General features: G+C 41.0%; 11 protein-coding genes across 15 annotated transcripts in view; 3 read left to right on the top strand and 8 right to left on the bottom strand.

Annotated features, from left to right (window-relative positions):
- LOC111651563 (uncharacterized) overlaps nt 1-13149 on the bottom strand; it is a 31595-nt gene extending 18446 nt beyond the window's left edge. Inside the window, exons 1-2 of the mRNA XM_023401537.2 lie at nt 13022-13149; nt 12707-12888 (exon numbers count right to left, since the gene is read on the bottom strand). Of these exons, the coding sequence (XP_023257305.1) occupies nt 12707-12798 (92 nt within the window). The 5' untranslated portion in view covers nt 12799-12888; nt 13022-13149. The remainder of the gene's footprint in view (nt 1-12706; nt 12889-13021) is intronic.
- A 6031-nt stretch (nt 13150-19180) lies between these two features.
- On the bottom strand, nt 19181-62118 carry rhobtb4 (Rho related BTB domain containing 4). 3 transcript variants are annotated; one of them, XM_023401560.2, is made up of 12 exons: nt 61941-62118; nt 61118-61254; nt 37436-37637; nt 37043-37146; nt 32789-32974; nt 31638-32457; nt 31225-31444; nt 30093-30211; nt 26220-26370; nt 25860-25948; nt 25481-25586; nt 19181-24864 (listed from the first exon to the last, which is right to left on the bottom strand). In XM_023401560.2, exons 3-12 carry the CDS (start codon nt 37625-37627, stop codon nt 24686-24688), a joined length of 2166 nt encoding a protein of 721 aa, XP_023257328.1. In that variant the 5' UTR covers nt 37628-37637; nt 61118-61254; nt 61941-62118; the 3' UTR covers nt 19181-24685. The 3 variants fall into 3 exon arrangements, with proteins under 3 accessions (XP_023257328.1, XP_023257329.1, XP_023257327.1); XM_023401561.2 differs by lacking the exon at nt 61941-62118 and adding an exon at nt 61506-61873; XM_023401559.2 differs by lacking the exons at nt 61118-61254; nt 61941-62118 and adding an exon at nt 44321-44639.
- A 10607-nt stretch (nt 62119-72725) lies between these two features.
- On the bottom strand, nt 72726-77036 carry wdr54 (WD repeat domain 54). Of its 2 annotated transcripts, none has more exons than XM_023401529.2 (10): nt 76996-77036; nt 76390-76673; nt 75772-75834; nt 75540-75606; nt 75135-75191; nt 74902-75038; nt 74603-74703; nt 74128-74290; nt 73832-73906; nt 72726-73664 (listed from the first exon to the last, which is right to left on the bottom strand). In XM_023401529.2, exons 2-10 carry the CDS (start codon nt 76612-76614, stop codon nt 73533-73535), a joined length of 1020 nt encoding a protein of 339 aa, XP_023257297.1. In that variant the 5' UTR covers nt 76615-76673; nt 76996-77036; the 3' UTR covers nt 72726-73532. The 2 variants fall into 2 exon arrangements, with proteins under 2 accessions (XP_023257297.1, XP_023257299.1); XM_023401531.2 differs by having other exon boundaries at nt 74911-75038.
- Nucleotides 76379-79901, top strand: c20h2orf81 (chromosome 20 C2orf81 homolog). Its single transcript, XM_023401526.2, has 4 exons — nt 76379-76515; nt 77525-77786; nt 77955-78161; nt 78270-79901. Exons 2-4 carry the CDS (start codon nt 77547-77549, stop codon nt 79125-79127), a joined length of 1305 nt encoding a protein of 434 aa, XP_023257294.1. The 5' UTR covers nt 76379-76515; nt 77525-77546; the 3' UTR covers nt 79128-79901.
- A 208-nt stretch (nt 79902-80109) lies between these two features.
- On the top strand, nt 80110-93917 carry nol6 (nucleolar protein 6 (RNA-associated)). The gene is made up of 26 exons (XM_023401538.2): nt 80110-80249; nt 80573-80785; nt 80937-81053; nt 81181-81360; nt 81508-81676; nt 81845-81973; nt 82112-82275; nt 82390-82510; nt 82666-82724; nt 82847-82948; nt 83077-83192; nt 83380-83557; nt 83734-83856; nt 84196-84344; nt 87526-87601; nt 87941-88081; nt 88278-88395; nt 88712-88866; nt 89042-89205; nt 89527-89679; nt 89800-89897; nt 90059-90183; nt 92019-92108; nt 92206-92406; nt 93188-93289; nt 93471-93917. Exons 1-26 carry the CDS (start codon nt 80211-80213, stop codon nt 93618-93620), a joined length of 3432 nt encoding a protein of 1143 aa, XP_023257306.1. The 5' UTR covers nt 80110-80210; the 3' UTR covers nt 93621-93917.
- Nucleotides 84338-87549, bottom strand: LOC111651566 (E3 SUMO-protein ligase ZBED1-like). The gene is made up of 2 exons (XM_023401539.2): nt 85797-87549; nt 84338-85644 (listed from the first exon to the last, which is right to left on the bottom strand). Exons 1-2 carry the CDS (start codon nt 87294-87296, stop codon nt 85096-85098), a joined length of 2049 nt encoding a protein of 682 aa, XP_023257307.1. The 5' UTR covers nt 87297-87549; the 3' UTR covers nt 84338-85095.
- Nucleotides 90285-91042, bottom strand: LOC147819404 (cocaine- and amphetamine-regulated transcript protein-like). Its single transcript, XM_087172738.1, has 3 exons — nt 90869-91042; nt 90611-90694; nt 90285-90456 (listed from the first exon to the last, which is right to left on the bottom strand). Exons 1-3 carry the CDS (start codon nt 91016-91018, stop codon nt 90349-90351), a joined length of 342 nt encoding a protein of 113 aa, XP_087028864.1. The 5' UTR covers nt 91019-91042; the 3' UTR covers nt 90285-90348.
- A 5560-nt stretch (nt 93918-99477) lies between the features above and the next one.
- On the top strand, nt 99478-105702 carry aqp3a (aquaporin 3a). The gene is made up of 6 exons (XM_023401544.2): nt 99478-99661; nt 103105-103231; nt 103533-103670; nt 103812-103927; nt 104027-104244; nt 104403-105702. Exons 1-6 carry the CDS (start codon nt 99554-99556, stop codon nt 104596-104598), a joined length of 903 nt encoding a protein of 300 aa, XP_023257312.1. The 5' UTR covers nt 99478-99553; the 3' UTR covers nt 104599-105702.
- A 6658-nt stretch (nt 105703-112360) lies between these two features.
- On the bottom strand, nt 112361-117820 carry LOC111651553 (uncharacterized). The gene is made up of 6 exons (XM_023401525.2): nt 117723-117820; nt 116670-117073; nt 116384-116528; nt 115202-115321; nt 114705-114795; nt 112361-114052 (listed from the first exon to the last, which is right to left on the bottom strand). The coding sequence occupies exons 1-6, from the start codon at nt 117811-117813 to the stop codon at nt 113854-113856; spliced, it is 1050 nt and encodes a 349-aa protein (XP_023257293.2). The 5' UTR covers nt 117814-117820; the 3' UTR covers nt 112361-113853.
- Nucleotides 117821-118956: 1136 nt separating this feature from the next.
- LOC111651559 (arrestin domain-containing protein 3-like) lies at nt 118957-122688 on the bottom strand. The gene is made up of 6 exons (XM_023401535.2): nt 122078-122688; nt 121809-121866; nt 121567-121714; nt 121066-121162; nt 120577-120833; nt 118957-120250 (listed from the first exon to the last, which is right to left on the bottom strand). The coding sequence occupies exons 1-6, from the start codon at nt 122331-122333 to the stop codon at nt 119810-119812; spliced, it is 1257 nt and encodes a 418-aa protein (XP_023257303.1). The 5' UTR covers nt 122334-122688; the 3' UTR covers nt 118957-119809.
- A 90-nt stretch (nt 122689-122778) lies between these two features.
- Nucleotides 122779-127284, bottom strand: LOC111651574 (arrestin domain-containing protein 3-like). Of its 2 annotated transcripts, none has more exons than XM_023401558.2 (6): nt 126884-127284; nt 126375-126432; nt 126070-126217; nt 125081-125177; nt 124164-124420; nt 122779-123973 (listed from the first exon to the last, which is right to left on the bottom strand). In XM_023401558.2, the coding sequence occupies exons 1-6, from the start codon at nt 127137-127139 to the stop codon at nt 123347-123349; spliced, it is 1443 nt and encodes a 480-aa protein (XP_023257326.1). In that variant the 5' UTR covers nt 127140-127284; the 3' UTR covers nt 122779-123346. The 2 variants fall into 2 exon arrangements, with proteins under 2 accessions (XP_023257326.1, XP_087028863.1); XM_087172737.1 differs by lacking the exon at nt 126884-127284 and adding an exon at nt 126790-126875.
- Nucleotides 127285-136764: the final 9480 nt, after the last annotated feature.

The following is a 136764-nucleotide window of genomic DNA, read 5'->3' as shown; positions in this document are numbered from 1 at the left end:
CCACCCCCACCCCCTGCCCGGCATGTTACTCATATAGTGTCCACGCGGCGACCCCAGTGGTACGCGCATTCCTCCGTCCGTCTTGGCTGCAGAGACATGGAGAAATTAAGGGTTTATGGGCAGAGTTTGAGAAATGTGAGTAAGAGAGAGGAAGTGTCGGAATGAGAGACTGATAAAGCCAAAGAAGAGAAGAATAGGAGTAAGAGAGATTGGCATTACAGCTGTCTGGCTTGCAGAGGCCTACAGAGTGGTACAGGGTGCTCTAAGGTGATGCATCAATGTAAACATCACCACTGAGAAATGTGGCAGGGTAAACCACAGGCATGCTCAAACTGTGATGTGGTGAAAAATGCTGCTAGGAAGCACACATGCTTTAAATACATAAACGTTTTATTAGGTTTTATATTGTTCTGGTTAAAAAAAAAACAAAAAAAAAACTATTTTGGTTGTAAAAGTGAAGGCATGAATGTCCAGCATCATCTACGATTCGCAGTAATTTTCTCTTTGGCTCTTCATTAAGTGATGAAACGTAGATGTCAAAATATTGTACTCTGCTGCTGAGGGATGGTGTTTCTGTGAACACTTCTCTGTGCTTATTAATATCGCACAACAGAGCTGACCTGGACCCGCTTGGAGAAAGAGTGCCAGAAAGAACAACGGAGACAAAGTTAGAAAGAGAGCGAGAGAGATAAAGGACGTGGCAGTGTCTGTTGAAAAGCAGGTAAAGAAAGAGGAGAGTCGCAACAAAAAACAGAGAAGGGAAAAAGCAGGCAGAGAGGGATATCCTTGGTCCTCATACTCATGGCTTGATCCAGCGGATTCAGTCAGGTGCCCTGCAGAGAGTGGGCTGTAACCACTGTAATCCCCACAGACCAAGAAACAGGGCCCCTTAGTTAGAGCTGCTGAGCAGGAAGGGATTGGAACACAGCACCAAAGACTCCCGCAGGACAACTTAAAATTACATTGGAGAGGTACTATTCTTCTATTCTTATTTATATTGGTTATTAATTGAACAGAAAACAAAGAAAAGTAATTTAAAATCGGACGTATAGCTCAATGGAAAACAACGTTGATGTGCTCATAAGGTCACAAGGCAAAGAGCAGACACAAACTAAAGACAACAGCGAACAGGATGTTTGTGGACCCCCACAATGATGTGGGGTGAAGGCGCATATAGACAAGCCAAACATCTCCAAGCAGAACTGTGGTTTATGAAGTAAGGTGTAATGTAATATCCTTCTGCTGCCATTCCCACTGAAGACAGGACACTCCACATGCCCCTCTCCTGCTGAGATGGGATTCAGCTTATGTCCCATGAGAAGAGCGGTGCATAACAAAATCCTAAATTGTGCAAGAATAATAATCAGAGGCATATTATTATTTTACAGTAAAACATATACGGTCAAACTCCAGTCCACCATAGAGTGTCTGGTCTGTTCCACATGTACTACTGTGTCAGAAGTGAAGCTGGCTCGGGGGGAAAGGCCTTATGTAAACCTCTGGCAGAGACTCTGCATTTGGGTTATTATGTGATGGTAGAGCTTAGCACAGAAACCTTGATCCTATAACCAAGCCATGCCAAGTCCCAATCAACAGCATTTACAGTGGCCAAACAGACTGTCAGGATATCCTACTGGACACACACAGACACACACAGACACACACAGACACACACACACACACACACACACACACACACACAAAGAGCTTGATTCAGTCAATGCTTCACATTTCGTAAAGCTTAAAATTAGGTTTCATAAATTATAGCAGTATTGCGGCAGATGTCAGGTTTAAACTCTAAGAATAAACACTCTTTCGCCATTTTAATAATGTAAATGATACAACATAATGAACAATGTTTCTGCTTCAGTGACATTTCACCACACAAAAAGTAATCCAACTGTCTCCAGTAATCTTACAATAATTGCAAGAAACTGCAGAAACTGTGATGAAAAGCTTCACCTTTTGCTCTGATAGTTCAGATCAACACAAAGCTGTCGGATATGACATGAATCCATATTACAGTAACACTTTTGAACTCTGTACTGGTATGAACTGCTGATGTGCCAAGTGTTTGCTCATGGTGTGAATTGTTGGGTCTCTGTAAATAATATTATAAAGAGTAGAGTCTAGACCTCCTCTATTTGAAAAGTGGTTTCAGATAACTTCTGTTGTGATTTGGCGCTACATAAATAAAAATTGACTTGACTTCAAATCAAGTAAACTTGCAGGGCTCCAGTGACTCCACTGCAAACAAAGTAATGCTAAAACCACTGCTTGCCTTGCATGTTTCAAATACTTTTGAAAACGTTGACAGTCTGACTACAGGATGTTGAGACATAGGCTGGGAACGTGATCTCATGTTAGTGCAAAGTCACAATCTTTTTTTTAATATATTTTTTCTTCATTTCTACATCCATGCATTGAATCGGACATGCATTGAAGTAACTCGTACTTTGCCACCATTAAATATATTTTTTTGTTTTTTATGTAATAACAGTCATACTGATGACAAATTGTGGTTATGTCCCCCAACAGTTGTGCAAGTCAATTTGACGTATAATTGCACTGGCTGTTTGACCAATAAGAGTACCTGCCCAGATCCACCCTGACTGAGTAATACTGACTGATCTGTGTAATATGTGACTGGGTGGAGGACACATCAGACTCCCTTGGAGACTATTACAGACCACTGAAGCTATTTGGCCTGGAGAGAGTGGTAAATAGTGGGAGAAGTGATGGAGAACAACATAATAAGAAAGAACAGAAAGTGTAGCTAAATTAAATGTAGGGGGAAAAAAAAAGTAAGTAAACAACAGAGTGCATACAATATCAGTCAGTGGGGGGTGAGGTGGTGAGGGGCAGAGGGAGAGACTGGATGGAATGCTGAAAGGAGGAGGGGAGGGAGGAAAATGCCTTTTCTCAGCAAAACACGGAGCCAGAGAAGTTTAGAATATGACAAACTAAACAAATAAGTAATTAAATCACTGCCAAGGACTATGTGACAGAAAACAGCCCTCTCTGTGCTGAGGCAGATGGAAAAGAGCGGGGGATGGACAAAGAAAGAGAGAGAGAGAGAGAGAGAGACAGAGAGAGAGAGAGAGACAGACAGACAGAAACTATGCTGCTGTATAGTGGATTTCAATTCAAAATGTCCTGAAACAAATAAAGTCGCAACAAACACAGACAAAAGACATTGTGAACACTTAGACTCAGGGGCAGCTGAACTGTAGCGAGCACCGTGTTGTCAGGTGATGAACTGTGAGGCAGGGGTAGGGGTAGTAGTGGTGGGGTGCGTGGACAGCAGTTGGTCTCGTGTTACAGCCATGAGTTAATCCACAGATAACATTAGCCTGTAACTGTGTAAGTAGAGCTGCACACGTACTAATTACTTAGCTACCACATTTCTGTCTGTGTAATATGATCCTTACCATCAAGCGAGGCGAGTGGGTGTCATTGTAGGCGTGTTGGTGTCAAAGACAGAATGTGACAACAATATTTATTTCCGAACGACACGTCACTATTTTTTAAAACCGTGGACGGTCTGAAACTTGGAGCAGCTCAGTCTTACTTGTTTTAAAGAGATTCACAGAAACAGTATCCTTCCTTTGTAAGCTTTTTAACATATGAATTGAGCAGAAGGAAGCGGTCTAGACCCCCTCGGTTGTGTGTGACATACAAGCTGATTACAGAGAGGATGTAGGTATGTTTACACCTCAAGGTAAAACTCAATTCATTCTGAGATCACACATAGTTCATTTACTGTTAAAATGACATCCATATGCATTTACCGGAGAAACAGTGCATAGTTAAAAAATATTGTCAACATAAAAGCAGATTTCTTTTTTTAAATTGTATGTATTTATTTGATTTATTCAAAGAGACAGTATGCAGCTAAAGTAAGCTGAACCCTGGTTTGGTCAGTCTGGTCCAATTCCCATACTCATAAAGAAAAGCCCTTTAGGCTTGGGGCCAAAACAGAGTAGAAGCAGAGTTTAATAGAAGATGGGAACATGAAGTTCAGTGTTGTGAGAGTGTTTGCTTAAACAGTGATGGGGCACATGGAGAGGGTGCGCCAGAGGGAGGGATATATTCAGGTTGGAGAAAAGCCACTCAAAGATGGGGTCACACTGGGCAAAACGATGAAAAGCACCAGGGGCTGTGGATAGGTATAAATGGGTAGGCTAAGAGGGGCACATTTAACAATGGCACACAATGGGAAACAGCCAGAGTGTATAAGAGGTTTCTAAGGGGGCAGAAGAGTATGTGGTTATTGGGGGCAAGTGTCTTGATGGAAGTATTACAGGGCGATTGTCGTGGGTCTCTATGGGGTAAATTGTTATGACTCTTACAGGGAGGCATACGGTTTGTTCAGAGAGCTATAGGGGAGTGGATGGGAACAGAATTTATTTTACCACACCTTGCATGGGAAAGTTAGGAGAGGAAAGGAGAGGAGAGGAGAGGAGAGGAGAGGAGAGGAGAGGAGAGGAATGAATGATGATAAACCCTCTTAAAATCGTTGTCCACCGGGATTGCTCTGGCATTTCCTGTTCATGCTCTGTCCCACATTGCTCCGCACACACACACACACACACACACACACACACACACACACACAAACACATAGAGGAATAGCCCCCCCTTATTATGGGACCATTAAAACATGATGGCATCTTATCTTCAACCATTTCCTTCAGTTAAACAAAGCAAACTCTCTCAAGTATCACATATCCACTTAGACCTCACTTAGACCTCTTCTCAGCAGCCTCTCTTACTGCTTTGATGTTTCTCTCATTCCTCTTCACCCCTACACCTGTCCTCCAATCTCTCCCTTTTCTCCACCCTATCACTCCCCCAACTTCAGTCATTTGCTGATTCTGCTTTTCAACAGCCTCTTGCCAAGACCACCCTGCTGAACTTGCCTTCACTCACAGCATTGCTTGCTCTTGCCTCTCACGTGTTGTTCTTTCTCATCTTGTTATTCCTCTATATTTCTTACCAAGTGTCCTTGCCCATTCATTTGCAACCCCTTCCCAGCCTCATCAGTCCTTCTCCACTCATCTCCCCCATTCCATTCAGTCTCTCTTAACAAACAACGTAGCTTTCCCACCAGGGTCGTCAGGACAACAGAGCCCCTCTGACTCTCCTCACACACCCACAACCCAATCCCACCACCTGCGAGTGAACAAACAAGGCAGGGAAAAAGGGAAAGTGGAAGTCTCAGTGAAGGCCCTGCATCCAGTGTGACTTGTGCTGCAATACGGTAATAGTTAACCCTCAGAATATCACGATTATAATTGCGTTGCTCCTTGGTAGCCATGGTGAATTGGGAGCAATTGCTTAAGCAACTTGGCAAACACAGCTGATGGCACTTCACAGTGTCATGGCAGCTATGGGGAATGAGAAAGGACTGTGTCACGGTGCACACTTGTATGCATGAGGGTGTCAGTGCATATGTCTGACGATCTCATAACCGTGTAATTAAGAGCAAAATAACAAGACATATGTTATCATCTGTCAAAAGATTTGTGTGCTGTCAGACACTGCTAGTGTTGCGCGTGGCACGTTCACCTCATAAGAGAGCCACAGCCACACAGAACATGACGAGACGTGTCAGCATATGCTTGGTTACTTTCATAACATTCATTCAGGGTCTTTATTGGCATGTTTCGGCTGCCTTGAAATAAAGATGCGAGAGGGGAGAGACTTTAAAACGCATCCTAATTTTTCTCAGAAACAGGTTGGTTTATTTCTTGGAATTCAGGCAAAAGCAACACAACTGTTATCTCTCTATCTCTCACGATCTTTAAAAGAGTCATTTACTTTGACCTCGTTGACCTCATTCATCATTGCATATGACTTAATTCTTCAGCAATGAGGCAGCTGTGTGGGAGATACTCGGGAGCTGGTGGGCCAGATCACTGTCTCACTATATCCTGCTTCAGTATATTGCAATCCGAGCATGAAGGCAGTTTTCAGATAGTTAGGCCACTCTCATAATGGAATAGAGTCTTAACGTACTTGAGTGCCAAGGGCTTGGTTCCACAGATTATATCTTTGGAAAACCCTGCAAATCAGATACACGTAAACATCAGCAGAAGAATCTATTTGTGTGATATCATTGTTGCTCAGATATCCAGTGCTGTACCAACCGAGTCCAGCAGTTGGATCTTGACCCAGACTCAAGCTTGAGGACTCAGACTCAGGTAACGGGGACTCAAACACTGAGGACTCAAGACTCAACTCGGACTCGAGGTTTAGTGACTTGACTGTGACACTGCAAGATATTCCTTGAAAGTGCCTCAGCTGGACAGACACACACATCATGCACCATATTCGCTCTCTTGCCAATGTTTGAAGAAACACTATAATACAGATGTTTTTAGACAGCTATCTGACACACCCTTGGAAATAACACTCTGTCTGCTACACTCAAGGTCCATTAGTTAGATTAAACAAGCAATTCACCTCAGTCCAGCTTCCATTTTTCATAGCATTAAAGATTCATCTGGTTTCATAAAGATACAGCCAAACTTTTCCAACAGAGTCTCTCAGGCTTTATCTTGAGCTGCAAAGGGCAACAGTAACATATTTGTTGTGTCCACTGCCGTAGGCATAAAAAGGAAAGATTTCCAGTGGAAAACAATGCGTTAGAGGGCATCTGGATTAAGGTCAACAGCTCTGAGGCACTTCTTTTGTTGAATGAACAAAAGGAGGATTTGATAGAAAGGTCTGGTGCAAGGACAACTGACAGAATACTTGTTATGTTTTTGTTATTGTTCACGACAACCTCTATATAAAACTTTTACTATAGTAGAACAGATATGCCACACCCTCTGGATACAATGCCGCTTTATGGTTAATAATGTTGGAGTTATTTTGTTTCCAATAGAAAACTGACACCGAGGAGCAACAACAGCACTGCAGTGCCACCAACTCATGAAACATTAATTACTAACCTTTTGCGTCTTCTATGGTGCAATTACAAGTCACACTTCAACACGGTGTCAATTTGTGGTCTTGCACCCATCCGTTTGCACGCTAAGAAACTCACAAATACAGAGACACACACACGCACACACACACACAAACAAAATACACTCATACAGTGTAACCTTCTGCAATCGTCTCTCATCATGCCTGAGACCCAACATTACCTTGCAGGTTCGTCTTAGACCCCAGATGAAATCTAAACAATGTTTAAGGGAGGAGTAAGCAGTTGTTTAGTGATTACTGCTCGAATCGTTTCTCTAAGTTCACTAAACAGAGATACTTATAACAGCCATTATAGCCCTCATAGTCATCATCTACCAACATGCCACCCACAGACTTGCTCACACAAGCAGCTAGGCAAGATGAGGGTACTGTTTTGCAGAAGGCACACCCACACAGTGCTGCGGTCAGGTGCATGTTGGAGGTGTGCAATAGCTTTTAAAGAATCTTGAATACTTAATCTTTGCCCTAATGTCACAGTAAAAGACTTTGGATGGCCTAAGCACTGCAAGGTTTTCACAGCAACAGTAAGTGATCAGATGCAAACCTCTTTGGAAATCAGTGGACATCTATGTCACACACTATGACAGCTATTGTAAAGTATTGTACAGGAAGGAGAGAGAGAGAGAGAGTGGACTGGGCATTGACCCAGTGTAACTGCCAGTATGCCGCTATTTATATCAAGGATCAATCAAACGTCCTGTTATCATTCAGCCTGACAACAACGCTGTGTGTGGCCTTTGAAGCCTTTTCCTGAACAGCCAGAGGAAACCAACCAGACTGCTTGTTTCCTTCTATGGGATTCCAGAGTCAGGTGATCAGTAGGTTTTGTTTCATCATAGAAAGCTATGATAGATAGCCAAGATAGATGAGGATTACGGAACAGCTCATGTGTCAGCACCCAGCATTAATATTGCTGTTGGATCTCTTTTTGACAGGTGGGTCTTTGTGAATAATTAAGGAACTGAACAGAAAAGCAGAACCCGTGCAAGGAAGTTCAGGCAGTGGGTAACTTCTTGATAACAGCGTGATGATAATGTTTGTTTATCTTTACAACCAAGATAACTGACCTGCTGCATTTGCACAGATAATCTCCCTTTGGAGTCAACAAATACTGTACACCTACAGTATACACAAGCACCAGCACTCAAGGATGTGCATCCACACACACTGGTAGCCCTGCATTTTACCTTCTTCCCTCCAATCCTCTCCCAACACCCACGGGTGTATTCCATCTAGCACGTAACTTTAGACCCAGGAACTTTTCAGACCTTGGTTAATCATGCATGAGCCTGTGGAAATGTTGGCAAGTAGCAGCAACACAGACACCCCGGGCCAATGATGAAGTAAAGGCTCTTCCATTTATCATCAGCAGGAGAGTCCCTTCACAAGAGATCAGAGAGGATAGTGTGTTGCTCCTTAAATGAAAATCAGTAAGATTGATTACTCAAGTTTTCAACAGACTGTCAAAATGAAAGAAAAGACAAACAAGGGCAAAAATAAAAAGATACTAGAATTACCACCTTGGAGTTGTTTGTCTCCACCAACCAGCCAAGTTGCAGGAAATATGGTCACAATCCCCCCTTCTTGAGTTACAGCATTAAATAATGGCCAGGAGTGTTATTGAGAACATTATGATGTCACACTGAAGCTTCATTATTTTATCCAATTAGACATTTGTGTTAATTTGTGTCATAATTAGCGTATTCATTTGTGGAAAACGTGTTTTGTGAAGTCACAGTGACCTTGACCTTCGATTTTTTACCACCAAACTCTAATCAGTTCATCCTTGATCCAAGTGAATGTTTGTGCCCGATGTAATGAAATTCCCTCTACTCAGATATCATGTTTACGAGAAAGGAAAGATGGAAAAATGCACGTGCATGCGTACTGACGGCAGTTGGACATACGACCCAAAAACATAATGCCTCCGGCCCTGGTTGTTGCCATCTATATCTATATCCAGATAATAAATGAATACAGTTGGTTAAAATGTGTTGTATTACAATACTCGAGGAATATTTTCTAACAAAAGGAACTTCATCTTGAGCCCCATTTAAAATGTATTACTCAAATAAATTGGAGGCCTTAAAAAATGAGTGTTCCCAAAGGTTTCTATTTCAAGACGCTACTAAAACTGAAACTTAATATTTGTAATTCCATGACCTGCAATACCATTTGGTGTCAGATCACTTTGCAGCTACACTTCTGCCAAAAGACTGGTCACGAGTAAAGGCTTTAACTTATCCTTCAACAGTAAGTTCCTCTTCACTCCTTGGGAAATTCTTTTACTCTCAAATAAATTAGTCTTTACCTGGTAAAGTAATATCTGGACTGGTTAAAAAAATAAAAAATACACAAACAGGTTTCATGAATTTTGTATGTCTGTGTCAGCAATTACTAATATTACAGCACATCTGTCACAATATATCTGTAAAGTCACTTTCTAAGAAGCTTGTTTTATCTACGGAAATATGGCTACACTACACGTTTCACACGTACAGCCTAGAATGAATGAAGACAAGACTGACTGGTCTCTGAGTAATTCATCAAAACTGAATTACTCTGTTACTACAAAGAAATCAGATATTTACTTAATGCGTCACTGCTTCGCTGTAATAAGAGAGCATGGTGAAACACTTAACACAAGCACAGCACACAGTATCCAAGTGTGGACTTCAAGAAAGATGTCTATGAAGAAGGTGTGTTCAGAGTCACCAGGGTCCACAGATGTCTGGATACAGCACACACCCAATTCTGATGAAAAGAGGTCACACTGCTTCACAGCTCAGTAGGAATTCCCATCTGATATGCTTTGCAAGGCTGAAACAATGCTGTAAACATTTTCTAAACTGATTTTTACCCCCTCTTTTGCATGCTTGGCTAGGCTGGTGCTGGAGTCTATTTGATATTTGGCAGGAAAATACCTCTGGTAATACATGCTGGTTTGGAAAATTGTTCTTATTTACACTGTCTCGCTGGCTGAGCTGCAAATGTGTAAAATGTGCAGAACAAACCATTGACGGAGGGAGTTTATTGAATTGTTAAAAACAAAGGTTTTTTGTTTTTTTTTATGTTTGTGCTACAACTTCAGCTTGTAAAAATGAAAATCAAAGGCTCATATGAAAGATTTCAGCGTAGTTGCTTGTAAATATTTCCATTTGTACATGGCCCCATTAGGAGCAATGACCCTACCTAAAGTGCCTATTTGACTCATTTATTCTGCTGTAAACTGGACATAAATCTTGATTTCTCCTGCTAGGAATTAGAAGTATTTCCTGCTCTGAGGATTGGACAGTGTCCTTGGGAACATGCTTTTTCACTGTTTCTCTTTCTTTTTGTCTCTCAAAGCACACACAAACAGAAAACACATGCAGACGGAGCAGGTTTCCAGCCTACGAGCGAGACACTTTGTAGTCCTCAGTGGTCTGGGAGACTGAGGAGAGACCTCCAAGGCTGTATGTTGAGCAGAGAGGTCTGAATGAGGGATGCATTGAAATTGCTCCTCTTTTCTTCAGAGTCTCACCCACAAAGGGTCTGTTTCCCATTCAGGACACAAGGTCATTAGATAATACACACAGGGACCTCAAGGCCACACAGTGGGGGCGGGATCGTTCAACAAAACAAGCTTCCTACCCCTCTCCACGCAAACTTCTCAACGCCCTCGACTCAATTTAATAGTCTCAGCATATTCACATCCAGAAACAAATATATTCACATGCAAACTCGCATATAAAATCCCTTCAACCTACAACCAGACACACACAAACACACACACGATGGGTGTCTTTCTCACTGGTTTGACATTGGGAATCATGACATCATCGTGTCCCTCTCCCACCTCTCTATTCAGTTCCAGCAGAGTTATTTAGCCTTCAAAAGTGGGCTCAATGAATGCTGGGGGATTTCTCTCTCTCTTTCTTTCTCTCTCTCTCTCCTTTCTGTTTCTCTTTTCATTCTCTTGTTCACACAACTTAACATGTGCATGGATAGATGCATCTGTACGTGTGCGTGTGTGTGAGAGAGAGAGAGTTTCTGTGATTGTCTGACAGGCAGTGGGTTGGCAGAGACACAATCCAGGTCTATTGTTAACTGAAACTTAGGGAAATTCTCTTGAATGAGGAACTGCTGGATCAGTGAAGTGTCAATATGGAGGTGTTGCCATGGGACAAAACCTCCACAATGATACTGAACATGGAAACTTTTAGATATTTTTCCAAATGCAAGAAAGAATGGAAACTGAGCATGTTCTGCCCGGAATGGGGAAACTTCTTTCACACCCCATTCATGAAGATGTCAGATTTCAGCTTGTCAAAAGTAACACATAGTGTTCCTTAAACTCATTTCCTCAAGTCTGCATGGCGTCATGAAAAGCCAGGAAGAAAGTGGGAAGAAAGTGAGCAGGGAAACCATGTGGTAGAGAGAGATGTGGGGCAGAGGAAGATGAAACAGAGACAGACAGAATCAGTCCTTCACTTCCACATGACCATACATGTGGGCTTGAGCCTTGGCCTACTTCCCCAAAACTATAACTTGTGAGTGGATACGTGGAAAGAGAGGGGTCATAGTATGTCTAATTCTCCCAGTGAGAACATGTCTGTAGCTTAAGATGACAATACCACACACACACACACAGTATAAGAGAAGGAGAAAGAGGATGAGACAGGCAGACAGAGTTGGCAAGTGGTACTGTTTGGAAAAGAAGGATTGGGCACCATAGTGACAGACCAGCCAAACCCTGTGACAAAAGGACAGAATGAGACAAGCGTCAGGTGCTCAGGAATAAATGGAGTAAATCAGTCCAACTTTCCATGAGTTAAAGAATCATCTAGAGTCGAAATCTAAGTCGGAAATACAAAACATTGAGCAAGTTCTGCCATAAAACACTTGATTGTCTGGTTCTGGATTCATGTTTCAGGTCCACTCTGCACAGTTGGTTTTTAATATCTTGTTCCTAAATTAAAATACATTTATTCATTGGAGACATTTATTGCTCAACAGTAGTTGATTGGTTACTATTGGTTACTATTGGTAATACTGGTCATTATTGGTTACTGGATTGTACTCCTGCATGCATATTATGCTGTCTGTCAAATTAAAGCTCCACTCCATGAAAGACAACCCCTGTCAGAGATCAGCACGAGCAGAAACATGATCCTCAGCACAAAGAATGAAGCCTCGCAGCTCATAGGGAAGAATAGCAAAGTCATGGAGCGTAAGGCCTGGGTGAGGAAAGCGGGCCGACGGCCAGGTGCTGCGCTCTGAGCCACACCAGCCGCCTAGCGTGTGTAATGGACGGCAATCCACACCTAACATCAGCTCTCCCGGAGGAGGGGGAGACTCAATACATCCCTGTGCCACTAAACCAGTCTGCATGCATTTGTCATGGCTGGACTTGTAAATATAATCCAGGTTGCGTGCTAGCCCTTTGCTGGTCATCTCTGTATCTCTTATTGGATTAACTAAAATCAAGCCTCTGTTTACGCAACAGCCACTTTGGTTGTGCGTAAACGCGGCCAAGGCTCATTCAGAAAAAAAAACAAGATGGAGAATATGAACGTAAAAGTTACTGATTCAACTTCGTAATTTCCTCATTATAATGACGTAGAATTATTATAAAGTTGACAATTAAAATTCCATGTTAATGTTCAGACAAATCAGGTTGTGCTATGGCAGGCAGATGCAATTTTTCTTCAAGAGCACTATGCGTTACCAGTTGGTGGAGGAGCGGGGGTTGAGGATGTCTTCTTTGGCCGTGAGCAGCGACAGGCTGTACGTATCAAGGTTGACCGTTCGCGTGCTCATGATGGCAAAAAGTTTCCAGACCACTCCCGCAGCTTCTCTCTACACAGGTCCAGCTTTCGGGGCTTCCAGTTTTCGGGATCACGGTATCTGCTGGAAAACAGCCACAGCGGAAAAGTGAGGGTCTTTCACGGCCGAGAAAACTGCAGTAAAGGTATGCAGGGGTTCATGCAATGTGGGCTTTAGTTCCAAATCGGAGCGATCTGTGCAGGCGCTGCGTACTCACAGCGTGGAGGAGACTGCGACTGCACACTGGTCTTTGTGCAGCGGGGTAGAATAAGTTTTCACTAAAAAGCCCCACCTCCCGTTGAGAGAGTGGAAAGCATAATGACTTCACTAGCTGGGTCACTTGGAAGAAAAGTGCAGTGCAACCAGTGAGCAGCACATATAGGTCTCATGCATCCTCTTTATCCTGATACTGACTTTGTAAAATTCGTCTTCTATGAGACAACTTGTCAGCCCGTCAATTGCCGTGCACTTTGATCAACACTTGTTGAAGAGCACTGGAGTTATTTCACCGTTATTTACACAATACTGCTCACAAATGAATAATGGCTTAGGGCGAAAAGCCTGGATCCGTCCAATAAATGTATGTATTCCATATGTTATTGTTACTTTTCTTTGAGCAGAAATGCAGATTAGGAATTATTGCTGTGGTTGAGCGGGGCTACAGGAGCAGTCAGGATACTTTGGATCTGCCAGTCTCTCTTTGTCTCTTTTTGTCTTTGAATTGGCCCCCACTGGCCCTTGGCAGACTCCAGAGAAGCCATTTACAGTGCGGGCAATCTCTGAGCAAGCCAGAGAAGGGCCAATTTCATGGGAACTGAGTCTGAAGCAGGCTGCACATTAAAAAAAGGGGAGCAGGGGAGGCTGTTTCACTGTTTAAGAACAGCTGGGGGTCTGTTCAGTGGTTGCCCAACAGTGACACTAACACACACAAAGTAAACTGACCGCACGATCACGCACACACACACACACACACACACACACACACACACACACACACACTGCCATGAATTGATGCACATACAGGCTCACACATGCACAGACTGTGAACTCTGGACAAACTCCCTCCAGACATGCAAGCACACACACACACACACACACACACACACACACACACACACACATACACACACACACGCATACACACACACACCCACGCACACACACACACAGACACTCACACACTCATGCGTTGGTATTTGACTGTGGGTCAGTGGCATGGGGGTTTAAGATCTTGGATTATGGGAATGTTCCTGAGCTCTGTAATTTACTTAGCAGCCATTCTTAGATAATCCAGGACAGATGTAGAGGATAAAAGTCACAGGTTTTTATTTTCAGATGTGTCAGACTCAGGCTGGAGTTGACCTCATGAAGCTTGATTTCAGATCGCCTTTCCCGACACAATCACCCATGAAAATAACCCTTCCCGTTTAAGGCAAGAGTTCCCAAATTCGTGTTTGTATTACTTTTGTTTGGGCACAGTTTTCACTGTCATCTGATTCTCCGTTATGCCAGAATCAGTGAAATAATTAACTGGTCTATGTTGCAATTTAACAATTTAATTTAACACTTTTCGATTAGAAGAGAGCAGGCCACTGGGGAAAAAAGAAGATATCTCTGGTGTTAAATGGCATAATTTAAAGAAGTAGTAAATCCACTGACACAAGTCTGCCATGACACTTTGCCAGTATCACTGTATCACATTTTGTATGGAAAGGTATTAATTTCTCCCCATAAGGTGATAACCCTCACTGTAGGTTGTGTGAAAAATGTTTAATTAGTTGTATAAGCATTCGGTACACACAGACTCTGCTGTTCGGGCCAAAGCTTGCATGCCAGAGGGACAGGGGGCATGACATCCCCATGCCGCTATTATTCTTACAACTTCCTGCTATTAGAGGCTCTCCTGCCCTTCCAGCCTCTCAACCCTTCACTGTGGATGTGAAATGTGGTGCTGTTATGCTCCACTTCAGAGGACTTTGGCATTTCCTCTGCTGGGGTGCGGTGGCAGCTGTTGTTGGAGATGGGGTCTAAATGTGGGGATGATTGTATGTCCAGTGGGGATTTGGACGTGTATGTGTGTGTGTGTGTGTGTGTGTGTGTGTGTGTGTGTGTGTCTGTGTGTTTGTCCTAATGGGGATTTTCTCTTCATTTACAGAAACTCCTTCTCTAATTGTCACAAGCTTTTTGTTCAGCTTCCTGCCTTCCTGCCCTTGCCTACTCTGCCAGAGTGTGGGTGACAGAGTGTTGAGTGGTCCGGTCACATGCGACATCCTCTCAGAGTCTCTCAGCGCACTCTTCAATTCAGAATCCATTCATGAACTCTTCTTTTTGATAATCCATGGAGTCATTGTACATGTGACTGCTCCACCATTTACTGATATGTAGCCTTGCATAACATGAGAAAGCATAATCTCCCTCTGAAATTGACAAAATAAGATTCTGTCACTAAACAAACCACTTCCTCGTAGGCATGGATTTGTAAAATCCTGTTTTCTTTATGTGTTTTCAGACCTGATGGGTGGTGTTAAAAGGTCAGGGATGTGTTTGGGTTCAGGGGTCACAGCTTGATCCTCTCTGCATGCTTTATGAGGCCAGGACCTGCCTACAGTACCTATATGTTTGAGCATGTGCTGTCATATTTGCGTGACTATGAACAGTTGCAATGGTTGTAATTTTCTGTTCAAGTTATCATAAGTATAGCCTTTCCTATGACAACTGTCTTGTGAATCTACTGTTTTACAGTATGAGCTGTTCAGCTGAACCTTTTAAGTGCCATTTGCTTGGATTTGAAGTTGAACCCAAGTTTTGTTGCTCATCGTATGATGATTTTAAGGTTACACTTAAGTTGCCCTTCATTCCTGTTTTTAAGGGGGAATGACTTAAAGAAAAATGATTAGTGTTTTAAGGAGGGAATCTTTTTAATGGCTCGGGACAAAACACACAATTCCATGTGTGCAATGTAATGTTTGATGTAAGAAGATATGTTCTTCTCTGACAAATGTTTCACAACTGCAACTGTAAGTCCATGTGGGCTGGGCACTGGGCACTGGGCATGACACAAATAACATAACTAAGTTACTGTAGCAAATCCCTTAAGTCAATTTTCAGTTTACTATATTACTTGTTGTTTCAAAGAGAGAATGTTTTTTACTTCAGCAGACTGAAAACCCGACTATCTCACCTCCTCCTGTCATGATAATTGTTAACTGTAGCTTTGTGGAAGAGGCATGTTATTCCTTTCCTGGAGGTGGATAATGAGGTGGATGTGGGAGAGGCTCACTAGAGGCAATGATACAACTCCATGGAAGTTAATCACAAGTGATACACCAGTGGCGTACACACATTAACCTGACAGCTGAACACACAAACGTACCAGTACAAGCTGGGGGCCAACAACAGCATGGCGTAGCCTTGAAAGACAATTGAGGTCAATTCAGGTGCCAGACAGGCGTGATAAGAGAAGGAACATGAACATCAAACATGCCATTTGCCTGTGTGTGTGTGTGTGTGAGAGAGAGAGAGAGAGAGAGAGAGAGAGAGAGAGAGAAAGAATCTGGGTGTCCTCTCATCAAGCTTCCAGGTGAGGTCACTGCTCAGCTATGTGCCTTCACAACAACTCTTGAGATATCTTTCCCTTGAGCCTCAGCATGTACATGAGTGTGTGTGTGTGTGTGTATGTGCGTGTGTGTGTGTGTGTGTGTGTGTGTGTGTGTGTGTGCATGCGTGTGTGTGTGTGTGTGTGTGTGTGTGTGTGAGTCTCTGTGTGCCTGCATGTGCTAAATTTTCGTAAATACAAACACACAAAGCACTGAAAAACAGGACTTTCCAAACTGACAATCCTTTTTCTCTGCACTTTGTCTCATTAGTGGTGAATGAACCTGAGCTTTTAGCTTCCTCATAGTTTCAAGGTCGCCTTGCTTCAGTGAATTATGACAAACATAAACAAATGGCAGGGTGATGCAGAAATAAAAAGAGACCACAAATCTCAGTTTAAAAAAAAAGGAGCTCCAACATCTTTCCCATACAAAAAGTAGACCATGGTGTCAGGATGATAAAGTATTCATAAACTTTGCTTTGAGAGGCCCTGATTTAGAGGCGTATGCATGTGTGTGTGTTTGTGTGTGTGTGTGTGTGTGCGCGCGTGTGTGTGCGTGTTTGTGTGAAGGATCGCAGTTTTGTTTATGGAGCCGACCTTGGGGAGGTTTGGACCAACAACATGTAGATGAGACACGCTTGGAGGAGAGTGAAATATACAGAGGAATGTGCTGTCACTCCTCAACCAATGGACCTCCTTTGCACAGTCAGTCTTGCTAGTCGGCCCAGTTATTTATAAATTCTCCATGGCATGTGCGTGCTTATGTGTGTGAGTGTGTTATGTGTAAAAGCTTTGAAGTTCTGAAAATACTTTCTTCCCTTCAATCAGCTTACACGGCGAGCAATAAAAAGTCCCAGGTTTGATCAAGTCATACACCCTCGCCAAGATGTAATGCTTCTTCCTCTGTTCTACTCTTCAAGGCCTCAAGCGTCAGCAAGATTCACAAACAGTATCTGCACGGTCCATGAAGAGCCCCAACACATTCACATTGTGCTATCCTCAACTGTAAGACAGTGTTTAGTCTTTTGCTCTCAAATTCAGATCCTCTTATCTGCTCCAGAGGGGAACCCTGGAAAACGAGAGCCAGATGTGGTGATGTCAGCGCATGTCAGGGACTCAAGTCTACGAGGCTGCGGTGTGAGAGCAGGGGCAAGGTCGGTGGGAAATTTGAACACAGCCCACGGATCAAACAGCTGACGCAGCAAGAAGGTCTGTAATCAGCGTTCAACCCAATGCTCATGACCATGGATGACGCTGAGGTCACTGCTACAAACGCATGCTAGTAAATCCTTGCCTTTACTAGAAAATGAAAGGAAAACTGCTGTACGTCATTGGCTGTTAAGAGTTTGTTAGTAGGCAGCTTGACTGCTGATTGTAACACACACACACACACGTAATGAAGGCATATGGACACAAATATCCCACTACCCGCAACCACCACCTTCCCTCATCTAGTTACCCATCATCAGCCACATCACTAAACATCGCCATGGCAACACTCGTCCTTCTCCCCCCATGATTCTGTGGCTTTCTGTGATCCCTTAGCAGACTAACTCTATTAAAAGTCTCAGCTCGGAGCATGGTGATCTTGACGATGTTCAGGGAGCCACTTGGTGAGAGTTGCTGACTCAGAATATCTTAAAGCCAAAGTTTTAAAAGCAGCATAAAAAGACATATATAATAGACATGCAGTATGTAAGAGGGCAAACACAGATTGTTTGTCTGTGTGTAAGACACTGAAAGAGGTGCCACAATAGTTTTCATTTAAACTGAAAAAGCAGCAGGGCATATGAGGCATAAGACTTAAACTATATTTGACTATGACTATATTTCACACAGTAAGGTCATGCAGTTGTTGTTTTCTTCCACTAGGTGGCACAGCTGTATCAAATTAACAGTTTGTGACAGTCCTAAATGCAATGAAAGGGTTGAGAAAGACAAAAGGTGGAAATATATTAACAATATTATAATGAACTTTTTTTATAGCCTTTTTTATATTACAGTAGGTCACCTAGTGGACAATCATAAGGTCATTAGATTTATACCGAAAAACAATTACATGAAATGTGGATATTTTTCAAATGTTATTTTATTTTCATGCTGAACAGTCAGTGGATATTTTCTCTTTGATGATATAAACTTAGATGACCACCTAATTGCATGTTATAGTCAGTGAAGTGAGTGCAGTGTGAGTTATAACTCATTTGTTCCACTATAACTGTCAATCCACCACAAAACCTCACGCTTAATACAATCAGATCATATTTTGCTGTTGAGCATTATGACATAATCCTCCTTGAAACTGGAGGATGGATTCAAGCATCTTATCACCTAAAATGATGCTTGAATAAAATAAATCAACAAGAAAACAATTAAATAAAATTACAATTTGCACCTGGATGGTAAGGGAAGTTTCAATAGGCAGCTAAATTATCACTTAATTATCACTTAAAGTCTCTTTTTGTATTGCCCAGGTTTGTACTCAGCACTTTTTCCAATTAACCACTTCCCATTTCTTCAGTATTTCTACAGTAAGTCTTGTGGTTTTGTCTGCACTCACACTTTTCTATTGGTAACTGGTAGTTTTGTTTAAATGTTGACACACATTTACTGAAACTATGGCTGTTCTTGTTTTTATAAACTCTAAATACAAGACCGAAGCAGCATCCCTCTTCCTATTTTACATGTTGAGTAACATTAAGTGCAACAAAGAACATACTCAGATATCACGAATCTATGACTTACACAGAAAAACACACAATAACAAATATGTGAGACAAGTTCAAAAGATTAACAGTTTTAATAAAATCCATGTCAAACATCAAAATACTGAAATGGCAAAAAAGAAAAAAAAACTTTTTCTACTTTTCTTTTTAAAATTTTATACAAATCACAGTGGTTGAAAAATATTACAAATTTTTAGTTTCAAAACATTTTTTTGCAACAGCAGAGCAGCAAAACATTCTGATTGTTGTATATTTTCTTGAAAGCCCTTAATAGTTTGTGAGTGTGGTGTGCTCTTTCTTTTTATTTTAATCAACACAATAACATGAGCAGTAAATGTTAATGAAACTCATAAGAGCCAATGGAAACAAAAGTCCATAGCAATACTATACAGAATGTACGATCCAGGAGTTAATCACACCATGTCTGTCTATATAAACACTTTTCCTGTCCTGGGCACCTCTGTGCATACAATCCTATGTATACACCAGCTTAGTATATCGATACAGTGTGGTGAGCAGTTATAAGGTGAGAGGTTACTTCCAGCTCGGACTCATCAAATTTACAACATTGTACTGTACTTTGGATAACAACTATCTTCATTAAAGCATAATATATGTAGTTGTCACAGCTAATATCTGCCTTTAATCCAACCAGTGGTTCACAGTTGCTGTTCCCCGACTAGAAATACACTAACTTTATGCATGATTGCAACATAGTAAATTGTTAAATAGTGGAAGCAATAGGGTACACTACTGAATTTGGCTTAGAGAGAAAGAGATCACGAGAAAGTGGAAAAGTAATAACATTTTAATTTTGATCAGGAAAACTGGTAAATATAAAGACTTAAGCTACTAAAAAAGTAGTATTAGGCTACATAATAGAAAGTGCAGGCACCAGAAAGAGTGCGAAAACATTATTTTAAAATTGCTGGTTTGCTGGGTTTCTTGGTCATTTCTTAATTGAAGTCATCTGTTGTGTAGCTTTACAACAGTTGAAATTACATACTGAACATGTAAAGCTCCTATCGTATGTTATCACTGGAAGTTACCGCTATGACCCCAATAGCCAGTAACTGCTTTACACCTCCAGAAATGTGAAAGAAACATAATCCAACCTACACAAGCTCTAAGATACTGTACATTTAAGAGAGCTGCCTGCTATTATTTCTGTGCTCACGTGTATATCTTGGCTTTATTTGAGCCCAGACGACTGCAGCTGCAGTGCCGTCGGCCTGTACAGAGCCAAAAGATTTCAATGAAGGCACAGCAAAAAAGACACCAAAGACTAAAAACAAGGTTTTCTCTCGGTCACTAGGATTCGCATTAAAAAAAAAAAAAGGAAGGTCAGGCCTGCTAAGAAGGAGGAAAAGCTCCACCTAAAATAACTGAAGAGAATTTGAGAGTAAAATGGATGTGGTAAGATAGAACAAGACAATCCAAATTAATACTGCAATACCCCACATCCTACGTCAGAGTGTGACTAGATGTACCTCTGGCCCATAGGGGTCAGTGTGGAGCAAATATAGAGGGCTGAGTAAAGCTAACTGGGTTTTAAATTTTGCATTTCCATCTCTCCCTCTCTGTAAGTCAGGGTTTCTCAACCTTTTTGGGCCTGTGACTCCATTTCAATGTCACAATCGTCAGTTCTCATCCAATAAGTATTTTATTTTGTGCAATTTTTTTTAATTTTAGAAATTTCCCATGACCCCATAAGCATATCAAGGTAAGGTCAGAATCCCAAGGTTAAGAAACTCTGCTGTATATACAGGAGCCTATGCCAGAAACACCAGAAACATGCATCATGCTTTACCCATTTCCTCAGTCCTTACATGCTAAATCCAAACATTATACTTGGCTTTATGTCATTTAGGACATTCTTAAAATATGTGTATGACAATGCTATACTTGTTTTCATTTGAAATGTTACTATTTATGCTTATCTAGGTATGCCCTGTACCCAGCATCCTGAAAATAGCAAAAAAAAAAAGCTTGATCAATGGTATTAACTACAGTAACAACATAACAGGGACAGCTTTAAAACTGCACAGCAGCGACAGATCCTCTGCATTTGTTTTCCAAGCAAATGTCTGTAGATGTCCCAGCATATTATTTAAAGTTGTATATTTAGTGATGCTACCTTCAGCTGAGCTGAGCTAATTTATTAAAACTGACTTGTGCATAAAGCCACATAGCAAGAAGAAAGCTACTGTGGGGTTCAGTGCCAACTAAACGCTGAACAAGTCATGTTATTCAGAAATTTCGAAAGACTTAAGTGGAAATATTGTGCTACAATCATCAGGTTTAGAAACAATCTTACACAAGGAACAATTCATGCTAAGCACAGAAAAGTATGTATAAAAAAAAACCAAAGAAGAAGAAAGTGCATTCCAACAACAAGTGTCATTATAATGACAAAGTTAGGCCACCATGCAAATTAACCATATTCCTAAAGTGGCCGCACCCTCCCAGCACACAGGCCAGCCAGTGCTCTTTAAAAAGCTTTGCTTTCTCAAAGTCAGTGGTTTTTGTACTGCAGGAATCAACCTGATTCATTTTTATCACTACCTCTCATCACCTGGTCAGAGAAGAATCCCAACCATGATGTGAGTCCTTCTACATCCAAATAATTACCATTAATCTAGAAAAAGTATACTAACCTAAGGCCATATGATTAGACCAACCTACTGTACTATACTCTCTTAAGAAATTTATTCAAGGCCATTTTTTTTCTACATAAATCAAGCAGTAGGCCCAAAGATTCTCCAGAGGCATGGCTCAAGTTGGCTCAAAATTGTCCTCAAGAACGATAATAGCTAAGAGTGCATTAAGCAACATCTTAATCCATTTTACAGCTATAATTTTATCATGGCCTTTGTGTACTGTGTCCATCATGTCAGCAACTGCAGAACCTGTCTGCAGGTTTGAACTATAGACGTTCTTAAAATCACAAACATTTTTTTTAGTTTTGTCCAACTATAAGGCACATGGACCAAGAGAGGAGGCTTAATGGGTCAAACCAACCATTAATAAGACAATTCTAATAGCAATCCTTTCAACGAGGAACTAAAAAGAGGCCATGGAACCCCCCCCCCAACTTTCTCTTCTTTAGGTCTCACTTCTAAATTCCCATAGCCCTGCACTGGGATGAGTTTAAATATCCATTGAATAATTCCAACATATGTAGGTTGCATGTAATGCTGACAGAGACTTGTTCACTTTTACTTGACATTCACTCTTTTCAGAGCGGAATCAGCTCAATTCTCACTTGGGTCTCATGAGATCTTATCTGACTTCTATTTCCGTAGCTGACAATGACTTTAACACACCTCTCATGTAGAACAGCAGAACACACCACATGTCTCACACAATCTATCTATCATCTACAGTAGCCTGGGTAAAGCTGAGGGGCACAAACCCACAAATAGAACAACATGCTAATAGAAAGTCATCAACACAACGTCTTGTTTTCACATTCAGTACTAAAGCCCAAAGAAATTAGCACCCTTAGCAAGAAAATCAGATTTGCTCTCATATGCTTTTGTATATCGAACAAATTTGTCATTTGAGACAACACTCGCGATTGCGAAATTCAATCTAACGTAATGTTATTTTCCTGGTTAACGTTATGTAAGCAAAACAGATCACATTTTTTAACAGAAAAGCAGCAAAAGACAGTACAAGGTTGTAACCACTGTAAGTAAAAGCAGAAATCTACACATTCTAAAACCAGTGACCTATTACGTCCTCTGTTAAGGAAGAAAAATTAAGGTTTTAAAACTCCATCATTATATTTCTGCATGTTCATCGCAGGTTAACGCTAAACAACTAGACATACGCTTAAACTGTGAACATAAAATCGTATGTGTGTCTGTGTGTTCGTGTGGACACTGTCTTATTGTGTCTTAAGCACCATTTTCAATTCCAGCAAGAGGAATGGAAGGCAATGTCCAGCAGTGACACTTGTCTCTTGACACCACAGACTGAAAACCACCACGACGAGGAGGGACTCAAATATTCCATTATACTGCCTCCTTCACCCACAAGCCACTTTTTCTTCTCTCCTCCATCCCGCTCTTGACAATACAGGAAGCAGGGAAGCAGAAATGAAGAAGGTAAGGAAGAAAGACATCAAAGGAATCACAGCTTTGGTATTCTGAATCAGGTGGAAATCAGTAGTCAGGTATAGTTTTTAAATGCACTAATAACACTGTCCATGTGCTTTAGCTTTCTTCTAACACTTTGCAAGTATTGAAGTTATACTTATGATGTTAATAACTGAAACTAGACCAAAGAACTCACAGGCATTAAAACTCCTGTTAGTGTGAGGGTTAGTGCCGGGGCCCTGAGCAGTGCTGCCCCTAGTGTTGTAGGGGTGTAAAGGCAGGCTGGCAGAGGTGCTCATACGCAACCTAGTGGTCATGGACGTTACAAGTGCATTTGTTTAATACTGTATCCATCGTTCCTCCGTGGCAGAGGTATCAAGTAAGGCTAGCCCTCTGTACCTCCCATCATTGCTATAGAGTGGTCACTTTGAATGTCTCTGAAGTGCAGTTTGGTGAATCCAACTCATCGAGGAGAGCTTGTGTTTTGCTTATTTGCAGGTGTGGTGTGCAGGAGGAGGGGGTGGGAGGTGCAGGGGTGGATGATGAAGACCAAGGACCACATCAGGGCTAGACTGGAGGTTAATAGCTATGATCAAGCCTCCTGACTGGAGCATCCTACCTTGCTAACAGTTTTCAATTTATCCTCACACCCCATGTCTGGAGTCTAGATTACCAGTCTCACCTTTGTGGTTGCAGTGGCAATCATCAAATTTGTCAACACTTCCTGGGAGTAGTGTGCACCAAATCCCCTGACAATAGCGTCCAAGAAGGCCTAAAGATTATATAAAAAGGACAAATAATATGAAAATAATAATAATTACATTGTCAGCGACAGTTCCTGGGAATCCAGTTGCTGGTTTTAGAGGGGTGGACTTTGGGCACGGGTCTGTGTGTGCAGGCTAACAGTCTGTGTAAAAGTGAAGGCAGAGGTAAGCTCCCCGAGAGGAGCTGCAGTGGTCAATGTGTAATAGTCATTAAGGTCAATGTGAAGGATGGAGACTGAGAGATATAGAGAGCCCTTGCTCCCAGTCCAATCACTCAAAGGCTGTGACACTGTGAGTGCTGGTGGAGGGGCAGAGCTCTTGTGGAGGGGACAAGGGGTGGCACTGCAACGCCACAGGCCCTTAATAGATCAGGGCGTCTGGGAAGCACTCACCTCAGAAAGCATCACTCGAACCGCACACATACACCCCCACATCCATGCATATACCCTTTAGTTAAGTCCACACTTGTCACACAAGCATACTGAAAAAATCCACTCATTAAGTCACCCACAATTATAAAGAGGCACATACATTCCCCCAAACATGCTGACACTCAGGCATAGTAGCACTGAGAGTCATTCCTCCACTGATAGAGGGTTCAGAGCCGATCTCCTCTATACGCGTTACATAGGGGTTGGTTTTCCTGGGTGTGTTGACCCAGGGTAGGATGAAGACGTCAGCGGAGGACACTCTTTAGGAGACATGCGGAGAGGAGGACGGGTGTCTCCAGAAGCACCAGCCCCGTTTGGTGTGCTGCTTGCGCAAGATCTCCTCCTCGCGCTCGCGCTCCTTCTGAGAGCGCAGATAGCGGTCCTCCTCCTTTAGGAACCACACAGGAGGCCAGCGCTGCTTCTCAAAGTGCCTCTGGTTTTCTACAGAGAGCGAGACAAAGATATGTTCACAAAAGGGAATCATTTCCAATATTGCAGTTGTCATTTCAGACATGCACTGATGCAATAAAAGAGCGGATGAGAGAAGCACAATTTTGAAAGAGAACGAATTAACAAAGAGAATAGTTTTTGTACAGTGAGGGACTTTTAATACCATTAAAAAAGAGTGACACAAAGAAAAAACCAACATCGCAGAAAAAGTGTGAGGGTAATTGAATGAGGAAATTCTTTTATCCATAAAACCCATGAGGCCGGTTGTGGTTTCCAGTGGTCCCATTACAACCTATTATTAATAAAATTCTCTGTATTCACACCTTCATGAAATGTGAGGATGATGTTACCTTTAATGTTTTTTTGGGGTTTTTTTTGTTACAAACACAGCCCATGAGGGGCTTTTGTAAGCTTGCTATGAACAAATCATACCATGCTACAATTCCTTAGTGGATTAACCCAGAAAAGGTAAAAAGGAAAAGGTTTTTGTTCAAACCAGCACTGCAAAGCCAAATTCATGATAGTTCTTCTGAGGGGAAAGCTGAATGTATGAATGGGGTTAGAGAGCGGCAGATGATCAGGGCAAAGAGAGGCGAGGTGTCTGTACCTGGAGACATGGCCTTCATGTCTTTGGGAAACTTGCGGCAGATGCTATTATAATTAGTGCAGATGTGATGGAGACACCAAGCTGATAGCTGCTTGGCATTGTGGAACTGCAAAAGAAGAAACAGAGACGAAATGAGGAGTCACTACAGCTGTCTCAAAAGAAGATAAGATAAAAAGTTAAAGGTGAGATAAAAAAAAAAAACATTAACATTATTAAGAATTAATAGAATTAATTCAAATTAATTTATGGAAAATTACTATGCATCAATGTAAATGAACATCTAATCTTTTCGCTAAAGTGAAAAAATACAGCTTAGAAAGAAACATTTTTCAATTACAATTTGTTATCAATTTGACAGAGATTATTTGCTGGAACAGACCTGTGCAAGCTCGAGGTAAGCCAACACCTGTCCATCAATGTCAACTCCTTTCACTGCCAACTGGAGAAGATCATCCACAGCGTGCTGTTCTGAAGATGCAGAAAATATACATAATAATGTCAATATTTACTGCCCACATCACACCACTGACATGGGCCTGCTTTTATATCCTCCAGTCATAAATTCTTAGGGTGTCTGGCAGTCTGAATTAAGCACAACTCACTGCACCTCCAGTCTTTTACTGGTAGCTAGTGCACAGATAAAACATTAACAAAACCATATTCTGCCACACGCAGTCAGTACAAGATACTCGACTGCATAGGTAGTTAATATTTCTAATACACAAGAGAGCGTCTTTACCTGTGAGAGCAACAAGGCGTGGCAGACAGAGCCGGTTGGCCAGAACAATCAGTTCCATTGGCTCCAAACCAGGACAGGGCGTCAGCAGACCACAGTACAGGAACTCCAGCACCCCACGCATACAGGCTGTGCTGGTGTTAGGAATGGATACCTGAGAAATGACAAGATCAAGAGGAAAGAGGAAAAACTGAATTGAAATGAAGGACTGAAAATGAATAGTACTAAGTCAATATGCACTGCATGTGTGCATCTTCTCCTGCACTTGCACTTTTGTTAAGATAAAAAAAAATAACATGTTTGTGTATTCACACATGCTAAATTAAGCGTAATGGCTAAAGCCTGGCAGGGTTCCGGGAAGACAGTAATGTCACAGAAAGCATTTGGAGGTAAAGGGCAGAGGACACATTCCCTTTGATCCAGGCTCAGATGAAAGCACTGTCTGGGGGCTGGTGATGTGAGCAATAAGGCTAACGCTAAAGATCCCAAAGCACAGAAAAGGCAACCGTGCTACGCAGAGCAGAGGGAGATGCAAGGTCAGCCTTAATGTGCATCAAAGCAACATGCAGATTCAGACCCCTTCCACAGATTCGACACCTGAAAAGGCTGTATCAGTGTTCTCCATCGTCATCAGTGATGACTGAACCATTCCAATTGAAACATGTACATGCTCCACTAGAGTGAAAGTTTAACTTAATTGCGAAACCAAAGTCAACTATAAAAAAAAAAAAAAATCACCTGTAAATGCATACAAATGAGCAAGACCTTCTAGTGGGCCTAATTACTGTAAGTCAGACCAACAGCAATTCATCGGCAGGTAAGGCACAGGAAGGACGGAAGAATGGTAAATGATGATGAGAGTGATGACCTGACCCCTCCAGGAGCTCTCTGAGTGTACCCACTGTGGCGCTCTTAAACCTCCACTCCCATAACCAATTAGGAGAATGTCAGCTTGGCGTGACCTCTCTTTATGACTAAAAAAAAAAATCACAACACAGAGACAAGGGTGGTTCCCAGAGCTTAAAGCCCCAGCTGGGGCCAGGAAGCATTAATGAGTGGACACGTTCACAGTGACAGGACATTTACGGACAAGACCCATCAGCTGTAGTGACATTCTTTTTCGCTCCCCTCAGTCTGCCGTCCCAGTGGTCAGTTATGAGTTTAATTTAGTTTATTTGGGCTATTTTAGGCTGAGGGTGAAAAAACGAACGCAAATAACAATTCCTGTTGACTCTGCTCCACATGTAACACTCACAATGTGAACACAAAACCACAGACACACACCTAGAACATAATCCAAGGGTGAACCATGACACACAGTGGTCAGTTTGTATAGCTGCCTATCACACACAGCAAAGCTCAAGAGGCGACTTTCGACTTTTTGATTACTACACCATAGCTAAAACCTGAGTTTTGCACAAACATCCTTCTATAATGTTGCTAATATCCAGTAATACTGGAAATAATAATGATTATATTAAATCTGTTTACAACATATCTTCATGCTGTTCTGCACACAATTACAATAGCCATGTTGTCATACAACAGCATGGACACCGAAATGTGTGAGCCTAAAAATACTGAGAAGGAAGTGTGACTTCAGCGTGAAAATAGAACGGTCACATTTATATTCCAACACTGGCTGATCACATGCTTCTATCACAGTTATAGAGTTGCAGGTTCTCTCAATTTTTAATATAATGGATTTATATAAGCTTCTTTCCACACCTAAGAGAACAGCTGTTATATTGTAATATGTTGATACTGCCTTCAAATAATTGCAGAACCACTAAATCGCCTTGTTATGATTCCACTCGAAGTTGATGAACAATAATATTTAATTATCACCCTTATTCACCAGATCTCATCCGGTCATTGAAAGATTTCTTTTTTGTTGTTGTTGTCTCCAACATCAACATCCTTTAATAATTTCTCTTTGTGAGAAACTGAATAGAAATAGGCAATCTGCTGTGTCAAGGTTGCACAATTGTGTTCCTGTTATAAAAGCTCTGCACCTATTGGAGGACCAGTGTCAAGTCTTTTAGCATGCATTTCTGCTCAGTTCTACTTACACCGCTCTTCAAACTAACATTTATCCATTAAAATGTGTGCCCCAAAGTCAGTAAGAGAAATGCACAGCCAATGGCATGACAACTCTGCAAAAAATCTGCACCTTATCAACAGTTAAAAGACAACATCTTTGCCTGTCCAAGGAGGGAGAAAGTAACTTTCAAAGCAGACAGTCCAATAACTGCAGCTTGCTGTTGACTTATAAAATCTAATTCAGTAATTAGCACTGCAAAGCTTTTCAGCAGCTTGAAAATGCAGACACATTTATATGCAAACACAAACACACTCCTGTTCATAGACGTATGTAAATGCTGACAGCTTCGTTGTGCAGTCAGTCTTTTGAGTCTTTGTCTCCAGGGCACCTGCTTTCTCTGCTGTGCCAGCTTCATGCCATAAACAATGCCACAATAGTCACTATCATGGAGCGTGTACAGTAACCATAGACACCGGCAGCCCACCAGCAGCAAACACTGTGCCCCCTCAGTGATGCTGATGTCCTGTTTTTACCCTCGGCCACAGTAGCTGCAATGGCTTTTTCACACCCACTCACATGGTGTGTTCTGGAATAAAATCCAGGCTATCCACAGGGAAATAAAACACTAAATATTTTTTTTTCCCAGCTCTACATTTGTTTTTCTTCTAATTTGCCTTCTAACTAACTTTTTAACTTTGAGCTTTGTACCTAAAGTGAATACACAACATTTTTATTCCTTGTCTCTCTCTTTTCATTTCTTTCTTACTTCCAATCCCTCTGAGAGCCTGAATCTATGTAACCTAACCCTGCTGACCTTGAAAGTAACCATACCCCAGGGGATCCGGTTCCGCAACACAGTCCGGGGAGCATCGACGTAAAAACGGCCTGAGACGTGAACTTCCTCTGTGGCTAGGTCAGGTCGAACGCACGGGCCCTACCCCCGGAGGAGGACTGAGCGACAAGGAGCTGAGCCTCAGGTGAGCACACACGCCTGAAGTAATCAGAGCCCGCCACTTGAGGAAGGCTGACCTCGAGAGAGGTAGGAGGCACTGAGGTGGGTTAGTGCACGTTCCTTGTTCTACACAAGCTTGAGGCACAAATGTTGCAAAGTTTCTAACTTGAGTCTGCCTTTAATAAGACAGCAGTTTAATATTCACACAAACTGATATCTTTTGTGTGATAATGTGATCTGTGGAGTATACGCACCAGAGCATCCGTAAGATATGAAACTACTGACAACTGGAGATGAGCCACATGTAACTCAAAACCAAACACTGTAAACCACATGGTCTCAAACAACAGGAAGTCAAAAGATGAGAAGTTCTCATGTTGCTTAACCGATAACTTAAATAAATATGTGTGTGTGTGTGTGTGTGTGTGTGTGTGTGTGTGTGTGTGTGTGTGTTTTTGCAAGGCCTCCGGGGTTCTAGTAACTGCAGAGCTTCAACCACATTCGCAGGTGAAAAAACGGTTTGTAGGTCAAACTGATAACAGGCCACAAGTATCCTGAGCTGTAAACCTTCACATACTCACAGTGAGAACACAGACACACATGCAGGTTTCTACACACTGCCATAACGGTATCACATGTCCAAAGTAATAAACCTTATCCAAGTAATGCATTTACCTTTACCTCATTTACTGATTAGTTTACTAGATGTTAGTGCTGTTGTTGATATGATTAGCACAGGTGGGTGATTCGGTTGCCCCTAAAGGCTGACCTGAGTTTACTGTGGTAAATTTCCCAAGATTCAAGACACAGAAACTAAATCGCTCATCAAACATTAAATATAATTCCATCCTCAAGCTCTTCCCAGTATGTCTGAGCTCACCTCTTCAATGTAGCTTTCCATGAAAGAGCCACGGAACATGGCAGCCATCCAGTCGCAGCTAGAGATGAGCAGGGGCTTGTGGGCCGGGAGGCAGCCATCGTCCAGCCGGAACACCACATCTAAAACCGGGGTGGGAAAAGAGCATTCATCTCGTGGAGTGCCACAGAAGCCCAAGCTACAGAGGGGGAAAGACAGACAAGGCAGACGTCCAGACACACGCACAGGCAGACAGACGGCCAGAAGGCCAGAAGGCCAGACAAAAACACACAGAGACAAAGACACAGGTAGACAGACAGAGAGATAAATTGACAGAAGGACAGAACAGCTTTTGACACAGAGCAAGGGAAGAGCAGACGCAGGGTAGTAGGTCATGGAGTAAATCCTGTGTGGACTCTGGACTATAGCTTTGGTAGTGAAAGTGTGATAGGAAACACAGCTACACCTGGAAGTAATATTTCTTTAATTCAGTCCTTGAGTAATAAATTGGATAAAGAAGATTATACAATTGTTCAAGTAGTTTCATTTATCAATAGAATCTCTTAGAAGCATTTTAAAGCAAGATTCCCATCGTTATAATCATGAAGACAACAGAGAGAGTATAGACAGAGGTGAATGTGAGACAGGCTTTGTTCAGAGACAGCAGATGTCTGGCATTGGCTGCAAATGCTGTGATAACATGCAAATACAACAGCTTAGGAGGACAGACAACACCACACAAACACATAAGACAGGAAGCACAAGAAAACCAAGCAGACTGAAATAACAGTCAGTCATCAAGTCACTTGATGACTTTAAAAGAACTTCAGAAAACAGAAGCACAACATACAAAATGCATACTTTATAGCAAATATTCAATGGCAAATATACAGCATGAGTAAATGTACACAAAGTGTACATTTCCAGAGACTGAAAGAGAATGCTGGAAATTAGCAAAATCTTTTCTGTCTTACTTTCACTTCTAGTCAGCCACCTCTCATAATCCTCAGCCACTCCGACTTTCACATTCACACACACCCACCCACACACACTGACTCAAACAGCTATGCATCGATGTATACATGGAAAACATCTACAATTGCTCGAATGATATTTGAGAGTACTGAAGTATTGAACAGTTTGCACGGTGGTTTACCAGCGAAGGTCCCTTTGTTGAGACACTCCTTGATGCGATTGGCTCTGCGGACATGGAAGGCCTTGGTGATCTCCTGGTTCATGAAGCTCTCTCTGTTCAGAACATTGGCCACCATCATCCGCAGGTCAAACACCTCAAGTAGCTCAGCTATGGTGGCCACCTGCATCAGATCCCCCCGGCCCTCGTCAAGACTGCCTGTGTACAGGTACTGAAGCACCGCCTGAAATCAGAGACAATCGAGAAATCAAATATACAGCTATAACTATAGAAACGCCAAAAAAACCTTAATGAGTAGCCTGCAGTAATGATGCGGAACATTTCTAATATTCACATTAACAGAATTCAGAATTATTTTCCACTATTATGTATGTATATTCTTTTTTTGGTAATCTTGCTGTGTTCAAGTCTATCACCTTGAATGGTTCTTCCTGTATAAGCGCATCCATGGCTACCACAGTCACGAGTCGTGGTCGCCCAGTCATCGGATCATCAACATGCTCCAGACACACACTCAGGAACCCTCTCCCCCATCCTGAAAGTGCTCGACCAGTCCCTAGAGCTCCCAGCGAGTACTGGGCTCGAGACGGGAGTGCATTATCACTCTGGGAAGTCCTCAAAGAGCCCTGCTGGAGCAATTGGGGTCGATTCAGGCCCCGCACTCCTCCATCAACACCGTCTTTATCAATGTCCAGGCTCTTAGTGCGCCCAGCTTGCTCCTTGGCTCCTCTCCTGCTCTGCTCATCTTCCTCCCCACTCTCCAAGTTTTCCTTGCTCTCCTGTTCCTCGCCCCGTGGCATCACGCATGATCCACCAAGATCAAGGGTGAAGAGGTCGTAGAACTTGGAGCAGGAAGTAGCCAGATAGACTTTGTGTGCAAAGACGCGAGTGGTGCCACCTTGCAGGAGGAAAAGAACATCTGCACACAGTGGCTGGCAGAAAAGGGAATCAGGGCCCTCGCCGTCCATGGGAGGGGGGTCTGGGATGCCCACTATGGGGCGTGGTGGGCGAGGAGGCAGGAAGGGCGCCTGGAGAAGGGGCCTCTGGACCTTTTTGAGGTGGGATTTCCAGAACTGCAGGTGTCGACGGGAGATCAGGGCGGCTCGGATGGCATTGTCAAAAACATCTTTGACTCCAAACTGGGCTACAATGCTGGTCTCATAGTAGGGTATCCCAAGCTCCTTTGCCACCTCATGGCCTCTCTCTGGAGGAAGAATATCTGTAGGTTTGATGGGTCTGTGAGACAGGCAGAGATAATGACGTTAATGATGACTGTATTCAGATAAACAAGTATAGCGAGGAAGGAGGAAGTGGAGCATGAAATTTATATAGGGCAAGACAAAGTTGTCTTTATCTTAGTTCTCATTTACCCGCACTTTATTTATATCATGCAAGAGTTGAGATGGCAGTTAATCAATGAAATGCAAAAACAGCAAAAAGTTACTGTAATGCTGTTATTACTGATCACTGATTAACTGAACAAACCTCACACTCACTGAAAACCATAACCATAGTGCAGATTTTATGCAAATTTGTCTGTCAATGCCTGATGAAGAAGGTGTCTCACTTGGCTAGGGGTCGTCGTGCACGGTTTACTGCATCCAGGTCGGCATAGCGCAGATCCAGCTGGCAGCCGACCAGGATGATGGGCGTCCGGGGACAGAAGTGCTTGATCTCCGGGAACCACATGGTGCGGACGTGGCGCAAGGAATTGGGATTAGCCAGAGAGAAGCAAAGCACCACTACGTCAGACCTACAGGGGAGGGAGGGAGAGGAAAGAAAAAAAAAACAGTCTTCACTTCATGTACTTACAACATGAAAGAGATCACAGATAAGATGAGAGAAAGATGGCAGAGTGGAGCTGATTTCTTGTGTCATGAGCAAGAGATGTCAGCAGAGAGAAGACATCTTTGACAGAGTGAAGAGGACAGAAAGGAGACAAAGAAAAAAAGGGGGCAGCACTGAGTCACTGAACATCATGTCACTTTATGTTAAAACATGTGTGATATGTATATGGAAGAAGCCTGTTCAGCTGCTGCAAGGCATTGTGGGAGCATGGACAGTGCCTCTGAGAAAGCTATGAGGTGGGTCACAAGATGCATGTGTGTGTGTGTGTGTGTGTATGTGTGTGTGGGTCAGTCTGTTTATGTGTGTATGTGTGTTTGAGTCTGGGCCTCTGGGCTGTTGATCTGTGTGACCATGTCCCTCTCTCTCTCTCTCTCTCTCTCTCTCTCTTTCTCTCTCTCTCTCTTACATAAATCTCCCTAAGCTCTCCAAGGCTACATGGACCACAAAGAGGAAGCTAAGAATAGATCAGGATACACACACAGACATACACACACACACACACACACACACACACAGAAATTCATTTCCTCAACCGATGTGTTTTGAGCAAGCAGACAGCACCACTTACTTACAGTTTCTTTGGTGCTGATATTTCAGTGGCATGTTGGCGCATGTGTGTCTCTAGGTAATGTTTGACAGAGCTCTAGGTCAGTTAGGCAAATCATTTAGTATCAGCACAATGCTGACATGGCAAAAATCTATAATTCCTAAACGATCTACTTCTTAAAATATCCCAACACAGGGCTTTTGACCCCAGCAGCACAAGACCAGACCCAGTACATTACATTACCATCACTTGTGTAACTTTTGTGCTACATTAACCATCACTGACAGCCTGCAGATAATGAAATCTGTATTCCTGTTTTTGACATTAGTTAGGCATTTAGTATCTATCACAGGATGTGAGATGTTCAAGTGGATCTTGAACTTGAGACTAGCACTACATACCACTTAAACACTGCTCTTATTTCCCCTCGGGCAAAATACCTGCGCTACAGGAAACATGGCCTATTTACTGAGCAGACAAAAGGATGCACTGTAAAAAAAAATCTATGTGTTTATCTAGTATTTAACAGTAAAGTATTTTCTTTGCACAAATTAAACAAATAGACAAGCAAAGAGAGGTAACTCCACTTGTTTCGAATGAAATTTCAACAATTTTTTAAGTGTTTGAAAAGCCTCCTTGTAGCAGCCAATGTAGCGGAGTGAATCACTTACAAAGACACACAGCACTAAATCAACTGACTTGCTTGAGACATTTTTTGCAGTGTAGACATGGGTTCCATAGTCTGTCTTTACTTTCACTAATGTAATCTCTGAAAAGCTCCAATGGCCAAGGACATAATATGCACTACCATTACATCACAGCTCACACACATACACACACACACACACACACACACACACACACACACACACACTCACAGGAATTCCCATTAGTACTTTGTCAAAGGATCATTACTGTGGCTTAGTGTGTTTGAGGTCATGCTATGTGTACGTGCCTTTGCTCTCGTGGTTAAACTTAAGCCTTACTGCCATATAGTTTGGGCCAGTGTACCTTTATGTGAGCACATCATTGTACTCGCCACCAACACTGTAGAGACTGAGGGGATGCACTTTGCTGGAAACAGCTTTACAATGGCCTCCAACCAGGCCCAACGAAACATGAGCCCTGTCAGATTTCTGAACCTGTTCAGTCTGTTTAAAAAGTCTGAGAGCAAATGTGAACATCAAAAACTAGAACCCAAAGAATTACTGCTGCTGCTTTGCACTGCACAGCTACATCCTGATTCAACATGCACGTCAACCTAGATGACCTACATATTGTATTTATGTATACCTTTTCTGTTTGCAATGGAACACTGCCACAAAGTTAAGTCATATAAAAATAATCATATTATAATAATACATCTCAAGAAAAAGCACCTGTGAGTTAAATGAAAAGACAAACAAGTTCACTGTTCTATCACTAATTTACCACCAGCAGTAACGTGTAATAAACAGCTCCACCAGTGACTGTTTTTTTAGTGTGTGTGTACGTGGTGGATGTGGTTTGTGTGTGTGTTTGTGTGGTAGATCCAAACTACAAAGGTCATCAGTTGCTAGATTATGTAAGAAATGACACATATATGCACACAGGCACTCACACATACACACAACAAATAATCAGATTTTCTGTTGTAATAAAGAAATAAATAGGTCTCACGCAAGCAGCTAGATTACTCTTTCATCAGTTGTTAAGTCTGTCACAATAGTATTGAAACTGTGCAACTAAAATAGCTAACAGGAACAACGCTTATAATGAATTTCTGATGTTCATTTTAAGTTCCGTTGAGGTTGGCTCAGGTTGAGTTTGGCTTTTCAGGTTATGATTGTTTTCCCAACCAGAATGTTCTCCTAACAAAGCATGTGACAGTCTGGGTATTGTCTGACAATGTGATGTTTTGAGTTTTGATATCAACAAAAGGCTGCATAGTGAAAGAAAAGGTGTGGAGAGGCTGAAGGAGCAGCTACGTGCTAATGATGGGAGCTTTGGAGCCGAATAATGAGGGAGATGGGGGAGAGAGGAGGGGAAGTGAGGTAAAGGATAGGAGTCTGAGGGCAAGTTGGAGGAGAGGGCATGACCCCACATGAACAAGTGGATGAACAGAGCTGTAAGAGGAGAATGAGGAGGAGGAGGAGGAGGAGGAGGAGGAGGGGAGGTTGATGCCTGGAGCTGCAGACACCACGGAGGCAGGCAGGCAGAAAACAGCTGAGCTGGCAATGTGTTTCTATCAGCTGACTGCAGGCTGACAAAGCAGACAGGACATGCGGACAGACATGCACACACACACACACACACCAAAACACACACAAACAGAAGCAGATTACTGCGCAAATGTACAGACACTGACAGAGTGGAAGAGCACAACAGAGGGGATAGAATAGATAAAATGGTCATGTAGATGGATGGAGGGAAAGATGCATTGAATTACAGTTCATTCTAGACTTAAAAATTGGAAACTGGCAACACATGTCTCAGAATTGTGTCATAAAATAGAAGAAAACCAAAAATAATGTATATAAGAACATATTTAAGTTATATATAAGTTAGAATAAAATATTTTTTACCTCTTTCCATTAAATGATTGTGACAATGGGATTTATTCTTGACAGATAAAGTGTGTATTTTCTCAAAACTTTAGTAGTCAATCTCTTCCAAAGTGATTACTGATGCATTTAAATAGGAATAAACAGAGGATTGTGTCTGAAAACCAAATTACTCCAACTTTATGGGCAACAGTGTATATAAATATGTGGATTAATAATTAATTGTCTATATACGGGACTCATTTATGAAATACACTTCACTTTTCTGTGTTACGGTCATGTAGTCAGGTTTGGTCACTGCTTTTTAAATTGGTAGTTCCTGATTTTGCTTTAGCAATTCCTACTTTTGCATTTCATGCCAATAAATCAGCTTTGATGGAGGGCTGGGGAGTAAGAGGATAGAGCGATGATCCAATCATGTCTGGTGGAGGAAGGGTGTAACAGCTTGAGGGCAGAGTTCAACTAAAAAGCGTGGCAGCTGGATTGCACAACTTCTGGGTAAGTGAATGTTATGTGGGGATTTTTATGTGGGTGTTACGGATAAGTTATATTCTCATTTTAAATTACGCTCTCTTGAACTGGCTAAAAATGACTTTAGTCCCATATTAGCCCAAAGAAATTGTGTCAATGCCTTACAAATTATACAGCCAAGACAAAGCAATCCCTTGGCTGCACCAACTGTGAAAATGGAGTGTGTTGCAAGGTAGTTAACCTTGTGGTCAGCCAGCAACTGTGTTATTGGGTCAGTAACAAGGTTCTGGCTGTTAGACAGTCTGAAACCGTGTGTGTGTGTGTGTGTGTGTGTGTGTGTGTGTGTGTGTGTGTGTGTGTGTGTGTATGTGTGTGTGTGTGTGTGTGTGTGCGTGTGTGCGCGCATGCTCACCTGCCATAAGCAAATCGTCTGTCTTTGTGATGATCCCCGAATGTGTCCCATAGCCTCAGGGACACACTGACCTCATCCACTACATCACGAGATCTCTCTAACACCTGCAACACAGGCACATATCCCCGTGATCAAGTCAAAAGGTCTTAACGTCAGTGTGATGTTTGTCTTTTTAGTGGAATTGAAAGATTATGCAATCACTAAGCTAAATGAAAAAATGTCACAATGTCAAATTCATGGTCAACACTTTTTTTTTAAATTAAGTTTTGTTTTACAGGCCCGGAAAGAGATGCACAATAAACAGCCTCAGTATCATGTCCAAAAGTTTGTCTATAAGTGGCTCTTTCCCCACTGTGTTTGCCTGTGTGTGTACATGTGTATGTGTGTGCCCACCTCCTGGCATACACGGTACTGGTCGATGGCCCAGACGGTTGGCACGTGGGTGGCAAGCAGCTGATACTGTGTGAGGGTGGCATTGCAGGCCCGGGCACAGATTAGCCTGGTCTTGCCTACTGCGTTATCCCCTACCACCACACATTTAATGGTTTCCACATTGGGCCGCTCATAGTCTGTGTCTATATCCATGGAGAGGGCCCTGGAGAATAGAGGAGAGGAGAGGAGAGAGGGAGAGAGAGAAAGAAAAGAGGTTAATTCAATATTCATGGACAATTAAAATCACATTGATAAAGTATCCCAGGAGGAATGACAGTGCATTTCGACAAAGAAAGCAACTGGTATCAGGCACAGTAGCTTTTAACTCTCGCCCAGTCCAGCCTAGAGAAGCTTTGTTAAGACTCTAAGCCTCCATAGCTGTACTGACCAGTGTTCAAGGGCTTCTGCCAAACTCCTAAACAGAACACATGGTTCGCAGGCTGAGGAATAGAGGGACTGCAGAGCTATTTCTGTAACAGCTCACACAGGGAAAGAGAGAGAGAGCGAGAAAGACGGAGCCAAAAAGAGAGACTTCCCTTGAGCTCACTGTCCTTTTCTCCCCTTGTCTGTCTTTCCCCCTATCTATTCCCCTTTTGATGCATTGATAGCATCTTTGCTTCAGAGAAAACATAAGCCAATGTGATGAAATATCTAGCTTGGCAGCACAAAAGACAAGACAATAAAATCCCTCATAAAGCCATTCGTAATTAACTTTTTAGGTCATTCAGGAGCACAGGGAGTTGTGCATCATCTTTTCGGGGTCAAGTGTATTTACTGTAGGCTTGCATGGAGGGGGGGAAAAAAGAGATGAAAGTGCGGTTGCATGTTTGACCTGTCAGCTGTCAGCTCCGCACTTAACCTCAGCACAAGACGGAGGTGGTTATATACACAGCTCAACTGACTTCCTCTTTTTAAACCACACATGTTGTAAAAAGCTTATCAAAATCCTTTTTTCCATAAACTGCTTACAAACATTTCTGACATGTCAAAACACATGTTAATACCCATTTAAAATAAACATTCCTGGAAGAATCTGCTCTATTGCATAACACCCCCCCCACACACACACACACACACACACACACACACACACACACAGATAGACTTGTAGTCAGTTAATCAGTCCATCCATCCTTGCATCTCGTTCAAAGAACCACCCCAAGGCCCCATAAATAGAGCGTCTGAAACATTCATAAAGGCCTTTGCTTGTGATTCCATTGACGTGGATGCCTGTGCAACACTTCAGTCCAGCACTGACAGACATCAGCAGCTAAAAATGGCACCTATTCATTGGACACATGAGCCATGTGTGCACCCTGCTATTCAACCATGACCTGCTCTCCACATCTTCACTCACCTCCAACCTGTTCATATTTCCACTGCTGCTATTCTCTGTCAGCAAACAACAAAAACATCTTAATGTTTCCTGATTTCCTGTGAAAAGAAGTCCTTTTTTTCATCAGCCAGGAGGTACAGCACAGGGATCCTACCTTTGTGTATGTGAGCTAAAGAAAAGAGCCTATCAAAGAGGCTGTTTCCTGAATGGTCCATGTGGAACAGATAGTGCCTCTCACAGTTATAAATACTCTTTTTTGCCCTTGCCACCTCTCTGGCTGCGACACCTTGAGAGACACGTACTACAGGTAGAGGAGAGAGATAGAAGAAGCAATAAAAAGGTACCACAACCTTGCGCTTATCTAACGGCTGTCTGCCCAATAGTAATCGTAGCTGCCAAAGCAGCAGTCCTCTTAGTGCTGTATTAAGAAAACAGGGATGAATGGCCAAGTGTGAAGCCTGACATACAAGTATGGTACAATAGTTGGTAAATGACATGCGAGCAGACAGAAAAGAAAAAATGCCATAGGCATTGACAGACAGAGAGGGAGAGGGGGAGTGGATACATAGTATTGTTAATTCCCAGCATTTCTAATGCAACAGTAGATAAGCAAAAGGGATTGCAAGAGAAACAAGGCAGAGAGGGGATTATTAGAGTCTTAGAGAAAAAGAGAGAGACTGTCATCCCAGCATTAAAATCAGTCAGTCATGCCATGGAGATCAAAAGGGCAAAACCAACAATAACCAAGGCTGCTCAGGGGAACAAATCATAGCTTTTCCAGCTGATGTTGCTCTCTATTGACAAATAACTGGTTCTCTGAGACAGAAAGACAGATAGAGAAAAAGACAGAGAGATCAGAGTACAGTTTAACATCCTCTACTACTGACCCATGGGAGTCCGGAAGTCAGTACGTGTATGTGCATGCGAGCGAGCGCGCGTGCATGCGTGTGCGTGTGGTAATGAGCTTAGGGCCGGTCTGTGAAGCATGGAATGATGGGGGGCAGTGATGTAACCAGGAGGTAGCATTGGTGGTGGTGGTGGTGTGGATAGTTTCTCAGGGGGATCAAGACTACCCAGCTCCCAGATATCGTGCTCCATCTGTGGCTCTGCATCGGGCTCCGAGCAAGAGTCTGGTCATGCGTCGGTCAGCATACATAACACAACTGCCTACTCACATACCACTGCACTTGACAGATATGCACCTGCTCTCAGGTTCATATTTGAACGTGCTGAGCTTTCACAAACTTCAACAGTTATTATTAATTGCGAGACGGGAGGATGAGCAGGAGCCGGAGGCCGTGAGAGCAGAGCAGCTCAGACGAACGGAAAAACGGAAAGAGAAGCTGCAAAGCTCAGGTTTCATTTTTAGCCAACGACCTATAGTCAACTGGACACAGACGTCTAGACTTCATCTGCCAGCCAGTGTCATCTTCCCAACATGGCAGCAAAGGAGGCTGCAAGGACAAAGAAGTGTTGGGATATAAATGCTCCTGTGTGTGTGACAGAGAGAATGAGATTCTGTCCCAGTTTTGTGCATGCGTGCATGTGGTTTTGACTCTTATAGTGGCATATTGATGGGTGTAGACAAGACCGCAGTGATAGGAACACTGTGACAGGAACTCAAACGCCCACTCAACACACAAACATCAACCCTCTGGTTTACTCGGAAAGTCATGGATTGAGTCAGCATGTGCGTGTCCATCCGTGTGTGTTCCTTGCAGGAGGAGCAGATAGACAAAGAAACTCATGCATAAATTGGGCCGTGTGTGTCTCAGTGTGACCTTGCTTTAAGGCCAGAGGGGGTTTCATAAGGAGATGGCTTACAGCTTTTTCTCATTTCACAGTTCCTGGCATCTTTACCGCTGGGTTTTTTTTTATACACACCCCTTGCTTCCTTACTAAATCCTTTCACTTATCCTTCTGTCCGTCTATGTCCGTCAGGTTTGTTCCTACACCTTTTGACCCGCTGACAAATGCCCCTGCTCTCTCTCCGATTCTGTATTCTATCTCCAAATGTAATGCTTCACAGTTCAGTTATCTCATCTCTCACTTCACCCATTGTCTTAAATGACCTTTTCCACTTCTGCTTTTCTTTGTCACCCCCCTCTCACATTCAACGTCATGCCCCCTCCATCCTTTTTATTATCTATCTATCTATCTATCTATCTATGACCTTACACTTTTTCTGGATGGCAATCAAGGAGCAGAATCAACCAGACAGCCCTCCCACACCCATTCTTCTGTTTCCCTCTCTTTGTTATGTAACACCTTAAGCAAACCACTGGCAGCCCAACCGCTCATCACAAAACTCTCCATAGCCCCCATCCACCTTCTTTTTGTCCTCTTCCATGGGGCTGGAGTTTATCCTCATGTCATAACGAAACCACCTGCCTCTCCAGTCCCTCCACCCTGCCCTGTATAAAAAAAAAAAAAAAAAAAAATGGCCCTAATAACCACCCACTTTATACATGGGCCAACACTTGTGCTCTGACACAGGGCTATGGGCTTTACGCTATCACAGGCTTGACTGCATTGTCAAAGTGTCCATGTGTAATTGCTGGAAGAAACTATGGGTACATGTGTAATCATGTATGCAACCCAATTTTTTTTTGTAACAATTTTTTTTTTTTGTCAAAAGTGTGTTTTTAAACATTGACTGCCACAGGCACAGCTGGCACAGACTGGTTACATAACCTACTCTGTAGCCTCAGCTTGGCTCCCTGGATGGCTGACAGTAGACCTCAGACTCACACACAGTAGCTCAGACATGCATACACACATGCAGGACTGCACGTAGTTGCCTCACCCACTGCAGATGTTACTGGTGTTCATGCACAGCCTGTGGCAGACGGTGATATGAACGCATCTATCCCAATTAAATGAAAAAGAAGGGTCTTTGGGAGCAGCATGTCAGCCTGCTTGAGAAAATCTTCCTCTTCTCTTCTCCCTGCTGCAATAATGCTTTGTAAACACAGACAGGCTCATCTTGATGCCCTCATTTCCTTTATCCCTGCCTATCTTCCTCCTCCATCTCCCGTGTCCATATTTTCCACCTACTCTTTCTCCCAGTCTCTCTCTCTCTATCTCATTTCCATTTCACACCTTTATAGCTTTCAGTATCCCCTCCATCACAGAAATGTTTTATATAGAGTATCTCCCCTGTCTGTCATTCACTTTTTCTTCTAACACCTCTACCGCTTCCTCACCCATTCCTATTATTTTCTTTTCAAGAGTATTCTGATAAATAAACATGAGCTGTCGATTCCTTTGCCATTTGTCATTGACCATTACATCACTTTGTGATTGCTCTGACTCTGTTTTGACAGTGTGAGTCTCTACTCAAAGAAGCAACTAAAGGAGCTATTTTTGCTAAATTGTTACCTTTATATACAAAATGCTGTGTTTCCATCCAAAGTGCATACAGCTTCGTATTAGCACCGGCCCTTTCAAATACCGTTGCATACTCTGGTTTGATGCCTAATGTTTGACAGCATCATTAGATTCTAGTATTTCAATATGCAACAATGAGAACATTTTCTAGAAGTACAATGTTCCGACACTGAAAAACTTGATGCATGACACATTTGATAGATGTTTATATTTCCCAGAATTTGAGAAGTTAGCCATGGAATGTTTTGTCATTTTCTCTGAAACTGAGTCAAGGCTTCCGTGAATTACTGTGACACTGAGCCAAAGGATTCAGTCAGTGACCCAAATATTATCGTAACCTTGTGGATGGGGAGGTGGTTGACATTTGTCTGGAGAATGATATTCAAGACCACATATTTACTTTGTGTATGTAACAGATGATTTAAACATGACATAACATAAAATCATAGTCCTTTTAACAAAAAAAAACAGCCTTAACTCTAATTATCAAACCATTATACACTACAAACATACCACCACCTGTTAAATGTATAAAATACTGTTTCTCAACAAAACTCTATGGTCTGTGTTGTAAGATACTGTGTTAAAGGTGAATACAACACACACTTAAAGCATCAAACATGTACAAATTTTCAAGCTCTATTACCACTGTGTACCTTCCACTACAGCCTGATACAGAGGTCAAAACATTCCAGACAGCCATCCAATGCTGGCTGACTCTTCCATGTGGGTCTGTCAGTGCTGCACTATGTTATCTCTAAGCTGTTGACACAGTCAAAGCGTCAGGCATAATGCCTGACCGGGACAGTAAGTAGCTCTGTTCCACATCCATCTGAATGTATACACAATGACAGCCCGAATTACTGATTGATTAATAGCTTAGTAGTTGAGGTGTAAAGTCTTACTAGTTTGTAGCTCAAATATACTGTATGCTGTGGCAACAATGGCAGATTCATTCTGACCAGGATATGGAGACAGAATCACATAGAACAAAATATTTAATGGTTTTAATAACACTGTTTAGAACAGTTGGTGTTTCCACATAAAGGATGAGTCACAATGACAGGGTGTCCATTAATAGACATTGTTTCAGGAGAAAAATAAACTGGCCAAAACACAAAGGTTGCACAATATGACAGAGAAGTGTGCCAGGTTGTTTACGCAACTACACCCTGCAGATATGACTAATTGCTGATGAGTGGTAATGAAAATACGGTCAGATTAAATATTCATTTCCAGGTAGAAGTGAGAGGCTTCTTCACCAGCCACGCAGTTATGCCTGCACAACCCAATCCTTCTCATGACGTCATAGCCACAGGATCAGCATGGGAGTGTGTGTGTGTGTGTGTGTGTGTGTGTGTGTGTGTGTGTCCATGCGCGCGCGTGCGAGAGTTTGCGTGCTGTCTACAAACTGAGATACCGCGCGTTATCTATTGTCACGGTTCTGATGCGCATGCTGTTCCACTAAATACTGTGGCGTAGGATCACTACACTCATCAATGAAAGACACCTCGCGTGCTCCCTCTCCCCGCAGCCATTCATAACCACCTGGCTCATTCATATTTTCTCTCTGGAAACCGATTCAGCAAACCAGACAATCTGCCGTATTGTCACACACGTCAGGGGGAAATATAAGGCAGGATACACAAAACATTCAGCGCGGTGGTGAGACATCTTTCACTTACCGATATTGTAAAATGCAGGTAGACATCAACCCACATCTCAAATGATGCGCTGATAAAGTCTTGCGTAATGTGCCAAGCCCATCCACTGCACTACAGCACTGAATCGAAATGCTCTAATAACAGCAGTCTGTGCTGCACATGTGGGATTTTAACAAAACAGTAATTAATACCTTGCTTTGTGACATCTCTTGCTACAATAATCATTTCATACACATGAAGTGTATGTAAGAGCCCGTGGGACTATTACAGAGATATAAGAGGAGATTAAACCCCCAGTAACTACAATAAGGTCACCATGATATGAAGAGAATAAAGCTGGTGATGATTTCAGGATCTTTGGGGTAAAGGCTATTGTAAAACAGAGTGTGGCTTTGAGCACAACAAGAATTACAGTGGGAGCATGTGACCCAGTCTTCCTGCAGGAGGGGCTCCTACCTTCCGACGGTTCCAGAGTTGACCCACATGCCACTCTGTTGGTGGTTCAGCCGGTCACTCAAACCGGACAAAGACGCGCGGAGAATGAAGAGGCGCCCGCGAGTATTCCCGTTGTTTATCAAAGAGCATATACAATTGCGGACGTCGCACAGGACCTGTGCCCTGTCACATCCTCCTGCTCCTCTCACCTCCCCTCGCTGCCTCTTTGATCGAGCGTCTTAGGACTCAACAAGTACCGGCTCGCCGCTGCAGACCTGATAAGATGCTGTTTTGGTTTTAAACCGACGCCTTCTCGAATGAAATCGAAACATAACTGGCCTAAAGATTTTTTTCTGGTCTGAGCCACCCCCCTTTTCTGTTGTTGTTTCCCCAGCTGATTTCATTAGAGACACGCCTCCTCCGCTGTACGTCACGACCCAAGTCGCCCAACTCTCGTTGTGCTGCATTCAGGTGCTGTCAAAAAAAAAATGAATTTAAAGGAGCCAATAGCGCTATCTCTAGCCTACTATAATCGATATCCCAGCTGCACGGCCGTGACATGTTTGGGAGTAGACGTGAGAGTATGTAAGAAATCCATGATAAGTAAAAGTCAAATTATGTAGCAACATTTGAGTGTAAACTTTATTATTTAAAACATTACATTCAACCCCCCACATTTTTCTTGCGTTTTCAGTTTTGCTGTTCTGTGTGATTTGTACTATTAAGCACAGCCATCAGCTCGCTTTCTTCAACATAATTATTACCCGGCAAAAGCGGCGAAACACTCCAGACAGGTGATATTTAAGAGATGTGGGATGGTAGAGCTGAAGAGGAGCATTTAAGGTCTCATCAGAGATTACAACGCAAGAGCCAATCAAATCCTACAGAGTTGATAGTATCCCCGCCCCATTACTGTGCTCTTCCCACCCTGTTAACTCCAAAACATACCGCAAAGCATGCTGTCTTTTGTTGGTGAAGCATCACTGTACTGGTTGTAGACTCTCTCATCAGCTTGTTATTACTGAGAGACAATAAATAAGAAAATAACGTGACAAATATTTATCAAATGAATTAATATCTATTAGCAAATGTCCAAAATTATAATGATCCATCTGATTTTATCTTATTTTCATTCCCTATGGAAACTAAAATACACATAAATTATGCAATAGTGTAGTTAATACTCATAGGCGATGGAGAGCATTTTTCTTCTATGGTTATTCTGGGTGTTTAGGCATAGCAACTAACTACCACATAGCAACACTCGTGTATTGCTACAAGTCAATACAGGAGCCAAAGGGAAAAAAATGTATTTCAGGGTTGCTGTGGAAAATACCCAACATTTTTCCCTCGTTTTTCCAAGATCTCAGTGTCTGGGAATTCATTCCAGGGAATGTTAAGCTGTACCAGGGATGAAAAATGCTGCCATGTCGCCAAGAGGCAAAAATGCCTCACTATTCTGCCAGCAAGGCTATTTTTAATTTCAATTTCAATTGCTTTGTAGATTTAATGTTAAACTGAAGACTTTGCCCAGACATGTTTTAAGACAATCTTTTTTTCTCCATCTGTCTTTCATTATGACCATGGCCATACCTGCAGTTCCAGAGAAGAAGTGAAAGTGGAATTTGTATTAGATTAAATTTTATCTAAGATTTCATTTGGGACATTTTGCAGTATTTGGTCATATGGGAACCCTGGACAGTCTGATCTACAAACTTTCATGACTGTGGAAGACTGAAGGCAGACATCTACTGGTAGGACTTGGTACTGATGTCTCTGAAACAAAGAAGGTATAAACTCTCTCTGTGACAATATCAATAAATAACGTACATCTTTGTGATAGATCCTCGCCTAGATCAGCAGTGGCTGTCAAACTAGAGTCTAGGGGGAAAGAGTTTAAATTAGACAGGAGTTTAATGAAAGTATTCAAAAACCATAAATCTATTACTTGACTTTGTGCTTCTCAGTCCTGCATCCCTGCAGACATAGAAGATGTGTGTTGTCATGTATGTTTTTGCACACAATATGCAAAAGCACACATGCAATGAAACAACAACAGCACCAGAATGAGGTGAACAAGAGATTCACGTGCAACTAGCAGCGATGTCTGCCTTATATCTATGTGTCCCATGTTGTCTTGAAACCCTGAGAAAACGCTGCCCCCTGACCTGGCTGGCATGGCCAGAATGAAACAGCATGAAAGATAGGCTGGAATGCTGCTGAAGAAAGCAGGGGTTTCTCAACAGCACTGGCACTGAGAGGGGCTTAGAAATGTGGAGAGGCAGCCCCTTTGTTGGAGAGGTGTACTTGAGGGAGAACTCTCAAGAAGCACAGGCTGAGGTGATGTCTGGCCTTTTCAGCTACAGTAGAACAAAAAAAGACTGTGAGGCTTTGTTTATGAGCTTTATCGCTCTTTTATTAACTGTGTGGGAAGCCTACTCCCATTGCTTTTACACTTTGGTGAGATTAAAGTTGGTAGAATGAGCTGAGATCATTCTTTGGCATGACTACTTCAATAAGGAGTGTCCTGTCGGTTGGACAAATACTCAGTTTAGTCTGCTGTACATTCAGTGCCATCCAATGTTCATTTCCAACGATCAACATTTTCTTCAAGTTCAGTAAAAATCAGTATTTCTCTCTAGTACAACTCAGTGATCAAGTATTCATTTATTCAGTTTTATTTGGTTTAAGAATATATTTGAAGATTTCTCTTCATGTTACAGGTGTCACGATTTATGGTATTGACAATAACCATGCTGTGCCATTATCTTTTCATTATCAATTAAGTGTAATTCTAAGTGTTTCTTGTAGGCTTCTGTACAGTAATTTTCAAATGTTGTGATAATATCGTCATTGTGAATTTTTTGGCCATGATGATCATGAGAGGAAAATCTGATATCATGACAGCCCTACATAAGATGAAAATGTCTTCATCTCATATTTCATCACACATTCAGGAAAGGCTTCATTTTGCAATAAGAAAATCAATTTTGTAAATGTGACACTCGTTCTTACAAAATAATTGTCGGTGTTTCAGTCAAATCCTCTACTTGTTTACATAATGGTGCAAGTGAAGTTGGGCTCAGATGGACTGATTTCATATGACATCATGGGTTTATTTAATGTTAAGCAATGGATATCAAGTATCATTTTGATGGCCATGGAGGATTTTGGAATGAAACTCTTCCCCTCATCTCATCCCCTCCTGTCCACTCCTGCACTGACCCTATTCTCACCCCTGCAGCTCGCCTGAATATCCAACAGGCCCGGACACCCCCTGCCCCAACACTGTACTGGAACTGTTCTAAAGCTGTCAAAACACCCAGCTTCTCACACTCCCCACGTCCACAGAGAGTTCGCCTCAAACACACTAACAAACGTGCTCACAAACACACACATACATACACACACACATACGCACACACACACACACACACACTCACACACACACACACTCAATGGAAAACATACAGCTCCGTACGCTGACACAAGTAGGTCAGAGCTGCAGTGGGTCTTCTAAGCAGTTCTCCAGCACCATGGAACTGATAACAGTATCAGAGATTAAATTCTACCTTCAGCCCTGACACACACACACACACACACACACACATGAACAAACATTACACACCACATGTACATATGTAGATCCACAGTATGAGATCATCAGCTTGTTTGTTTGGCAGGAAGGTTTTGGCAGACATTTTTGTTTTGCAGCACAACAAGAAAAAAAACCAAAAACTGGAATTTCAATTTGTCCCCCTGGGACGAAAATTCAGAGGTCAAAGGTCAAGAATGAGAATGGAATGACTAGCGGCTTAAGTAAAACGAGCTTGTGGGAAATTGGCATTCCTGAATAATCAGTGGTAAAAAATTGTAGAAAACAAACAAATACACAGATACACATCTATGTCTCTGACTCTGAATCTTTTATTCTTCACACTTTTAATCTCTCTCCTTCTTTCTTTCTCTCTCATACACACACACACACACTTTGACATGGACAAGTGGCTGAGATGTGTTGCCAGAGCCAGCACCTTGGCATGAAACGGAGTGTGTTTTGTAACAGCAGGCCTATTTGGCAATGGGTGATGGGCATGTTAGCAGAGTGTGAGTTTAAGAGAAAAACATTCAACACCAGATAAGGCCTGAGAGAAAGTACAGAAAGAGACAGACAGAGTGGAAGAGAAAGAGAGGCTGGGGTTACTGTTTACTTGCAAAGTTATCGGTAGATTGTCTTATCAACGGTCAGTTGGAAAACACCATGTGTGTGGCCAGCTGTTGTTGGCTTATTATATCCTAATGAAGCTATATCACTCCATGGCTCACAACAGAAAAAGAAAAGCACTACACTGGAGCAAAAAGCTGCAGTGCAGCAGCCAGAAGCTATTGAATCGAATTGGAAAGACATACATCCTCATGGTTTATGCCTTGTAAAAACAGATTCCATTTGGAAAATCTTAGTATGAAGGCTTAATTTCCTACATGTCAAAAAGGCTGTGGCAAAATCCCACACCAAATACACAAGGTTACTAAACCTCATATTTTGTTGGTTTCGCCTTCATTTTTTTTGGGAAGCTCCAAACTTATACTGAGTCAGGTATGGCCTCAAAACCAATCTTGGAGTCACATAATATTATTGTATCAAATCATGGTTCTGAATGTATCTATAATTCATTGTATAATCTTTAAACAGCAGTCATCTAATCATAGTTAAGCTGCGGTCATAAAATTAGGAAAAGTCATAAAGCTGAATGAGGTATGATGATTTATGAGCTGTTAAACCGTGTCTGCAGCTTCCCAAACATGTGATTGGAGATAAAACTGTTAAACTGTTAATATACAGTACTTCATTAGCTATTATTCCCACATTGCTACAGCATGTGGAATGACATCCGTTTGTAATTCTGACTCCTCGGTTGTGGATAAGTGTTCACATGACTACAATACTGATGTATGATCAGGTCAAGTCTGTGCTGGTGATGATAGGCCATGATGGTGGAATATGTTGGGAATGTAAAGTGGTCCTGGATAGAGGTGGGAATAGTTGAACAAAAGAGAAGGATGGAGGGTGGCATGAGCAAAGGAAGGGGGCATGGAGCAAGGGGGGTTGAGCTGGTCCTTAACTGCCTGCTGTCTGCCTGAGGATAAACAGACCTCTGATTATGATATTAATGCCAACTTAAATGTTTAACAATGAGGTGCCTGGCTTTGGCAAAGTGATGCCTGGGGTGAACAAGAACAGTGCTGCATATTCCTCACTGTCCCTAACTAGCTCCAGCTTCCCTGTTGGTATGGTGTCCTTGGCATTGCCTTAAGCACATCTCTAAGTGCTAAGTAGGTAAAGACGTTAGTGAGAAATTCCAGTGATTCCATGAGCTTTGCGTTTGATGAATTGTTTTGTTGTTGGGTTAAAATCTTTGCCTGTAAGTTTAAGCCCTTTTCATCCAAAACGACAACCTGTGACAGGAGAGTGCCTTGGGGTAGAAAAGGTGGACAAGGGGTTTTGAGGGATTGACAGGTTAAATGGATGCTTTAAATTCCTGAGTGGCACAAGTCTTCTGGAAGTTATAATATACTGTGTGCATTCTAACTTGAGATGGCTGAGGTTGCACAAGCTTGTCTTGCTATGCCCATGTTCACGTAAACACACATAAAAGACATACATGCACCCATAAAAACTCAGTTTTTACACTTAAAACAAACAAACACGACCTTAAAATCACATGCACACACACTTAAACAAATACACATGCACACTCTCTGCTGGATAGAGACACACAGGTCAGTAGAGGTGCCTCTTAAGCTGTGGCTGTCAAGTGCCAGGGCTAATCTTATTAAGGCTCTCTTCAGCTGCTGGTAAAAACTCTTAAAGTGATAGTTCACTTTGCAGGAAAATTTGCACCTCTTGAGCCTAAGCATGTCTTCAGAACATGAGGGATATGCCTTTCGGTGGTGCAGGTTGTGTCGTGTTTGAGCACAAGTTTATGGCTTTGGCTCGCCAACATTAGAAGCCAATGGAAAGAAAAAAAATGCATGAAAATATCCACACAGTGATTTACTGAGATTTCCTATGGATCCCAGTGGCTGGTTGACTCATAAGGCGGCACTATAGTGGAGCTAAGGTTTCAGCAAAGTGAAAGATTACTTTAATTTCCATGGTAAGTCAGTGCTGAGCCAGTTAGGGGCTTGGTGGATTCAATGGCTGTGCAGGTTTGAGGGCATTATAGGGATGAAGAAGAGCTAGGTGCCTAGGTCAAGGGCCATGCTAGAAATTACGTCAGGGAGAAGTGCAAGAATCAGGTTGAGGAATGAGACAGACACAGATAGGGAAATGGGGACGGAGATCAGGAAGGAAGGGAATGTAGGACCAGAGTGAGAGCAAAGTCACGAAAGTGAGGACAGAATTTAGGTTAGCACGGGAAGTAGCATCATCAGGTCCTAGCTTATAAGGACATGGACTGCCTAAGCAGCTCAAGACTACAACCACAGAGAGAAAATAGAGAGACTGAGAGCCTGATGTGATCTTTTAGGAAGACTAGTGGGTCCAGTTTAAAATCCCTATGGGAAATATGAATGATACATGGGTTTGCAATAAAGAGTTCACCAGTAAAAAACTGAGACCAAAGCTGAGCCTGAAGATTACACTCAAGAACAAAGAACAGACCCAGGATCAGTACATGGTGGTGGGATTCTGACTCACTGATGTCAAACATCTCTGCTATATCATGCCTCTTAACAAATCTAACAAGTGTAATCCACTGAACATTTTCTCTGTGTCACCTCTGATTAGATTTTTAACACTTACTCCCCGGATACACACGTCCAATGGGTTCAAAGTCAGTTTGAAAATGATTTAATCTTCCAGCTATACTCCCTAGTAACTTCTTAATATGTCCTTCAGTTAATCCATCAGCAGGGATCAGGGAGGCGCTTGTCATGGACTATGTGCAAAGTGTCTTAAATAGCATATTTTGTTCCTTAATGTTAATTAATATGGTGATAGGGGAAAGGAAAGAATAAATTACATAAATGGAAGGAAAAGATAAATGGATAGGATATGAGAATTACCCTTTTTTTAGCCCATGTAAAAGAGGAAACCCCACTTGTTAAACTAAAGCATCCTCCACTTTAGTATGGTTCCAACTCTATGATGGATTTTCTTTTTATGGATAACTTCTGAATGTGAAATGCTCAAGTATGAAATTGAATATTCTTTTTAATTCAAATGACTGAGACTAAAGTCTGGTGTTTAATGGTGACCTGTTGGGCAGCTGAAAAACAATTTGCTATTACAATTCACTGTGCCTGCCCTGTTACTGTCAAAAAACAATTTAGGCCATGCTTTGCAGGAATAAGAGACTCAGCCCCAAACAATAAAAATACAAGATAGATTGTAAATTGCTGTTTGCTGTGATAGCATTTAATATTCTTCAATCATGTTTAGGGGGAACATTTCCTCTATGTAATCCTCAACTGACCCAGTAGAAAGCAGATGCCTTCATTCTGTTTCAATGCAGATAGATTACCAATATGGCTAGCATGCTCTAGAGCACTGTACACCATAAGGTACATTTAAAAGCGTTATTGACAAACCCATTAATGGCAAATCAATGGGTGGTCAGCAAGTACTGTAATTTGTAATCTGCCAGGAGATCTTTGCAAAGTTACATGCAATCCATCACTGGACACTGACACCTGGCTGCTATCTGTGGTGATGTTGGGAATGTCGGTAACCTCTGTGAACCTCAGACAGGTCCGTAGCCACTCTCACAGTCTGGTGAGGATGTATCAGAGTAAACTTTGAACCGGGGTTGAAATTGGACAACAAACAGGAAAAGGTGAAGGAGGGCAAATGGAGCTCTCATTCCTCTCAAGAACTACATGACAGAAAGAGATAAAATGTTCTCTGTTTGTTGTGTTGTATTTTCTTGCATGGGAAAGGGACATATTGCTTGGTTTAAGAATTAAAAAATGTACATTAATGTGAAACTGTTCAAATTTCGGAGTATCGTGGCAGCAGCCAGGAGGAGGAGCAAAGGAAAAATGCTTAAACTGAGAGAAGAGAGATGCATTTGGCCTCAGCACAGTTCAGTCAGTATTCCAGAAACAGCCTGATCAAACATAGAGTGAAGCCAAGTCAAACACCTCTGGACTTCAGTCTGGCACAGAGAAGCATAGCTGCAGCCCCGCCGAGATCACACTGCACACAGTCAGTACATCAGACCATCACTCTCTGCAAAGTACTATACAGCAGAAGGTCCCAACCTTTTTGGCTTGTGAATCCCTAAAATGAAGCGAAGTCCACCTGGCACCTCCCCCACCAGTTTTGATCAGTTAAACTAAAGAGTTTAATGGTTTTACCTGAATAACTTTTAGAGGCTTAAGGAAATTTAAAATATATATATATGTTTTTTTCTGTTGTCCTATCCCACTAATTATCTCCAGATTTATTCTGCAATCCCTTTTTTGGAGGGTCCCGCCCCTCAAGTTAAAAAAACACTGCTCTTTAGGCCTTGAAAACTACAGCCTGAATCAGCTGATCAGATGGTTTATCAAAGATACAGCATGTCCGTATTAATATTCTTAGGATATGCAATTGTCATATTTGATACTTTGTTTATGTAAGATATTTGTAAAGAATCTTACTTCAGAACTCTTCAAATCAAATTCAAGGGATTTTTGCAAATTTGTTGTGTTTAATGTAAAGCCCAAACATCAGATATGCTTCACTTCCAGTTTTTTACAATTTGAAACATCTATATTGGTGTCAGGGTATTCCAGTATCCATCTTCCTCTATTTAAAACATGCTGTTGCTCACAGATACAGAAATAGAGAGGTGCAAATGAAGAGGAGGAAAGAACAGGAGTGTAAAAAAAAATCACGGACAGACTGAGACACAGACAGACAAATAAACCACATTACCGAAAGTCGAGGTAGAGCAGGAAGGCCCTTTGTTGTGTTTACTTCAAATAGCCTGCGTGTTTATTCATTTGTGCTGCTGAGTTCCTCATATTGTATTGCACTCGCACAAACAGTAACAAACCTGTTGTGAGGTGAAAACCTTGCATCTCACATCCAGAGCAAAGCTGCAATGCATTTATCTCAATGGCAATGCAATTTTGATTTCATTCAATTGAGCACTGAATGGGTTTTATAAACCTGAGAGTAGAGGAGCCGTGTAATCCTTCAGTTGGCCTGAAAACACAGAAATCACCAAATGTAGAGACACAATTTCCACCTGACAGCAGTGGAATGTAATATCCTAAATACTGCTTGAATCTGTCAGGATGGAGGTCAATATGCATCTCTAATTGTTGGGATATTGTTAAACGAGACGACACACACACACACACACACACACACACATAGATGATACACTATGCACAGTAGCCATCCTAAAATAGTGTGATGGAAAAATCTATAATGGTGTCCGGTTATTTCCGCACTGCTTCGCGGTGGCCTGGTGATACAACCGGCACACAATAGTCACTGCACACTGTGACCACATGTCATTCACTAGCCAAGCTGCAGCACAGCCACACATGCTTTAATCATTTGAATAAGGGCAAGGGGCAAGGGTGTGGAAGCTCTTTCGGATGGTGCATTACTGTTGATCCCAGCTAATCCTAACCACTTGTGAACAGAGGTCACTCAGACCAGAGAAATGTTCAGATGAAACACACTGAGGTACTCTGGCAATGTGTACACAAAATGTAATCTACACTTACCTCAGAATGACCTGTACAATTCTATATGGCTTTTAACCGTTTAGTATAGATCTACAGTATGTCCCCACTGTATTACGGATCACTGCGTCGAGGTGGAAGTAAAGCGCAGGGCAGTAATGGGGCATAACAACACTCAAGAAGTCAATATTTCTGCAGAACATGACCTCTGTTGAGAAATGCATCTGTATTAAGTAGCACATGGTATTAAATAGGAATGATATTGATGATATTGATTAAATATTTATATTAAAATAAGGGTGATGTATTCTAGTCAGAAACAGAAGAGAGAGAGAGAGCAAGAGAGATTATTTCATTGTCATACTGCACAGCAATTTAAAAATTGTCTGTCCTTGTTTGACCACAATAGATTTACAAAGTGTCCTGTGTCTGACAACGCTTCTGGTGTTTAAAGGTTTCCATGAACACAGCTTTTAACACTGTACATCATAGAGCTATTTGATTTTTTTTTTCGGGGGTTGGGAGGGGTCCATAAATTTACTTCAACTGTGGCCATTAGTGGAGATATGGGATGGGAACCTCCACACATCACACACAAATGTCAAATGCTTCAGCTTTGGAATAGTCCTGTGAAGATGTCTGAGGAGAGACTCGCTAAAAAGATATTTAAGTGAGACACTTGGCCATCACTGGACTAATGAGTTGAAATCCTGACAGGTCACTCTTTGTGATATTCAGGAGAAAAGGAGCAAAATGTTTCTCAGGAAGAGAGGAAGATGGTCTGTTGATAAATGGTATAAACAAAAATTATGAACATGTTGCATCATGAAGAATAGCTACCATTATGTGGACAGTTGCGTTCAGCAGCACTCCAAAGAAGGACAGACTTTGTGTGAGTTGGGTGAAGAAGAGAATGTAGACGTAGGACATAGACAATACTCTATTTATGTTAAGTTCTTCTGGCCGGATGATTATGAAAAACTTGAGTTGTGCTTCAGTAAGATACTTTTTTTGCAGCAGAAGGCGAAATATTTTGTATCCTGTAATTTTGTAATGAAATGAATTGGAATGGAATGAAATGTTTGACCACTGTTTGACCACTGCGACTGTACATTCGGGGTCTTGTAAATCCATGAGGGTTGGGCACTGCACACACAAGCAGGAAACTAACCTGACTTCTAAGTTTTTATTAAGTTTTTCCTTCACTTTGTTTAAATCAAGGGAAAGGTTCTTGAAGTATGCAATTACTAAAAATACATCCAAACTGCAAATGGCTGACCACACCACATAACATGTGGTGAGTCGATTTCAGATTTCCATGTGGGAGCAAACCACAGAGACTGGAGAGACAGACACACACTGACTGGGATGATGATGACAGAGTTCTCATTTGCAACTTGCTACCCTCAGTTATAGTATCTGATTCATCCATTCCAGTGCATGTGTGTGTGTGTGTCCGTGTGTGTGAGAGCTAGAGAGAGAGAGAGAGAGAGAGAGTGTCAGTCAGGTTGCATCAGCCTCCTGAAACTGCACAAATGAGGCAGTCCTCAATCAAATGGAATGTGGGTGGTTAAAAACAGAACAATGTGTATGTACAAAAACAAATGTAAAGGGAAACACCTTCTCCTCGTGACACATACGACCACATGAGCACACACACAATCACAGATTAAAATCCTGTGGTTTCAAGAGTGGTTTGGCCAACACTGAAACTGGTCTGACCCTGATTAGCAAGAATGGCACCCTTGGGTGTTTCTCGCACTACAGATTAGTTTAAAGCCTCCAGCTCAGAGAGACAGAGACACGAAGACAGGCAGAGAGCATATGCATGTGTCAATGTGTTTATGTCTATATCAAGGGGTTTGCAAGGAGTTCATATGCCTCATTGTGTGAGTCATTGTGTCTGTATACGTCTTGGTAATTAGTTTGGGAGCATTGCACGATTTTTGGATGCATCCCTGTGATGCTGTAAGGGTGTGGGAAAGGCACGGTAGGGACCAGTGTAAAAGGGAAATGTATTCCTAGAAATGAGATGCTTTCTGGGAGCAATGAAAGCCACAAACCGTCACAGCACTGCAGCAGCAGCTATGGTCACAGAGAAACCAGGGTGTAACCATTGTTCTCCATCACATTCATGTGTCCCATTAACACCAGCAATCAACTTCTGAAGGAGCTAAAATGACATGAAAGCAAACACCTCCCAGAACTTCTTTTTTCAGCGCCTCTCATGGGCGGGCAAGAAAAATAAAACTGTGAACAAGCTCTCCCTTTCTCATCCTCACTCTGCTCTCTCACACACCAAGGCACAGCCAATCACTGATGTTGCTGAAGGTGCTAATTGGCGTTTTCTTAATTCTCAGTTAATGAAAGCCACAGCCGCCAAATAGTGTGTGTGATGGGATGTGACTTGTTGTTATTACAGGAAGGCAAGGTGGATAGACAGGCGGACAAGACGTGAAAACAAACAGGAAGATAAGGAGACAGACAGCCAAGGCTCGCAGGCGCTGAAAACGAGAGACGCTAGAGATTTCCACTGCGTGTGAACAACGCAGGAGCCAGACATATGGGGCTGTTTGGATCCATACAAACATGGGAAGTGGCTGGTGGTGGAGGTGGTGTGTGTGTGTGTGTGTGTGTGTGTGTGTGTGTGTGTGTGTGTGTGTAGGATGCAAGGAGACAACCACACCCATCAAACCATGCTAGTACCCCAGAATCCACACACCCACAAACACACAACAACCAGTAACTACTGGTATAAAACCTTCGGACAACCTCCTATGGTGTGAAATGTAATCTGTGATTGCAGCACACTCACTTGAATACCTAGTTGGCATTTTCTCAGTCATATGACTATGGAGCCAATTCACCCAAGAGGATCGGCTTTCTGCCACAAATGAGAGGAGCAGATGCTATAGAAAGAGACACCCGGGAATCAAATTGCATATAGAGTTGCACACGTACGAAAAAATATGCACGCATAATCACGCAGATGCTCGTAAAGATGTATCTGTTGCAATGATACAGCCACACACAAAAGCACACAGGCACAAACATAAATAGAAAAGAGCTACGACCAAGCAACCAAGCTGTGCCAGAGACATGAGGTGACACTTGGAAAAAGTTTGTTTAAGGCAAGACACAACTGCTAAAACTGAGTTCCTGAGGTAGACTTATACTTTTTAGAGACACAGAAACAAAATGGTGTCCTTTTCGTCATTAATTTAATTCCAAAAGCACTGAATACAACCAAAATTGAAAAAATTCTCTCTGCGTAAAAACCTTTGACCCACAACTCTTTCCCCATATTCTGTCAATAGTGAGGTTGTGTAATACACCTCCCTATCAGTGAAGCCACCCTGGAACTCTGGACACAACCCCCTGTCAGACCCTGGCCTCAGCCCAGCTCGGACCTGTCTGAGCGGCCGCAACCAGACGAGGGCACCCAGCCTGAAATGAACTGGCTCTTTTATCTCCTCTCGCCCTCTTGGTCAGGCCCTGCCCTGTCCTCTCCTCACTGGCAAGACAACACCTTCTTATCATACACGCACACACACACACACACACACACACACACACACACACACATTCCATCACACATGTTCTGTCTGGCCTTGTAAAGGTGTGTTTTACTCCCTGCATACATGACATCATGTGACACAGACATGTTGGTATGTGTGGAGTGTATGTAAAAAACACTCGTGTTTGATTTTATATTAACATTATTTTTATTGTTTAGTGGACCAGACTAATAATGACATGTGTTTGCTCATTGTAATTCAGCTGCAGAGACACACTCACTCACACACACATACAGTCAAAACAGAGAGTGGGAGAGCACTAGTGACACAGGGCAGCGGATTACCACATTAGAGGACGTTAACACAGATGTTCAAAAAAAGTAGTTCTAAAAGAGTTGAGTTTTTTTTGTCTGAGAAGTTACGGTAACAAAAGCTTTTTCAGGCTGTCCCTAGGGGTTAATTGTTTCTATTTTAATTTCCTCTATTTGAATCCTTTCTTTACCATTTTTCGGTTCAAACTTAGTAGAGGGAGTTGGCAAAGAGGGTTCAGGCAGTTTCTTTTGCTCTCTGATTTATCATGTTTACTGTCATATGCAGTCTAGTGCCTGACATACTCTCCCTCTCTCTTGCTCTCTTTCTCAATCTCTACTTGTCTTTCTCACCCCCCTAGCCTGCCCTGCTCTAATTTCCCCTCAGCCAGAACCCCTTCGTGTCCCTCTTCCTCAGGATCTGTAACTCCTTTTTCCTCCCTTCTCTCTACTCTCCACTCAGTTTCTCGTACTCTTGCTCGTATTCATATCCGTCTCCTTCTTCTTCTCTTCTCTTCTCTTTTCTTCTCTTCTCTTGTCTTCTCAGGAGTCCTATCTTCCTTAACTTTCCCCTTGCTCCCCCACTCTGCTTTCTGCTCTTGCATACACATTCTTTGCTCACTGACACCCTGTTTAAAAAACAACCAAAGAGGCAGCCAATAAGAGAGAAACAAACTGTACAGTTGCCATCGCCAGCACAATCACTCGCTTCTCTCTCCCTCTCTCTCTCTCTTTCACTCTCTCCCAAACTTACTTAAGAGGACAAACATCATGTGGTGCTGGTAAGAGAAGAAGACACTGTTGTACAATGACTGTGAGTCTCTGTCAGTCTCTTTTTTTCCCCCTCATTTTCTATGTGTGAATGCCTGTACAAACAATACACACTATCCCACCCATGCACATATCTCACAGCACCCCAGTTATTCTGAATCCAGTTGAAGGGGAGGTGTGGGCTACAAGCAGACTCTGTATGTGTGTGTATTTCGCATGTGTGTGAGAGCCTGCCACTCGGTTCCACTTGGCCCTTGCTCCCAACTCCTTCCTAATTCCGCTCAAGCCATGGTTCTCCTCTCACCTCCCATTCACCTGTCTGCTCTGTCAATCCTCACACACTCACATCCTCCCCACTTCAGCTCTTACCTGCACCTCATAGATTGTTCAGCCTGGGACTAAATGTGATTTACTCTGCTTGTGAGTTTGTATTTGGGTCCTTTTACCTGTGATCCTGGCTTTAGCAGTGAGAGTGTGTGTGTGTGTGTGTGTGTGTGTGTGTGTGTGTGTGTGTGTGAGTGTGTGTGCGTGTGTGTATGTGTGTGTGTGATATTACTCAACTCACACAAAGACACAGCTTCTTATATGACTCCCAGCTGTGTGGACTTGGCCCACTAGTCGGCCATCCAGCAGCCAGGAATGTTTGGTGTGCAGCCTAACTGGAAAGCCCCAGTACCCACACACACATATACACGTGTACACACACACACACACACACACACACACACACACACTTCCAGCCTCCCTCGGAGACAACCTACTCCTTAGAGCAGGGGCAGACAGAGGGACAGGCCTCACCCCAAAGGAAGAATGGTTCAAATTCCTCAGCTGATAAAAAAACACAGAGGAGCGGGACAGAGTGGAGGAACTGATGTCAACTGTATCAGACCACCCACCCCTCACCCCCACCATCTCCTCTCTGCTCACAGAATAGGAAAAATAAAGCAAAGGGAATAGAAAAAAAATCAGGAAATATTTGACTGTTGTAGGCATTGTTAGTGTGGTTGGTAACCATCATGGTTTTGGCTGCTGTTACAGATCCCAACTTTCCATCCATGCTTTGGCCTTTTTGTGCTTTAGCACATACAGTTACTGTGTCTCAAATCAGATACTTTGGGCAGTACCTAATTCAAACACTGCCGTTGTGCACTTACCGGAAATGACGATAGCAACATTTGACTGAGATTGTCGCCCGCCAAAATTTCCACTGCCTTCTTTGAGCAAGTGACTTGAGAATTAATGTTTTACTGTCCTGTGTGTGACCGCAGTTTCATGCGACATGGAAATGAGGCCACCATCTACACTGACGACATGTGTAACCTTCCTTCCTCAGCCGTCATCTCCACAACTTTCAAAATACATTGGGGGTCCCTCCCCCAGCCAAGATGGCGACCGTTGAGGGTGAGAAGTATCCATTGTTTTACACTCAACTTTTTGACCATTTTGATTCTACCATCCAGAGTGCACTGCATGTTGCCATAATTGTCAGTGTGAACACATTTATGCACTCAAAATAGCAAGTGCGAGTATGGAAGTACACGATTTGAGACACAGCCAGTAACTGCAGTAGCCAGTGACTCTGTGACTCCATCCCAGAGCTATGCCTTCAAGCTGGACTCATGGATGCAGGTGGTATCTAGTTCTGTATTTAAGCCAGAAAGGCAAGACTTTTGACAAGCACACTCTGATTTGCTGTTTTGATTACTGTACCACCAAAAAGAACCAGATTAAAGTAGTGTGCAGCAGACATAGCCATCTAATCCAGCCTTTTTTTTAAAAAATACATTACCACAGGGAGATACATACACAAGGTGCTTATGGTCAAAATTTAAGTATTGACACCACTGTTTGAGAAGAATCGTTATAATATTGACTGCATACTGTATAGAATAGAATAGTATAGTGTTTGGAATTTTATTCAGTTTAAGGATTTTTGTAAAAAAATAAATAAATAAAAAATCCATTTGCATTGCCTTTTTCTTCAATGTAATTACTTGTATTCCACATTGTAACACTGTGTGGTAGAAAAATGTCGTTTTAAGTCCATATCTCAAAACTTTAAAAAGAAAAGGGAGTCGAAGCTTAACAGTCAATAAAAGCTAATTTACCAAAAATATAAATAACTTCCCCTTTTGGAGAGAAACCACGTGGCTTTTATCAATTTTGTGCAGATTTTGTATTGGGCTGATAAAAAGTGACACACCCATTTTATAAACTATAGGCTACTTTTTACCCCGGGACCGGCTTAAGCATTAATCATAAAAACAAAAGTAGCGTTTTATTCACGCAAACTTCACGAAGTAAATGACAGTCCAATGCAGAAGACGCCTTTAGACGTCTCCAAAATAAAAGCTTAACAAATCCGACCAGAGCAGAAGTTCAAAACCAGACTGAGAACCATCCAAACTAACTGAACCGTTATGCAACCCCTCACAATCCTATCTATCCACATGGTGCCTGCATTGCATACCGCTACACAGTTTAAATCACAAGTTAAAACACAAAGTACGTGTAATAATCCCTGCGGATCCTACCTTTGAAAGACATGCACCTCTGGAATCAGTTCTGGACTCTTCCCCCTCGACGTCCACTCTCAGTTCACACCTCTCCACTGCTCCTCTCCCTTCAGTTTATTCTGGGCTGCGCTCGTCTCTCGCTTCTCCCCATTAAACTGCACAAAAGGCACAAAACACATGCGATCACTTCAGGGCATTCCTCTGGATGACATGATCTAGTAACCATAACTCAATTTTTTTTTTTTTTTTTGTTTGTTTGTTTTTTCGTTTCAGCCTGGACTTGAACGCCCTCAAATTATCGGCTTCGTTTCTAAATGCGCGTGTTTGGTGAAGATCTGCCAGAACTGACAGAAGAAAAACACTCCCGACTGTTGGAGCCGAGAGACGCCAGGAGGAATGTAATTACATGAAGACTGCTGCATATTGCAAAACCTGCAGACATGCTCTTGTTTTGCAGGCCCCCTTCCTCCTCTTCCTCCTCCTCCGCTATTGTGCTCTGGGATCTGTCCGGGCTGTTGTCCGGCTGTGGTCCTGATGCGAGTTTTTTCCACGTCCCTTTGTTGTTTCTGTCACACCTACAAGGAGGGAGCACATGGAGGAGGGGACCCTTTCCTTGACTTTCTTTTGTCTGTCTGTTTGTTTTTAACACAGCGATGCTGATTCGATACAGAGGCATTTTTCCACGAATTGTGATCAGTTCGCGTGCATTTCATCCTCATCTACATCCGTCCGATCTCATCTAATCTCATCTCTAATGACTTCTATTAATTTGATTTGTTTATTCCCTAATTAAAACAATACTAATAATACTGTTTGCTTTTATCCACGTCCACTGTCTCACCAAATTTTTCGCCTGAAGTTTAGTCCTCGCTGGGGAGTGGACTGACGCCGCCGTCTCTCTGTCTGTCTGTCTGTGTCTCTCTCTCTCTCTCTATCTATCTCTCTCACTCTCTCTCGCGCGCTCTCTCTCCTCTCCTCCCCTTTCCTTCTCTCGTTGTCTCTCCAGAGCTGTGGCAGAGCCCAGTTATGTTTCACTCACTCCAGTCCAGCCTTCACCGAGAGCACGCCAGCGCCTATCAACGAGCGTAGTGACGACAGCCTCATTGCTAGTCACCAGTGCCACACCCATCCATTCATAAAGTAGAGAGTGCCAGTCTCCAGACCGGACAGTGCGCACGGTGAGGAGGACGTAGTAAAACATCCGTTCTATTCCTGTAGGGACTGAGAGATTGCCTGTGACATTCATTGTGTCTCATGTTTCTGGGTGTTATATTCCAAATAGGGAATTTATAGTCTTTTTTTTTTTTTTACAACTGCATGATATGGTCACTGTAATGTAATGCATGCATGTGTTATTGTTCAAAAATGTGGCAGTAAGTGTCCTACAGTATAACCTATGGCTTATGGGCTATATGCAGTAGCCTAATGTAAAGTACCAAAGTCAACAAAGGAAACTTCATCATATGGTGCATCAACCTGTGTAAGTTTATTAGAGCTGAAACTATTCATATATTTTGATAGCATGTTAATCCTTATTATTATCCTTAATTGTTTATGCAAAAATGCCATATTTTAGTGCTTCAGCTTCCTCATATCTGATTTTTTTTTCTTTTCTTTTGTTCTTCTTAGTCTTGCATGATGTGAGACTAAATGTCTTTGGGTTTGGGACTGATGGCTGGACAAACAGTTTGAAGAAATTTGAAGACATGCCTGTAAGCTATAGGAAACTCTGACAGTCATTTTCAACTATATTCTGCTGTTTTTTTGGACTGAAACATGACTTAATGTAAACTCAGCTGATAAGTGTCAGATTACTCCATCTGCTTTATCCACAGTACAATGTGTCACTTCATACACTGTAGTAACAATACACATATTTACATAGGTAATATAATGTCCAGTCTTGCTCAAGAGCACTTCAGGAGGTCTGGTGCTTACCAATCAGGTCTTCCTTGCTCAGCCTGTCTGTGGAAAGTTGCCTGACATTGCACAATGTACAGTGTGCATTTAATTGACAGCGTGTTTACACCTTTGTGTTTATCCTTCGAGCTACTCACCGAGTTCATTCTGAAATTGTGTGGATGGGTGTTCATGTCTAATAATAAACTATTGTGTAGTTGATTAGGTCCCCACCCACAGGGAGGATGCTGCCTACAGCCATTGTTTGCACCGATACTTAACTGTTCTAGGAAGAAACTATTAATCAATCATCTGGCGTGTGTGTCCTGTTTGTGATGTTTAGACAGCTATGTAGATTGCTCTGCTTGCGTCCAGTCTCATCCATGTTAATATATTAACATTTTAAAAACATTAATTGTTTTGAATAGATTCTTAGTTGGGCACTGATACCCAGGGGATGCCCAGTAAAACCACAGCATCTCCTCTGGAGCAAATTACTCACTGGTATCATGACAGCAGTACTGGGACCACATAGAGCTGTACTAATACGTCTCTCTCCAGCGGATTTTGCCAGTCAGTCCATATATCTGAACCAACAACCTACCAACAGTCCAGCTTCTGTACTTGCACTAAACTTGGTGTCATGATTCATCATTTGGGAACATACCAACAATACACCATCCTTCTGTATGGATTCCCTTGGGTCCCTCTGTATGGAGGTACTTCCTGAGTTATTACCTTCTGTTGACAGCCAGGCTGCTCGTGTGATGAAGCTTAGAAGTTGTGGGTGTCTTCCAGACTCCCGACTCTTACAAACTCAGTTATGGAGATCAAATGAAATTACAAAGTATTACATCACCACTTAGAAACAAGTAGGGGCAGGATGATAATGTACAAAAACACACAACAAGAACAAAAAAAATCGCACTCTAATTTAGCCTTAAGTGTTGACTAGTTTATCAGAGCTGCCAGTGAAGCATTTCAGCACCAGCCTTCATCAGCATATCTAAAAAAAAAAAAGAAAAAAAAGAAAAAGAAAAATGCGTTCTCTGTCAACGCATTTTTGAACTTGGCAAAAGCATAAATGTCAGGCAACTGTGGGGCCATGAGAGGCCCTCTGTCTCTCACAGATTCTCTGAGGCTCCTGCTCAGCCAAGCATCTGAAACAGCCATTGTCCTGTGAAAGGAACCAAGCAACCTGCCCAGGCTTGCTCCTATCTCAGCATGCATACAAGTCCTAGGCAACCATCCTCAAGCTCTGGCCAGTAGGCATGGGACTCATACACAAAGATGCACACACACACACACACACACACACACACACCAGGACAGATGGGTGATGGAACATCATGCTGTAGCCATGACATGGATACCGTTGGGATGAACTACTACTGAGAATGCTAAAAGAAAAAATATGCCTCATTTCTATTCTACATACAGTTTGTCCTCACTTCTGCTGACATACAGCGTGTTACAATGAAGGTCATGTGGCTGTCTGTGTGTTTAGTCTGTTCACCTGTCTGTTTTTGTTGACCTCGTTGTTCCCTCTCTTCTTCACTGACATACACAGGCGTGCTGAACCTTTATATCAAAGTGTCTTGTACAGCACTTTTCTGTTGCCAGTGGCCTCTGCTATAGCACTATTGATGCAGCCATATGGGCACAATAGGGGCATAATGGGGGCGTCCACATGGTTTGCCCCTCTCTCTCTCTCTCTCTCTCTCTGTCAGTCTTTCTCCTGAGGGGGCAAACTGCTGATCCCAGGGGTGTGAGAGGCCTGCATCAGCTAAATTTCCACAAACAAACACAGTTGGCCTATGCATTTCACGCTGAACACAGACAGACAGACAGACAGACACACACACACACAAACAAACAATACACAACTCACTACACACACAAAGAAAAAGGTGATCTTTGTCCCCGCTCAGATCGATTTCACTCAGCAACTCTGTATCTCCGATGTGGCATTTCAGGAGCCACAATGGCCTTTGACACCGGCCAACGAGCGACCACAATGAAATCTAACTTTGGACGCAGACTGACCACAATGGGCCTCTCTTTGCCTCAGAGCCTCTGCCATTCTTCTGCCTGATCTCTCAGACAAAGCAGTGTTACAGAAGTACCAATTGAGCTTGAACAATTGCTCACAAAGGGGTCACTGACTTGGTGTTTCCATCCCTCTTGCCAACTGTACCACATTCTGGGCAGTGTGGTGTGAAGGTGAATTGGCATCATAAGCAGCCCTGCACATGCAGAAAGATCTTTGCAGCGTGACTTTGTGGCAGAGTAATTGACTTGTAAACAAATATTTTATGAATTTTTTCCAACTGGTTTAAGCCACAGTGTCTGACCCAAAATATTATTTAAACATAGGTCTCTAATCTGATACTCCAGAAATAGGCAGAAAAAAACCCTCCCCCAAAACTCTACGATACCCTCCTCACCAGTTTATGTACCGCCTAGATTAGTACAATGCATTTAGGATTGAGTTTGTTTCTTTACCATGTTCTTATGTGGCATGAATTGTGGCATGTCTTCATGTGCAACCGTTTTGCATCTGGCCTGTCCGTTGCAGCCAAATAAAGCTGAATTTGTGCTTCAAATTTGCTATTTGACCCCATCATGACCCCATTAGGTTAGTGTAGATTACTTTTCCTGTTTGTGGTTATGTTGTCCATGCACATATACACACTTGTGTATGTGCATATGTTTGACGACCTCAAAAAACGCAGGGATTTGTGTAATTCTTGGTGATGACTGAGGGGCCAGGTGTCAGTGTGGACAGAGATCAGAGAGAGGATGACATAACGCCTACCATGAGTTAATCCCTTAGTCTCTCCATGCATCCATCCACCTCCATCAAGGGGTGCCATCCAGTCCTGGGCCAGCACCCGCCCAGTTTTGGGTGCCTGGCCTCCTTGGTCCACACTCCGGGCTTCCTGTGTCCCTACTGGGCGTCACTTAAGTGCTATGAATAGACACTGGCGTATGCTCAGTGCTGTCAGCTGGGCATTGGCACGTGTGGCTCATGTCAGCACGGCCGCAGCGCAATGCTCCCAACTGGCGTCACTGCACCGACTGCACATTCGGGTCGCCATGGAAACAGGGACGAGCACAGATACCTCTGCCCTTACATCCATTGGTTGTGTTTTCCATACAAACTCCTTCTCTCTCTATTTCTTCCTGTCTTTCTTTCCCTGTCACTCACCTGCTCTTTCTTCCTTTCTTTCTTTTTGTCTCTTGTTTACGTGAATTATATGACGCTCAGCGGGGAACTAGAGGTTTGAGATACTATCCACAGGGCTTCATATTCATCAGCTGGTAAAGTCATTGTCATTGTTGTTCTCATTGCTCTAATAAAAAATACAGGAACGCATGTGTATGTGCATTTACACAAGGAACAGGCCTTCAAGTCTGCTTTGGATTTAGTGTAAATGCATGTGTTTCTGTCATGGTTTCCTCACCAGTGACTCAATGGTCAAAGCAGGAGCTTCTTAAGGTCTTCCAAGTACATGGGGCCTGTCACGTCTCTCTTTTCCTCTGGCTTTCCCTCATAGCCAAACTTCTCTCTCTTTTCTTCTCACTCCATCCACACAGGCATGCAGTGTAGGAGTGACTGGCCATAATGGAGGGGTGTGTGGCTTACTTTGTTTTTCACGAAGGTCCGACAGCTTTCACAGGACAAATGAGCAGGTTGCAGTGTTTGTATTTCTGCTCTATTTACCACCTTTCTGTTTAATCACACATAATTTACTGTGTCCTGGCGAACAGTCAGGAGGCCAGATGGGTGGAGGGGACAGTTAGGCTAAGTTAACAAAACTAAACTAAAAGTCAGGAGTTACTCATCAGCTGCATCCACTGCCCGGCTTTGTGTGGTTTTTAAGTTTTAAATCTCTGGAGACTGTGCAGGCTAAGACACAGGCCCCGGTTTTCAGTGTTTGGCTTTTTAATCTGAAAACAGTGATTTCCCACCTCTATCTTGTCCTATCCTTCCAAAGCATTGACATCATAAGTATATTCTATAACTTCTGACATGTTCTACCTAACCTCTCTGAGTGATTTGGCATTACAAGCATTGTTATTATCAGAAGAGCTGAAATCATCTATTGAAACATATGGTTATTTACTGCAATATGCAAATTAAGCATAGCACAAAAGTGCAATGTAACAGTCTGAACCAGAGGCAAAACAAACTTTGTTTCTTTTTTGGCATCGCTCTTTCTTACACCATGTGTGAGTTCTGATACACGATACCAGGACGCACACTTTTCAGAGGAGTCATTTATATCTTAGTCATGGAAAGGTTAAGTTCATGTCCAATGAGTTCAGTAAGAAAAAACATTCACTGACAATGATTAAGACAGAGCCAGTCAGTTAAAGGTTAAACCACTCAAACACTACCTCTATGGGTCATCATCTACATTGGGTTGTGGGTGCGTACACGAGGGCACACATTTAAATTGTGTGTATTTGTGGTGCATTTGCATTAATGTTGAGTGACAGAACAGCTGGGGAATGTGCTGGGTAAAAAGGGTCAGTGGGGCAACATATCAACTCGCTTTTGAAAACTAAGTGTAAGCTATCTTACATAATGTCTGCTATGTTTACTCTCGGATTGAATATACAATAAATATAACTAAACAAAAGTAACTGATGAAAAAGAAATAAACCAATATGTGTAGGCACAGCACAACATAACTTCAGTTAAAAGTTTTAAATCCTGGATGTCAAAACTAAAACTAGAATGGCAGTCAGCAGAGTGCATACCGGCACCAAGGCTAAACAATCCTGCACGTCTGTGAGATCCAGATTGCTATCTGGATCCACACCAAATTGTGCAAAGTCATAGATCCAAACACCATTAACATGTCTGATTAATGTACATCAACATCAATACATTATTACCTGAAAATGACGAAAATGTCAAAAAATTTTCCATCTCACAATGTTAAGGAACTTAACCTTTTTACTGGATTGGCACCAAAATTTTATGGGTTCCTCTCTGGTCCATGCCTCATCACCCCCATGTCGTTTGGTGAAAGACGGTTCAGTACTTTTTGTGTAATCCTGCAGACAGACAAAAAAACAAACCAACAATCAGACACAGGTGAAAACACAACCTCCCTGGCAGAGGTAATGGTGAATGAAAAGTTTGCACTTCCCTAAATAGCACTTCCCTGACACAATGAAAAAAACTTTCATTATCCCTGATTAATCAATTTGACATTTTAAGCAGATAATATTAGTTTCACTAAAATGCCCCATCCTTGTTCTGTGTGTTCATAGACTGAAATTTTGAGTGCACTCTTTTGTTTCTTGACTGCTTAACCTGGTGCCTCTTGACACTGAGACGATTTAATGGCAATTTGTTTCACATCTGTTTTCCAGTGGTGCCCTATATAACCTCTGTATGACATCTCTGCAGTGTTCGTTTGTCTGGGCTTTCTCCATAACTGCCAATTAGGAATGGTGAGTGCACACTGAGGTGAATGCCAAGTTGCTCCACTTATAAAGCCTGTGTTTCTCTCTCTCAATCTCTTTCTGACACATTGCACAAACAAACACACACACACCTATGTACATATGCAGAGACACTAAGAACACACATTAACCAGGGTGTGATGGAAATGTTTATGTATGTTGAATTCAGGTTGTGCCCTGAAGACGCCCATTCATCTCTTTCATATTAACCCTATTAGCAGTCTCACTGCCAGAGCACAATGATAAGGGTTGCCAGGATATTGCTGTTGTTATTGCTGTGACTCTATTTTGAGACTCAATAACTCTCTCACTCGGTGTGTATGTGTGAGAAAGGGGGGGGGGGTGAATTAAAAGTAATCAAATTTTGATCCGGTTCATGATGCAGATGTCTATAATTGACCATCTTTGAAAGTAATCTATTATATTCCATTTTCCTTAGTTGAATATTCCATCTAGTTTTTTGTCACAATTAAAGTCATTATTTTTCGATGCTAAATAGAAGAGTGTGAGATATAGAAACAAGTAATCAGGGAACATTTTAGTCATTATCACAAATCATATAATACTAAATATCTGCAGACACACAATCACACACAGACACACTGATTCAAATATGAGACGAGACTGACTTTATTTGAAAGACTGTCTGGAAAATGAATCCATCATCATTTGAATGGTGCCATCTGCCCATATTGCCACATACACACATAGGCATAAAAATACATACACACACACACACACACAAACACACTAACACACACTCCAACGTCAGCACATCGTCAGACAATCCAAACAGTACCCAGTGCTAGGCAACCAAGCCATCCCAGTGCAGATGGCAGGGTCTGATCATGTTTATTTTACTCGAATCTAATGCACTTAAGTCCCATTGCCTACCCATGCCTTCTAAATGACGTTACTGTGGATATGTATGCTAGTCGTGTGTGTGTGTGTGTGTGTGTGTATGTGTGTGTAGAGTTGAGAGGTCAGGTCAGACCTACTAATTGCTGTTGTATAATGCATTACTCCGAAATGGTCAGTGTCCTCTTAGCCCTGTATTCACTGCCCATTTTTTAACTACTTAAATGGCAAAAAATATCAGATAAAACAATCAATCCTGGAGTTTTTTGACAGCAGCAACGCATCCCACCTCCAATATCTGCCTGGGAGTGAAATATGCCATCACTGGCATCCAGTACAACAGTGCTATGCTTCCACTCCTGGCTCACAAAGCACTTTCCCATTTAGAGTGTTGCATTGTACGACCCTGATGGGGTACTATGTAAGGTCAATCAGGCAAGCTTGTAAGTAATGGCAAGGTAGGACCACTACTGAGGTGCAGGATCACATTCATTTAAAGTGTGTTATAGGCCTCAATTTGTACAATATGTAACCCGACATGTCTAATATAACTGGGATTCAGTTACTCAGAATGTGACTGAGTGAACAACAGCCTTGTCATTCTGAATTACTTCAACTGAGTCCGTCGACATTGTAGTAGCTATCCTTTTATTTCTTTCATCCACGGAGCCTCTACTTCTCTTCTCATGAGCCATGGTTTGTGGAGAATAGTGTGAGTCAGCCTTTACTGTATGTTGAGACATGTCCCCCAAATCAGAGGCCCACACAGACAAGAAGGGTGGATTGTCCTTGCACGGCATGTGTGGGTGTGACTTTTCCATGGTAAAGTCTAATGATCTACAGATGCTGTGGTTGCATAGGTGGGTCACTTGGCTTGGCTTAACTATAATCTAGTTTGTAGCAATAGAACAGTTCCACCTTACCACACCACAATCCATTAATTTTTGTCATTTTTGGCCCACTGTTTGCAGACTAGATGAGCTGTCCAAAGTCATGAGACCACATCAGTCACACCACATTCCAATTATCATAATCAGCATGATAAAAAAAATGACAGATGCTGTTTTTCATCACTCAATACCAAAACAAAATCTTTTTCGACACAAAGCAGCGATAAAAGACCCTTTGCCCTTATTAAAAACAGTCCAGAAATAGCAAGTGACAGTGTGAAAACAATTATACAATGTGAAAGAGGTGGCTTGAAGTGATGAACTTACAGAGAATTATCACCTCAATCTGCAGTTCCCCTCAGTTTACAGAGCTTGTTAGCTGATCGGCCCTCAAAATCAATGCCCACACCTGCATGCATGCATATAAAAATACTATGCATACAGAAAATACAAATGCTATTTGCTGATCGCTTGCAAATGTTTTTTTGACCTCTGTGTTTGTCTGCCTTAATGCATTATTTGTCGATCGGCACATCTGTCAGCAGGGGCAGTTTGTTAGGTCTGTCAGTTTGTAGTAACCCTCTCCTTCTCATTTCAGTGTGTTTAATATGGAAGATCTATTTATACAACATATCTGCGGGAGCTGGTTTCCCAGTTGCTTCGTCAGAGAGCTGGTCTGTCTGTGGCAGCAAGCTGGAGGGGCTTTAGGCTCTTCATCCCCCCTGGTGAGGCTCAATCCCAGCAGGCTTAGCGACACAGGCCTAGGCGGCTGCCACAGGGCTGAATGGCCTTGGGATAAATTGCCCTCGGTCTACCAGAATAATGAAGAAACACACAAACAACCTAAAAGATATTCCTGCTGTGGTGCTCACAGAATCATATACAGATACAGATACACACCACACCTGCAAACACGTAAGGTTTGCATATAACAGGCTCTGATGGATGAACTTGTATCATGACACACCAGGCATGTATAGTTTGGGTTGTGCACTTATCAAACTTGTTTTGTTAGTTATTCACTTATATCAATAAGAATGTGAGACTTTGACACATCCCTTAATAATTTGCCTTAATCATCAGCATGACAGCCTTTCTCGAGGGATAAGTCTTATTCATATTATGGTCAAAGCTTTTCGGTGTGATTTTATTAAAGTGACACATCGGACTACTGGGGGCCTTTTACTGAAGGTCTTGCAGACTCTATTTTTGTCTTGTCACTTTCATTAATAAAAGATTTCAAAGTGTCTACTGGGGAATATGAGTAGGAAAATGTTGCTCTAATACCATTATTATTTGACACACATGCGTACACAGTCCACATATATTCACATCCATATCTGAGAACAGTTCATGTTGAGGTCTGATCTCTCCAACATTGTGTGCTCAGCTGTGTGTAACACCTAAGAGCCGACTATTGACAAGTATTGCAGCAGTACACAGCATGAGTGGCCCCGGGGCTGTGTATGGGACTAGAGTGTTGCACAGCACTATTGACTGAGTTAACAAGGAATAAATTACTGCTGTTGTTTGTCTCCATGTGTTTTTCTGAGAAAAGTGATGTCATAATCCCCATCTCTACCCTCAGTCCTTCCTTTAACAAGATCTTTTACACAGCTTTGCTTGTTTCATGTATCACTTTGACTGACCTTTCCTTCCTGCCGTACTGTTCCAGATAGTTATGTAATCTCAGTGTCCGTGTCATTTGGGACCTCATATTGATAGCTTAGTCCTCCACTGTCCCTCTCCAGCCAGTGTAGAGCCACTCCACCCCAGGCATGGGAGGCATGACACAACATGACAGTGAAAAAATTATTGATTTCATAAAGACTGTGTGTGTTCATGTCAAGGTAGCGTAAGTTTGTGCTTTACTTTTGACCTGGCCATTAGCATTAACATGACTGTCAGTTGATACTGAATTTAAGTTGCATAACCTGCCATGTGTGTGGGTTCAAAACAGTCTTGTCAGTTGATGTTATGAGACCAGTGTTGACTGCAAACCAGAAAGGGATAGAACTTGGGGATTTAACACACGCTTAGCCCTAGACTGACAAACACAATTCCCAGTTGACCTGATTCTTCTTATCTTGTCACGATAAGGTGGGTGGGATTACAATGATACCTGGCTGCCTGATGTGAACTTTAAAAAAAACTTGTGACCTTCAAAGACCGGATTTTTTTTTTTTTTCATAGGGCTGAGTTGCCAAAATTTGTTTTCAGTACAGGCATTTTCAGCTTGTGTCAACAGATCCTTGAAAACAGAACCTCTATTGTACTTTGTGATGTTTTGTCTTGCGTTGGTTTTGCCCAATAAAGCTGAAAAATTGGTTAATTGTAGTAATTAGATTGTATTTGTTTTCAGCAAAGGCCTTTCTGGTTCATTTTCAAGGAAATAGTGAGACCCTCTGTTTCTACTGTTACTACAATAAAGCATGGTATTTATCAAATTTAAATGCCTATTAACTATTAAAAAGAAATAAGGCGTAACCAGAAAGCAAGGATAACAAATACATTGTAAACATCAAAAACACAGTTGGGGAAAAACACACTTCCCTCAAATGTAGATGTCTTGGACTGTAAAAGAAAATTAAGATAAAAAAAGAAATACATAAAAGTTAATATCTAATTTTACATAAATGTCTGTCACGTTAGGCTGTGGACATGGCAGGAAGCATAAGAATAGATATGCATAGGAAGCCATCTGAAATTAGCCAATACAATGAAAAGAAAATGTCTCAGACCTCCCTCTGTGATGTGCTCATGTTTACTGGCTGACATGAGTGCATGCACCTGCATCCTGTGGCCTGCACACAGTATCCAATCACAATGTGGAGTTTCTGTGATACTCTGTCATCAGTCAATATCCTGTTAGACAACTCCACCCTGCCCTCTAGTGAAGTCTACTTGCACTACACTGTCACAGTCCTGTTCAAAAATAATTAACCCACAGCCCCATCTACTGGTCTATTTATGAAGTGCAAAATTAAAACAGCTTTCTTTATAAAGTGTTTACTGGTACAATGTTTGACACAGTAATCATGTCAGAAAGAATTACAGAATATTTTATTACTTTTTAAAGCTACATTCAAATACATGTTAACATTAGTACTTAAAATATTTATATAAACTTTAACACTTTACTTTTGCATTATTTTGTTATTTTCTAATGTCATTCCAACCTTTGCAGATGTCAGGAAAGAAATGCAGAGAAACAATCCAAACGATTTGTTAAATGTCCTCGGCATTGCTGAATCCCAACGCAAGTTCACATTCATGCACTTAGCCCCAATGAAGGCGAGGTCCTACGACTGTGTGTAGCGGATAATCTCACTCAGGTCATAGCCTGTCACTGCAAAGGCATAGCCATCACCATCACAGAACTTGGCGCCACAGATTTGTGTGTCTGTCACACACTCATTGTGCAAATGGGCGACCTAAGAGGAAATGGGGAAAACACAAAGGCAGGGTCTCATTGAGAGTAAGAGAAAAATAATCAAATATAAGGTAAACCTGGAGGAACGGTCATAAATCGTGCCTTCATGCTGGACTTATTAAAAGAACAAACTATACTTTTTTTATTTCTTATTTTAATAAAAGTTACCTCCACACTGTTTGTCTCTGGGGTCAAAGTCAGATGCCACACCCTGACTAGAGAATCCTCGGCAGCAGACAGAAGCTTAAAAACACAAACAGATGATCAGTTTTAAAACTGCAGCGGTATGATATATACCCCCCCAAAAAAATCACCAAGAACCATCTGGACATATGTTAGAGCTAAATGAATTTAACAATTTAACTAATTATCATATTTCATTTCAAAAACTATGAATCTCTTTTTTTTTTGCCAACACAATAAACTGTAATTTCTTTCTTATCCATTTAGTTTATACAACTCACCAGTCCGGAAAAAGGTGCAATGTCTAATGAGTATATCCAGCGAGCATGGGCGTTGACCTCAGCATGCAGAATTCCCGTCACTGCCTCATAGAGACGGATCTGGCCTGTGCCATAGCCTGCCACCACTGTACCTTTCCACAACTTAACAGATGAGCAGCTCATACTGAAAGCAGTGAGGAAGATGGAGGGTCATTGTCATAGGGGAATAGAGGGAAAAGATAATGTACATTAGATTAGAGGAAGGAGGGGAACTGAGGAAGGTACAACGGACAGTGTAATGGAACATAAATTAGAGTAGGTAAGTACAACAATGTTTGACAGGGAGATGAGAGGAAAGTGCGAGTGGAAAAGGTGATTAAGGTTAGATAACAGAGTTTCATATAAGTAATTTTCAGTTGGCTGCCATTGCACCCCTTATTTTAGCTCAATTTTACATTGCTTACCAAAAATTACTCTAACACAATCAACTTCTTACTCAAAGCCAGGGATCTTGTTAAGCAGCTGAAATTCCTCCCCTGACTTCCAGACACAAAGGTTGCCCCCATCATCTGCACTGACCAGATCAGCTATGCACTCCTGAGGAGAGGAAGACAGAGACATAGTGAAGGGATTATGTAAAGAAAAAAAAAAAAGGTTGTATTATGTGAAGTGGTAATTTATTTCGGTAATTTTCCATTCATGGAAAAGGTAGAATTATCCTGTATCGACAAAAGTTCAGATAGACACATCACAGAGAATGTACTCGCTGAACTAGCAACACTAGCACACACACACCATACAAACCTGGCTACCAGAGCACTCAGAGGCCATGTCAGTGATAGACTCCTTGTGCTCCTCCAGGACCTCGGACAGGGTTATATTACTGCCTTTACTGGGAATATCAAATACGAAAATTGCACCTGATGAAACGCCTAGAGAGAGAGAGAAAGAGACAAGTAGACTGTAGCTTTATAGCCTGTATTTTCAATATGTGTAACTAAAAGAAATATATTTCACTTTGCACTTACCCACACATATATAATTCTCCCACACAGCTGATATCCCTCGAGCAAACACGGCCTGAGCTGGGACACAAATAACTTCTGTGAGTGCACTAGATTTAAAAAAAAATCTACCAGTATCTATGAATAAACTTAACAAAGCAGAAAAATACTGCTCATGTGTACAGCGTCTTCACTGCCATTTGTGATTGTGTAGTAATAATTTAATAAATTCCGTTAGAATAACCAGGTCCACGCAATGATGTTTTGATTCTGCTTGTGTCATGAGGATATGTCAACTGCACTGACATATTTCAGGAAGAACTAAGTATATTACTATTATATCATTCAGTTTTCATGCAAATAATTGAGACAGGTCAGTCTTTGACTGCCTATATATAAAGCAAATCCACAGCTTATATGTAAGTTTACCTGTAGGTGTTTCTGGAGTATCCAGAGCATGCCAGTATACCATGATGGAGCCATCTGATTCATACATCTAAAACAATGGATGTACATGAAAATTAAAGGGTGCAAAAACATATACATAAATACTTGTGTTTTTTTTTATACGTGTGTAATTTAAAAAGAAATATTCAACACCCACTTCAGCACCATCATTGTACACAACCTCCAAATTTGATGACAGGCGCTGACCACTCACCTGGATGCCTTTCTGAGAGGTCACAACCAGCAGATCACGAGAGGGCAGAGCACAAAATGCAGCCTGTTAAAAGAAAACACAGGATTTCTTTATTTTCATGTGCAAGAGCAAAAGAAAAATAAAACAATGTTAAAATGTACCCTTTAGATTTGCCAGAAACCTATTAAAGAATGTAGTAAAATTCTTAACAGTTTGTGTGGTAGTATTATTCAGTCTTGGCATGGCAGAGCATCACCAAATTAAATAAATTAAATTAAATTAATTCTTCAAAATATATGACAAGTGTATTTACATTTAGGTTAACTTGTCCATTAACTTTCGTACCCCTGTGTACGCATGGGGATACGATTCCTACAGTCTGTCATCTGATTTAAAATCATAGACTTTCACATTAAGAGTCACTCAGCCCTTAACCTCACAGTTATTGCTTCATCTTTGTTGTAAAACAGAGTCAACTGGACGAAAAACGGCCCACTCCACGCACATGTAGAAAGAATATGAAATGGAACTTTTTTGATGTTGCTAGAGATCGATGAAAGTACCTCAAGGGCCACACTAACTTCCTGTCCCACCTGCTCTCACTGTGTGACATAGCTAGAAGTTGTACTATGGCCTGACCTGCATGATCAGCGAAGTGCTTGTAGCAACATTGGGCTCTTTCGACTGCAGCTGACGGTGGGAGTAGTTGAGGCCGTCCCAGGACGCGCTGACCATGTTGACCACGTTAGCATGGACCACCGTGAAGTAAGTGAGGCGCCGCGGGGCGATGCGCAGGACACCGAGGTTGTTGTACAGCGCCGAGGCGCTGTTTTTGATCTGGATGCTCTTTTCTTTGTGATACATCGTGCAATCTTACCTTAACAGCGCAGTTTTGGAATGGCAGTGCGTAATCTGGTATCAGTCTAAGAGAAGAAATAATGGTCACCACAGTTAAAGTCTAGTTAGGTGGAATGAACGATATAAAGGCTTATACCATTATTTGACATGACAACGCTAAATATTTAACAGTAGCAGCAAGCTAACTTTAGATGTGTTAGCAACTGCAATAACACAGGTATTTAAAAAAGAAGATACCGTCACTTTTGTGTGACTACATGCATATGCGCTTGATTCAGACTACATAACAACTGATTCTTCCACTATTAGCGCTGTTGTGATGGATCATTACATATAAAGTTAGCGTAAACGAAGCACAAGTCTAGCTATCGTTAGCAACAGGATTACCTTCGCGTCCTCCGCAGCCATAGAGACAACGCCACTTCTACGTACTACGTCACCCTTGCGTGCTCGGTTGCTTAGCAACCGTAGACTATACGAAACAGAAGATACAAAGTAGAGTGCAAGGTAAGGTTTTTACTTGGACTTGAGCTCTTAATGTTGTAACAGCAATTATTTGCAAAATGTAACCTATACATGTCAGTGTTGCAGTCGAATGGTGATATGTGTGGCCATGTAACAGGTTATAATTACCCAAAATTAAATGATACACGTATGACTGACTTTCTTCTTGGTTTCAAAACACCGCGGTGAGGTTTTAAAGACCAAAAACTAAAATACACGCTTATCTTTTGCGCTTTATCTATACGCATTGTCTTATTTTTTTGTCCTATATGATGTTGATGCAGGCGATTTTTCCATCAAACAGATTCTGGGCATTATAGTTTTATATAACTACGTATTTCCCATGAAATGAAAACATGTTTTTTGATTATGCCATTCATGTTTTGTTTTGTTTTTCCTTCTATTGTTTGAGTTTCATCAGCCTCTGAGTAAAGATGCCCCGTTCAGCAGCAAAGTCCCAAGCTGACAGGGCTAGACGTATGTCGGCCGTCCAAGTGACCCCACCTCTAGCGCAGGAACTGGAAGCGGAAGATATCATTCCTGGTCGCTTAACACGCGCCCAATGGATGGACATGTTGAGCCAGGAGGATGCAGAGGAGACAGTAGGGGAGATCATGGATGAACTGTTGAGCAAGGTCATGGAAGGCTGTTTGAAGGCATACATTGAACGACAGGTAAAAATGAAAAGGTCTATACGCTTTTTTATTCTGATTTCACTTAAGTGTGAACATCATCTTATTGATTACCACTCATGGAGAGACCGATGAAATGATTTATCTTGCTTTCATTCATTTCAACAACATATAATACATGTACATGTAACATCCATGGTGTCCTTTAAGATAGCACCTTTTTCCGCATCTTGGGCCAAGAACTACTTCACACAAATTCTAGAGCAACAAATCCTGTGCCCAGATGAAGGAGAAGGACCCGAAGAAGCATGTAGAACTGAAGACTCAGAGCCTGTGCCAGCAACTTCTGATGCCTGGGCTCAAGGATGTGTACCTGTTGTCAGTGCTACCCCTCGACCTCATCCCACTACACAACAGGTACTCTTGATATGTCTTTTCTGAAAGTCTTCTCTTCACATTTCAACAAAGAGGTTGTTTGTATCCATATCTGCAGTATATCTGTATCTCTATATCCACTTCCAACAGGAGGCTGACATTCTTGAGGTCCCAGCACAAACAGAGCCAAGGGTCAACCACCAATGTAATATTATGACTCAAAAAAACAGCTCTCCAATCCAATCTGAAGACGAAACAAGTCCCAGGAGGCCTGTGACTGACAAGCACTATAAAGTGCTTAGTCCTCAGCCACGACTAAAAACTGGTCGTGAGAAAAAGCAGAAAGTCAATTTACCTCCCAAGCCTGTCCCAGGCAAATTGCTGCCAGTCCTGTCCTGCTCAGCAGAGAAAAAGTATGTGGAGGTAGAGGGTAAAAATAAGTTATATTCTGTTTCTAACCATAAGACTGGACCATTATATCAGCCTAAGGACTACCAACCCATACCAAGACTTGATCCCTCATGCCTGCCTCGACACTGCATCTTTCCTCAATATGAGATTGTGGACAAAGACTATACAAAACCCAATTCCAAGAAACCAAGTGGACTATCCAAACTAGAACCAAAATATAACAGGCAGCAAACTGAGCAGAAAGTAACCAAACTGACACCACTAACCAACTCCAAGGATCAGCCAAAAAAGTTTCAGAGGAGAAACGAGGCAGATGTCTTTCTGAGGAAAGTGTCTCCCTTTAGACATAGACAGGAAGGGATGGAATTCTCTGAGTCTCTGAGGCTGGATGCAATGGTTTTGGCCAAGGGTGTTTCTCTCCGGGATCCACAGGCAGTTGAAAGCAACCCTCTCAAATTTACACTTCCTTCCCAGTCTACCAAGCTGAGGCCAATACAAAGTGATATAGCTGTGCCACTGTTTTCAGTCGATCAGTTTACCACAGGCCGACCATCTCTGTTCACCCCAATGGTTCAGTCGAATAACTGTGACAACTGATTCTGACATTTATTTAGAACAGAATGTGGTATATGTTAATGAAATAAAAACAATCCTTCTAATGCAAGAACATCTGACATAATGTCCAATGTAGGGTACACTGTAAAAGATTTGTGTTTTGAAAAGATTCCCACTCGAGCCATTTTTCCATATATTTGTTAGCTAGTCTGCATTTGCAATACAGTGAGATATACTGCACTACATTTTAAAAAATAGTTCCTGATACACTTTGATTACAAAATATTTATTGTAATTTCTTTCATACTGATATATATTTATAGTATATGTAAAAGGTATGATATGCATTCTATCAATGCCTCCCACAAAATAGAGCAAAGATGGAGAAAGACAGATGTAACTCATATACAAACAACTTAATTGTAAACCAAAGGAAATTATTTGGTCCACCTGGTTAAAAACAATGTAGTCTATAACAACAGCCCTGTAATAATTGCTAAATTCATGAAAATTATAATGTTCAGTTATTTGTTGAAATTTTTAGTTGTTGATTCAACTGGCAGGTGTTTCTATTATTTTGTCCACCCCATTTAAATCAATGAGGGTAGACTAAACAACAGAAAAACCACTCTGTATAATGCAATGCAATTCAACAGCAGAGCTGAATCAACACCTCTTTAACACACTAACATTCTAACTGTATTAGACGGTATTAGCTTGACATTTTTAATGTAAAACAGCGTTACAACAAATAATATGAATGTAAACATATTTCAAATAAACATATTTCACTTGTTTAATAAACATTTTACCTGATTTTGACACAAATGTATTCATTGCAGCATGAACACTGTGTATTCCTGAATGAATAAAATGTAAGGGCTCATGACAAAACTGGCTCTAGAGTACCGTGCAACCCACCTTGCTGAAGCCGACGTGACGCACGACGAGCAGTGAGCCAATTACCAGTCGCCTCCGTCGCCTCTAGGCCAATCTGGGAATTATTTTGCTTGATAGCACGTTTCACTGACCCTATGCACATGTGAGAGCGCGATGAAGCGAAAGCAGTAGTGATAAAAACTTTCAAGATATCGGATTTATCATCAGTTTAAAAGCAGATCAGACATGAAGAAGAAACAGACAGTCGCAGAGGACCCAGCAGAGGTAAGACTCGCGACATTTATCATGGTTTTAACTGACTGGTGTTTAACTACTGCTTAACACACGGGACGGGTTTACTAACTGGAACACGGGCTGTTGCTTACATGCTTTGCCTGCAATTTTGCAATAATGTCTCGTTAATTACATACAGCATTAGTAGAGACGGAATTTACAAAACGGTAATACCCATGTGACAAACGCCAGGGTTTACGCTCACAAAAAACAGTAGGTAGTTACCCCAGTTTTCATACCCTTATTCTGAGTCCTTATATAGGGCCACATGTTTAAAGTTGACTCAAGCATGCTATGTTGTTGTTGTTTCGCAGATGGTTGCCTCAGACTCATCTCATGAGGAGGAGGAAGGTGAGGCTCCCATGAAAACCAAGAGGAGCAAACCTGACGAAGCTGGAGAGGGAGAGCTGGTCTGTCGCCCCGTGAAGCTGTCTCGGAATGATCTGTACAGACCTCCCACTGTAGAGGAGCTAAACCAGCTGAAAGAGGCCGAAAGCCTGTTTCACTGCAGCCTGCTCAAAATGCAGGTGAGTCCTCCGACTTACAGAGATGCACATAAGAGAGAATCATCATCGAAGACATGAGAAGAGAAGGAAAACTAATAGGGGTTATGTCTTAATTCAAGCTTGTTTTCCCATGTAAACAATAAGCTTGTCTGCGATCTGTCACCAATAACAGATGGAAGAGTTGCTGAAAGAGGTCGCCCTGAGTGAGCATAGGAAACAGCAAATAGATTCCTTCATTCAGACCATCACCAAGCTGCTCCAGGCTGTGCCAGATTCACCAGAAGTGGAGGTTTGTAGCAATGTTACTGTGAGAAAAAAAGCTTTGTGACTGGCTCCATTCCTTTCATTCGGATCTCCACAAATTCATAAACACACACCTGTAATCACATTTATTTACTCAATATCTCTTTGCTCAGGTAAGCGACCTTTCATGGCTGTCTAGTGCAGTTAAGATCCCTTTCCTCCTGGTGCCCAAAACGACAAAAGGCAAGTTCCACATGGCACCTCCTGCTTCTGTTGATCTGATTGGCAGCTACCCCCTGGGCACCTGCACTAAACCACGCATCATGGTAGACCTGGCTGTCACGATCCCAGCTGTAAGTCACCTGCCTCTTTTTTTTTTTCTTCATTTTTTTATTTTAAATGTGTCGCTTGAATCCTGGAGAGCAATGCAATTAGACATTATAGACATTAGACTCTAAGTGACACTGGCGTTGTATGTCTGCTCATCTTTCTGTCATTAGGATGTCCTCCACCCAAAGGATGTTGTGAACCAGAGGTATCCAAGAAAAAGAGCTCTCTACCTGGCAGGCTTGGCCCAGTATCTTACATCCTCCTCTGATATTGGAACCATGCGCTATTCCTGTCTCCATGGGAATCGACTCCGCCCCCTTCTACTGCTGACCCCTCCAGGTATTTTAACTTTTCATCTCAGCACACTAACCCTTCAAGAGCATTGTATTTAGTTTTCATTGTATGGATTTTTAGCAGCAATTCATTTTCTTTGCATGTGAATATTGAACAGTATGTATTTAGTGGGTTATGATTGTGACACAAGATGTGTTGTGGTGTCCCATCAAGACACTTCCAGCTTCACCGTGCATGTTCATGTGTGTCCACCTCCTGGGTTCTTCAAGCCCAGCCGTTTCCACCCCCAGAGGAATAATATCCGGACAGAGTGGTACACTGGATTGCAGACCTCACAGTCTGGTGAGGCTTGTTCTTCAGATATTATCCGTTTCACATTTTCTGTTCAGCTTTTGATCACTTTTTCTCAGACAACAATCATAAGTATATCCAGGACCAAATATCACTTTCATCAAGACCAATTTCATTTGTTTGTTACAGAGAGCAGCGAACCTCCCACTCCACATTATAATAGCTCTGTTCTGGGGGATTTACTGCCCAGGGCTCACCTCCAGTTTCTCTCTGCTGTCAGCTCCCAGTGCTCGGCTTTTGCTGATGGGGCTGCTTTGCTCAAAGTCTGGCTTCGTCAAAGAGAGCTCGACCAGGTAGGAAGCTAACAGTGGCTCTTTTACTTGTTGCACAGAGCTTATATTCTTCTTTTTACATTTTTGACACTGTTTATCTCACCTCTCCTGTATTGTTCTCTCATTGTCTTACAGGGCACTGGTTGTTTTAATGGTTTCCTGGCTTCAATGCTGTTGGCCTATTTGCTGACCACTCACAGAATCAGTAACACCATGACAGCCTATCAGCTGCTTCGAAACAGCTTGAACTTCCTGGGTAAGAACATTTTAATTGCACTAAACCACTGTTTTTATTTTTGTAATGAAAGATAATATGACACACAATATGATATACAGTGGTTGTACTTTCATTAACTTTCATCACTGTTTTGAATGTCTTGCAACTTACGCACCTTTCTGTGTGACCCTCAGCATCTACAGACCTAACAATGAATGGGATCAGCCTAGCCAAAGATCCAGACTCTACAGCTGTGAGTGGTCTAGCTCATTTAAAACCATAAACCTGGGAATGTAGTTTACTCACACTTTTGTTTACTTCCTAAATTAACCATTGTTGTCCTAATGGCCTTTATTTTTTTGCTTTTCCTTGCAGCCATCTGTTGCAGAGTTCCACAATGCTTTCCAGGTGGTGTTTGTTGACCCCTCAGGACATCTCAACATGTGTGCTGACATGACAGCTTGCACCTACAAACAGGTAAATACTGTGAAAATGAATGTGTGTGTGTGTGTGTGTGTGTGTGTGTGTGTGTGTGTTCAAAGATAATTATTTTTCCTTGGTGAGATACAGCAGAGGGTATTGACCATTTTCAAATTGGTTCTCAGCTCCAGCATGAGGCGTCTGTGTCGATGCAGTTCTGGGACAACCCTACAGTGGATGGGTTCCACAGCCTCCTCATGACCCCCAAACCCATGATAAGGACAAGTGACCACGTATTCCAGTATGACTCTGATTATTAACTAATGCAACCAAAACTATTCACAACCAGTACATCTTGTGTACTACATAAGCAGCTTCGTTTTTGGAACAAAACCTGAGTTATTTTTCTTTCGGAGCAGAACTCTTTTCACATCCTCTTTAACTTCAATTCCTCATCTTGTCTTTTCTGCTTTTCATTTCCCACTCAGATTATGTGAGCTGGTAAAGCTTCAGTCCAGCTGTAAGAAACTGAATCTCCTCAGTGAGCTGATGGACCACAGTGGGAATTATGTCCACACTGCACTGCCTTTTCTTCTGTCACTGCTTCAGCAAGGACTGGGCCAAAGGATTCACCTCCTCACCCATTCCCTCTCTCCAGACCCTGAGGTGGGGAAACATTGACATTCAGGGGCTACAGATACCCATGCCTTGTTTACTCAACTGGCAGAATGTGCACACTGATTTTTGTTTTTTTCAGTCTGAGCTCCTTTTAACAAAGTCTGGATCGACGATGTTTACATCGCTGAATTTGTTGAACATACTTCATTTTTGTTTCATCACAGTGGTCCGTGGACAGTGAAGCCCCAAAGCACAAAGCTCAAAGTCCTCTCTCCTTCGGTTTGCTCTTAAAGCCGGAGCTAGCAGCCTCTGTCCTGGAAAGAGGCCCACCTGCAGACAGCCCCAAGGTAAGTCTGTCTGTCTTTTCTGTGTATGTGTCTCAATCACATGTGCAGGTGAAACAATGTTTTGTAGGTCAAACTGATTTGTGATGAATTATAGATTTTTATACCTCAGGTAGGCTTAATGTATTTTTTCCTCATATTGAGAAAGAACTACTCAGTGTAGTCTGCATTTTTGACTACTTGTATGGTTATAAATATTTAAAAGAACGTAATACTATTGTAGTAATCTGTTTCTTATATGGCTGTCATTTGCATTTTTGCAGACTTATTGGTGTGTTGTTTATTTTGTTACCATGCTTGTGCAATGATTCATTATTAACACCTGCGTTGTTCCTGTGCTAGGCAGCTGAGTTTCGTCAGCTGTGGGGTTCTCGCTCCGAGCTGCGCCGCTTCCAGGACGGTGCCATCACTGAAGCTGTCCTGTGGGATGGAGAGAGCATGTGCCAAAAACGTCTGGTCCCCAAACAGATCATCACACACCTGCTACAGCTGTATGTATTTTATCTTGGCACAACACACTGAGAGACACAACAAGACAGCACATTAATACTGGTGATTACACAGTTGTTAGTTTGATCAGTGAGTTTCTAGCTGTACTGATAATACAAATATTCAGTCTGCTATTATGGCAACAAAACAGAGACTTTTCTTTCGGTTTTTATCCTGATTTGTAGACTACTGTAAAGAAATCTACTCAAAATATGTGTTTGTAACTACAGTGTACAAAACCTAATACTGTGTCAAGGTAAATGAAGTGTATGAATGACTGCAGTTTTTATACACTGTTAGCAGCCTCCATGGTATGCCTGATGTTCGATATTGAATGCCAAGGAATTGTAGTCGCTACGTGTTTACCCAGATATTGCTGTTATCACTGGCTCACTGCCCACTGTTTTAAACCAGGAATGTCAGTCATCAAGTCAAACGATATGTTGTGAGTGAGGTGTTAACTAAGAACAGTTAGGTATTTGACCGCAGCTCAGCTGACGGCAACTGTTGAGGGAGGAATCTCTAACTTTTTGTTGACAGAAAGAATTTCAGTTCATAGCATTATTGGCACCAGCAGATATAACCTATTAATAGTGGGAAAGTACCTGCTGTCGTTATTGCCCTGCCATCTTCCACATCCTCCCTGACTTCTTACACCCACCCTTTCTTGCTCCCCACTGCCCTACAGTAACCTTATTCTATTATTTGTATCAGAAGTCAGTGTAGATCTTAATCATGTAGGGTTGTTTTAAGTTACACATTTCTGTTTACAAAGATCATCATGTCAACATGCTCTGGGCTCAGTCTTGTACGCATTGTTGCAAATGCTTGCCCAGCCTCTGACAGTAAAGATGGAAGTGATACACCAGGTACACACAAATAGTGTCTCGCCAGAGTGGCCAGTTTGGGGAATCTTGGTCCATTTACCCTCCACCAATCAAGAGGGTTTATGTCCAATGAGGGAGCAATGTCTCTCAAGTAGTAATCTACCTGAGCCTCAGAGTCTGTGGCATAGGAGGAGCTGTAGTTGTCTCCCAGGAGCAACATCATGGTGTTTTTGGTGTCACTTCTCAATTGTGAGGGCATAGCCACCTGGCTAATATCAGGTGTGACCAGGGTCTCGTGCTGTTCATCCTTTGCGCCCACTGTAGTAGTTATCACATCTAACTTTGAAACCAGTTCATGCAGTTTAACCTTTGCAGCCAGTCTCCCTGTTGGCGTCAGGAAGCTGAGATGTTTGTGACGAGGGTCCAGCATTGAGGCAATCAGAGCTGGTTTGGAGGCTAGGTCATTGGAGTCAACCTGCGAACATTAAAATGAAATAACAGTAATAAGGAATTTATATAAAGAGGATGAAGATTGTTCATTTTTGTCAGCACTTATTCTACTAATATTATAGCCAAATATATTTTACTTGAAGCACAAAATGATATTTGGCATTAGTTTATGCCTACCTCCATGTGATTTCTAAGTGACGTCTGAACTTTCAGCTTGAACTCAGAGACCTGTTCAACATCATTCTCTTTTGGCACAAGGTGAGTCTGAATGAGGCTGAACGTGATTGGGTAGATGTTTGAAATGGACACCTCTGTTTCAGCAGATATGACTGTCGTTGCCCATTTCAGAGTTGCCAGCACAGGTGTGAAATTCTCAATTATTTGCCAGCAGTCATCTTCAATCTCAAGGGTCTGGGCTTCTTGTCTGTTGGTGATTGTGCGATCAGAGAGCACGGCTTTAATGGCCCACCGTTGCTCAAGTAACCGTTCAAACATATCGCAGATAGTGTCCCATCTAGCTTTGCTCGACTGGATAAGCTTGTGCTGTGGCAGGCACATCTGAACCTGCTTGTGCTCCAAGGCCTCACTTGCCAGCAAGTTGTGACTGAAGTGCCTGACTAGTTTCCCGGCAGCAACAATGATGCGGACCAGATCCTCGCTCAGCCCATCACTGACTGCCAGCTGCAATGTAGTGGCAAAGCAAGTGGCATAGTTCCAGGTAACACGGGCACACGCGTGGACTGACAAGATGTCTTGTGTGTTGTTATGAACACATGCAGTCACTTTCCCAGCAATACCCCAGGTCTGCACAGTGTTGAGCAGCCTCTCTGTGATGCTGTCAGTACTAGTGTGGCTGTCTGACGATAGCTTGTGTGTCTGCAGCACAGCTGACCTCCCCTGCCAGTCTTCTGTTATGAACGAGCAGGACACAGTAATGTACTTTTGAAATGGCAGGGCTGTCCAGAAGTCAGCAGTGAGAGCCACTTTCTCCACTCTACCAAGCTGCACTACAAGCTCCTCCACCTTCTCATGGACGTGGCCTTCAATAAGGCGTGTGATATCACCAGCCGATGGCATTTTATAATTATGCACTGTGTATGCAAGTAGCTCACGAAAACCATCCCCATTAACCACGCTGATGGGAAGCATGTCCTTCTCTATCATTCTGGAGATGAGTTCAGTCACCTCTGCGTGTGTTGCCAGCGACACACCGTCATTAGGCATTGTGTCTGGGTGCTTGTTTTTGATGTGGTACATCATGCTGGTGGTGCTGCTCCTGTACTTCAGTTTCGTGTCGCACATGGTGCAGTGAACCTCGTCGTCCACTTTGATGAAAATGTCCCACACAGAGCTCCGCTTCAGGCGCTTCCTCTCTCCATAGTCACGCTCAGGGGGGTTGGTGGTCATGTTCACGTTTGGTGACATGATGGCAACCTGCATGATGTCCGAGTTAGCGGCACTCTCCTCCTCGATGCACTGAACTGTACAAATCACCGGTTTCTCGTCTTCGTCTAGCGGCGCCGTGGACGGATGGTGCCTGCTCATGTGGTTCATCATGGAGCTGGTGGCTCCGCCGCAGTACTTCAGCGTAGCGTCGCATTTCGTGCAGCGGACGAAGTTCCCCACTTGTTCAAAGCAGTCCCACACAGAGCTCCGTCTTCTCCCCGTACGCTTCATGTCTTGTGCAGCTAATGTCTGAGCCGAGTGTTTTTTACGTTAGCAAGTTAGCTAATGCTAGCGCTGACTGTCATCGCAAGAATGGGTATTTTGGGTAATAAAAAGACGAAGTTGTGACCCGTTTCACTTCAGCATATGCCCTGACAGAAAATAATAGTGATGTGAGTGTAGGTATGATTGTGTTGAAGCCTCGTTTTAATTTTAAGATAATATACTTATTATACATCAGACATGCAGATATCCCCGAATCCTGTATGCGGTACGTGGGGGCGATGGTGGATGACGTCATCAAGACGGGAAGTGAGGTAAATCGTTGCTTATTTTTAATAATCATATATCCATGCATCAAATTCAAAATAATGTCGATGAGTTTCATTGAAAACAAATAGAATGTATTTGTTGGTATATATTCTTGTATGGAAACCCTGCAATGTTTGTTAAATGTTTTTATCTGAAATGTTGTGGGGGTGTTTGTATTGCTGTGGGAATATACCTTTGATTATTGATGAATGTATATTAAGTTGGTGTGTAAATGGTTTAAACCACCATAGGGCATATCAATGTTGCCGTTTCATTGCTAAATAAATACACTCTTTAATAATGTATTTGTACACCATGTGTTTAATGTGTGTTATGCGTTTCAGATGTCTAGTACTGGAGAGGAGGAGAGTTTACTGGTGGTTCAGTCTTACGATGACCTGAGTAGAAAACTGTGGAGGCTGGAAGGTCTGCCTCTCACCATCACAGCAGTACAAGGAGCCCACCCTGCACTCAGATACACACAGGTAAAGCGTTTTGTTCTAAACAGGGAACTGCTCTCATTAGTGTAATGGTTAGTACTAGTAAGCTTGTACGTAGTACTGGTAATTTTGCATAGTTTTAAAACCCACTTCAATGCAGCTGGTATTGATAGCTGTATTGCAACTGTAAGTTTTGAGTTTGGTTTTGTGACTGCTCTAACATTTAAGTTGTGCCTTGAAGGTCTTTCCCCCTATGCCACTGAAGCTGGACTATTCCTTTTTTGAAAGAGATAAAACGTCCAGATCATTGGTGCCAAAGGAAGGAAAACCATGCCCTGCTTATATCACCCCCATCACAGGTTAGTGTTTCCTCCACAAACCAACTAATTAAAAAGCTGTTAATTCTAATTTAATGTTTTGAAAACTATATGTAAGTAATTTCTGCACATATATGAATTTTCATTCTCACTGAAACATACTGTAACATCACTTGATTTGTCTGTTCCCCGGGTGGCTACATGTGTGTTCCCTGTAATTTTTTCCACTATCTGGGATGACAACAGGCAAAATTACAGAATAACTGAGTCCAAAGATGGAAAGTTACAGCCACTTAACCACAGGCATTTAGCTATACAAATGTATATACCAATGTATCAGTAACCCTTGTTCTTGCAGTGATCTGTCACATGGAGGGGAGTGGAAAGTGGCCTCACGACCGCCTCGCCATACGCCACATCCGAACTGCCTTCCACATCCGTGTGGGAGAGTTGCTCAAGAAGCACCATAATTATACGTGCAGGCCCTGCCCCACACACCTAGATGTCTGGAAGGTATTATTTTGTGTACATGTCCCACACATGTCTGTGAACTTGAACTTTACTATGTTATGGCAATGTAAAACAGGTTTTTTAAATTATAAGTTTGTAGAACATCCATTTTTGTCATTGCACTTCACAGTATTCTGTTTATTTATACTGTCTTTTCTCCTTATGCTTATGTATCCAGGATGGCTTGGTGTTCCGCATCCAGGTGGCATATCATCGGGAGCCTCAGGTGCTGAGGGAGAGTGTGAATGCAGAGGGCCTGCTGGTTGTAAGGGACAATGAGGAGGCTCAAGCTCTGGAGATGGCCACCATTCACAAGCCTCTACTTACCAGCACATTACATGGGTAAAATTAAAACAGCAACACAAAGTAGTATGTGTGTGTTTGTGTGAGAAAGCAGGGTTGTAGATTTCCTAGTGGTTCGCTCTGTATTTTCAACCCTACACGTTGCTGTTATAACTATTAAATACAGTTGGTTTTTTTTCTGATTATGTTTTCACTTTCTTAACTGTTTGACCTACTTTTCTTCCTTTGTGTCACCTTATTTTGTGTCTGTTCTCTGTTTCTTTATTATTTTTGTTTGACCTACATGCACCATTTCCTCCTTTTTTTTTTTTTTTTTTTTTTTTTTGCTCCATCTTATACATGTCATCTTGTTGTTGGTAGGCTTCAGCAGGAGCACCCATGTTTTGGGGCAGTGTGTCGCCTGGTCAAACGCTGGCTGGGGGCTCAGCTCTTCAGCGACGACATTTCAGAGGATACGGCAGACCTGCTGGTGGCGTCGGTTTTCCTGCAGCCTGCACCCTTCACTCCTCCTGGGTAAGTAACACTTTTTTAATAATCTGTCCACCTCATCAGAGCCATTTTTGAATATACATCTTGTTCACATCCCTTTGTTCCTTCAGTAGGTCATGTGAGTGAATTTTCTGTATTCCTCAGATCTCCTCAGGTGGGCTTCCTTCGCTTCCTTCATCTGCTCTCCTCCTTTGACTGGAGGAACAACCCACTGGTAGTCAACCTCAACAACCAGCTCACAGGCAAGCACTCTCACGCGCTCGCCTTTTCCCTCTGTGTCACACAAACAAAGCCCTCCTGACCTCCTTCTATCTACACACCCGACATACTTTAACATCCTGCTTGTATGCATTGCTGTTTCAAATCCGAGTTTAATTGTTGTTCTCCTCTCTGTCACGTGTAGCTGCCGATTACACAGAAATCAAGAATGACTTCATGGCCTCCAGGGAGTCTCTGCCTGTCATGTTTATAGCTACGCCTAAAGACAAAAAGGCATCTATGTGGACCAAGCGAGCACCTAGTGTACAGGTCAGTGGATTCACAAATACAAATGCACAACTCACACTGCTACACATTTAATAGATTAGCACAATTCCAAAAAAAAATATTAAACATTACAATAGGTCAGTACATAGAAAAAGATAAAAGGGAATCTTGACATCAAATAGGTCACAAGCTTCTTTACAAAGAATATCACAAACAACGGTGTAGAAAAGAGTTACATGTTCTTGGCAGAGAGCAGTCGCATAGTTTCCCAATTCTGGAGCCTTTCCTTAGTGCACACAGGTCTCCTGGATCACACTGAAAAAGATTTCAAACTGTATTTAAATAAGATATTGATAATGATTTACTGTTCATAAGTGAACAGTAAATGTACCTGGTAAGAGAATGAATTTATTGTTCTGAAAAGATATTGAGATAATTTACAGATGGACAGATTTATTGCATTACATACCAAAGGCAGATAGCCATGCTTTTTTCTCAGAGCTGGAAATTGATTGTTCTGAAGTCTTTCCAGAACCTCATGTAAATCATTGATCTGGAAATGCAGAAATTATTTAAAACATTTTTTTTTAAAAATTAAAAATATCACCAGACTATGAAATAACAAACAAAATTCGGAAGAATTTCCATCTGAAAAGACCGACGGCCTTCTAAGCGAACTCTTTGAAAGCAATCCTTATGTTTTTGGAGACCATCAGGAATAGCTCACCAGTTGCTTTTCATTGCCGTCCTCTGTCGTAGAAAAATAAGGTAAATGTTTTGTTTTGTATTCCTCTGTTTGGATCTGACCATGGCTGTAATAAAAGAGTCCAGCAGCACACAGTAATGTACAGAAAAGGTGCACACACCAGCTTCCCATGGTGCGTCACTGACCCAGATAAGCTTCCTGCGCTCGCCCACCTTACACCCCCTACAAGCCCAACACTTATACTGAGCCTCTCCCAGCATCCTCTTTTTATAACGGTGGCGGAGAGCAGGAACTTTGTCCTCTGTGATGTCATCATTGGCTTAATTCACCATGCCTAATTACAATGTTCAGGAATATTTCCATTTTACTTTATCTTGTAGCCCAGATTGCATATATCAATTTCTTGTAGAATTAACATGCCCACATTCACATACTTCCAAAACTGAAAATGTGTTTCAAAACAAATAGGAACAGATGAGGAGAGTGAATTATTCTGGTGCGTAGTCTCAATTCCTCCGAATGACCACTAGAGAGCAGACTGTGATGGAGTGAATCTGAATGAATATTGGAGCTTCTTTCTGAATATACAAAATGCCTACCATGACCATGGCCACAGAAATGTTAATTAGCGATGCACATATAATTAATTCAAGTTAGTTTGAATGAAAATACATTATCCTTATGAGTGAACATGGGTTGTAATTTGGCCCCTTTGTGTAATAGTTGTCAAAATACAAACCAACTATCGTACTTGGGGGCAAGAGTATCCATCATTAGATTAAAATGCTGAAATAAATGTGCTTGTCATTCAGTAAGAAGAGGGCAGGGATTTTACAACCACTTTTCCCTCAAGTTATCTCAGACTTTTGGACCCCACTGTGTTACCTCATATTACCTGTGTTTTGATCCAGCTGTATATCTAAGTGACTTTTTGCACTAATGTAAAAGGGTGTGCTTTCATCATACCAGTTGAAACAATACTCTATATAATTCTCTATATAATGTTATTTATATTTCTATTGCCTTTTCGCATCTGCAATTGTTGGGTCAAATTTTCATGTGTTCTGTGAAATTGTATTCCATTGCTAGTGTGGCTGTACAACCACAACGATGGTCTCTATATTATATGACACTTCAGAATGTCCAAGGCTGCTTTTGGTTATGTGTTCAGATGCTGCAGCGTGTGGTGATGGTGGCTGCAGAGAGTCTTAAAGTACTGGAACATCAGCTGATGGACGCGGGCCAGATACAAGATGTCAGGGTTGGTAACAGGTTCTCACCACTCCACTTCATCGTAAATGATCTACTGTCTGAGCGAACATATCAGCATTGTGATACACGCGTCTGTGTTTGTGTAGGTGGTCATGCGCCCTCCTCTGGATGCCTACGATGTGTTGATCCACCTGAACCCCAAGCAGGTTCCCCTTCTCGGCCAAGCAGTAGACCCTCCCGCCCTTAACTTCAGCAGGGGCGTCATGACTGGTGGTGTGGCCAAGTCTGGAGGGGCCCTGCCTGTCATCGACTACAACCCGGTGTCCTTCTACCTGATGGAGCTCAGAGTGAGTCTAATCTGTCAGCGATGCACTTCATGTTAGGAAGGCGTGGTTTTATTAACAACTTGTTGACACAGGATTTGAGGAGAAAATGTGAAGCAGGGTTTAGTCACAGTTGGGTTGTTACTGGTAATACAAAAAAAAGGAATTGCAGAAAAGCGCAATACCCAGTGAAACTATTCTGTGCTTGCATTGTTCACAGAATCACAACATCCAAGCGTGAACTCTGTTAATGGAGATTTTCTTGAACTTTCCTATTTCAGCAGTTAACTTTTTCTTAATGTTAATCACCTTCTCCATACACTCTCATGCACATGACTCATATGTTTAAGGATGTTTCTCGGCAAGAGTCTTGAGTTGTTATTCAGCAAACTTGGCAAGAATGTAGGACCTCTGTCTTTCTCTTCATCTTTCTCCCTCTGTCTTTCTCGCTGCGTCTCTCTTCCTGTTCTTTCTCTGAATCTCTCATGAATGCCATGAAAGGAGCAGCCAATACATTGTATGCATTATTTGAATAAATTTACACCTAGCCAGTAATGATGGGTCACAATAGTCAATCCATGAGCTTAGACTGAGCTTATCAAACAGAAGTTGTTAAATGTAACGGCTTGCAGAGGAAGTAAATTTAAGTATCTAACTGATAAGGTTTTCGGATGCTGCCATGTTTTTAAAAAAAAAAAAATAATAATAATAATCTACTTAGTAATTAATCTGCTTTGTTTTTTGACAAAAGTCTGTCATCCTGTGACCTGAACTTCTACATCACTTCCCCTGATTTCTTTTTTAGGATGCGTTTGGAGACTTTGCCCTCTTCTTCTGTGATCCCTATGGTGGAACAGTGATTGCAGTTTTATGGAAACCAAAGGCCTTCATCTCAATGCCTTTTAAGGTAAAAGATAAGTCACTCATGTCCCAGAAGCATCCATATAAGAGAAAACCCTTTTGCTAACAGCTTGCTTTGTCATCAGCATTGTATTATGTGTCACCTTAATCCTGCCCATTCTCATGTCACCATCTATCACACCGACCTTATGTTAAAAAAAAATGTTTTCCTTCATCACACATCGCAGACGTCACAGGTGTCCGCTCGGAGCGTGGAGGTGACTGGGGAGGACGTAAAAACTGTTCCCAATGTTGAAGCGATACTGGAGGACTTCCGGGTCATGGGAGAGGGCTTAGTCAAATCAGTGGAAGCCAGGACGGAAAAATGGTCATTTTAGACTACTCAGATGTGTATACACACAAAAACACACACACACATATACACACATCACTTTGACCAGATACATTAATTTTAGTATTTGATATTTTCACTAGTGATTGTTTATTGATACATTTATTTTGTTTCTGCCCGACTTATTAAAAAAGGAAAACATGAATGAATTTTGGACATCTTGTTAACAAATAATATGTGTTAATACTGTTGATGTTGAGGACCAGCCATGTTTGTTTCGGTGAAGCTGTATCATGTCCAATAAATGCATATCTAATCTTTTGATTTGACTGCCTACCAATAAGTGTATCTGTCATTGTTAATGTACATTTACAAATCAGCATGTGTTTGTTTGTTACAGTAGAGCTTAAATTATTAGTTTTCTGTTGGTCCACTTATCAAAGAAACCAATCAGCAATTTTAATAATCAATCATTTAAGTAATTTTTCAAAGAGACTCCAGCTACTCAAATGTGATGAATTGCTGCTTTTCTGTGTTTTCTGATGTAGTAAATGGAATATCTTTAGTTAGATTGGTGGCTTGGACAAAACAAGCAATTTGAATGTATCTTGAAACTGATGGTTAGACACTAAAAACTGTTCTGAACCATGGCCATCGATGCAGCTATGTAATGCAGCCTGTGCAACATTCGGTATAAGACTAATTCCAAAGCACAAACGCAAAAAGAGCAGAGACATGATTATTAAGCAGAGACATGCCAGTTGACTTGCCAGCTGCTTTTAAAAATTCTTAGAAAGGGACTCTGACTGGATTTAATTTCTAATGAATCTGTGAATGGATCTTAGAGCTACCATCTTAAGTTGCTGGTTTAACAAGCGAGAGATAATCTGTAATCGAAGAAACACTCAACAGGGAATCTTGACTGAATGAAACAAACAAACACACAACACTAGACAGTGAACAGTAAAACAGTCACAGTACAGTAAAATCCTCAATTGAGTCATGTAAGCATTGCAGTACAACACTTCTGGTTCAAACTTGCATAATGTAATTCTGATCAAATAGCCTTAAGGAGGAGGGGGAGGACATTCACATTTCCATCAGGCCCCTTATCATCACAAAGAAGAGATGAACGATGGTTCTTACAGTAAGCTGTATGTATGCCAGCTGTACATGAATCCTGCAACTCATATTTACAGAACATAACCTTTACTTTGCTTGTGTTGCAAATTGTACCAAATGTAGCAACTATACTAAATATAAATGTACATACTGTACTCAAAAAACAAATCTGACAAACATATTTATTGCTACATTTCTGTTTTTTATGGTTAGTTGTCCACTCCAGTGTAATCGCTGTGTCTTCATCATTAGTTAATTTATATTCACTCACGCAATATTGTCTGTATCCCATTACTGTAAATGCAAAACATTTCTTCCTTGTTTATTGTTCCACTGAAACACCCTCTGCACTCTACACACAGCACCAGAGAATTGCCACACTCCTCTGGTTTACCAGGAACCGCAGTAGAATTTGCATCTGGTAAATTGAAGCTTTGTGTTGTCATCTTGTTTATGTCTCCAGTTGCTGGTTTATCACAACCTCAGTGACGATCTACAGGACGTGATGCACCAATTAAGCTTTTCCTGCATATCTGCTATGTGTAAATGCAGAGTTGTATTTATGGGAAGAAATTATCATAATATATGTGGTTAACCACCTTGTGTACATCCTTGACAGTAAGTAATGCACTAGGGAATACAGAAGGCCTTTGTGTTATAATCTGTGATCCAGATGCAGATGGAAATGGTAGTTAAAGGTGTACAGTGAGAACGCTTGTTGCGTGACAATCTCTCTCTTCGTTTGTCTAAGATTTCAGCTGGACAGCCTCCACAGGTTACTGAGAGGGCGATAAAATCTGAGTTGCATGGGGGGGGGGGGTTCACAGAAATATAAGAGGTTTAATTACTGTAAATATTTTAAAGGCAGCTTGTTATAGCTAACAGTGAGTCTGAAGAAAAAAAAAAGGTGTGTCCATTATTAAATGGTCCTGTGCCAGCATATACGTAGATCTGCGGTATCAACACTGTTAGACACATACACTTGTAATGTCGTGTACTGGTTGATGACGAACTGCTCACACCGTGAATATTACAGCTTATAAAAATTCTTAATTGCCATGCGATGTGTATGTGTTTGCGTCTCAGCAGCTGTTGACAGAGAAAACATTCTTTTGATTACAGCGCTGCATAATTACAGAGAAAGTGGAAATGTACTTGAGGCAGGCTTTAGGAACTATGCACCGGATTCAATATAACAGAGAGAGAGTGTTATAAATTATATCATCTGATCTTGACATCGTGATGATTTGTGTCCCTGTGAACACCTTTAAGTGATTCACCAAACAATAATCACAATTTTACAGTTACTGGGAACCTGACCTGGCAAGAAAGTAACACAGTACCACCAAATGTGGTCAAAGTATTGTTGTGCATTAGTCACTGATATCAAGACCTGACATGACTGCAGATTTCTCTTTAATACAATTTGAACTGACATCGTGGGGCTTTTTGCCAGGCCACACATTCAGTTATCAAATAAAGCTTATTGCTGTATCGCAAACTACACACATCCAGCCATTAATAAAATATTTGAGACCATGACATGGTTAAAAGTGGCTGAAAAAACAGAAACACTACTACCAAGTAAGGGTTTGTTTTTTTTACCATAGAGCTTCCTTAAGAGATCAAAAAATAGAAGATTTGAAATGATGAACTGGACAATTACAATTTCCTGCTCTAGGTCTAGAACTCCGGTGTATTAATCCTCTAATTTCAGTGTCTCTGTCTGGCCAGAGGCAGTGTGTTAACTTGCGCCGTCTGTCGTAGAGATATCAATCTTTCTTCATCTGTCTGCACCTGTCCTGACTTCCAGCACCTGATGGAAAACAACTGCCACACTGGCACTCCTACTGCAGACAAACACATCTGGTAGACACATGGTAGCCTACATATTGCCCATCAATCACGGACATTCAAAACAGGCGTCCATGCCATTTCCTTAGGACCTTAGAGTTTTGAAAGAAAAGAAAGAGAACAAGAAAAAACAATATGTATTAAACAGTAACTTTTTATTGTTAAAACTTATTTTTCCCAGAATGCGGACAGAGATATGATTTTGGTTGGGATTCTAGCTTTCCCTAATGTTTGTGGGTAATACCATTCTTTTTTTTTCCTTTACCATTTACTCTCCTGTTTTTCAGCAAACTATTCCAGGAAAAGTTGCTTAAAACCATGTGGCCCAAAAATGCAGCTTCCCTGGTCTGCTAGATGGGATTCCTTCTGGAATCGGCGGTCAAGTAAAATGTGTGCACAGATGCACCTAAATCTGTCACTGTATGGAAAAAGGCTGCTGAAGATAAAGTGTTTACAGGACAAATACTAGTAGAAATTTTAGGATTTTAGAAAGATTATGATTTTGAAGCAAGCTATCAAATGCGTAGATGCCTTGAAATTAATACGCACCACAAGATGAAGGGAAAACAATCCAGTGAGACTCTACAAAAATGTTTTTTGTGTAAAGTGCCAAACAAATCAAGCATATTTCCAAATCTGTTCCCTTCACTGACCATGGGCACTGAAACCTGTTCAGATATTCACAGCGTAGAAAGAAGAGAAAAAAACTTGGAGAGGAAGTCAGACAAGGCTGACTCCAAAAGTCAGTTGCCTCGCACTCACATTCATACTTGTGGTAAATCCAGGTGACCTGCAGTCACTGGACTGTGGGAGGAACCTCAGGGTGGGTCAATGATCACACCCGCCACACTGACCCACTATCTTTCAGTTTATATTGTCCTCTCAACTGAAAGTTCCTGGCTCTTAGTGCCATCCAATTATTCCATAAAATATTCAATACACGTGCAATGTTTTCACTGAAATCTTACTCAGAATCCTGGGAAAACAGGACTCTCATATATCAGCATACCTGACATCTGCTTCCATGCCCCCCCTTCCTCGTGAAGTTTGCATTTACACAGTTCTCTGTGAACAGTTGCACAACTTTCATGACGCATGTTGGTTGGTTGACGCCGGCATTGTGACAGACATGACTCAGATCGCCTCAGGGTTCTTCAGTGATCACACATGTCGCATATCTAGAATTTGCTGAACCACTGTTTAGCCGTGCTTGCGCTGAGATTCGTTCGGTATTCCAGCAAAGTGGAATATTTTAACAAAAGATATACATTTATATTGGCTCAGGAATTTGATTTCATAAGTATCTAGTAAACTCTTACTTTCAGTATGTGCACAAAATTGTTTTGCAGTCTAATGTGAAGGTGATCCAAGCTGATACTGTACTCCACAGTCGCAGTAAAATAGGAATAGCCCAAACAAAACAAAAGAACTCCAAACAGCGTAAAGAAATGGTGCACTGATTCCTACTGATAGAGGCATGTCTCTGTGCTTATAAAAGTGGAAATGTTCTCACACCTCTATTGAAACCAGACAAAGAAGGTATAATATGTGGTGATGAGGTTTCAGACAGGGGACAAAAGAACAGGTCAGAGAAAATGAGGTGAGGGACAGAGAGGGAAAAGAGAAGGATGTCTGTGAACGGGTGGGAATGAACCAGTACGAGCTGCAAACAGGTATGGATTACATTTGTGTGTGTGTGTGTGTGTGTGTGTGTGTGTGTGTGTGTGTGTGTGTGTGTGTATATATGTGCTTTATTTCTACTCTTATGAGGACCAAATCCTTCACAAGGCTGTGGAGGATCCAAGCTGGGCATTTTATAATTCAGTGTTTGGGTTTAAGGTTTGATTTAGGATTCTGTTCATTTTAATAATATGGAGTTTGGTGGATTATGGTGGATACAGGCTACAACAGAGGATGTTGCAGTGCAGGCGCTTCTCCTTTCTATCTGTACAGTAAGGCTATGCTTTTCCATATGTGATTTATTTGCATAATCTAAGAAATAAACTTACTGCAAAACAGAGAAGGAATAAAAAAGCAGAAATGTTGGATTCAGCTGATTCTAGGAATGTTGAAAGTGGCAAACAGGTAAAGCTCAGTTTGGTTTTAGTTTAATATCAAATCAGACAACACAGATAACATTGTAAATTAGGTTTTACCACATTAAGTGTGCAAGATAACATTATCGCTAAATGTATATTTGATTAAATATAATCACAATCAATAGAACAAGAAACAAATACAATTCCCAGATGGAGAGAAAGGTTGCTGTCACACTTATTATGAAGTGTCGTTTACTAAATTCAGATCTGAGGGAGAGAGAAGAGGTGTCATCAGGAAGTTTTTCTGTTCCTTTAGCTGCCTGATCTCAAGGCAGATTTCCAAACCCCGCAAGTAAGTAACCATTTGTCAACATATTTTTAAATCCAAAATTCTAGGTACATTATGAATACATAATGAACCAGAAGTTTAAAAAATAAAACAAATGTGAGAACTGGAGTATTGTTTGGACAAGATATGGGTTGCAGGTATGCAATGAGTGAGGTTAATGATGGAGCTCACAAGTATAGCAATGTAAAGAGTGTATGTGTGTGTGTGTGTGTGTGTGTGTGTGTGTGTGTGTGTGTGTGTGTGTATGTGTCTGTGTGCGTGCACACGAGTGTGTGTGTGTGTGCGAGTGCGTATGTGCGAGTGCGTATGTGCGTATGTGTGTGTGTCTGTGTGCGTGCACACGAGTGTGTGTGTGTGTGTGTGTGTGTGTGTAAAGAGAGAGAAAAGGAGAGAGGACCAGTGAACAAACAATAGTGTGAATCACACGGTGACAGGCAGGGAGGCGTGGTGCAGAAGGTGGGGCCGAGCTCATGCTTGGCACCAGTCTCCAGTCCAAGCCCATCTTGGCTCTATAAGAGGAGCCCGGTCCTCCCAGCCTCACAGCCACTCAGGAAAACTTATCTACCTACTGTGTGTGTGACTTCTCACAGTCTCATCAGCCTCTAGCAAGAAAACATGGGCAGACAGAAGTTGTATTTGGACAAACTGTCCCGGTTCTTCCAGATCCGTAATATGCTGCTTCGGCAAGCGTTGGCAGAGTGTCTTGGCACCCTCATCCTTGTGGTAAGTGTATATGTGTGTGTGTGGGTGTGTGTGTGAGAGAGAGAGAGAGAGAGAGAGAGAGAGAGAGAGAGAAAGTGCATGGAACTTTCATCAAATCATCTTAGGCTGAAAATGATGTTAAAAGAGCTGCCAAGCTTTAAATGAGAAGGATACAAAGTTCATGCTTTGTAGTATACTGTATGTTGATAATAAGTGAACTCTATCCTCTCTCAGAGTGTTTTCTTAAGTACCCTCACAATTCAGTTTTTTTCTTTTGATGTTGCAACATGATCAATTACTCTCTATATGACAATGTTGGCATTCTATCATTTGTGATGAATTATTGAAAAATGTCATTCATAAGCCATATGTAGACTTCAAAGGGAATGAAGTGACACCCTTTGTATTAGAAGAGTCAATGATTGCTCTCTGTGTAAAGTGGTTACTGACATTGGCAAACTGAGTTCAGAACAAACAGGTAGGTGTCCGGTCGCTCAGGTCTGCAGTGTTCTGTTGACAAAACCATATTTACAATTCACACAATAATATTTGCTTGGAGCTGGGATCCAGGATCCCGGATCCCAAACATCATGCCATTCTTTCATCACAACACAGGGAGGTTGGTGTGTGTTTGTGTGCATAAGGTGCACGTCAATGTCAGTGCCAAACAATAACCCAGCATCACAGGCTTTAAACATCAGTTACTATTTAAGTTTTCTGTTTTTGACACAGACTGATGCATTCCACCCTGGACAGAGACTGAGTAGTGTTTTTGTCTTCCAGCGTTGCCACATGCAGTCAGAAAATCTGAATCTGAACATCACAGCATTGTTCTTATGTTCAGAGTAAAATGTATCTTCTGTACTAAACAAACAAAATAAAAAAGACTTATAGCCCAGTTAGTCAGAGGCTACCATTTTATTTAGAGGCATTTTTTATTACCCCTGTTTGGGCAGAAAAGTGACACTTAAGTTAAAATGAGTTTAACAGTTAATACATTAAACACTAATGCAAATACCAAGCTTAGTGTGCAACCTAAAGGCTCCTGTACTGGTTTAACATTGACTGTGAGGCTGTGATGCGTTTAGTGACTCACTGCATTAAACACTCAAAGCCAATTATGAAGGATTAGAAGCATGCTGCATTTTATTCTGATATATATAGTCCAAGTTTTACGTAAAACATTTTAAAGATCATTCGTATTTCCATCAGATGGAGCAGTTTGCATGAGATTAGTCAGAATTTCAAGTGGATTAGTTATAACATATAGACGAACATATAGAATATAATAGAAAACAATATAGAAGTAAATTGTATCAACACAGATATGCAATGGAAAATGACATATGTATTAGAGCCACAGACGGAGAACATTCAATAGCTGTTACTGGTCAGATCAGACTGAATGTATCATGACTACTGATGGGACAGAAAGGTGTGGTGCAGTTATTTAACGGGTGACACATGTCGGTGGCAGCACTGGGAGCGTCCGTGGCAGAACAATAGATGTCACATCACAGACATGCCTGACATAATATTGCTGCCTGTATCAGAGATCACAGAGGTCTCTCTCTCTCTGACTCTGTCTTTGTCACCAGCTTCTTCCTCCAGATAAGACGATCAATACATGTTGCTACTGGTGTGAGCAATTAAACAAAGCAAACCGCTTATGAGTAACAATCTGTTACTGTAAGATGACTTGGAGAGATCGGTAAATTATGTGATGGTGTGTGTCTAGGTGTGTGGGTGTGGATGTATGTATACCTCTTTTGTCAGGCATTCTTGGCACTGTGCCAGTAACTCTCAGGCAACCTGTTAGGATCATAACACAGGATATTTCTGAAGACACTGAGAAGAAAAATGTCAAGCACAGGCTGGTGTGACCTTGAAGGTGCCCCCTATATGCAGGCAATGTATTTGGCCATCCTGCTGTAACTGTTTTGTTAACCCGTCATTGCACTCTCAAAACATGTACAATATTTTCCACTTCAAACAACTGTTCTCATACTTGACCGGGAGAGTAGCCGTGAGGAGGGATTTTGAGGCTCTTCATCTTGAATCTGAAAACATCACGCAGGTAGTGGTTTAGAGACTGGTTCCCAGCCAGCAGTTTTGTTTAGTTTTTTTTTTCTGTCTTCAGCTCCTTAACAATTGCCAAATGTATGTTTCAGTAGGCTGACTGCTCTGGGGTTTTTTTTTTTTATAAGCTCCCCAACTGTGTTAAAAGCTGTGAGTAGCTGCATGGTTGCATGACCAGATGAATCAGTGCTGGGGTGCAGTTAACCAACTAAAACATAACAACAGCAACATAGTAAGTTTGCTGCGAAGAATAACACTTGTGGCTCCCAGGCTTCAGTGCTGGATTTAAATGAGACCTTTCTCGTGCAATGTGATCTAAGTAGCAAAGTTGGCACTTGCAAGGTAATGGTCCTGCATTTGCAATCTGATGCTTCTGACATTAAGAAGTGAAAAGTCATGAGTTTTTATTTTTACGTCAGACTAGTCCAAAGTTGCATAACACCAGGGAGACATCCACCCACACTCCAAAAATAAAACGGCTAAGCACAATTCTAGCATGGGGTAGATATGTGTAGTGTTTTTTCCAGTACTGGTCTCATCAGGGGTGGAAAAGAGTTTAGACTGAGCCCAGTGATGATGAACGACCTTCAGGCGCCAGTCCCTCTGAGTGTGGTTCCCTCAAACTAACCTCAACATCTGAGTCGTGTGGTCTGACTGAAAAGCATCCTCATCAGGGGGCTTAGAGAGCAGCAGCCTCAGCATGGACCACACATACCTCTGTTACCAGGCACATACAGAGAGGACATGGGGATATACACACACACACACACAAACACGTAATTACACAGTATGGCACCTGCTTGGCAGTACTGTACATCCTGTAAACCCTTCTTCTTTAGACATCGGTCACTTTGCCCAAGAAAAAACATATGTTTTCTCCTTTTCCCTTATTCAAAGTGGAAAGGTTTTTCTTTCTTTCTCTCCCAGATGAATCAGCTGGGCAGTAGCAGTGACACTTATCCCACAGTCAGGGTCAACACAGTGACCTTTTCTGTACATCCAGTTACTGCACTCCTGTTATGAACACAATAGAGCTCATTTAATGTTGAGTAGAGCTCATTTAATGGCTCTTTGTTTTACTGGTTTCACTGATAATGATCACATTGTATCATTTCAGTCCTTGACTTGACCTTGATTGACTGACAAAGCACTAAATGAACAGTATTCATGTTTTTTTTTTCTTTTCATACAGCACAGAGGTACTGAATACATTTGATCTCTTCTGTCTTTTATTTTCCTGAAACACACAGAACAAGAACCTTAACACTTGAGGTTAAATTTAAAATCACACATATCATATCACCATAATTAGATTACCTGTTGTCTGTGCACAGGAAGTTATTGGGAACAAGTGTAAACTTGTTATCCTACCTCTTTTTCTCCAGATGTTTGGCTGCGGTGCTGTGGCCCAGCTGGTGTTGAGTGGCGGTTCACATGGCATGTTCCTCACCGTCAACTTTGCCTTCGGCTTCGCTGCCACCCTGGGCATCCTGGTCTGTGGCCAGGTATCAGGTACACAAACAATCTTACTTACAATTTTAATTTCTTTTTAATTTTACTAAATTAAAATGACATCTTCCAAATTAGATTTCTCAGTGACTCATTTCTTTTTTATTATGGATGCATAGGAATCAGTACTTTCAGAGAATTACGTTTTTCAGACAGATTGTCTGTCGGACCACATTTTAACCTGATTTGTCCCTTATATCGATCAGTCTGGGTTAGTCTGTATTTTTGTCTTTATTTAGGTAATGGTTTTTGCTCATGGTCTATGGCATATGTACTGACATACTGTCACCGTGTACATTTTAAGGTGGCCATCTGAACCCCGCAGTGACCTTTGCCCTGTGTCTACTTGGAAGAGAGCGCTGGAGAAAATTCCCCATGTACTTCCTCTTTCAGACAATCGGTTCATTTTTTGGTGCCGCCATCATTTTTGGCATGTACTACGGTAAGAGACGACTCCAGATGCAGAGCCGAATTTACCACCGTATATGAACAAATTTATGTTTTTGGTTTCGCAAAGTCTAAGTACATAGCTGCCTGAACAAAAAATATTTTATGTTATATTTTGTCATTTGTATGCCTTTAGATGCCCTGTGGGACCATCCTGGATGTTTCAATGTGACTGGGCCTAATGCCACAGCTGGCATCTTTGCCACCTACCCTGGAAAACATCTCACCATTGTCAATGGCTTCTTTGATCAGGTACTCTCTTGAAATATAAACTCAATTTTAATTTCACAAATATGGATATTGCAGCTCAAGTTTCTCACTTACCTTTTCCTCTTATGTTACTCTCTCCAGATAATTGGCACAGCAGCGCTAATAGTTTGTATTCTGGCTATTGTGGATCCGTACAACAACCCCATCCCCCAAGGGCTGGAGGCTTTCACTGTGGGATTTGTGGTTCTGGTTATTGGATTGTCTATGGGCTTTAACTCAGGCTACGCTGTCAATCCTGCCAGAGATCTCGGACCACGTATTTTCACCTCTATGGCTGGGTGGGGCAGTGAAGTTTTCACGTGAGTGCATTTGAAGGGTTTTCCTCATGAATTGTTTATCACAATTTGAACTCCTTTGCAACACTCTCACAGTGCACACCATCTAATGTCCCTCGTTCGCCTGGGGACAAGGTAAAAGCAAATTTGTATAATTATCTCTTTCCTTTTTCACTCCTTAGGGTTAGAAAGGGCTGGTTCCTGGTGCCCACTTTTGCCCCATTCCTTGGCACCTTCATTGGCGTGATCATCTACCAGTTGATGGTTGGCTTCCATGTGGAGGGAGAAGTACGTGACAAAAAGACCTTAGAGGAGGAAAATGTCCGACTCACCAATGTCAACGCCAACAACACCAAGGCTACCAAAGAAATGCACTGAGTGTGTCAGAGATATCCCGCTACACACACTAAAAGATGCACATTCTGTAAATACACACACCAACATTTTTCCTTCCACAACAGTGGTAGCCACAACTGTTATTTAACAGACCATCTTTACAGGTGTTGGGATATCTCCCAATATAACTGTGTGTATGTGAAAACAGGCCACTCTCTTTACATTATCATGTGATTGTATTGTATGGTAGAGGAACAATTGTATATGAGTGTAGAGGAGCGTAACACGACTTCAGAAACACAGAATTACATTAATTCTAAAGAGATGAACATTTGGCTCTTAGTGTCTATCACACTCTGGTTTAAACAGTATTGTATGCTCCATACTAATGTAGTGTTATATCACTTTTTTTAAATAGTTTTGCACACTTATATGCAATAGACATACCTAGAGAGATGCACATCTTTCCAAAAGAATTTCTATGCATTTTGTTAGTCCGGAGCCTTTCAATGGTAAGATTTGAATTCAGGGAAATTGCCAGAAAATTGGGAAATTAAAATTTAAAACTTGGAACCTGGATGCTCAAATAACTGTCAGTGAATACCTGCTTGAAAAATATAGCACACCGAGAGAAATGATAATATCTATGTAGACCGCTCTTGTTTAGAGCTGACAGATGGTGGTGAGGCTGCATCCTTCCCACAGCATTCTTCACTTCACCAGTGCCATCTTAAAGCGGCCATATTAAAGCTGCTGTCTTTTTATATACTCTCTTTGCCCTGTAAAAGGCCTGACCAGCAATTCCTAAACAAGCTCACAAACTATTGTGATGTCATCGACTACCAAACTTGACTATTTACTCTTTGCATGAACCAAGTGCTTTCGAAAGCCATTGTGGCCGTGTAGTTTCATGTTTGAAAATATCAGATGTATGTTAACAGTTATCTTATTTGTACAGCAACTAAAATCGTTATGTTCATTTGTTATGCCTGTTCACGTGTTTGTTTCTTGTGTATGACTCCATGATTGGGTGCTAACCTGGACTGTGAGCACCTTTATATTTTGTATGTAGGTTGAGTGGAAATGCTTTTGTATTGATACAATAAAGTTTTGTTTTTTATTGTTGCAGGCATGCGGCTCATGTTACTCTCTTGTTATTGCTTTTTTTCTTGTTTGTCACAATTGCCTCTCATTTCTGGGGGAGGCCCTAACCAGATTACATCAGAAAACAATTCAGTTGGACAAACTAAGAAGTTGCACCTCTATGTAAGCAGCCCAGATTGCACTGCTTGTGGTGGGACAACATTGGGTCAGATGATACTTTGGGGAAGACTAAGCAGATTGAATTAATTGGTTTGGTGCTATTTAGTTTTCAAATTCATTAGTTTTCAAGAACCTAGGGTCACAGGGTGCCCCAGTGGCTCACCTGGCAGGGTGCATACTACATAGGCTTAGTCCTAACAGCAGCAGCCATAGGTTCAAATCCAACCCGTCATCACCTCTCTCCCCAACCTCACTGTCTCTATCACAATAAAGGCAAAAAATCACTTAAAAAAAGAAGCTTGGGTTGCAATATTGTTATTCGGAAGTTTTTTATATGAGAATGAATAGAAATTGAATGTGGTGGGAACTTTCAAGGTCACTAAAGAGATAATATATCTGTGAAAATCAGCTTAAAAAATGCTCCAAAATCTGTTGGTATATGCATGTTTTTGTGATTCTTGAGAGTTAAGGGTATAGCAGCAGAGTTCAGAGTTAAGAGCTAAGCAGGAAACAGAACTACACAAAGTGATCTCTCCATTCACTCAGCTATGCTCTTTAATAGGGATTTTCTGTTCCCAAAAGGAGACCTGCTCCATCATTATGCAGTGCACAGCAGTATTTTATACTGCTATTTCAAGGCTGCGCTTTATTTCCAAGCATAGCTCAGTATCCACAGACCAGAACTGGGCCAGCGTCCTTCAGTGCTTAAATCAAATCGGCCCTGGTCCTCCATGCCAAAGGTTCCTTTTGATAGAAACTTTTGCATACTTGTCATTTATCATCAAAACACAAAGACATTTGAACAGGTTTGCTCTTTATCCACCTTAATACGCCCATTCAGTGATTAATTTCTGAACAGAATATCATACAAAGGGCAAATCTGTTCTTGCAGTTTGGTGTTTGGATTCTGGCAAGCCAAAATGAATCAGCAGGTTTCTACAATTACTTCCAACAGGTCTTAGCAGGTCACCTTGCATGTGTAGAAGAGATTACTTGAGTCTCAAAAGAAAAACTTCATGGCATTGTTATTATCAAAACAGACAGGGTTATCAGATTTTTTTTCATCTTGAAGATTTCAATCAATCAACTCAGAATTTTTTTTTAGAAATGCAATAAATTGACAACATAGATAGGTTTAACACAACACCTTAAAGTGTAAAGCTAGATCTATGGATTATAACAATGGATCACATCAGTATTTGTATGTGAATTCAGTTAACTCTACTGTTTTGATTCACTCTCTCTGCTCTCATCAGTGTCTTTTTTGGCCACTGCAGGCAGCTGTTTTCAGGCACTATACTCAACCTGGCCAGCACCAAATGGCAGACAGACAAAGTAAGCATCTAGCCAGTGAACACAGTTTAGTATCTAGTAACTAGAGGCAGATGTTTCCGTCAGGAGTTGCACAGCGAAAAGAGAGTGAAGATTCCACTTAGATTTGCCAGGTGGCTCAAACGTCACTTCAAGTGTTGCTCTGTACCAGCTGTTTGCCAACAAGTTTGGAAAATTGCGACTTAAAAGGTGATTTACTTCATATATTCATTAAAAAGCTAATTTGAAAACTGGAGGTAGATTAATGTATAAATATTAGGTCACAGTTGTGTCACTCTCACTTAATTCTTGTAATTATAAGCATGTCACATACCAAGTATATTCCTTCCTATACCTAAAAATCTCACTTATGTTCCCTAGACTGGGGAGTCTCATGAAAACATTTGCACCTGGGAAGATTTCATTCATTCAATTATTTGTTTTAATCAAAACTATTTTGATATGGTCATGCTGTTGTGAAAATTAGTTGCGAAACTAATGCTTATTTGCTTTCTTGTTGAGACTTAGATGAGATGAGAGAATGTTGTCTGTGCATTAAGTATGGAGCTTAGTGTCACATAAAGAGTGGAGACAAGGGGATTCAAAGTTCAAAAATTTGCTTTCCAACACCGCGTAACACATTTTGTCTTGCTTGTTTAATCCTAAACACAATCAAATGTAAAAACCACAATTTACTCTGTGTTTGTATTTCTTTCTGAGGTGCTAGCAAGGTGTATTTATGAACCTTCAGCTTCCAGTCTTAATGCTAAGCTTAGCTAATCACATGCTCTAGTTCCATACTTAATGCACAAGAAAATGGCAGTGGCTTCTGATTTAACTCTCAGCAAGAAAGTAAATAAGCATCTTTAACCAAAATGTCAACACCAGCAGACGAACAGCATCACACTCATGATGACTCAAAGAATCAAAGCCAGACTTTTGTTGCCTGATGGGGTTTTTTGGGACATGTTTGAACAAAAAGAATCAGCAGCAAGAATATTCAAAACAGCTCCTCACAACATGGAATGAAATTTTTTTTAAAACTCAAGTTTCTGCAAGGTGGCTGCAGTGAAAATGATACCGTCATAAAATGAACAATGTTTCCCTGGAACGAAGGAAATTCCTCTAAACAAATCTAGTCATGCTTTGGAAGCTTATTAGCAGTAATGTTATGTATACAAAATCTACAGTTACAGAAATGGGTTAAAACATGCAAAACCACCAGTACAATCCTGGTGATTCAAGCAGCACTCACCAACAGTATGACTGTGGACATGTGTAATCTGTCTCTATCACCATTCTGCCTGAGGCTCCAGTGGAATTCGACCATTAGACCAGGTTTGTAACATAGGCCTGTTGTTACAGCAATTATTTTGTCTTTTCCATTCTTGAAGTCTGTAAGATTAAGCTCCAAATGTGGCAGCTATAATCTTTAGTTAAGACATGTATGCAACTTCAGTTGAATGCATAAACAAGGGTTTTGGTGAGCGATGAACATCTGCACATACAGATCATTTCTGATGTACAGACAGAAATGGTTGAGATATCTCTGTCAATGTAATTTCTTATGTGGCCGAAAAATGTTAGTGAGGAAATAACATTAAAGACAATGCTGCTTGTTTCAGCAGTTCCTCTGTTTTACAAGAAAAAACACGAGTAAGGTTATAATAATCACAGTGGCAAGGCACATAAGCCTCTAACATTACATTTTGTGGCAAAGAGCAGTCCAAGATCCCATGAAGGCCTGGTGTAACAAAAAAAAAAAGTATCCCTTGGTGTCAAAACAGAATGCTTTCATGCAAAACCAATATAATACCTTCAAAATAACATCTCACATACCAAGTTTATTCCTTTTTACGGGGTTTGGTATTGAGGATACCTGTGAAATCTCATTTATATCCCTTGGCCTCCTGCATGCTTGAATCTCATTGAACTATTTGCACCTGGTGAGCATAGTATAACACACTTTAACAGGAAAAACAAGTTGATGGATAGGTGGGAAAACTGACATTCTTTAACTTTCTTATTGTTATATTGCAATGTTTGGTTGTCTGGTAAAGAAACGATGAAAGAAAGAAAGAAAGAAAGAAAGAAAGAAAGAAAGAAAGAAAGAAAGAAAGAAAGAAAGAAAGAAAGAAAAAGAAAGAAAGAAAGAAAGAAAGAAAAAGTTTCTATATTAAAGGTGAATTGCCCTGGTAAGTTCAAACAACTTTCACCCTATGTTTTACAGAGCAGTAAAATGTATCTCACACAGTTGTACAGAGTGTCTGGTTCAGACTGGGACACTAATGGCCTGTTTTGTTAAAAACAGTATGAAACACCTGAGGGAAGAGCTGGTACACATGTGCAGGCCATGTGTGATAACAGCAGAATTTACTGTGAAGCTTTAAAGCCACAGTGAATCCAAATAACAGACAGCTAACATCAAGTTCAATACACCACTTTTGCAGACTGTGATGAGGCACTAACACCCGAATTTACATGAGCAAGCCAAACTGCATTTACTCAGAAACTTAATTAACCCCGCCACACCAACACACCAACAGCAGTAACGGCAGACACACACACACACACACACACACACACACACACACACACACACACACACACACACACACACACACCCACACTAGTTAAATGGAATTTCCTTTTCAACATGTATCGGCTGTATTATTTTGAAGCTTGTGCAACATTTTCTTTCTACTTTTTGCCAATAAAGCTTGCCAACATTTCTCAAATTTAACCCAGCTATTCAGCATTTTTGGTTAATATACCTATTAGAGTTGGCAATAGTTTATCTACAGCTGCCATAATTCTTGAATGAATAGTAAAACAGGGCAGATATAAATACACAAATTTGCGATATGATTAGTTTTTGGAGTTGTAGCAGTTCAGTCCAGTGTAACAGTAAGATTTTGAGCAAAATAAAAACCAACTAAAATGTTTTTAAGTTGCAACTGTTATTGTTGAACAGAATTTGAAAAATGTGAGATTTTTGACATCCACAATAAAAACACAAGTGTTTTTAAGACATATATCATTTCCTTTATCCTGTGAGTCTCAGTCAATGACTGTGATGAAGACAGAAACAAAACAAAAACAACAACCAAGTGCTTACAAGATGTTTGCACATTTTTTTTTGGGGGGGGGGGTTTGGAATCCAATTGAGAAGTGGCCATTGTGCATTGGTGAGAAGGAAATAGAGGATGCTCATAAATCTGGAGTCCTAAGAACACATCTGTTTATTGTTGCTTCTGTTCCTTCCTCTTGTTGTCTCCTCCCTTTCATCTAGGTCTTCAGTGCTTTTCACACCAGTTTACAGTGCAAGGATTTTTAACTGTTTCCCGTTGGGTGATTGGTATTCATCTAGGAGACACATTCTACTTTTCTGACAGGTCATACGAAGGTCAAGGTGGCCTCAGGAAGTCTGTTTCAGCTGGTACCTCAGTCATACCATGTGGTATGACTAAGACGCTTAGAGATGAGCAGGATATTACTGTGGTTACTTTCCAGTCAGGAGACTCTTTTCCCAACAGCAATATATCCTGGTGATTGAGGGATACTTTGGGAGGATTGGGAAATAACAGAGTCTCTAGCAACCATGAGCAATATAAGCAAGTGTATTCAGCATTTTAAAGTCTTAAAATTGATCAGCAAAACTTGCTCTACATTATTTCTTTTTTTCTTATACAGTGCCACTGTTCTTATGATCCTCTACTTCTATTATATATTCTGCAATATGTTACATGTTTTTGTGCCAGTCTTATTTCATGGTAAGCTTTTTTTTTCAACCAGTGGACAGATCACCTCATCAATGCTACATGTAAAAAAAAAAAAGAAAAAACATTTGAAAATGTTTATCATAATGGTTTGCAAATGGCCTGACCTGAATAAGGGAGGGAGTATGAAACCAGATACAATCTATCTGCCGGTTATTGAAAGTGCTGAGTCAGTCAGTCACACCTCTTATTCATACAGGGGTCACTCCCACCTCCTTCTCCTGCCTCACCTGCAAAATGACATGTCTGTGCACATACAGTGCAGCCTGTTAGTATTTGGACAGTGGCACTCTGTTGTTCTGGCTCAGTGCTCTGGCACACCACATTTGGAAGGAAACAATGACAATCTGGTCAAACCACTGACTTAGCTTTAAGGGTGTCTGAGAATGTTCACATGAGCACCCTAAAGTCCAGTATTGTGCAGGAGAAAAATGGGCAGGTTATGATTCCTACACTATTCACACCGTGTGTATGTAAACAACCTTAAATTATAGAGCTGAATGAGCTCTTTATCCTCTACCCTCCTTTTTTTTTCTTTTCAAATCCATTGCTGGAGTATAGACAAGACATTAATGAACTTTCCAAATATGTACTCTATTGTTATCTGTGTGGCAACTCTACCACAAGTGAGTAAAGTAGTAAAGTATGGTAAAACTACACACAGGTTCAAGACTAAATAAACACAAATACTGAACGATTGTTGTGGCATTAAATAATGATTCCTTCTCAGAAAAAAAAAGAAAGACTGTAAATAACCTGTTTTTTTCTTGTCTGGCATGTGGATGTGGTTTAGAAGGGTGTAGGATGCCATGTCATTTTCAGGGTGCTGTGTTCTGTCAGTAAACTTCGTGCCCTCTCATTAGTATAAACACTACCAGCAGGGGAGACGGGGTGTCAGCTCTAGGTTTGGTGTTACTTTTTCTTAAAAAAAAAATACAAAAATGTCCATTAAAAACGCATATAACAGAGGCTGAAGTACTGGCTGCAAATGCACTTTTCACAAAGCAGAAGTTTTAAATGTAAAACACAGTTATGTTCTTTCACTCTGTGCAGTGTTTGGTTCAAATCTCCTCATTAGTGTTAAAATACAGGAGATCAAATGAACCTGCCGAACAACAGACCCCCCCCCCTCCCCGAAAAACAACAAAAAAAAAAAACTGTAAAACAGCCTTTTGGTTGTACAGTTGTAAACAGACTCCTCCAGCTGGGAAGTTTCCATGCCACAAGGAAATGCCATGTTCTCTGGAGCCATCGCCGTCAACATATCTATGATTACTGCATCCTTACAGACTTTTTGATGCAATTACTATAAACAGTGACTTTTATCAGCAGTCATTCCCTTTCCGCCTCACTCCGGATAACAATCCATGGGAAAGGGGTTGCTGATGTACATTAAACACAAAATAACATAAGCTTTACTCAATACATCGTGTAACACTTGTAAAAGCAAGTCAGGTATATATGCCATTTTATTAGGTAGTTCACAGTTTTAAAAAAACCTTTCAGTTAAAAAACTAACACATTTACAACTAATTGATGGTGTACCTGGTTTCCACACAGAAAAACCAAAACATCAATGATAGTGGACAAAAGAGTCTCCACTGAAAGGGCTTCTGGAGCTTTCAAGCGTATCATGGTGAACTTCGAAGGATGAGAAGTGCTCAACAAGAATAATGGAAAGTTTAAACTTCTACAGTTCAGTTATTGCTGAGCAAACTCTATCTCCTGATGAATACAGTGTGATATAGTTGAAAACCCCAGAAAAAGTTAGTAAGTGGCCCTTGAGTGGAGTTTGTTTTGTCAACTGCTGTTTACAAGGTCAAGAACGAACCGTTAAGCTCAAGTCTATAGTACATTATAAGTACACTCAAGTAACAATGTAAATCAATACAAGTTTATGTATGGTCAGTATCAAAGCAAAGTGCATCATGAAATGAACAGTACTAATTATACAGTGCCAGACTACTAACATTTCCTGTTTAAACTAGGGTAATATTTTCTTTGGAAATATGATATGCACTTGAAACTAAATAATCCTGAATTATGTTATGAAAACAACTTTCACCATACAGTGTTTCTTGCAACACAACATAGTAAAGTAAGTTGCAACACAACAGTAATTATACTTTCCCATAATAGCCTACTAATCCTAATATTAAGGGTGCGAGTCTCAGGAGCTTAGGGTGTGTCGTGCTATGTTGTTATGAATCTCTTTGAATGAAAAATCAGCACACTGTCAATGATTACCTCTAGACCTTTTAAATTCTTGAAATACAGTGGGATCTGAGACCACTTTCCTATTCACTGTCCCTTCACTGTATGTAAAGAGACACCTGAGCTGACCCCACAGCACAATAGTGTTCAACATCAAACTGGAACTACATGATCAGATCTTCATATAGTTTAGGCCTTGGCAAATAAAGATTAGTTTCTCAAGTGTTTATCCAACTTAAGGCCTTTGCTATTGGTGGCTTTGTTGAGCTCTTAAATTGTACTTATAGTAGTCTACAAACAACGGCTGAATGCTTAAACATTTATTTTACAGACCTTTCATCCTACTAGCAATTCTTCAGATGTCCAACACAAGAGGTCAGGACTCAAGAGTCAGTATCTTTGAAAACTTACAGTACAGCTCATACGTTTTTTATTCTGGCAGCCTCACAACAGCTTTTATCCTCCTCTGGCAGCTAAGCCCCACAAAAACTGTCTGATAATGGGCCATGAACTTTACATTTTATGAAATAGTCCAGAGTACACCAGTAAGAGTTTGCTTAGTATCTTTTGATGCCAACAGTCTTAAAATACTGAAATCTTATTTTGCCAATTTTTTTTCTGTTGACAACAGATTTGCCTTCAGACACATTCAGGACAAAGCATGCATACAATTTCTTAAGAACTAAATAAACCAATCCCGCTTGCATGTCCAAACATAACAGTACAACCTTCAGGCCTCGTACAGTGGAGTTACAGTGCCGTCCTTCCACTCAATCAGGATTTCTCCACGTTGTAAAGTGGGGGAGGAGTGTGGGAGGCGCATGGCGTGCTCTGTCAGTGGGGCCCTTTCACTAGGCACCGGGGACCCAGGAACACTAACCTCTGGCCTCACAGTGTATGACTTCAAAACACACACCACCTTCTTCCTTCTGGCACAGCAAGACAGAAAAAGGCAGAAAGTGAGTGGACACATAACATTTCACTTCAGCTTTTTAAAATGTTTTACTCAATATATTTCTCACATTTTTCTCCCCCAGTAAGGTTTTGTATAAAGTGTTGTATCTTCATTCAACTAGGCTCTATGTTTTCAAATTGAGTTTCATACATTTTTTGTTTAAAATATGAAAATTAAATTAAAAAAAAAATTTTTTTTAATTGGTTAGGGTTATTGGATATGGGTATCCAGTGTGTATTGCAGTCTGTTTTGTGTTTATGTTCTTGTGTTTCAATTAACTCATTTCACTCAAATGTCAAATGGCCAACCCAAATTACTTAGAGACCAAAATCATGAAAAAAAACACCCACACACACACACACACACACACACAACTCGAATGTATCCAAATTACAATGAATAAAAGAGAAAAAATAAGCAAAAGCTTGCCTGAGAAGCTGTTACCAGTAAAATGTTGGCTTTTTTTTTTTTTTTTTTACCAGATAAATGATTAACTGATCTACAAAATGACACTTAATTAATGTTATGTTGTTATCTAATTAATGAATCCACTTATCTTTTCAAAAGTAAATCTATGAAAATAAAATGTCTACTTTCATGTGTTATTCGTCTGTTTAGGCACTCACCTATTGGAGTAAACATTGAGGATAAGAATAACAGTTCCCAGTACCAGAGCCAAAGAGCTTAGTACCAGCATGGTTATCTTCCAGCCCATCCCTATATACACATATACAGTGAGTATATACATGTTCACATGCATAAACAGACCAAGCAACACACCATGCATTTCACACGACATACATTTAAACTTTCAACTATTTATCTCTTTCTACACTATGAATCTTTGTTCATGCATTTGCTTAATTCCTGTCAGGGCTCTGAACTTGCAAATAAAAGCCTATTGAAACTCCTTCACAATCATTACACACCCAACATAAACTTTGCTAGGTTTCTTGTTCATCTGTCTCCACCTAGTGGTTTAAAAGTAACTCTACAACTGAACTGTTAAGGCTTCTATGTCAGGCTACATGCAGTATTGTTGAAAGAAATGATTTCCACTCATAAAACTGGTCATACAGAGGATACATTCAGTCTTTTATTGAATACAGTTTACTAAACCTACCATAGTCCATACTGAAGAAAATCATGGTGGGATCTGCAGGGGATTTTGTACTCAAGGATGAAAGAGTCCCATCTATTAAGGGATATGTTTCTGTGCCCTTGATGTCCATTATACCTTCAACTGGAAGTGGGTGGAAAAAAGAAACAAGTCAACCAGAGGTGATGACCGAAAGTGATATAGATTTGATTTCTTCACCGTCTGTGGAGGCCACAAAAATCACATGTTCTAACTAAGCCAGTGAATCAGCATTTCCATGACTTGACAAGTCACAACGATGCTGTTTCATGGAGTGGCTGGCTGTTTTCCAGAGAGAGGGACACATTGATTGCTCAAATGCGCACTTAAATGAATTAGATCCTCAGCCTAAAGCAGGCATGTTGTAATCTAATCTCCAGGCGGAGGCAGATAAATAATGCTACTGAGATCAGACATACCACATGGATTTTTTACTTTTCAACTTAAAAAGATTTCGAAATACTCTTAACAGAGCTAACCAATCACAATGCATGGGAAGAAGGATATCTTGTAAAGGCTCCATGTCGGTGCATTCAAAGAAATCAAAACATTCAAGCTCAAGCTTTGAGGATCAGCTGCTGAATAGCAACCCTTTGAATGCAAGAAAAAATTACTAAATTCAATATCCTTTTCATGAAGTTCATGTTACTTGTTTGTGAAGTAAAGCTGTCAGTGCATAGATGTGTTTCCATGAACACATCACTGGGAAAACTTTTAAAAAATGGTCTCTGCTTGCAACATCATAACAACAAAACAATAATCTACTGTTATTTTTTTCTAATAATCACCTTAATTTCTTATAATCTACTGCAAGACTCCCACAAAATAAAATAATACAGAAATAACACGCTGCATTCTCATATGAAAAGGATTTCCTCTAAATCCAGTCCAGTTTCTGCAAGTAAACATGTACACTGCACTGGCATGACCTGATACCACTAGCTGGCTGAGAAGGAGGAAAACCATCAAAAAAAAAAACTCATCATGTGATTTGAAAAATGGTTAGCAATAATGTCAAGTATTTACATTGTTGCTAGTGTGACTTATAATTAAAAGGTGGTTAGTAAAGCCAGTGGTTGGACCTTTAAGGAAGTGTGTGTTATTTTTATTAGTGTAAACTAATAAGATAACATTCAGTAGACTACAGCTAATGAGATATGTCCTTACATGGTTCAGCCTGTCTGTGCATATCAGAGATGGAAGGTTCCAATGATTTTCCCAGATAGTGGTGGGATTGGTCTTGGTGTTGGTTATGTTTGCTATCTCTCCCATTGCACAATGTCTGGTTGTCAAGTGTCCGCCACCTGCTGCCCTGCTTGTGAAGGGCGGGGGTAAAAAAAAATCTACAATATACATTTCCTCCCTACTTTTTACATACATTTTAAATCATTTGATTAAGATACTATCATATGTTATGTCACATAGAGAAGGACTTCCTCCATCACCTCATTACCTGCTTATGTTCCTGCGAAAGGAAGACCAAAGTGGATTCTGGTGTGGCACTGAGGTGCAGTCCCCTCCCTATCAAGGTGAGGTGGCCTTTCTTGGAACAGGACCACGCCTGGCTGCTTGCATCTCTGCCAATATCCACTGCTGCCAGTCCGTCACCTATCTCGTCACTTTCAGTCATAAAGATGCAGGGCTGCAGATGGACACCTTCATACTGCTCTTTCGGTGCAGTCAGACACTCCCCAGTGTGGTGACTGCTGAGAGCCTGGCTCTGTGGGACCCAACGCCATTCCTGTAAGGGTGAATATGGGCTGCATTCCCCTAAGGACACTCTACCTCCCAGAATTCCTTCTTGCACCTGCAGACATTTACCTACCAGCTTGTTTCGAATCTTTAAGCCTGACGCCCCTGTGGAGGACACATGAAAAAAGAGGCCTTGTCCAAACTTTTATCTTAATTCAATTTTATAAACATTTCATCTCATATGTTTGTTTACAGTGTGCATAATATTGTGGTTGTCTAATATGAGATCAGATGACTCTAGGACAAGAGGACATGAGAACAATGGTGTCAACAGAAGACAATGTCGAGCCAAATTCCATTAAAGAGATGGCAATTTAATATTTCTTTGCTTCTTAGCAAACTTGTATCATAAATTATTACTTCAGATGTTTATGAAATATGCGTTTTGTGATATTTGGCTCTAATCGGCATTCAGCTGAAGCAGCAAACTGCAATTAATCTTGTTCTTACGACAATTTTCAACACTTTTCTAGCTAATATCTAGCTCAACTATTCTGGTGGAAGATGAAGAAGACAGCTAAGCTAAACAGATAAAGTTTGTTACCTACTTTACGTTAACCTACACCTAAATATTGATTCATATACCTAATATTAATGTAGTTTGGACTTGGAAGGTGTCTTTCGGCAACTACGATGTATGCAACAATTTGGACAGCTAACGTCCTTGTTGTCCTTAACTTCTGAAGTCAAACAAGTACAGTTATATTCGCTAGCTGACTAAGAAGAAAGTTACGTCCCTTACTATTTGTCTTACTTTTAAAAACGACGACAAGCAGAAAGACCCACAGCAGTCTTCTCCCCATGGCGATGGCGATGACAGGCAGAGATAGTTTGGAGTCTTGCATCTATTAGCAACAGCAACTAGTGCAAGTGGGCGGGTGCAAAACTTTACGCAACCTCCCCCTGTGCATCCATCACATGGATGGATGAATAGCGAGGCCACGCATTCCGTCTAAAAACACTTCAAAAGGGAAATGTAGTGTTGTCAAATCGAAATGTCATCGAAATGCTTTGTCATTTCTTGAGTAAATTTTTAAAAATGTCTTCAACGCACAGGTGGTCAGCTGGTAGAGTGCGTAGTTTCAGGCCTTACTACAGCGGCCATGGGTCGGCCCTTTGCTGCACGTCATCCTCTCTCTCCCCAACCTTCCTTTCACTGTCCCCATCCGAATAAAGGCAAAACATGTCTTTGACAGGTTTTGAAAGCTTCCACTCTTGCTCATTTCTTCTCACATGCAAGAACAGTAGGTGGTCATTGTATAGGCCTCTTGTTATGGACAAAAATCGTTGTGGGCTGCTGTGTTGACTTGTGTATTGTTTTGCATATTCTGCTTACTGTCCCTCTTTGCTCTGAAAAATTGTGTTTTTCCAAAAAAATATACACTACTCATACACACTCCTTGTTTACCACCATGGCAGGCAGGAAAATGTCTTTGCTACCAGTGTGTTACAACTCCATGGACTACCAATTAGATTTAAAGATCATAAATCTGTTATAAGGAGAAAACAGTGTTCCAAGCTGAATAGGATTGCTCACTCGTTACTGTGAGGAATGGGACAGCTTTTGGGGCCTGCATGGTCACATGATGTTTTTCTCTATCATGATGCACCACAAAGAATGTGAGAGGCCTTGATCAAAATGAATATATTCAGTGGAATAGGGACGATTTAAATTTTATCCCTTAACAAAATTTGAGAATTGTTCCCATTTTGCCTGCAACTCTTACAATTGCTTTCTGTACGACATCCAAACCATATTTGCTGGTTTCCACATTGGTTAACTTTAAGCTTGCACATAGAAGAAAACTAGTTGAGTTAAATGACATAAATAATTTAATGTGCATGAATAAATAAACATCTGTATTGAAAGTAAGGAACCAAGTTTAAATATGCTTTGTTACGTCCCTGTCTAGGGGAGTGGGAGAGCAACATAAAAAAAATTTGTTGCCCCCCTGGTCCCCTAACCAAAGTCCAAATACAAAATGCAGTAACAGTGAAATAATTTATTACTAAAAAATGTGGAATGGTGACAATATACTTAAGCAATATAGCTTAGGGTGAACCAAGGCCAAAACAACAACAAAATAATATCTCCTCAAATTGTGCTAAATAATCCCTATGTGAAACAAACAAACAAACAAAAGGACATTTTCTAAACCAAGAGTAAATCAAAGCTGGAGAAAACAGTGCCAAATAAAATGGCAGTTGATCCCAACAACTTCAGTGCTATTTATGAAAAGAAACTTCCTGTTTTATTTACAGAATATCCAAGATCACTGACAACAAGGGCAAAAGGCCCAACAATTTTACATCTAATACACACAGTCACTATGCAACAAAACTACAGTACCAGGTGCTGCTGTCAGAAAGCTACCTGCAGATTGCAGGGACCCAGGGCATTTCAAAAGGCAGGATATTGCAAATTAACTGATCAGTTGCAGACATCCTCTCAGGAAGAGAGCATTCACTCTCACACTCACACACAACACAGGACATAAACTAGAACAGAGCTAAGGAAATACAGCCAGGGCCGTAACAGTTATTACTAAACTTAATACAACAATCTTCCCCTGTAAAATGACATGAATGAGGGGCACAGACAGGTAGTTTTGGTTTTACATCAGAACACACACACACACCCAGACACACACAATCTAAACATATGAAACATTCTTTCATATATAACATGACTGTAAAAGAATGTTAAACAGTAGGGCAAATACAAAATATATTTTCATTTGTAAATAGCAAATATTTTCCCATTTCACATTAAAAATAGCTCAAATACTCTCATCATCATCATCCTATTTCAACCCTATGTGCTTGTGTTCCTTCTGGAGCTCAGATGTTATGATCTGAGCCATGAGTGTAAAAGGAAGGAAGGGAAATGTCCATATATGATGGAGGTCCTTCACCCTGTTGGAACTGAGGTAAAGCAGCAGGAGCTTGATAGTGCACTGAAAATAATGGGAAGGTTGCAGCTGGAAAATATGGAGCGGGCTGTTGTGGCCACTGATTATTATAGCCACTTGTTATGTTCACAGGTTGAGCGGGAAATGGCGCTGAGTATCCATAGGGACCTGGACCTGGACCTGGGGGTACATGATAAGGTCCAACGGGGAAAGCAGGGGGAGAGAAGTCGCTGTAACTTGGGCCCCCAACAGCCCCCGGTGGGTAAGGACCCACAACCTCATGAGCCTGAGGGTTAGCAAAGCCAGCAGGAACGATGACCAGTGGAAACACCACCTCTGGGTCAGTGGCAAAGCTGATGTCCAAATACACCTGGGAAATTAAAACACACATTATTGAGAGGTTGAATCTGTCTACAGCAGAAATGTTTTAAACTAAACTGCCACTTATGGAACTATTATTTAAGGTGATTGCACTTACTGACAGATAAACATGATTTCTGTTTGTTATAATGCAGAGTCATGTTTATATTTATACTATAATTCTATAAGGAATTCAGCTTTGATGTTTTATATTTCCAATGATTATAGAATTGTGTGATTTAAGACAAGGTTTCTCTGTGCTACAATTACTTAACCACCAATATCAATTCATTCATTACCGAGTTGATGTAGCATCACTATTACATTATTACATACCTTGAGGTAATAGTTATTTGAGAGGATATCACAATTTTGGATAGAGTAGATGGCATCATCAGGAATCTTCAGTTGGCAGTAGACTGTTTCCTCTCTGTTTGCTGCGATAGTTTCCCCCAAACCTTTGCATAGACTTGTGTCACTAATTTTAGTTGAGCCACTGGCGCTGTAGACTATTTTCTGATGTAGACTGAATTTGGGCCTCATGGTTTTGGAAGATAAGTTTTGGATTTTGGCAACAACAGACAAGGTGTCACCTATCAAAAACAAATCATAAATAAATACAAATTATAATATAAAATAAATAATTATATAATATAAAATCACCTTTGTTTTGATATGTGGTAATCCTGCTAACATTAACACTTCCATTTGACTTAGCAATGAAACAATGTAAAAAGTTGTAAATATCTGATATTAGCTGACAGTTTACTACATTTTATGTCTCACATTGACACTTTGAAAGTAAGTGAGCTGGAGTGACTTTACCTGGAGCGCAAACCTTTCTGTCAACCGTAGCAGACATTTGGACCTGTCCTTTAGAAAAAATTCCCATCTGTTTATTTACTGAACCAGATTGTGGACACTAGAACAAATGAAGAAAATAAAGATTATTTCATAGCAGTTTACGGATGAAATTCAAAGTCCAGGAGAAAATACTGTCATCTCACTATTAACCTTTGAAATTGTCCAGGGAATACAGGGATACAGTTGCTGTACTTCCTGCTGTCTGCCTCTTCCCCATCATATTTAAATATAGTACACACATGGGATGTTAAAATTTTCCACATGACAGACTTCATAAAACTTTGTTCTCTATTCCTTTCTTCCAATTTCAGCCAACAACCTCTTAAGTCATTTGACTGTATGTCATTTTTTTTTCAGCAGCTACAAGCCACTTTAAGTACTTCAGAAATCAAAACATTTACTTTCATTGTAATGTGGAACTAGTCTATTAAATGTATAACATCATTGTAGCATCCAACTTACCATTACTTGTTGAGGGTGTGTTAAAGACCTCGAAAGAAAATGGATATGCTTTTGTACTCTAGAGGGAAACCGCCAGCTCCTGGACGTCTTGGCTTCAAGCGTGTAGACAATGTTTCCATGAAGCCCCTTGAAGGATGATGGCATTTCCCTGTAAGACAGAACCAGTTCACAAATGCAGCAATTTGTAAAAGCAGACACTGACACAGTACTAATGCTATAGATGCTGGAAAAGTCCCACTTACCCCTGTGGGAGTTTCATCCTGAACTTAAACTGATGGACCCCCTCAGAAAGAACAGTGTCTGCAAAAGAAGCGAGAATTAACACTGACCAGTCACCTGACAAGCAGACAGTGGAAAATTCCTCAGGTATACCAGTATTAAAAACCCTATGTGTGCAGTACCATTTACAAGGCTATAAAGATATTATAGGCTACAATCTATCCATTTTATCATACTGACATCTTTGATTTTAATTTAATAAGTAATAATAATAAAGACTTCTTTGGCCTACCTTTATCATTTTCTGCGACTAAGCACTCTTTGATTTTGAAGTATTTCCTGTGAGCACTGTACGATCTCCTGTCGTCTCCTGATCCCTCTGACCAGCTGACGCGTGCTTCCCCTTTGACTTTCACGGAGAGACTCTTCACTTTCGTGTTTTTCTTCAAAGTCAAACTAACTCTGCCTGACACCGTATCTCCCTCGGAAAAAGTGCCCGCTTCGTTGAGAGCTTCACAAGTCAGATCGAACTCCTTGATCGGAGACATTCCTCACCTGCTGCTTTACAGCACGCAGCACTGAACCAATAGTCCTGCTGACACTCAGGCGCTTTTTAAACAAGCCTACATCCGACTACACCCAAACAGTGAAGCCACTATAAAGCTTCCAACATTGCTTCAACATCCTTTACGAGAAGGCACGCATCATAATGCACAACAGGTTATTCAGTATTACACAATTGAAGGTGATTAATGGCTATAGAAACCAAGTGGGCCAAGCATTATACAATGTGAGCTATGTTATATTATTAGGCTATTAACTGATAGGATTTGAAATTTCAAATCACTTATAGATAAAAACAAAGAAACAGGTGCATCTTTGATATGATGGAAGATGTTAAGAACTGTACTACCTTGTGGCTGAGAAACGAAAACAAACTACATTAGTTATAACAACGTGTTCACACAAACACTGAGAGATTCCCAGAGAAACTTTACCTGAAAGTTCTTTATTCCAAGACAACACTGGCAATTTGTTAGTATAACAACAAATCAGGTTTGCAAAGTATTGTTACTAATGACACAGATAGAAGTCGCTGTCTCATGTTAAACTCACCAGACATTAAAATAAATGGAAAATATATATTTGGCCCCTTCACTGAAAAAAAAGTATAAAAAGTTTTTTTTTTCTTAACACAGTAAGTAGCCTCCACACAGAATAGTGAGGTAGAGAGTAGGTATTAACTGTAAGGCAGAAAAATTGATCAGCAGGACACTTGAGTTGAACAAGGCACGTAAAACACAGTGTATCCTGATAACTGAGGTTGGAGTGAGTACTTTAGGAGCTGGACAAAGCCAATTACCAACCTGACAACTGACCAGAAAACCACTATCACATACAATGCAAAAGTCCTACTTTTATATATAATTGTTTACATGCAAACAGTAAATATTGCACTCAATGATTTTTTTTCATTTCAAAATCACGCTTCAAATTTAACCACACCAATAGCCTAAATAAGACATGATTTATGTGATCTGATTTTGCATTGTTAACTATTCTATTTATTTGCATCAGGTGTGTCAGTTGCAGAGGATGGGAAAAGGAGGGAATATGCTGGAGGAGGTTCATCTGATTGAGACAGGAAGTCTATGTTCATCATTGGTGTAGAAGGCAGTGAATCGTATGAAGGAGCAGTTGGGGATATGTTAAACGGTGCAGAAGGGGATGGCTGGATCTCTGGGGCAGATGGAGATGGGTGAAACGTTGGAGCAGTAGGCGGAGGGTGAAGCACAGAAGTTGATGATGAGGATGAAAATGGAGATCCATATGGAGAAGCGTGCTGTGGCACTGGGTTATTGTAGCCCCCGCGCATGTGTGCTGGCTGACCCCAGTACACATTGGGTGGAGCAGCATACATTTGTGGGCTAGCTGGGTATGCAGGTCCTGGTGCTGAATACCTTTGAGCTCCTAGGTATCTGTGACTGCCTGAATGTGGGGATGCAGGAGAAGAATGCCTAGACGCTGCTAGGGGAGGGAAGTTGCTGTTACTTGGGCCCCCAGTAGCCCCAGCTGGATAGGGACCCGCAGCCACGCCAGGCTGAGTGCCAAGAGCTAAGTCAGGAGGAAGAATGACGACTGGGAAAGTGACCTCTGGATTGAAAGCAAAGCTGATGTCCAGATACACCTGAAAAAAAAAAAAAATCACTGCTTCATTAGCACATGATGCTTTACTTCTACACCTGACAGTTACAACAAATTTGGAATTTGAACAAATTTTATGGGTTAGCAGTGTTACAAAAATCAGGGAAAAAAATATAGCTCTGTCAACTACCTTATCTTACTGTGCTTTACCATTAAGATCCACTGTTACATACCTTTAAATAGTATTCCACTGAGATAATCTCACAATTCTCGATTGTCTGTATCTGACCATGAGGAATCCTTATTACACAGCGGACGCTCTTCTCTGTGTAGGCTCTAATACAGCTGTCAACCACCTTGTGGATAACGGTTCTTTCTTGCTTCATATCGCTGCTGGCATGGAACAAAACATCCTGGATTAAACTGAATTTGGGTGTCACGTCACTGGATGAGGAATTGTTGATTTTTGCAACAATTGCCACTGTTTGACCTATGAGGAAAACAACATAATATTTTACATTATTTTTCATGTATTATCCCAGTATTGTTAATATATAAAGATTTTTTCTATGCCTGAGAGGCACACCTTACTCACATTACATGAACAGTGCTGAGATGATGAACCCCATCCCAAAGTATTATATTTCTTTCAACTGTTTTATTATAGCTTTAATAAACCCTTCACTGACAGACCATTTTCCTGGCAGACATTTTAGCCTGTCAAGATCACAGGTGTAACTAGTGCCATTAATGCTGGGTCATCTATAATGAAGTGTGTTAGGATAACAGAAATGTAAACCAGCATCCACAACACCAGAGCACTGGAGTAGAGAGATTCAAATGGAACTAACCTGTTTTTCATGTCATTTTATATACCTGCGACGACACATCAAAATGTCTATCATGAAAGAGGACCGTACAGTACATGCTGATTCTTTCAAATTGGCAGATGTAATAAGATGTTTAAGACAATTTGTGAACTATAATGTAAATAGTATTACTGCGTGTTTTATCAGAATAGTTTGCTGTTTTGCAAATTGATGGCTGTGACATCCATCAAATGACAAAGCATGCTTTTCAGGATCTTCCTTCAACAGAAGATCTCCTTCCAAGACTTGAACCTACCATGTTTGAAGTGGAATTTTACTACCTGGGGCATACGCCCTTCTGTCAACAGTGACATCCATCTGTACATGTCCTTTTGAGAAAAGCCCCATCTCTTTTTTTGCTGAAGCAACTTGGGATGACTAGAATACAATGAATAGGGAAAAAAATTACTTTTGATCCACTTCCAATATGAAGACAATACAGTGCATGATTTAAGTGTTACAGTGGTATAGCAGGGCATGATATCCAGGCCCTCAAGACCACAAGTGAATACTACTGCACTACCCTTTGAATCTCATCACCTACTGTACAGTATGTCGTTGTGAGCAGTTTTCACAGGTACTAGTATACTTTTTACAGAGGAAATAGCATCTATGAAAACTGTCAACCGCTCAGTTGGTGAATCATCCAAAGTAACTGGGATATGGTTATTATTGTATTGTATTGCTGTTGAGATTTTTTCATCAAATTTTCCAAAACATTTCATCAGTTAAATTTCAAATCCAAATTCTTATAGCTCTTTTTCACAGAAGACATTTTGTCATAGCAGGAAAAGCACATGTGAAGCCATTACCATTAATGGTTGATGTGTTGTATTTACTATAAGTTTTCCAGGAAGCCAAACCAGCGAGCGAGAATGCGCAATAACTTCTGACACCTCTAAATGGAATGTAGCCATCATTACTGCTACTAAATACAACAGTGCTTTTCCTACGCTTTTCCAACATGTTGAAAAAGGCTGTGAAAAAGTCCTATTACCTCCATTATACTGTGGTGGTGGAGCTGGATATTAAACTAAAACTATCTGTGTAGCTAGGTAGGACTGCAGATGAATGAATGTGGTTTAAGTGTGTGATAACAATATTTTTCAATTCCAATAGTCTGTTTTTCTCCTATGCAACAACCCCCATGAAAAGTAAAATCACATTACAAAATATCATCTATATATACAATATTGTACCAAAGGGCACATATTTTCCTGTCAACTGACATATCAGAGATGTGTGTATGAATGGTTAGATGTTTACACACCATCAGAGACTGAAGATTTGGAAAGGACTTGGAGACGAAATGTATCTCCTTTTCTACTTCACGGTCCATCCTCCAACTTCTGGACAGTGCAGCTTCCAGCTTGTAAACAATCTTTCCATGAGTCCCCTTGAAGGATGAAGGCATGCTTCTGTATTGGAGAACAAGCAGATTAATATCAAATCAAAACTTGAAGTAACACTTATATAATGTGGCAGGAGTAAGCTATTTGGTCCTGCTTGTTCAAACCAATTACATTGTCTAAGTACAAACATTACATTTTGGTAAACTTGTCTTACTGTACTTACCCTGGTGGTATGTTGAAGCTAAATTTATAGACATGGGTCCCTCGGGGAATGATGGTGTCTGAAAAGGAAATAATGTTGGTGTTAGTACTGACAGTAGTCTACTATTATTACTAGCTACTCTTAGCATAGTGCAAATAGTAATGAGGACGGTGGTGAAAAGTATAACATGCTTCTACTCTCATACTCTTCATTTTAATATGGCATATTTTGTCCACTACATTAATGTTGTTGTTGCTGTAATCTAATTATTAATCAATTTGCACTGTTATAGAATAAACTACAACCTAAAGTAGTTCCAGTTTATTTTAGTTTTAGCTGAGAAGACTTGTGTGCTTTCACTTAAGTTTTGAATGTGGGAATCAAACAAGTAATCACCATCACTGGACAAAAAGAAGAGAAAACAGCATAAACGTACGATGAGGCAGGGACAGAGAGAAGGCCTGCACCATGCCAGATTTAACTATATGGGTTGTAGGGCATGCAGGACTAACAAGACCACTACCGCCTACCCTTGGATTCCACTGGGACTAAAAACTGCTTCAGTTTGAAATATCTCCTTTGTGCAGTGTGTGTATGGGAGTGATCGCCCCTCTTTTGCGTCCAACGAACAACAGCGTCTCCCTTAGCTTTAATATACAGACTCTGAACCGTAATTTCCTTGATTAAGTCCAGTGTTACTTTTCCAGTTAAACGGTCTCCCTCCGAAAACGTCCCGTTCTCATTCACCGCGTCCAAAGTCATCGTCAAGCTTCTAATGGAAGGCATTGTCGTAAGTAAATCAAGACTATGCCGGTTAAATGATTAAAAAAAATGCGATGATCGATCTTCAATTTCTAAACGTTTTCGCTATATGTTACTCTGATGACACGGCAAGACGGCACCCATGGCGGCTGGACCCTAGATAGTGGGATAAGACACGCCCTACCAAAGTGTGTTCAAAGACCTCTACTGCCATCCAATGTATAAAGGAGAAAATGGGGGAGAGGGAAATGGGAACTCATCGTAGGAAACGAGTGCAAAAGCACTTTGCACTCAAGTATAATAAAGTACATTTCCCCCTAACATCACGTATTTGGCCAATGAAAAGAAGATATCTTGTACTGCATCATAGTATTCACAAACTTAGGAGAACATAAAATAACTGGTTGCTTTTATTCTGAAGGTTAACACCTACAGCGGAAGTCTTGCTGGAAATGGGAAAAAATGCTGATTTTAGTAAAGAGTTACACCTTATATTCTTCATGAAGGATCAAATTGACTTTTAAATAATTTTTTAATTTATGGTCAGAAATATTTAAAATGAAAATCATGAACTAAAATTACCCAGGTATGAAGAAAAGTAAATAAAAAGTAAAAGAAAGATGTGTGGGAACAGGTGGGGAGACCACCTACTGCGCGCGTCATAGGCATGGATACATTAAAACACCTTGATGCCGGATCCAAAATGGCGCCCATCCATTCTACAGAAAGATGCATGGATACAGGAGGCCACGGTCAAAGCGGTCGGCCATTTTCTTGACGACTCGTCAACTTAATTCTCGCCTCATGTAAGTTTGATTAGCCTGTTTTATGTAATGTAATAGCATAATTTGAGGTACCTGTTTGCAATTACAAATAGCCTCGGTATCTTTTTTCCTGCTTGTGTACTTTGGCAACCTTGCTACCATAGTAAAAACAACGATTATTTGAGAGTGTGGTTAGCTTAAACCCAAAGGCCTCTTAGGTTTGTGTTTTGCACAAGTTAAATTAACACCAAAATGCTCTGAAAATGTTAGTGTAGGTAGTGTTGTAATTTGTTGTTTATGAAGTTTCCCTCAACGTGGCACTACATCTCAAAGTATTGCCCTTAGTTTGTCAAACCAGCGTATGTGCTAGCACCCTTTTGAGGTTTAAGGTGAGGCCTACAACTGTGGTGAAACCACAAAATGACACTTGCGTGTTGATGCCACGGAGTTAAAAGGTACCTGCAAAACACCTGGGGTGTAAACCACGTCATTACATACTCCCAGGGCTAGCGTGTGAACCGCTGTAGTTGCCGAGCTAACCTTAATTGGCTAGTGGAACTGACCGTGCCAACCCCCCCAAGTCACCACAGCTTCGGGGACTCCTGTTTTCTCTCTACTGTCCTTTTTACTTACCCCTGGCATTTCGTTCTGTACAAATTTAGTGAAGAGGGAATATAAAAATTTCCGTGCAAACCAGCCTGCTAAATCTTAGTTCGCAAATGTAATTTAGCTCGTACTAAAGGAAAAATAAGTTCATTCAAAGCATGTAATTAACGTTGACTCATGTATCACAGCTGTCTGCAAACGACGGCTCTGTATTGAAAGAGTGTTTAGTCTGACAGAGGAGGTTATAAAAAAGTAAATGGTGCAACACCACTACCAAGCTAGGTTAGCTACCTAAACTAAAATGAGTCCAGCAACGTTTTCAAAAGTTTCCGTTTTAAGTGCTTGAAAACTCTGGAGTAATGGAAGCCAGGCATTAATGTAGCAAAATTCATGTTTTAAAACTAAAACGAATTAGTTTGGACATAGTTTGAGGCTCAGTGTTTGCGCTTGTGTCATCCATATTGCCAGCTTTGCTTTGAGTGAACCAAGACAGATAGAGGAAGTGGTCCTTCCATGGCAGATAGAGGAAGGGGTTGACTTCAAGAAATCCTACCTTTCCAGTGACTAGAAAAGGCCGGTGTAAAGGGCAGCACAGAGGCTCTGATCATGACAGCACAAGAACAGGCCCTAAGCACCAGATCCTTAGAGGCAGGGGTGTACCACAGCAGACAGGACCCAAGGTGCAGGATGTGCAAAGATGCAGTGAGACAGTCCAGCGTGTAGTGGCAGGGTGTAAGATGCAAACTAGGACAGGATACACTGAGGCATAACCAAGTGGTTGGGAAAGTTGGAAAGTAGCAGAAGAGGTCAGTTGTGATAGATGTGGCAATGCCAGATGACAATAATAACAGAAAGAAAGAGCATGACAAGTTTGAGAAGTACCAGGGACTGAATGAACAACTGGAACAGGTGTGGGAGGTGAAGTCCAAGTTTTTCTACACAGTATCTGTACTTAGGAGGCTAGTAAGCAATTTTGGATGAAATGCTATTATAGAAATGTCTTTGTCGAGCATATTAAACGTTCCTGAACTGTGCCACTTCCATTTTTCAAGAGTGCTTGATATTAGCTCAACTAAATAAGAAAATGTAACTTCAGGAACAGAGTGATGTCTTCTTAGCAAAAAGCGAGAAAAACACAAAACATGTTGTTTCCATGATCCCAAAACAACTACTTTGTTTGTCATAAGTTATTTGAGTCACTTGAAAAAATAAGAAATAGTTTATTTTTTTTTCCCCTTGTAAATTTTTTCTTTCTTATTGCTGTCACTGCAGCCAGCTGCTTCTGGATAGGATTCCTTTAGTGCTAATTGTTCAGGAGGTTTTTACCTGGAGCCAAATTATCCACAGTGGTCTACTCCTCTACAAAAGAAATGCACCTGGTGATTAAATCTTGTAAAAACACAGAATAAAGCAGTTTCATGTTTTAAAAAAAAAAAAAAAAAAAAAAAAAATCAGTGTTTCTCTGATGCTGTTCGGCAGACACAGGACATCTCAGCGGGGCTGCCTGCCCTGCTGCTGACTAACATTTGCTCAGCTTTGTTCTGATAACTTAAGATCCAGACATCTGGTAGCAAAAACCCCTCATCCAGTTAAAATATACGGTTAAAATTACCAAGAGTTAAATAGTGTAACTTGAAAATGTAGCTTAAAACTGAATATAAAGTAAATTTTGTCTGCTTCTGGCAGACAACCACAATGCTGATACATGTGCAAAGGGGATATGACATCATTGACAGGCGGCCAAATGAAACCGGCTGTTACCTTGATTAAAATCACGGATTTGAAAATTGCTGGAAAACATTTGGGATAATGCAAGTACATAACCCATATATATATATATATATATATATATATATAACAGGCCTAGTTGTTTTTAGATATTTTAATGCAGAAAAGGTACATATACCTTTTTAAGTCTTTAAAGTATTAAAACACGACATTAAACATTGGTTAACAAGTGTGATGATTCTTAAAATGACATTTGATGTCAATCCCTTACAGTCTAAATATCTGTCACATATTTATGACGGATTAATGAAGATGAAAACTAATGACCTGTTTTTCTGCTTGCCTCTCTCCATGTAGTTGGACTATTGATTCATGTTTTGAATTTCTCTTAAGATGGACAGGACAAGCAATCAAGTCTGGACAGTGGATTTATATACACTGGCAAACTGAATTGATGGCATTCCTTATATGGGAATTTTAGTCCATCAAATTATTTTGTAAATTAATTGAATAACATGGAGTTCGGAGAATACCATAAACATTGTCATGATGATTACAGATACCACATTATGGAGCACAGGCTGAATAAATTTGTCTGATAACAATTAAATCAGGATCTGATCTAACAGGAGGTGAATATTTATTTTACAGACTTAGAAGGCTGTTGGGAATTGTTTTGACTGCAGCTTCTTGTGCATGCCCCCTGCTGCTTTTGCCTGCTCTCTCTGCTTCCCAGGTTGGGTGCAGTTAACCTCGAACAAGCCTTTTTACACATCCCAAATCCATACTACATACTACTTATATGTTTTTAACATAAAGTGTGTTTCCACTGGGAAAGTAAAAAAGTATAGTGAAATCAGAAAGATGCTGTTGATGGATACTATTCTCCCTCAATGCAGTGCACAGGGAACTCTGGTGTGAGTTGGCCATGTGAGGATTACATTACTGTGCATTGACAAAATAAATCTATATCCATCGAATTTGGGTTTATTAGCAGTTACAGTGGTCTTTGTTTTCAGGCAAAGTTGGAAAATTGTAATTATCATAACTCTGATATGACATGAATTAACCTTTTTTTTTTTTTTTTTTTTTAAGTGTACTAACTTCTAAAACGATATACTAGTATAGTACATACTGTATAGAATTAGTATGTAATATGGATTTTGAACACAGCTCAAGTGACCTCTTGTGTTCATCCAAAGTAAATGTTAATCGCTAACTAAATTGGTGATATAAAGTTTCTGTCTAGAAATTCAAATTTTGCTTTCACATACTTTATCATAGTATAGTAAATAATTATATATATGCTTTCTAATTGACATATTATTTACTTCTAAATAGGGGTTTGACAATCATTGCGGCAGTTACAATTAAATTGTGACAAATACAATTAATAACTCATGCGGACAGTTCCCTATTTCATATTGTTGCAGAAAAATCACACACAAGCACACTGAAAAGTAAAAACACAGACTAACATTTTAGGCCTCCACAAACACTGTCTTCTGCTCACTGTCTGTGGTCATAACTGTAACTCAGTAACACTAAAATTACCACCACAATGTTGTGTAGTAGTGCCTTTCTAAAATACCTCTTATGGAGCACCAGGGATGTCATAGGAAAAGTAATAAAGCATTTCCTTAATTTCATATACAAAAACAGCATAAAACGCTCATTAAATAAACCATTTAGAAATACATTTGTTATTCCATGAATAGATACTAGAATTTGAAAAACTATTTGAAAAGGCATTTTAAAAATGGGAATAGATACTTGGATTCCCCTCTAAAACTCACTAGTTAGCTCTCTAACCAATCAGAGAGCTTGTTGCATCCCATGGCCAATTGGGATTGCTCAGTCTGGTTTTACTAGCACTAAAGGCCCAGAGTGTCACAGAAAGGTTAAATTGAGTGGCTAAATGACTAAGCAAATCAATTAATAAGAAATGGAAAAGCTGCTGGAAAAAGCAAATGGAAATTGAAGAGGGAATCCAGGTATGCATTCACATTTTTAAAATGGCTTTTCAAATAGTTTTTCAAAATCTGTTATTTATTAATTAATTAATTAATTAATTAATAAATGTATTTACAAATGGTGTATTTAACGAGTGTTTTATGCTGTTTTTGTAAATCCACTTTTAAATCTGAAGTATTTATTGACGTATTAATAGTTCATTTATATATTCCTTTTACAATTCCTGTTTTTAATGCCTATTAAAAAAAAAAATGAAATTATGGAAATGCTTTGTTACTTTTCCAGTGACATTCCTGGTCCTCCATACTTGTTGCTTTCAAAGTTTGTCCCAGTTTAGATAAGAATAAGCTAACCTCAAACAGCCGTTGTGCTGTTAACAGAAGGTGCCATGGAGACAGTTACCCTGCCAATGTGGTGAGTGCAATGATGGGAGGAGAAGGAAATGAAGTCAGGGCCACAAGGCAACAAGGCCAGTGTGAGAAAATGAATGGAAACAAAGAAGACGGTGAAATGGAAAGTCCTTTAACACTGGCACAGGTTAGTTCCTGTTAGCTGTGTGCTAAGTGTGTTTCTGCCTTTTTTTTTGTCTAATTGTTCCATTTGTTTGGCATTCAGAAGTGCAAATCAGAACTGTAAGATTAGTAAGTAAGATTCCAAATCTTGACCTACTTTTGAGTGGAGAAACAGAAACATAACTTTTGAGAAGAAAGTATGATATGATTGCATATGATATGCAAAAACTGATTATTTTGGCAAATATTACGATTGTAAGTCATGATTTCTGTTGCAATGGAATTCATTTTCACTGATTTTAAATTTGATGATTTTTGTTGGGACTTGTACTGAAGAAACATTCCTTTATGTCTGGAGAATATGATTTGTAGGCCAAGGCATTGCTGTAGCACCATAATGCATTATATAAGGAGTGTTGTGACAGATTTCACCTTTTTATCAAAAAAATTGCAGCTGCTGCAATTTGGATATTGCACTTGGCTATATTGCAATTTCGATAATATTTTGTTTACTTTTCAGCTCTAGTTACAGTGTTTTTCAGTCAAATATATCTAGATGTCTCTTCTTGAATAATTTCCCTTGGATGCTGTTTACCAGTTTTGGCTTATTTAGTTTTTATGTCTCATATTTCTGTTAGTAAGGCCTGTTTGAACTGACACCACATGTCATGAACTCCGGCATACAGCTCAGTATTTTTACAAGTAGTTTGAAATAACCACTCGGAATGAGGACTTGCCTGGAAAGTCAAAACAGATAGCCCCTACTTGGTTTGAACAGCACAAAAGCCAAATCTCTGGTTAAGTAAGTTCTTCAGACAGCAAAACAGTGCAACAATGACCACAATGTCATAGAGAAAAATGTGTAGAAAATGCTTTTTTAAAATCAGCATAAGAATTTGTGCAGTGTATAGTGATGTTTAGGGGAGCAAGCAACAGCTTATCCAATTGGCATGACTAGATTTGTAGTGTATTATGGTGTGTAAGTTTGTAAATCAGGATATTAATAAACATAAGGTTAACATAATCCCTATCAAAATACAAAACTATAGTTCTTCCAGAGTTGGCATGCATTGTAAAGCTTTTAGCTTTTTCTTGATCCACAGAATATGGTAAAACAGTCTGGCCAGTGATAATGGTGTTTCAGCTATTATTATAATAATCTTTCCATTTATTGAAGTATGTATACATGTGAAAAAAGCATTGTCTAATTGTATTTATTTCAAAATGATCTGATTAGTGGATATACAGCTAGCAAGTCATGGAAACAGCTTAAATGCCAATCAGTTGTGAGCAGGAAACATATGAGTAAGTGTGGCAGAAATATTAAAGTAATTAAAAGTAAGAAAAGTGAGCAAACCAAATCCTGCTTAGGGCCCTCATTAAGCTAAGGACACCCCTGCATGCTTTGAAACTCATCTACATAAGAGAGAGATGAAACTGGCTGTTAGGCAGTGCCTGATAACATTTGTCCATTATGGACTGCAGAGGGCCATCTGTAGCAAAACAGCAGATGCAGCTTCATATCAGTTTCATACACCTCATTACTGCAGCGCTTTTTGTTTTGCGAAGTTTCTTTGAAATTTCTCAACAAATAACTACAATTAGACAGTCATTATGAATTTTAAACTGTTGTGCTGGCATGCACACTAGGTGAAAGTCAGTATTGTTACAAAAGAGTTGTTCTTTTGTAATTGATATATTAATGGCAAAGACTTAAATCACATCCCTCAGTAGAAGCTCATTAATCTATCCGTGTATGTGCTCCTAGTTGGATAGGTTGTATCCCTGCATTGGGGAAAAAAGGCTGCCTTGGTCAAGTCCAGTCTTTATTAAGATTAATGAACAGCTTGACATTTTTAGTCCTCTGTCTCAATCGATAATTTTAATACTCATGAGGGCCAATGGGGATCTAAGCTTGCGGAATTCACACTGTGGCCACAGGGCGCATGTTAAATGTCCAAGTGGTAATCAATGCAAAGAAATTAGCTATTGATCTCTTATAGTTTTGTAATAGGTTATCTATTGGTTTGCTCTTTCGGAAAATTCCAATATCAGTCGGATGGAATTGTGCTGGTAATATTGCTGGGGGATGTGTGTGTGTCTATGCATGTGTATGGCTGCACATACACCCAGCTTCCACATTTGTGTGTGCAGGGTCACATCCTAATTAGCACAGAGGGCAGATTGTAAATAAACATGTTGAGGAGAATATTGGTGATCTGCATCAGATCCACAGTTCATTACAAATAGGGCTGGGAACTTCAGATTGGCTTTATGTAAGCTTAATGCTGGCAAGAAGACCAGTACTTGTAAATTGCTATTTTAATTAAAACACATCCACTACTTTCCATCATACTGTATGTGAGACCACATCATTCATATACAAATAGTTGGGGATTATGACTCCCATATCATTTGAACATCAAAAAATATATTTCATATGTTTACTGCAAATGTAGGTGATAAAAAAACTACTGCAATATAATTCTAGTTCCTAACCTTAGTTCTAAGCTTAGAGAAAACTGATGTCAAGCATACACACAGTTCTTTTTCTCATAATTAAATTAAAGTTAAAGTTGAGAAAAATACCAAGCAAACTTTGTATACTTTTCCTTTGTCTGTGTTCCCAGGACATACAGTGTGAGTTGGATATGGATCTGCTGTGCTGGGGTAGTGGAGAGCTTGGCCAGAATGGATGTGGCAGGCCAGGGGACATCGGTCCAGAAGAAGCCCATCTGAGAGAGTTCACAGCAACTAGGCGTGGCACCGTGAAGCTGCTGGCATGTGGATCCAGTCACTCCATTGTGGTTACAGGTACAGTTCCCAGTCCACTCTTGTACTGTTGTGTTTTATTGCACACTTTGGATGTCTAATCAGAATTCACTATTTTGGTATTGTCATGTAGTAGATCTTGCAGTACAGAAGTAATTGGGACAAGCCGCAATAACCAGTCTGATGTACTTTTAATACTGATGTAGATTTGCCTAAAAGCATGGTTGTCCAGTGAGGCTTTAGAATGTCTACAAAACATTTTAGGGAGACATTTGATCAAAGGATGTGTTAGCAACCAAGCCTATAGCATCCATTAGCAACCACCATACACAATGATGGACTTGTTTGTACTTGAGTTCATGTACACCCAGAAAACAGATCAGGTGGCACAGTAATGGGATATTCTTTAAAGGTTTCAAACACTCATAATGTCATATACATAGGGTTTACACATGACATGAAGTGTCTTCCCCCCCTGCCCATGATGTAATACTGGCCTACTTATTTGCCAGTTTGATAGAAAACCTGATGACAGGAAGAGGGGAGTATCCTTTAGTACATTAGCTGGCAGTAGTCATAAAACAGTAGCCCAGATAAGTCTTATAGATCACCCCAACACAGGGATCCTATACCTCTACCATCATTACAGGGGAAAAAGGTGACATTTTTGATTGATTAAAATGGTTCAGGCTAGCTTAGGCTAAATCATGTTAAGTGATGTGACACTGCAGTTTCACATATCATATTTCTGTCGAGACTGATGGTGGAAGGCATTGTCAAGGCATGATATCTGACAACAGCAGACATCTGGAGGGACTGGAGGAGATTTATGGAAGGTTTTAGTGGTCTGAGGGAGATGAGAGAGAGTAAAAAGTGGTCCTTTTTTGTGCATTGTCACTTCCCGAGTGACTGTAAATTTTCCTCCGGTGCTGTTGGGAATTGGAGACATTTACACATCCTGACAAATTGCCTGCTGTAAAAGTATTTACTGGTCTTGTCCTCCCTTTATTCTTGGCTAGCTCGCAAACACAAACCCCCTCATAGACACAGAAATATTTACCCTCAGCAAATTTATGTGACACATGTTTATGTGGCGTACCTGGCCCAAGATATGTCATAATTGTGTCATGTTGAGAGTACTGGTCCACACTTAACGTTTTAATAGAGGAGGTCTTGAGTAGGTCATAATGGTTTTATATCAGCCACATTGTCTCCAATCACTGGCCGTTTGGTCCAGTCAGCTCAAGGAACGGCTTGTTTATGGAAAAATAGCTTGCAAGAGAAATCCATGAT

This window comes from Seriola lalandi, unplaced genomic scaffold, assembly GCF_002814215.2.
Source record: "Seriola lalandi dorsalis isolate HSWRI2012SDOR001 ecotype SW California unplaced genomic scaffold, Sedor1 jcf7180002053690, whole genome shotgun sequence".
In the NCBI taxonomy this organism is placed as follows: domain Eukaryota; kingdom Metazoa; phylum Chordata; class Actinopteri; order Carangiformes; family Carangidae; genus Seriola; species Seriola lalandi.
This window is presented reverse-complemented; position numbering and strand designations above follow the sequence as displayed.

Bases quoted from the DNA above. Each gene is read 5' to 3' on its own strand.
- rhobtb4 (XM_023401559.2), bottom strand. From the start codon at position 44,349: ATGTGGGTCAACTCTGGAACCGTCGGAAG. The intron at 32,975-37,042 runs GTGAGCATGCGC...CCTCCCCTGTAG, and splicing joins AGACGATTTGCTTATGGCAG to GTCTGACGTAGTGGTGCTTT. The intron at 24,865-25,480 runs GTACAGACACCT...CGCTCTCTGTAG, and splicing joins CATGAAGGCCATGTCTCCAG to AAAACCAGAGGCACTTTGAG.
- wdr54 (XM_023401529.2), bottom strand. From the start codon at position 76,614: ATGTATCACAAAGAAAAGAGCATCCAGATCAAAAACAGCGCCTCGGCG. The intron at 75,192-75,539 runs GTAAACTTACAT...TTTGTGTCCCAG, and splicing joins TACTCCAGAAACACCTACAG to CTCAGGCCGTGTTTGCTCGA. The intron at 74,291-74,602 runs GTAAGAAGTTGA...CACTGCTTTCAG, and splicing joins AACAAGATCCCTGGCTTTGA to TATGAGCTGCTCATCTGTTA.
- c20h2orf81 (XM_023401526.2), top strand. From the start codon at position 77,547: ATGCCCCGTTCAGCAGCAAAGTCCCAAGCTGACAGGGCTAGACGTATG. The intron at 77,787-77,954 runs GTAAAAATGAAA...GTGTCCTTTAAG, and splicing joins AGGCATACATTGAACGACAG to ATAGCACCTTTTTCCGCATC. The intron at 78,162-78,269 runs GTACTCTTGATA...CACTTCCAACAG, and splicing joins CTCATCCCACTACACAACAG to GAGGCTGACATTCTTGAGGT.
- nol6 (XM_023401538.2), top strand. From the start codon at position 80,211: ATGAAGAAGAAACAGACAGTCGCAGAGGACCCAGCAGAG. The intron at 82,276-82,389 runs GTAGGAAGCTAA...ATTGTCTTACAG, and splicing joins GTCAAAGAGAGCTCGACCAG to GGCACTGGTTGTTTTAATGG. The intron at 84,345-87,525 runs GTATGTATTTTA...ATTATACATCAG, and splicing joins ATCACACACCTGCTACAGCT to ACATGCAGATATCCCCGAAT.
- LOC111651566 (XM_023401539.2), bottom strand. From the start codon at position 87,296: ATGAAGCGTACGGGGAGAAGACGGAGCTCTGTGTGGGACTGCTTTGAA. The intron at 85,645-85,796 runs GTAGGCATAAAC...TAATGTTCGCAG, and splicing joins CACTTAGAAATCACATGGAG to GTTGACTCCAATGACCTAGC.
- LOC147819404 (XM_087172738.1), bottom strand. From the start codon at position 91,018: ATGGGAAGCTGGTGTGTGCACCTTTTCTGTACATTACTGTGTGCTGCT. The intron at 90,695-90,868 runs GTGAGCTATTCC...CTGCATTTCCAG, and splicing joins ACGGCAATGAAAAGCAACTG to ATCAATGATTTACATGAGGT. The intron at 90,457-90,610 runs GTATGTAATGCA...AATCTTTTTCAG, and splicing joins AGCATGGCTATCTGCCTTTG to TGTGATCCAGGAGACCTGTG.
- aqp3a (XM_023401544.2), top strand. From the start codon at position 99,554: ATGGGCAGACAGAAGTTGTATTTGGACAAACTGTCCCGGTTCTTCCAG. The intron at 103,232-103,532 runs GTACACAAACAA...GTACATTTTAAG, and splicing joins GGTCTGTGGCCAGGTATCAG to GTGGCCATCTGAACCCCGCA. The intron at 103,671-103,811 runs GTAAGAGACGAC...GTATGCCTTTAG, and splicing joins CATTTTTGGCATGTACTACG to ATGCCCTGTGGGACCATCCT.
- LOC111651553 (XM_023401525.2), bottom strand. From the start codon at position 117,813: ATGCAAGACTCCAAACTATCTCTGCCTGTCATCGCCATCGCCATGGGG. The intron at 117,074-117,722 runs GTAAGACAAATA...TGTCCTCCACAG, and splicing joins GCTTGTCGTCGTTTTTAAAA to GGGCGTCAGGCTTAAAGATT. The intron at 114,053-114,704 runs GTGAGTGCCTAA...TTGCTGTGCCAG, and splicing joins CTCAATGTTTACTCCAATAG to AAGGAAGAAGGTGGTGTGTG.
- LOC111651559 (XM_023401535.2), bottom strand. From the start codon at position 122,333: ATGTCTCCGATCAAGGAGTTCGATCTGACTTGTGAAGCTCTCAACGAA. The intron at 121,715-121,808 runs GTAAGTGGGACT...TCTGTCTTACAG, and splicing joins AGGATGAAACTCCCACAGGG to GGAAATGCCATCATCCTTCA. The intron at 121,163-121,566 runs GTAAGTTGGATG...CATTTGTTCTAG, and splicing joins CACACCCTCAACAAGTAATG to TGTCCACAATCTGGTTCAGT.
- LOC111651574 (XM_023401558.2), bottom strand. From the start codon at position 127,139: ATGCCTTCCATTAGAAGCTTGACGATGACTTTGGACGCGGTGAATGAG. The intron at 126,433-126,883 runs GTAGGCGGTAGT...TTTCCTTTTCAG, and splicing joins AGTCCCAGTGGAATCCAAGG to ACACCATCATTCCCCGAGGG. The intron at 126,218-126,374 runs GTAAGTACAGTA...TCTCCAATACAG, and splicing joins AGCTTCAACATACCACCAGG to AAGCATGCCTTCATCCTTCA.